The following is a 144,179-nucleotide window of genomic DNA, read 5'->3' as shown; positions in this document are numbered from 1 at the left end:
GGCAACTCGCATCTTTCTAAGTCCGTTTTGTCTGATGCCTTTGAGTTTGATGCCTTTTAGTCTGAGGCCGTTTCGTCTGAAGCCTTTTGGTCTGAGGCTGTTTAGTTCGATGCCTAATTGTATGAGACCTGACACCTGACGTTGTTTTTCCTGAGACCTGAAGCCTTTCAGTCTGAGGCGCGATGCCGTTTTGTCCGATGACTGAAGCCTTTTAGTCTGAGGCATGACGCCTTTTCGTTGTATGACTGAGGTGTGAGGAAGTCCTAATATGAACACCGTAGTACGGATGTCACTAATGCGCACTGTGTTAAAAGCTTCGAGTAATGAACCATTTTTCGGCACAATTTGATGAAAGCCTCAAACGCTTCAGAAAGCCTCGGTTTCCCATCACTACATAAAATAATAGACTAATTTTGAATAACATTGAAGGAAATATTCATTTCAAATTGCATTAATAGGATTTGGGAGCTGCAAAGGAAGAGAACATCGACTCGACTCGACTCGACTCGACTCGACTCGACTCGACTCGACTCGACTCGACTCGACTCGACTCAGACACTCACCAACAGCAGGTACATTAACAAAACTAGACAAGATAACAATGAACCATGAGGGCTATTTATATATACAAAGAGACTAATGACAAACAAGGAACACCTGTGAACAATCAGGACAATGAACCAATGACAGAACAGAACTGAAACCACATGACTAGAACAACCAATGAGAACATAACACATGAGACTGGGGAAGCACATGACATGATCACATGAGAGCAAGGCAATCACATGTATATAAAATAATATAACTATAAAATAAACCATGTCACCTTGAAGTTGTTTGCCAACCGCCAAAAAAAATCAAGAAGAAGAAGAAGAAGAAATAAACCATGAAACATCTTCCACAGAAGAAGACAATTTGCATACATGCAGGTTTGGAACGACATGAGGTGAAAATTGCTCCTAGGACAAGTAAATGTTTCCTGTAAACACTGACTGACTGGGGGAAGTTGATTTAATTATTTTTTTTAATGTTGTTTTTTAATGCAGTGTTTCAAGTACTGCTTTTCAGCAGCGGCGCTTCAATGTGATGACCTAAAAAAGTCAGCGTAACGCAAAATAATGGCAAGAAGACGTCTTTCAATAAACTGCATGATGGTTGCATGCGCATGCAGCGCGCCCAGTGTAGTCAGCTTCATTAACAAACGACTCTTATGAACCGGTTCTTTGAAAGTCAAAAACAGCGTAGCCAAGTTCACTTACGATTCGTTACAAGATACAATTCGTTCAGTTCTCAAAACAAAGACACACGTCTCAAAGCGTTTAACAATGACTACATTAGGTAGCAAAACTGATGACACACCAGTCAAAATCTGAGTGAGAGCTGAATGAATAATTTACAGGGGTTTTAAACTTACAAAGTACTAGTACTTTAGATGAGGGAAATTTCACAATGTACAGTAAACTGTAGCACGTAGTACACCCTCAATGTTGTGATTGTCAACTTTTTTATAGCCACGTCCACGTATTATGTGTACTGTATTTTTACACAACTGAGAAATGACTGTCTAGGGATATAGTCTAGTGTCAAAAGACCTATACACTGAATGAATTTTAATGAAATTTAGCCAAATTTGCAGAGGATGCTGAATGTACTTTTACTGCAATTGACAGTATACTGTATTGTGTGGCATACTAAGTTAGTTCTTATTTTTCTCATGCTTTTCATCTACTGCAAGATCAATTTATAATGGTAAAATGAAAATAAATAAAAAAAAATCCCTGCTAAAGTTCATTGCTGTATTTTACTGTATCTGTATCTGTAAATGTATTTTTGTGTAGTAGACATTGAGCTGCAAAATAATTCCTGAATCCCAGTAAGAGGTATTTTTGTTACAGTGTTATATGACCTCTCTCTTGTTCACTGGGCAGTGCAGTAGTCTGTGTATTTGTTATGTTTTGTGTGTCATCTGAGGCCAAAGTTTGATTTTGTCAGACAAGAATAAGTTTTTGACTAGAACATTTTATTTTGACCTGGAATTTTGAGGTTTTTACAAGTTGGTGTATAGTTTTGAGATTGTGTTTATAGTTGTGAGAAAATGTTGAATTGTTTCATGAATTGTGCATTAGCAATTAAGAAAAACAATAAGACTGAAAAAGTTTGAAAGACAAATTTATGTTGGCTTGTCATAAACCCAACTTAATGTCTTGTTTAAAAAACGTAAACACTTTGTTCAGTTAGGCCGGAATATAGATGTTCTGGGTGATTGCTAAAGTGTTGCTAAGTGGTTGCTAGGAGATTCTGGGTGGTTGCTAGGCTCTTGCTGTGCAGTTGCTGGGGTGTTGCTAGAGTAGCTTTGTAGTTGATAGGGTGTTCTGGGTGAACACACAGACGTTCCCACCTCTGTTAATAACAGAAACTCAAATTGTTTTGTTGCTCTTTAACTTGCACTAAAATGTGATTTAAACCATTGAAGTAGCCTGTGTAATATTAATAAAACTGCTTATCTCCTTTAGTGATACAAGCTCAGACTCATTTAGAATCTGTTGATGTTTTTCATATAGTGTTTTTACCTGGTGCCTTGATGGATATTGAAATATTATTATTATTATTATTATTATTTTCAGTTTAAACAGTATATAGATGACTACTTTGTGGTAATTCATTGTTTGTGAACACAATCGTGTATGTCAGGCCATAAATCTCCAAAAACTAGGCACGTGTGCTTGTTTTGGTGTTGCCACCCCTCATAGACCTCATGCCACCCCTTTGCCACCCTATAAATAATTTTCTAGATCCGCCCCTGAGTTGATAAACAAAAATCAAAAGGTCCCATGATGTGCAACATGCTCCTTTCATTGAGCCTTTATTTTTAATCCATCCTGAAGCATTTGTCAGGATGGATTATTGGAGTCCATATTTCCACAGATTTGTGGAAATATGGACTCCAATAATCTACTGGTCATAATGATTTCAGAAGAACCCAGAGTAAATCAAATATAACATTTTATTTGTCAAGTAAAAATGTCAATTTCATAGTTTTACAATTAGAAGTCAATTCAGAAATAATGAATGCATAACATCAATTCCATCATAACAGAAAATCCCCCCTGACTGCTTTGCAATTTACCTTATATACAGACCAAAAAAAAAGGGTTATAAATATTTACGACACCAACACCTGTTTTGGGGGAAGAGGAGTGGGTTTTCACAAAAGGCACAACCCAAAAACAGAATTTTCCTTAGTTTTCAATCTTCTTCATAATACCAGTGACTGCTGTGAAATTGAGACCATTTTACCAATCGCACTGAGACATTTAAAATTATACCAAACATAAAAAGGGGAAAAAAAATAGATACACAAGTTACATTATACGTCTTGAAGAATTTTCAGGGACTTGAGTCAGGGGGAAGGGAAGGTGTGTTTGTGTGTGTGGTGGGGGAGGCGTTGTCCTTTTGGGGTTAGGGCAAGGCGTTGTCCTTTGCTACTTCTTTGAGATCTTTACCAGATATGTTTTATTATTTTATTGCAGGATGCTTGATCTCTGTTTTTGTCTAGCAGGAAAATCAAGTCTTTACAAGATCACAATAATAACAAACCACAACAATCCAATTGATTCCCGATGGACAAAATCAAGTCCTGCCCAATATTCGTTTCACACGGATATGACACAATAAAGAAGAAAAGATCTTTGATTTCATGACTTTAATGGAAATGTTTGCCGTCTATAGGTTAAGGAATTTACTTTAGAAAAAAAGACAACAAAATTATGCTAGAACTTGATTTTATTGAGCATATAAATATAATATTCCAAAGTACAGTAAAAGTAATAGATTTAAATAAAACAAACTTTTAACAAAAGTAACAATTGTTTTTGTTGTTCTACAGTCTCAGAATTAAGTTGCAGCTTATATCATGATCATATGGGAAAACAACAGAAGTACATAGACAAAGGCAAATCATTAGAAGACAATGTAATATATATTATATGCATAAGAGAGGACTTCATTGGTGTTAATTGCTCCTAGAGTCCCCTGAGCAGGAGGAATAGACCACTCAACAGCATGAGCAGATACACAGATGGTGATGAGACAGCTGGACTTGAGTCAAAGATGCTGGGAAAGTCATTGTCCGTAGTGACGACCACAGAAGACGGTGTTGTAGGTGATCTGAGCGTAAAAGATCTGGACTCAGCCTTCCATTCATTCAGAGTAAAGGCCAACTTCAAGTTATCACCTGTAGAAGAGGTACAGAGAGAAAAATTATCATAAATGCTTGAAATAACAAGTGCCAGTGACCAAAAAAAAAAAAAAAAAAAAAAAAAAAAAAATGGAGATAACTAACCACTTGTAAAGATGGCCAAGTCAGTGTAATTGGCCCAGCAGCCACTGAAAGGGATTGTGGTGTTTCCGTAAAGCCCCTCTGTTTGAGTCCCATTAGCATCTTTGAGAACAGCCGAGATGGTTAGAGTCGTCACACCCACAGACACGCAGTCACCCTGGAAACAGATGCACAAAAAAAGATGCTCTCCTTACTCGATACCAGGTGTGATTTCCTATTAATTACCTGGGTAGAGTTGCACCAGCCATTCATAAGTTCTTACTTAAAGGGTCATGAAACCCCCTGTTTTAGCACTGGTCTTTCACACCTCAGATTTGAAAAAAACTCAAGATATGTGCATGTAAAGCTGTGGGAGTGTAGAGGGAGGGAGAGGGCAGACAACAACCAAATTAAACAAAAGACCTACACCACACTCCTTATACAAACAAATGAATATTAAAGTATAAGCTGAAAAAGAAAAACAACAGAGTTTGGAGCACTTGGTGTATTTTAAACATATAAACTCAAGCCAATAAACTCACAAAAATCTTATTAGAGACAACTATGAAGAAATCAAATGATGAAGAAAAAAATGAGGAAGAGCATTTTAAAAGGTCTAATAATATTTTCATTACATTTAAGAGCACTACAATCTCTGAACAAATGACACACAAAAGTTTAACACAGAAAGAATAAAGGCATAGTGTTACTTTTTTGTCCATTCATCTTTGAATTTTTGGTCTATATCATTGTCTTCTGGGCCCAGTTGTTCAAAAGTAATCTAATCAGATTTTGGTTATCGTTTCGGTTAATATTGGATATTTGATCCAATCCAATGACCAAAATCTGATCAGATTCCTTGAAAATGTGTTGTTCAAAATAAAATAAAAAAATATTCTGAAATCGGATTAGGTCATTAAATCCAATCTAAGTTTTGATCTGGATCAAATCGTCAGTTCCCTTTCTGTCGGTCACTTTTAATGCGGTCTCGAAATACCAACTATTGGTCGCCCTTGAGAGCCCCAAACACCTCTGATGTATTGAGAAAAGGCCAATGGAATTGGCAGGTGGAATTTGCATGCCAGGCCATGACCCTTACATACAGGTATTTAAGGCAGCTGGCGTGCACACACACTTCAGCTTTGTTCTTCGTGCAGGAGTTCCCTTGCATGGGTACATCAGCAGCATTCTGAAAGAGGTAAATTTCCTTATTAAAAGAGCAAATTCCTGTAAAAGAGCTACACGGCGGATTGCATCTTTTAAAAGATACCGTTTTGGCTGTGTCCTTCTGTATGCAGGCGAATTCTCTCCCTCAGATGGGCACAATCGTTGTCTTTAGTGCTTGGGCCATGCTCACACTGAAACAGCGTTCGTGTTGCGGTCGCAAATACTCATACTTTTACAAAAAGCAGAGAGTCTTTTCCTCAGCAGCTGGTCATGCTGGTCCTTGTACCTCCAGGTACGAGGCCTCGGTGGCCGACGGCGATCTGAGGGTAATGAAATAGCTGCCACTGGGTCAGTCCCTCATTACTCATGGCACGCAGAGCCTTTCGGCGTGGCTTCCCCTGCTCCCCCCACCGCAAACTACCCAGCTCGGCTACACTGGACATCATTCCGTTGGTGCCACTAGTACAGAGTCTGGACATGTGGATAGCGCTTCCCAGAGGTGGGTTGAGACCAATCTTAGATCTACGAGTTCTAAATTGGGCTCTGTACAGGTTCCCGCTCACACAGAAACACATCCTTTCATGTGTTCAACACCAAGATTGGTTCATGGCGCTAGACCTGAAAGACGCATAGTTTCATGTTTCAATCCTTCCACTGACCTTTTCTACGGTACGCCTGAAAGTACAAGTGTCCAACAGATGCCTCCAAGACTGGCTGGGGCGATGGGGGGAGCAGGTGTTTTTCCACTTTAAAATAATGGTCCAGATCGCTAGTAGTTCTTGCATAGTGACTAGGTAACAGTTGAGTGACATCTCAGACACTTTAATGTAATGTAATTAATGAATTGGTAATATTTATAATTTGTCATAGTTACCTATTAGTTCTTAATGATGCCAATCTCATTTTGTAATTACTGATTAGCTAATAAGGAACTATCTTAGTCCTAAATTTGATATTACTTACTGATTAGTTAAGCTTGTTTCTATTATTTAATAGTAGTAGCTGATGTATTAAAGCAGTAGTACTGATTTGTCCTGCATTACTTCCTGCATAGTTCTTTATTAATGATGGACCATTATTCTAAAGTGTTACCCATATTCATACTAAAAGCTAAAAAAATGCTTTTATGATTTCAAAGGGACTTTAAAGCTGCAGTCTGCAAGTTTTGCCTCTTTGCCGCCAGTTCAAAAGTCCCTATCCGAACAGGCCTCAAATGGAAGGCGCAAGCTGAGGTAGAGCATGCTATCTCTAGTCTGCAACATCGAGAAGTGATGGGGTTAGTCCAGACCAGTCGGGCTGGCCTAGGCTGAGGAGCACCACAGCAGCTCTGGTCTAAAGCCACCAAGAGACAGCAGAAGACTATGGTGGTGGATGAAGTTACCAGGCTGGAGTATAAGCGCTTCCACATAAAGGTGATATCCCAAGGCAGCTTCCTGTTGATGGCGACCTATGACACCCATCCATGCCCCTGTAACCTCACCCAGTGGTTTGGCGAAGAGGTAGGCTGTCCCTTGTGTGGTAACATCAAGGCATCCAGCACATCTTATCAGGGTGCAAAGTGGTGCTGACCCAGGGACGCTTCAGGTGGTGTCTTTGATCAAGTCCTGGCTAAGCTGGCGGAGGTCCTAGAGAGATGTAGGGTAGCAGCAAATCATACATCAGCAGCAGTAAAGTCTTTCCAGGCAGGGTTTGTCTAGTCTGGCAGCATGCTCCAACCTTCTACTCAGAAAAGGAACACCATGCTCACACCAGGCAGAGAGTGGCAGATGTCAGCAGACCTCAGGAAGAAGCTGGTCTTTCCAAGAGAGATTGTGACAACTACCCTCCGGCCAGATATCATCTTGTGGTCCACGGTGGAGAAAAGGGTTCTCCTCATTGAACTTACCATCCCCTGGGAAGAGGGCATGACAGCAGCCCACGAAAGGAAGCATCTTAAGTACTCCAAGCTGGCAGCGGAGTGCCAAGAGGCAGGATGGAGAGCCAGGGTCTACCCACTGGAGGTTGGGTGTAGAGGCTTTGTGGGCAGAACAGCAGTCCAACTGCTCCAGGGTGTTGGAGTTGTGGGGTCAAACCTGCGGAAAACCATAAAGGAGTTGGAAGAGGAGGCAGAGAAAGTGACTATTATGTCCTGGAAATTGTCGTTTCACATTCATTGTCTTGTGTCTGCTGTTCCTGCCGTTTCTTCTGTTTCTGTTTTTCAGGAGGAGCCTGGTGATTTGTCTGGAGTACCGGAGGAGTACCACGATCTGCGAGCTGTGTTCAGTCGTACTACCCCCCCTCACGGCTGATTGTACTCTTTATCCGCACCTGAGTGTAAAGCTCTTGAGAAGTATCTCACTGAGAGTCTCGCTACTGGTACTATTTTTCCTTCTTCTTCACCCGCCGGTGTGAGGTTCTTCTTCGTGAAAAAGAAGGAGGGGTCCTTGCGTACTTGCATAGATTATCGGGGGCTTAATGACATAACAGTCAAAAACCGTTATCCCTTGCCTCTTATGTCATCGGCTTTTGAGATCTTGCAGGGAGCTAAGGTTTTTTTTCACGAAGGTTGACCTCCGTAACGCTTACCATTTAGTATGTATTAAGGAGGGCGATGAATGGAAGACGCCATTCAATACTCTCTTAGGGCACTTTGAATATCGGGTTCTATAAACTCAAGGAGCTGTTTACCATAGCACCCTTACTAATAACGCCTGACCCCGAGAGACAATTCATCGTCGAGGTTGATGCCTCTGATGTGGCTGTCGGTGCTGTGCTTTCTCAGCGCTTGCCGCTTGATGAAAAGTCCCATCCGTGTGCTTATTTCTCCCGCCGACTTTCGACTTTGAATATATTCGTTCAGCTAAAAGACTAAATGCTCGCCAAGCTCGTTGGGCGCTCTTCTTTGGACGCTTTAATTTTACCATTTCTTTTCGTCCTGGCGTTAAGAACACTAAACCTGATGCACTCTCTCACCAGTTCGGTACCTCGGAGAGCGCCTCCACCACTGAGACTATCTTACCAGACGGATGTGTGGTTGGGGGCGTTACCTGGGGAATAGAGAGGCAGGTTAAGGCGGCGTTGTCCAATGTGTCTGGTTCCTCGACAATGTCCCTAGGATTTGCTGTTTGTTCCTAGGTCGATTCGTCCTGATGTTCTCCGCTGGGGGCATTCTTGTAAATTAGTAGTTCATCCTGGGGTAAGAGGAACTCTCGTAGCCATTAGCCAGCGTTTTAGGTGGCCCACTAAGGCTCGTGATGTGCGCCGGTTCGTGGCCTCTTGTGCAATTTGCTCTCAGGAGCAATCTGCAGTTCAAAGCAATCAAGCAGTTCTCCTCCCGCAGGGCTACTTAGGCCTCTTCCGATTCCGTCCCGTCCTTGGTCCCATATCACTATGGATTTCATGACAGGGCTTACGCCATCTGCCAATAATACGGTCATCCTGACCATTGTAGACCACTTTTCAAATCCGCCCACTTTGTTTCGCTCTGTAAACTTCCCTCTGCCAAGGAGAAGGCCCAGATAGTCATTGAACACGTCTTCTGTCTGCATGGCCTCCCTTCAGATATTGTTTTGAACAGGGGCCTTCAATTTGGTCTCAGTTTTGGAGGGAGTTTTGCCGACAGATTGGTGCTTCGGCCAGTTTGATCGTCAGGATTCCATCCTCAAACTAATGGTCAAGCTGAACGCACTGACCAAATTCTGGGCTGTATGCTCCGCACTTTGGCCTTTCCCAATCCCTCGTCTTTGAGCGAACAATTGCCGTGGGTCGAGTACGCCCATATTTCGCTTCCCTCGTCAGCCACAGGGCTATCACTTTTTCCGTCTTGTCTCGGGTACCAGCCACCTCTGTTCTCCTCCCAAGAGACAGAGGCCTCTGTTCCCTCAGTCCAAACATTTATACGATGTTGCCAGCATACCTGGAGAACCGTGAGAGCTGCTCTGTGCCAGAACAGAGAGCGCACGCATCGCACCGCCAATCGTCATCATGTCAAGGCGCCCAGATACGTTCGTGGTCAGAAAGTGTGGCTTTCCACACGGGATTTACCCCTGCAGTGCGCTTCTTGCAAGTTAGTGCCGCGCTTCATTGGTCCCTTTTCCATAGTTAAGGCTCTTAGTCCTGCAGCCATCAAACTCCAATACCACCCTACTTGCGATGCACCCACCCTGTGTTCCACGTTTCTTGAATTAAACTGGTTATTCGCACTCCCGCCCGACCCACCCATTGTCCTGTTCTTGTCGAGGGTTCCCCTGTTTACAGGGTTAGGAAGCTGCTGGACGTGCGCCGCCGTGGGCGTGGTCATCAATATTTGGTCGATTGGGAGGGTTACGGTCCCGAGGAGAACGTCCTGGACCGCTTGCTCATTGAAGACTTCCTTCGCTCTTCCTGTCATGAGCCGGGTTTGATTTTCTCCTCATTCTTTTTTTTCCCCTCTGCCTTCATTGCATATTGGATTCAGCTGTTTCTCATTACTATCGGCATGCGCGCTGATTGCTCTCTCACCTGTTGCACTTTTTTCTCTGATTTTCTTGACTATTTCTTCCTGCTGTTCTTCACGCTTCTTTGTCGGATGATTGTATACCTGTTATTGGCGTTGTCTCTCTGCTTACAGCTTGATATCCTTAACCTCTGTTTGTGTGACCACCTTAGTCATAGTCCCAGTCCCTGTAGCCGCCTTGAGATCCTTCCATCTGAGCCCTCTACTCCTCTAGCCTGGTTTCTTCCAGCTACCAGCCGTTGTATACTCCATCTACAACCCGAGGCGCTCCAGATCTGAGACCATGCTACAGGGCTCTGCACGGCCTCGCCTGAGACTGCTACTTAATTCTTTTTTTCCTGTTAACCAGCTGCGAGCGTTCCGGTGTGACGGCGCTCGGCAGTCTGCCTTTGTTGAACTGTTTGGACTGTGGAATAAATCCTGTTAATTTGCACTTTCGCCTCTGGGTCTTCTGCTTCACATAACAGTAGGATTAGTGGTATGGGGTAGGGACATATTATACAGTATGTACGCCAAAAGTGCGTATCATATGCACGCCAACAAAAACTTCTTTTGCCACACATAAAGAGATGTTTCATTAAAATATTATACTACTTGAATAACAATGCTACTATATGAATAACATAATAGGTATATATATTAGATTCATATCATTAAAAGAATGTGTAGATAAAGCTGAATTATCACCATCAGTGAAGCATTGTTTAATTCTTCTGATTCTGAAGTTAAAAAAAGATAAATTATTTTAAAACTGGAGACCAAGAAACTCTTATGTAATGATTTCAAATTGCTCTCTCATGTTTTTGCAAATAGACTTAAAAAAGGTATTGGCGAAATTATCAGTGAAACACAATCAGCTTTTATCAAAAGAAGAAGTATTCACAGTCAGATTTGTTCTTGATATGCTTGATTATAACCATCTAATTCCTCAGACAAGCTTACTTTTATTTCTAGACTTTTTCAAGGCATTCGATACCCTCAAACACTCTTTTTTGTTTAATCATTAGAAATGTTTGGCTTTGGTCCTATGGTTTGTAAAGTAATAATTTCTATGTTTTAGAAATATTTTTAGTTGTGTTTCCCTCACCCAGAATACAAATTAAATGAGGAATCTGTCAGGGATGCTCTATTTCACCATTACTCTTTAATACTGCAGTCAAATTAATGTCTTTATTCATAAAAAATAAATTAGGACAATATAGGCATAAACATTCTTAGTATGACCTTTACTATAAGCCAATTTGCAGATGACACTCTTATTTCTTAAAAATAAAGAGTTGCTTCCATTAGTTATTGCTAAAATTTCTGTCTTCTCAAAGGCATCATGTCTGACCATAAACTAAACAAGTCTGAATTAATGGCTATCCATAATTGTGACTTTGAAGATATAGAGGGCATTCCAGTGAAAAAGGAGGTTAAGTATTTAGGGGTTATAATTACCTCTAATAAACCTCTAAAATAGAAAGTATGAAGAAATCGTTAAATCATTGGTTATCTCGAGACATATCTATATTGGGTAGAATTCTCTTGACTAAAACTGAGGGAATATTCAAACTCATTTGTCTCATGCTTTGTATACTGCCACAAAAGTTGTTAAATCAGTGAATTCAATTTTATTTAAATTTATATGGAAAATAAACCCATTATTTATGTAAATTCCATATGGTTAAAGAGTATGAACAAGGAGGCTTGAGAACCATTGATTTTGAACCTCTTATTCAAAATAAAATGGCTGAAAGAGTGTTTAACACTCAATATGGTACCATATTCCTAATCACATTTTTAAAAATATTGTCGGCCTTGAATTTGTGTTGAGATGTGATCTTGATCTTTGTAAAATTCCTTTGAAGGTGTCTAATTTTCATTACAAGCACTGCTTTTTTGGAAAATGATATTTACAAATAACTTTATAACTTTAATTGCAAGCGTTAATCTGTATTTATTTTTTACAATGAAGAATACTTATTTTACATTTGATTACTTTCATTTCTGTAGTATTTCTTACCTGAATAAATTTATGAAATTTACCTGAATTTTTTAAAATGAAAATAAAACTTTGCGTTGAAGAAAAGATTTTTGTTTCTATATGCTGTCAATTATAGTACTTAGAAAGAAAATCGGAATCTGCCAAAATCGGCATTGGCAGGTCACGCTAACAAAAAAATTGAAAATTGGAAACGGCCAAGAAAATTGCAATCGGTGCATCTCTAATTCACATAATGTTCTCTCTCTAAAATGTAAGTGAGTGTAAATATCAACGTTATCATGAATGTCTACAGGATTGAAGTCTATAGGGTAAAACAAGCTTATTGATACAATTCAGTCAATCTGCTATTTTATTCCAACCATTACACCTGGTCAGAGGCTTTCATTCATTTTTAGTTCATACGTAAATTTGTGTTTCAACTAAGTTGACTGGTGCAATGTAAAAATATTTTTTAGTGCGCAAGTTGCAACCTAATGCCCATTTACGTCAAAACTGTAAAAAAAAAAACTTTTTATGCACAGCTGGTACAACCAGCCCCTGAAAACTACCTGAAAAATGCATCAGATATTTTTAATGAAATCTCACCGCTGCATCCAGAGCCATGATGCTGGGCTGAACGCTGAGGGGTCCGGGTGACAACCCAGCCACTGGCTGGACAGCCACCATCAGGGATGATACACTCTTGACCGTCTCCACCTGCTGTTCTTCACGGGTCACCTCCTGAGTGGCCACCTGAGAGAGAAACCGTTACAGTTTAAATAAGAAAAAGCATGTTGTGTGCTTTACTGTACAGCAACTATTATTGGATCTTGATCTGATAAAAATTGAAAGGGATATTCTGTATCCAATACAAGTTAAGCTCAATGAACAGCATTTGTGACAGTATTGATTACAACAAAAATTAATTTCATCCCTCATTTTCTTTAAAAAAGCAAAAATGGAGGTTACAGTGAGGCACTTACAATGTAAGTGAATGAGGCCAATAATATCGAATACACATTTGATCGAAGTGTCTGGGCTCACACCATGCCGGACACTAATATTATAAAAGATGTTAGGATCATGATTTTTAAGTAGCATTACAGCACACCCTGAGAACATATTAGCACAATTTGTTGTTTGCTCTTGGCATCTAACATAGAGTTTTGGACCCAAAACAAAACAAAAATAATGAATTTATTCAACAATATCTTCTCTTCTGTGTTATTCTCATATGCTGTTAACGTCCAGTGCTTCCAGGGTGTACGTCAAAATGCCGACTCATTATTGTCCGGCTCCTGCGTCAGCATCACACGCGTACAATGTGCTGCTCAATACTCAATATTTGGCCAATACTGAGCCAGCATTTGGATATAAACATGGAAGCCTTCCCTTTGCTTAGAGAGATTGTTGAATAAAGTAGTTATTTTTGTTTTGTTTTTGCGCACAAAATATCCTCATTGCTTCATAAAAATTATGGTTGAAACACTGCAGTTACGTCAACTGTTTTAACAATGTCTTTAGTGCCTTTCTGGACCTTGAAAGTGTTGATTATATTGCTGTCTATGGATGGACGAGTCATATACCTGTCGGATTTCATCAAAAATATCTTAATTTGTGTTCCAATTATGAAAACATCTTACAGGTGTGGAACGACATGAGGGTGAGTAATTAATGTAAGAATTAACATTTTTTGGTGAACTAACTCTTTAATAAGCGGATTGAAAAGGTGAGTATTTTAATGTTCATGGCTTGGCTCCATTCACCACCACTCCATTCACCAGATTTATGATTAATCTATTGAGTTTAACTTGCATTAAACACAGAATATTCCTTTAAATATCAACTTTGTCGAATATGTTTTAATTCAAATTTCCAAATAATGTTTGACGTCATTATAACATTTTAAAATGTTAGTGAGTTTGGTCATGTGATCTGATTAACAGCTTACATCGCTCCAGGACGGGTCACTGGAAGAGGGTGGAGGAGGGATGATGCCCAGAGATGACACATTGAAGCCGATAGACTGACTCAGATTGCCCGAGACAGCAGCACGGCCCAGATCGTCAGCAATGTTCTTCAGGACCTCAAACTGTTGGTCTTCTTCTGCAGATGGTAAATAAATATTAAGACATTGTATTGTGATCTAAACGCTGTATTTGTCATTTATTTTATTCTTGCTCTCACCAGTGGTGCTGTTGGTGGATGTCTGAACAGGGGGCTCCCTGATCTCCACCTGCACCGTCAGTCCTGTCGAGCGCCTCCTTCTCGCATTAGTGCCCTCACGGACAATGTTGGTGATTCGAATCTTGTTTGCTGGTATTTTCAGAAATAAAGCCAGATTGTTTACTAGATTTGCCCCGAAGAACTCCGCCTCAGTCATGGCTGGGAGGTTGAAGGCCAAGACCAAAACCGGGGAGGTGCGGATTTGGACCGGCTCTGAGCCACGAAGAAGTATGTTCAGCATTTTGTAGTCCGGGTCAAAGAAGTTGGAGCCGTGACTGGAGTTGAAACTAGGAACGTACTGCCCTGAGGAACACAGAGAGGAATCAAAGGAAGAATTATGATGTGTTGTTTAGGTTGAAAAATGGTCTTCTGTCCTGCAGGGGGAGCTGTATTAACATGAATTATTGTGTTGTTCTCTACCTGTATAAGTTGGCTCACGCAGAGTGTAGTCAGTTTTGTCCGCATTCCATTGAGCATTTGTTGGACCAACCAAACTATTGTTAACGTACACGTCCAGCCGCTGAGGGTTTGAGTAAAATACAGCCACCCTGACAGCCTGAGAACAACAGAAGATTACTGTAGTTAGGTTTCTATATTATATTTCTATATTATATTATAATATTCTTAGTTGAAAAAAAACAAAACATGAAAATTAAATGAATATAATTGCAGGTTGGATATATTTTTGTCCTAATGTTGTTATTTATTTATTTATTTTAGGATTCATTCCCAACTAGCTTCATTTTCCTGGACTGTGCTTTGGTTCAACTTCTGTAGATCTATCTATCTATCTATCAGACGAAACTTCTTTTAAAAACATTAAAAATCTTAGTGGTTCCAAACTTTTGGACTGTGCTGTATATATATATATATCTATATATATATATATATATATATATATATATATATATATATATATATATATAGATATAGATATAGATAGTACAGTCCAAAAGTTTGGAACCACTAAGATTTTTAATGTTTTTAAAAGAAGTTTCGTCTGCTCACCAAGGCTACATTTATTTAATTAAAAATACAGTAAAAAACAGTTATTTTAAATTGTAATAATATTTCACAATATTACTGTGTACTATTTGAATATATTTGACAAAGTAATTTATTCCTGTGATGCAAAGCTGAATTTTCAGCATCATTACTCCAGTCTTCAGTGTCACATGATCCTTCAGAAATCATTCTAATATGCTGATTTGCTGCTCAATAAACATTTATGATTATTTTCAATGTTGAAAACAGTTGTGTACTTTTTTTTTTCAGGATTCCTTGATGAATAGAAAGTTCAAAAGAACAGCATTTATCTGAAATACAAAGCTTCTGTAGCATTATACACTACCGTTCAAAAGTTTGGGGTCAGTAAGATAATTTTTTTTTTTTTTTTTTTTTTTTAAGAAATTAAAGAAATGAATACTTTTATTCAGCAAGGATGCATTAAATAAAAAGTGGCAGTAAAGACATTTATAATGTTACAAAAGATTAGATTTCAGATAAACACTGTTCTTTTGAACTTTCTAGTCATCAAATAATCCTGAAAAAAAATATTGTACACAAATATTTTGTACAATTGTACACATTAAATGTTTCTTGAGCAGCAGATCAGCATAATAGAATGATTTCTGAAGGATCATGTGACACTGAAGCCTGGAGTAATGATGCTGAAAATTCAGCTTTGCCATCACAGGAATAAATTACTTTGTGAAATATATTCAGATAGAAAACAGTTATTTTAAATTGTAATAATATTTCACAATATTACTGTTTTTACTGTATTTTTAATTAAATAAATTTAGCCTTGGTGAGCAGACGAAACTTCTTTTAAAAACATTAAAAATCTTAGTGGTTCCAAACTTTTGGTCTGTACTAATATATATATATATATATATATATATATATATATATATATATATATATATATATATATATATATATATATATATGTAATCATCAATTCATTGATTGATTCACAATTTCATTAGTTCATTTATAATAAAAATATGAAATAAAACATTTTTAACAACAATGCAGAATAAACCTGATTAAAGACTGTTTTATCCTAATGTGCCTTTTATTATTCTACATTTTATTGTTTTAATTATGCTGTGTGTCTATTGTCAGTATAATTCATCTTACTGACTAACCTCTGTAGGTCCAGCATTCAGTAACATAAGTCTCAGCTTCTGTGGTGTTGTGCTGGTGAAGTAGATGTCAAAGGATTTATTAGTGGCCACGATGGCGTGGAAGAGAGATACTCGCTTCTGACACGTGTAGCCGGCGCACCAGCCGTGGTCTTGTGGGCCTGGGACAAGATATTCACAGTAAGATACACAATACACAATGAAACCTCTTCTGCTTATAGAAAATCCTGAAATACATTATGCATAAAATAGTAGGTGTTACAAGGGGAGTTAAGAGTCATACCGTTCACCAAATCCACATATTTGTCCCCCAGGATGGCTACAGGTGAAAGACGCCTGGTCTCTGTGTCTGCATCCAGACTTTCGATGACCAGCATCCTGTAGTTGAGCCCAAAGCACTTGTAGCTCTGCCAGGTGTTCATGTATGTACAGGTGTCTCTGATCACACCTGCACAGGTAAAACAGCCACGTCATACGTTACATTTTTTTAGTTCTCTTACATCACTGTTAATGATGAACAGATGTACTGCACCTTTGTAAGGAGCGATTTGATTCACAGGTATTCGGCTGCCGTTGAGAGAGGTGAGCATGACTTTGGGGATGCGGTAATCGCCCAGTCCATGTCTGGGATCACCGTTCCACTCATACTCGGACTGGGGCACCACTGCTCCCACTGCACCCAGGAAACTGCCATCCAGATCCTTCAACATTGTCTTCTTCTTAGCGTCACAGTCCATGTCCACACAGTCTGATGGGTTCACCTTGCTAAAAATTTGAGAAAAACAAATAAGTCAGTCACTTATATTTGTGGTCACCCCGTCATTGATGTTCTCTCAGCCATACATTTTCATTGTTGTCTTCCTAATAATATTTCATAAATGTATTTTTATCCCGGACTAATAGTTTATTAACAGTAGGGATATGCACCACGACTAATTTCATTAACGTTTAAATAGAAATTTTGTAACCGACTAGTTGACTAGTCTAATATCCCCAGAAGAGTGTCAAAAAACAGTCATATATATATATATATATATATATATATATATATATATATATATATATATATATATATTATATTATATATATATATATATATCCATTTGAAATAGCCTACTTAATCTATCCATCAAACTGCAGTCAAATCCCACACTGAATGCCACTAAAAAAAAAAGGTCATATATATATATATATATATATATATATATATATATATATATATATATATATATATATATGCGATGTTCTTGTCTTGCATTATGATTATTGTACATTAAACGTCAGCAGTCACATTATCAACATTAACCCATAATCAACTGAATCAATAAGTAGTGAAAGACAATAAGTACAAACACAATAGCCTATTAAAAACAGCTATTGTTCTTTTTTACCATAGCAACCAGTTGTGCGTCTGGATTTGAGAGCCCACTTTTGATGTATGAAAACTACAGTGTATATCGGCAGCTATGCATTATTTAAGGTTATTCTATTTGTTAGGATATTGATAGAAAATGAATGCATGCAAGGCCCGAGTTAAAATGAAATGATTTTGTTTTCCGTTACAGATGTACAATGTTTAATACCATTTAGTTGGCTAGTCTCGCACATCACGAATTAACAGCATTATCTTTGTGAACTAAAATTAACTATAAGCTTTTGGTTTACCCCAGATCAGGCCGATGAATGAATGCCAGAGCGTCCTCTGTGCTGTTTATCTTGACTATCCTCTCAACACTGATTGGATGTTGTAGATCCTCATTTCCCGGGTTGGTCATGAACATGTAATTTGTCTCTGTTGAGCACACACTCTTGAATCCAACAAAAGTTGTGTCTGGAATCATAAACAGACAGTGTAAAACAGAAAGTTATTATTTTTTTTTCTATTATTACATCTTTTGTGTCATCTGTAGAAAGTTTCAAACTGTAGATTCATACACATTTTAAAGGAATGTGACTCACCAGAGACAGTCATTAGACCAGCTATGGCATTGTAGCTCATCAGTCCAGCGTGAGGCTTTTGTGGTGCATTATTCTGGTTAGATTCAAATGTCGGCCAGGAAATTCCAGACCTTCCACCTGTTGCACAAAGAAAATGAGCTTAGAATCAGTATGGAAAATGGGTCGGAAAATAGATCAATTATATTAAATACATTTATTCAGTAGTGTGTAGATGATTCTTTAAAATGTATTGTACCATTGGGGGGTCGTGGGGCCCTGTGACTTTTGCTGAGCATAACGTAGGTCATAGTTGTGGACAGACTGTCAAAACAGTTGAAGTTGGGGCTGCTGCCCACAATCAGAGCACCCTGTAGAGATGATTTTTAAAAAACGTAATTAAAAAAATGAACAGGATAAGAATCCTTCATTCTTTTAAGGCCAATTCAGACTGCACTGACAGATGCCAACCAACAGTGACAGTCACCATATTACAGTACATCACTTCTCAGACATTCCAAGACCCTACAAATGCTGATTCAAAATGTTCAATTGGCGAAAACGAGAGCCGACCAACACTGACAGGGGTAACACACTGACCCGAAAAAAATCTGACGAAGTATCTGTTTGCCGTCTGTCTGTGAATCGTGAATTGCCCTTTAATTTTGACTGAAAAGACATTTAGTGTGTCCTCACCTGTACACGGACTATTTTGTCAGAGTATGTGTGGCTGAGTGAGGGAGGACCATAGATTAGAGGCATGAAACCCATTCCATTATCAATCAGGCTCACGTTAGAAACTAACACGTTCATGGATACCTGGAAGTGAAGAGAGGAAAACATTAATGCTCACCAGATTATTGTATGACTAGAAATTAACAATTTATCTGACCAATAAAACACTTGGCTTTGCTATTACTGTAGGGTATTATAATAGGAAGTTTTCAGATCATTTATCATACTTGAACATAAATGCCAAAGTCAAAGCTCCTCCAGACAGTGAAGCCCTGGATTTGAGAGCATCCAGCAAGTCCATCTTTATTCATGTAGAGTCCGTACAGACCGCCATGTGCCTCATTCTGACTCCACTGAGCCACTGAATTTGGAGATCCTTTTGAAATATTGTTGGAAACATCAAATAAATTAGTAAATATTTGCATAAATATTAGGAATGCACAGTATATCAATATTATATCAGTTATCAGCCTATAAATTGACGATTATTTCGATTGATATATATATACACATTACCATACACTACCAAAGTGTGGGATTGGTAAGATTTTTTATGTTTTTCAAAGAAGTCTCATCTGCTCACCAAGGCTGCATTTATTTAATTAATAAAATACAGTAAAAACAGTAATATTGTGAAATATTATTACAAATTAAAATAACTATTTTCTCTTTGAAAATATTTTAAATTCTTCATTGTCTTCAGTGTCACATGATCCTTCAGAAATCATTCTGATTTGCTGCTCAAACATTTATTGTGTACAGTTGTACAAAATATTTGTGTAAATTTTTCTTTTTTTTCAAGATTCTTTGATGAATAGAAAGTTCAAAAGAACAGCATTTATTTGAAATATAATCTTTTGTAACATTATAATGTCTTTTGATTGATTTAATGCATCCTTGCTGAATAAAAGTATTCCTTTAAGTTCTTTAAAAAAATAAATAAATAAAAATTCTTACTGACCCCAAACAGTAGTGTATAATGTTACAAAACCTTTGTATTTCAGATAAATGTTGTTCTTTTGAACTTGCTATTCATCAAGGAATCCTGAAAAAAGTACACAACTGTTTTCAGCATTGAAAATAATAAGAAATGTTTCTTGAGCAGATCAGAATCAGCAGATTAGAATACTTTCTGAAGGATCATGTGACATTGAAGACTGGACTAATGATGCTGAAAATTCAGCTTTGCCAAAATATATTCTAATATAAAACAGTTATTTTAAATTTTAATAATATTTCACAATATTACTGTTTTTACTGTATTTTTTTATTAAATAAATGCAGCCTTGGTGAGCAGACGAAACTTCTTTAAAAACATTTAAAATCATACCGATACCTAACTTTTGAATGTTAGTGTATGTGTGTTTTCTCATTTCCCCTATTCTTAAATGTGGTTGATCTTTGCTCACTTTACTCACTTAAAGTAAATCTGAAAAAAAAAAGAATAATTTAATAACATTGTAAAATGTAATCTGTAGCAAAACTCAAAATAATATTCATTTTTCCTACTGTAAATTATAATGTTGTGATGCCCAAGTTCACTTAAAACGCTTTCAATAAGTTCATTAGTTAACTACTGTTTAACATGAATTAAGAATGAATAATAATTCTACAGCATTTACTTATGTAAATTAATGTTAATTTCAACATTTTACATTATTAAAATCAAAAGTTGTGTTTGTTAACAAATGTTTTGTTCATTGTTACTTCATGTTAGTTAATACATTAACTAATGTTAACTAATGAAACCTTATTGTAAAGTGTTACCATTTAAACAATCGATTTGTTTTTATTTTAATATTTCTTGTGTTTTATTCTTGAAAATTATTGGCTTCTATACCTGGGCATGGTTCACCATCAATTCGGAATCCCACTCGTTCATAGCCAGCAACGATATTCCCTTGAAGAACTGCATTGGTTGCCTCACTCACCTAAAACATTAGCAGTAATACATCAGTTCTTTATCAAGCACTAATCTATTCAGCCAGTAATACCATGGATTTTTTTTACATTTACCTATTAATATCATGTTTACTGAACATGTACCATAGCATTCATGTACTGTGGAATGCCATCAAGATACCATGGAAAATGAATATGGTAATCATTCTGTACCATGTTATAGAACAGTACCATGGTACTAGCATCCGATCACAGTACGTTTCTTTAAGGGTTACCTCAATGGCTGCATTCCATTCAAAGTTGAATTCCTCTGCTCTGCCATTGTACGATCCAGGCCACAGTGTCAGGGTAACTAAGTTCCTCCGGACGGCATTACTGTCACCCCAGATTTTGATTCCTGGGAAATTGGAATAAAAATTGCAGAATAGAAAAGTGCTAAATCATATTACCAAACTCTATAGTGATTACGCTTTGTTTTGTTATATAATAGCCATTGAATCTGCACCTTCTCCAACAGTGTGATGGATCACATTGTCATCGATACTCAGTCCGTCTGTTCCGAAAACACCAATAGCAGGAGCAAAGCCATCATGAAAAGCACATCCTTTGATGTAAGACTCACCAACCACCTAAAAATATTTTGACTGTAAGTAGTTGAAAGGAACATGTGTGATAAGAATGGACATCTACTGTATCAAGACTTTCTTCTCTCACCCTTCCCAGGTTAAAAAACACCAGAGAGTAACGTGGGTCTGACAGGTCGTTCCATCCCTCCTGCCCGGTGTGGTAGAACTGAACATTTCTGATCTGAGCTTGTCCTGTGAGACAAGTTATCATCAGCTTTAGGGATTTTTTGTCACTTACACTGTGCTGAAAAGGTTTGATTAGCAAGTAATATTATATGCAAATACAGAAATATAATTTTGGCATGAGCTTCTATGAACATTTATTTATTGAAGATTATTATTATTTTTTTATAAAAACTACAAAACATTACTATTTTCATTACTGCTTTCTCTCATCTTCTAGGTAATTAAAATCATATCCATGATTAAATCATATATACATTTATACACAAAATGTACCATTTAATTGAATGCAGCAATTTATGTAAGAGTGGTTTTGCATGTTATTCGTCCTAATTGTGTTTCATGAATAAGGCCCCAGCGTGAGTATTTTATAAAGATTATACCTCTGTAATCGATCCCTCCACTAGAGAAGCTCCCCACCAGCACTCTGGCTCCATAAGACTGTGTGAACATCTCTGGATACTCCTGACCAATGATCTTGATGTTTCTGGTCAGTAAAGCCACATTGCCTGCAAGCTGATAACTTCTTGAAGTACCTGGCACACTGTAGCTCTCCCCTATATGACCAAATACATTTAATATTAATTAATTGTATTTAAAAAAAAAGAAAAAAAAAACAAAACGTATTGAGCAAGAATTCATTAAATTAATCAAAAGTGACAGTAAAGCATTTATAATGTTACTTTATGTATTTCTGTATGTAAAAATTTATCATTGTTTCCACACAAAATTAAGCAGCACAGCTGTTTTTTAACACTGAGAAATGTTTCTTGAGCACCAAATCAGAATATTAGAATGAAGACTGATGAAATTGCTGCTTAAAATTCAGCTTTGCCATCATAGGAATAAGTGACACTACTGTTAATAAAATATTACAAATAATCATTAATAGATTTACAGTCATGTGAAAAAAAGAACACCCTTTTGATTTCTTTGGTTTCACGTAGCAGATGAGAAAAGAAAATGTGTGCACACCCAAAAAAAAACTTACGTTGGTATGCATATTACGCATCAGGACATACAAAAAAAAAAAAAAAAGCATCTGGTCCTTGGTAGGTTTTAAATTAGGTAAATACAACCTCAGATGAATAACAACACATGACATATTACACAGTGTCATGGTGTATTTAACAAAAACTAGGCCAAAATGGAGAGGCCACAGGCAATGCTAATCAAATGCCCTTGATTAATTGATCATCAGCAAGCATGACCAACTCTGTAAAAGCAGACATTTTGGCAGTTTGCTGGTCTTGATCATTCAGGTGTTTGTTAACACAATGCTAAGGAGCAAAGACATCAGCAATGATCTTAGAGAAGCAATTGTAGCTGCCCATCAATCTAGGAAGGGTTCCAAGGCCATTTTCAAACAATTTGAAGTCCATCATTCTACACTAAGGAAGATTATTCACAAGTGGAAAACATTCAAGACATTTGACAATCTTTTTAGGAGTGGACATCCAAGCAAATTCACCACAAGGTCAGACTGTGCACTCACTGCTCAAAGAAACTGCAAAAAACCCAAGAGCTACATCTCAGACTCTACAGGAAATTGTTAAAGTTCATGACAACACAAATAGAAAAAGACTGAACAAGTATAGCTTGAAAGGGTTGCCAGGAGAATGCCTCTTCTCTCTAAAAAAGAACATGACAACATGGTTTAGGTTTGCAAAGTTGCATCTGAACAAACCACAAGACTTCTGGAACAATGTCTTTTGGGTAGTCATTGAGTCGACCATGAACTCCTCTGCATCATGGGTCACATAACAGGAAAATGATCCTAAGCACACATACTGTGGCGGGATCTCAAGAGAGGTGTGCACAAACAAATGCCCACAAACCTCAATGAACTGAAGCAATGTTGTAAAGAATAGTGGGTCAAAATTCCTCCAAAATGATGTTAGAGACTAATAAAGATTTGGCTTTATTTTTGTAAAATAAATAATGACATGGTGTAATATTATGTGTTGTTGTTCATCTGGGGTTGTGTTTACCTAAGTTTAAGACCTGCTAAAGACCATATGATTATTTATTATGTCCTGATACAAAACAGAATTCAAAAGGGTGTACTTTCTTTTTCACATGACTGTATATTTGTGTACATATTTTTAACAGCTTTTAGATACAGCAGAATGCCTATTTACGTTATAATGGTATTATCTATAATCTAGGGGACTAACCGATGTGTGTGTATGATAAAGGCTGGTCCAGAGTCAGTGTGCGGCCATAATCTGAGATTGCAGTGATGGTGCGGATTTCTGTCTGCCAAGGGTCATAGCTGGTGGTGGACAGCAGGATCTTCTCCCCAACCTGGAGGTAATCAAAGAGTGTTATGTTTCAGAGCACAAATGCAGCTTAGAATCTAAACGGCATCACCAAATCACACAAAAAAGGTTGAATTAATTCTTTTAAGATCTCTGTTCTTTTTTGTTTGTTTGTTTGTTTGTTTGTTTATTTATCATTTTTAAAAAAGCTTCTGACCTTCCAGTCCACAGATTCCTGTAGAAAGAGAGTGCTGTTTCCTGCCTGGGATGTGCTAGCCAGCTTAGTGTGATACACGTTGTGTGGCATACCATAAAGGTCAAGAGATCCAAACACACCTTGAAGACAATGTTTCCACTCAAATCAACACTTTTAAGTTGGCGAATGACTGACAGGAATGTCTCTGATGCAGATCAATTATCAATAATGAGATTTTTATTGATGTTGATTTACCTAGAACTTTGGACCCTTGGTTTGGTCCTGATGTTAATAGCCAGTCTGGTGTGGAATGGCTTCCTCTCAGTATGATCTGTAGTTGACCTCTGAAGGGTTCATCAGGCCACCCAGCAATCAAACGTCCACCCTGATTGAATGAACATGTACAGATAGGAAGTGAAATTAGCACACAGGAAGAATCTGGTTGTGTTTTGGTGCAATAATTCTAAAATGCCTATAGCAGTAAGATTCAATTTGAATGTAGTTATGTGCTTACTTGAATGGAGATGTATGTGGCATTCAGAACAATGTTATTATACTGAGAAACACTGCTGGAGGAGGTGCCATTGTTTGTGTCTGGAATCTCCAGAACTCCAACTATTTTCAGCTTGTTCAGGGAGGGGACTACAACATCCACAACCATCCAAATGCCTTTGAGACAGAATGGGACATTTTTAATTATTTTGGGCCATTATGGGTTTAAAGTGCCCCCATTATGCTATTTGTTTTGGAGGTCTCCTACAATAGGTATACATGCATCCAAGGTCAAAAATTAAAGAATTCGGTCTCATTAAAACCCTCCTTTCCGAGTGTCTAGTCTGTTCTAATTGGTCAGATGGCTCAATCTATTGTGATTATATACAGTCTATTACCATATCTGAATTTTAGCTCCAGAGGCTTCCTCAATATTTGTATAGATAGTCTCAAATTGATTTGGTAAAACTGACACTGTCATTACTGTTTGTATCACTGAGTTCCCATTGTTTGGAAGTGCAAGCAAATTCGCAGCAAAGAAAATGGTGCCTTCTCAACACAAAACCAACTCTAAGCCTCAGCTTCAACTACCGTGTTTGAGGGTCAACGTAGATGTTGTTCACGTGCAGCCAATAAAGACCACAGGCTGGCATTATCCAATTTTGTTACAAACTTATGTAGTTTCAAGCATTTCAGACGGTTCAGAATCAGTTCTTTCTTTTACTAGACAACAACTCCATTAACTGTCCACTTTCATCTTTTGAAACTTTGCAGACCTTTTACATTCACAAACATCTATACACACTACATTAAAGGTAATATCCAAAAAAGCATAACAGGGGCACTTCAATGAAAATGGCATATCATAATGCTGAATAGTCTTTTCTTTCTGTCTTTGCTTGGAATTTGTGACATTAGAGATGCTTACCAACTGGAATGACCACATCAGAGCCTTCTTGTGGCACACTGAAGTTGTTCTCTGAGCTTGACCGCCAAAATGATGTATTTGACCAGAGACTAAACCCAACAGGATATGTTTCATTAGTTAAACTAAACAGATTTAATATATTATTATTATAGAAGAGAGATTATTATCGTTATATTAAAAAATGCCGTGTGTGTTTGGTAACATACACATAGTTTGCAGGTCTGCGGCCGTTTGTGTTGGATGTGTTAATTGGAGTGACTACAGGAACAGATGGAGAGATACAGTTGGGATAGTAACACTGATACACTCTAAAGTCCAACGATCTGTCTACAGTTGAGCGGTCCACACTGTTCCTCCTTCTCCGGGTAGTCAGACGGTCTCTTCCAGACACTGTAGATGCAACACTCAAAATCTTTAATTCTTTGCACAGTACTGAGCAGCTTTGAGCTTGATACTGTATATGTCCTTTTTAAATACAAAGATAGCATAGATGTCTTGGGTGAATAGATGAGTAGTTTTACCCATGTAATAGAGGTTTCTGGATGACTGGTTGAAGTACCAGTCCCCATTTACATTTGCAGTGGGGTTCAGGGGCTGAGAAGAACCATTCCTGTCATCTATAATGCGGAAGCGGTCAGGTGTCTGAGTTAGGTTGTGATTCATGATTATATAATTTTCTGGCTGTCATGGAGAAAGAGAGGGAAAAAATAACATGCTTAATACTAATCTTAATTGAATGGAACATAATTAAAGGCATATTTTTCATTAACCAGGCTGTCATGCAAAAAAAAAAAAAAAAAAATTACTTTTCGTTTGAATGCACATTGAATTACTTAGTAATGTGCATACTTTACCCGAAAACCGTAGACCATTCCATTGTATGAGATGTTGGTGATTTGGGAAGCACCATCAAAGTACCAGTTATAGGTTTGGCCTGTGGGCAGCAATGCCATCCAGCCAAGTGTGTGGGTCACAAGTTTTTTGACGAAAGGAAGCACACATGTTCCTAAAAAGAGGTGAGACATTGAGAGTTACTATGCCAACCAAGAGGCTTTCTAATCATTACAGCTCACTTCAACCCAACAAACAAAGAATGCTCCCCAATGTTAGTGTATGGAATAGGAAAGAGTCCCCTAAATTATCGTTTCATGTGTGTACGGAACACGACTCACTCCCGAAACTGACACCGTGGTAACCATATCAAAGTTCTGGTCTCTCACATGTTTGGTCTATGCTATTCCGACCAAATATTACAGCGACAAAAGACTCAACATTTAACTAAAGCACAGTCGACGGAGGCATAGTGTTTTGTTTATGCTTGTAAAGGCTGCTTCATAGAGTGCTTCACAGTGTTGCCTTAGCCACATATTAGGCTATAAGCATTTTTGGGCTTGTTGTTTAAGCTTGGCTCATCCAGCGATTGAGTTTACAGAGTTATTAAAGTGAACAGGTGCGGGTCATGATATTTTGGTCTTATTTTCAGCATAAAGCATTTGGATTTATTTCGGTTTATTTTGGGCTTGTTCTTGTTTGCTTTTTTTGTAGTATCTGGCAACATGAATGAATCGAGTCTTGTACCGCTTTCCCTGTGTCGCACATATAGAAGAAAGAAACATCTCTGATGCATCTTAAAATTGTTCAGTGTGGTTCTGTACACACTGCAGAATTTTTTTTCACTCATTCACGTTTTTCCTATGTAAACATGCACATCTTGCAAACGGAAAAAGATTTAAGATTTTTTACTAACATTCCCAGAACATACAGAAAGAGTCAATTGTATAGAAACATGTCTAACATATGCGCACACATTTTTACACAGATTATTTCACCCTACCATATGAGTTGGTCAGAATCACATCTTTAGCTTGAAGTGAAGGCGGTGAGGGATTGTTGACGACCATGCGGTGGAAGTTAATAGTGTTGTCACACACTGCAGCAGGGACGCCAACACTCCATTCTGTTCCCGGAAAGCAGCGTCTTGGGTCGAGCAGGTTATTCCTTGGTACCACCTTGTAGCTAATGTTGCCTTTTCAGAAATATAAAATATTGATATTCATTATTTGCTTTTGTTTTCTTTTTCTTTAAGTAACCGTTGCTTTGTCAATATAAAATTTGAATTTTACCATGCCGATAAACCTACATATCCATTAAGATATTGTTTTTTTTTAAGTTATCATGTATCTATATACTATAATATATAGATACACATGTTTCTATACCTGTCAAGGACCCATCAGTATCTACTAGCGCCACCTCATGCTCCCATCTGAACCAGGCCTTGTTGGGCGACTGATAGTACTGGATCCCACTGAACCTCGCGCTCCAGCCTCCACAGCGGAATATACAGGTTCCAACTATTTCTGCCACCCCGACTGCAGCACAAGATGGACGGTCGAAGTTCACAAACTTGGTGTTGATGACGCTCATACCATCATCCAGGGGCAGGACAACACCACGAGCTGTGCAGTAGTCACTCCCCAACCCCAGCTCATCCACGTGACCCACCATGGTGCTGTTGACCACTGCCGCCCCTCCATCCAGTCCCCAACCGCTGACATACGGCTGGATGATCCTCTTGGCCTCCACTCCTGCCTTCTCATTATTGACCATTAGGAACTCGCTGAACTGAACTGCTCCTACATTTACCCACTCTGCACCTTTCTCGTTGTTCCAGGAAGTGAAGCGGCGGAAGACTGCTGGCACTGGTGTTGAGTAGCCGCAGCTGCCAGAACGCATGGGGAAAAACTCTTGGAAGATCCACAAGCCAAACCAGCCCTGCGAATGCACCGTATTGTTGAAGAACTGTCCCAGAGGTACTCTCTTCTGACAGATGTTGGCGTTATATGAAGGGCCGTCAGGATGATCGTGCATGCGGTACCAGAAGCCGAAGTGCGTCCCACCAGCCGCAGCATTGTGCCTAATGGTATTATTAGGGTTGGTGACCCAAAATGCAGCTGGAGTTACATCGTCATTTAGCAAACTGGTGCTCTGTTTTACAAATACCGCCAGGTTGTACTGCAGGATGTTGCCAGTCTCAATGCCGTCCTCAATAAAGAAGGCTCCGCCCATGATATTGTAGATGACATTACGCTCCACCAGCAGGTTATGGGTGTTGTGGATGGTGACGGCACGGTTGTAGGACTGGTGAATGCCACATCCACGCACATACGACTTAAACTTAACATCACCCATTAGATGCCAGTGGATTGGGTAGCGTCCCAGACGGAATGCTTGTCCAACATTGAAAAGCTGAAGGAGGACAATGACAAACGTAATGCATGATTGAATTTAATGGATAATAATTACTCTTAAAGGTCTCCAAGAGTTTTGAAACAAATGTTTTTGAAACAAAATTAATGTTTACCTCAACATATTCAATTCTGCCAATTGCCAGATTTTGGTTTGGTTGTGGTGCGTGGAACATGATGCAGCCACCAAACTGGTCACTTCCTACTTCTTCTCCAAACCTACCCTGGAAACAAGTCTGGGTGGCAAATTCCCCTGTAAGCAAAAGCATTCATAAAATTTGATAGAAAAAACTTTCAGCTGTCTGTCTTTCCATCCACAGCTGAAGAAGTAACATCCAAACCTGTGTTGAATCCAGCAGGGCAAGCTGCAATCTGATCGTTCCACTCCATGTTGTTGGATCCACGGACAACAATGTTTCTGGTTAGAAGGCCGACCTCTGCTCTCGCTTCAAAAACTGTTCCATCAGGCAGCGTAACAGACACACCCAGATGAGTGTATCTCAGTGGTTCGGTCAGAGTGAGGGTCCTACCGTCAGCTGAAACTGAGGCAATTCTCATCAACTCATTCTCACGCTGACTGTGTCTGTAAATTCAGACAAAACATATTTCTTATTATTATCATTAGCACTGACAACTTATATATTTTTTAGAATCATTATTAGCATATTTTATAGCATTTATCATATTCAATTTGGGCAAGAACAATTTAAACAGTAAGTTTTTTAATTTAGTTTTTTTACCCCTAAAACAAATAGAATGATATCACCTAAAAATGCAAAAAATATTTATACTTTTTTTTTTCTTTTTCTTTTTTTAAGTGAAATTAATTAATTTGGGACCATTTTATAGAGAACAATTGCACCATTTTTCATTTCCTTGGCCCTTGTTCCTACACTGATGTAGTTCAGTTTCTGTAGCAAGTCAGTGAATGGAAGTAAAATAATGCAGTATGTTTTTGAAACAAAAAGTATCTTGAATTGCACTACTTGAAAAAATATGCGTTGCATTAACCGTGCTCGTATTTCAATGCATTGTATTTTTAGGGCTTGCATTTTTATGGGCTGAAATTCAACATGGTTGTATATTTAAGCTGTGAATATTTCAATTCAAAACAGTTCACACGCATTTTCATTGTTAAAAATGCAATAATACATATTCATCTTTCAGATTTCACTTCCAAAATATTCATTCTGTTTAAAAATACAACCAATAATATTCAGCAGGCAATTTTCTGTACATTTTATTTTGCATCCACACATTCAGTGGATTTCAACATTTCACATCCGGGAACTTCAGGAATAGCAGTAGAGTACCAAGCATAATCTTCATCTGCTGTTAGTCGACCTCTCCAGCAGGTGGTGCAAGCGTGTGTTGATGAAGAGCAGAGCAACAGTTATAAGTCATTAATTTCATTCATTAAAATGGATTTACATTAATGGAGCTAGGGTAAGTGCATGTGTGATGATTAATCAGGGCCACTATATATGCAGAAATGTTGATAAAGACATAAAAGTTGTGTTTACATTTAATTCAATGTCTTCACTGTTACTTTCCCTGTGTAGCCTCTATCTAAGCTTTCTCTACAGTGAACAAGATTATAACGTTATTCCCCGATGCTGATGCACAGTTCAAATGTTAAATCTGAGATAGACATATAACTTTCCTTAACTTTATATCCAGCTGTGCTGCAGTACTGGGGTTTCCCTCAATACATCATACTCCAGGATTCCCTTGCTGTCGGGACGTATAGAACGCTTAAAGGTGCTAAAGAGGATCTTTTCGTCGACTGAGAAACCAAAGACTGTTAGTGAGTTTTTGAGCGCATGCATAAGAACAACCCCCTCCTTCACAGCTCATTTCTAGGGAACGCCTCCCAAAACAAAGTATTGGAACACGAGTGTTTACCACCGGCATTTGCTGTGTTGTGTTAGTGGATTCATTATGTCGGACTCACCGCAGGTAACTCATAATCTGCAGTTGTTATTCCTGTCTCCTGACAAAAACATTGCATGCGGCGCCTGTAAAGTATGAAAAGTTATTGGAGCGCACAGCTACGCACGTCTTTCCCAAGGAACGTAATCTCGCAAGAGGAACGTCATGGCAGTGATTGACAAGCCAGATGGCCAATCGTTTACGCGATGATGTTTTTAAGGCCCTACCTCGTGCACAGATGATGTATATTAATATTATTCCTTTCAGTGCACGTAATAAATAGTCTTTTATCAGTTAGTAAAGACAAGTAATATTGCAAAAAATGTATAAAACAAAACATCCTCTTTAGCACCTTTAACTTATCTTTATAGACTAAATACAGTGATATAAAAGACCACCGAATTTGCACCTATACTATACTATATAGGCTACAGGCAAGCAGGTGGAATCAGAATATGGACGTAACGTATAAAGTTTGATAGTAAGTCTTTCCCAGTGAAATACTGGCATAAAGTTGGCTTGACATTGCATGGTCCATATTTACAAATTTATGGACCGTCTCTGAAGTTACATACGACATTGGTGTACACATTTCTAGCTTCAATATTATTTGAAGATAATGACTAACAGTCATAAACTGTAATCAGGGTTCCCACTCTTTCATGAACACCACATTCAAGCAATTTCAAGGACTTTTTCAAGCACCGTTTATTTTTTATCAAGCACCTATCAAATTCACATTACATATGGAGCATCATGAAAGACCTCTTGCAGTACTTAACATTTTAATTATCCTATTGCATTTGTATCCATTTTAACCCGGAAGAGGAACAGAATCATTCGTACATTCATTTTGGAAATATATTAAAACTGTTTGCAGCTTTCTTATCCCTAATGTTAATTATTCTATACTTGTTTTGGTTTTCATTTTTTTTATGAATTTATGAGTAAAAACATTATAATATAGAAAGAATATTATAAAAATACATTTTGCAATTGAGTGGAAAAAAAAGGATTATATGGATCGTAATTGTGGACTTAAGTGAGAATATATACAATATATTATAGTTCACGAGTTCACATATCAATATAATTAAATAGAGTAAAGTTATGCGTATTTGGTGTGCTGTCCGGGGAGAGGGCTTCAAGCTCGAAATTGTGGCCCGAACCCAGAGTACTCCCCCCGGTGTGGTAAAAGTAGATAGAACTAGAAGTGAGGAGTTGGGGTGGAGGAGGGATGCTGATAAATTGCAGGTGGATGCTGCACATTGGTGGTGGTTGAGGAGATTCCCCCTACTATATGTAAAGTGCTTTCAGTACCCAAAAAAGCGCTATATAATTGTAACAAATTATAAACTCTCAGATGAACAGAGGTAAGTCTGATGAATTTATACCTCTTGACAATGGTTGTAGGGATGCTCACATTGACCGTTTAACCGTTAACCGAAAGTAAGAATTTTAACCGATTAATACTATCAGTTAAACTTTTTTTTATTTTTTTATTTTTTTTGCTCTTTGCTGCATGGTTAAAGAAAAATATGCTATATGTACCTCTCTATATATATACCTATAACTCGCGGGGCGTTTCACACGTGCCAGACATATTTCGCTAAGCAACAAGCAAAATGAAGCAAGCGAAAAGAAGTACTGACCATTTCGATAGAAAGGGTCAGGCGCGCCGTTGGCACGGGGGACAGGGGGGGTCAGGACCCCCGCAGTTTTGAAAAGACAGAATTAGACCCCCGCACTTTTGATAAGGGCTGCTTCAATCAGTCACAATATATCATCTTTTAGCTTAGGATATTTTCTTTCAAATGAGACCATTTTCACGTTTCTGTGAGCTTTCGTTCATAAATAATCAACTGTTTTGTCGCAGATGTGAAGAAGAGGAAATGCGCTCTCGAACAGAGAAACACGCGATCTCCAAGCAATCGATCACAGCGTGCTAACGTTTTAGGACAGGTCGATGGTATATAAATCATGGCCGAACGTTAGCGTTTGTCAATCAAGCTAAACCGTCCATTCAGAAACCAAGAAATTTGACACTTCAAGGTAAGAGGCTGATCTCTCAGATTGACGCGCGAGCTGGCTTGACGGAAGTTTTCGTGAGGATTTGTAGTTTATGGACTGTTTTGAGTTCGGTATCTAGAAAGTTAAAAGCATTGATGGCATATATAAAAGAGATATCTAAAAGCGAAACGAAAATTATTGCCTCGACCGGCGACAGTGGGGAGGAGCACGAGAGGAGACCTGCGCGTTTAATTGGTATGTGTATAGCTACTGTAATACTGCATTTACAAAGCTTATCAGTGGCATGCACTTTGATCACGAAAGTGAAAGTGCCTTTTGTCGGTCGCATTGCGGTGCCCCCGCGTTCCCATTTCTCTCGATGTGAACCGTGAGCTCCAGTCCATTACAATTTAGGGCCATGGTATACTTCATTTCCCACATTCCACTTAGTCTCGTGCGCGAGCCTTTCAAAGAAACTCCTTTGCCCATGAGTGCGGAAAGACGCGTTCGGTATGCACACGTGCACCGTCCGTGGTCATAACAATAACAATCCTTGAGGTAGGCCTGCAATTTTTATTTGACGGAAAAAATGTCTAAAATACCGGTTGTTCAAAGCTTCAATGGCTTCACCGTGTTTTTGCTTTGTCATCTTAATTTGTTAAACATTTAAGTGAAAAATATTTAGTGTAGGCCTATTTATTTTATGCCTTTTATTTAAATTATTTTTTTCTGTTGTCAGAAACGCTGCAGGTGCGTGACAATTTGATAATGTAAATCCAGGTTCTGTTGTTTATCTGTTCTATGCTGCTGTTTGCATGTTAAAATAAACCCGTGGAAGACACAGACACTCGTTAATTGTATTTTTTATTTAATGTCATAGCCTATATATGTCATATTATCATCATATAGCTAGGCTATACAATATTACAATCTTATCAGTTAACGGTTAATAATCGGATAACGAGCGTCGGTTGTCGGTCGAGAAATTTAACCGAAATGAGCATCCCTAAATGGTTAACTGAATGCTCTCCACCTGTGCTAATTAGGTTAATTATCTGAACTTGCTCCTCCCAAACTTTGTTAATAAAACATCATATATAAGCTTGCAATTATGAGAAAAAAAAATCTGAATTGTAATTTATATATCACAATTCTTATGAATTTCTTGTTAAAGCTACTGTATAAAAAAGGAAATTCTGTCATTATTTACTCACTGTAGAAGTTGTTTAAAACTCAAATACATTTCTTCTGTTGATCATACAAGTGTTTTTTTTTTTTTTTTTTTGAAGAATGTGGGTAACCAAACAGCTGGTCCCCAGTGAGTTCCACAGTAGGAAAGAAAATACTATGGATGTCAGTGGGTACTAGCAAATGTTTGGTTACCCACATTCTTCAAAATATGTTCTTTTGTGTTTAGCACAAGACAAATTAATACAGGTTTTGATCAACTTTAGAGTGAAAGAATTTTCATTTTTGGTTGAACTACCCTTTAAGGACAAGTCGCAGTATTTGTTGTCTGTCCCTTTAAGACTCTTGCGCGCGTTTAATATTTTGACAGGGATTCGATTTTCTCTCAACTGTTTAACTTTACACTTAACTGATGGTGTAAACCTTGTGTGTAGTGTGACAGTATTAGCAGAATAAAATGGGAATGATAACTTTGTCCAGCAAATGCAGTGTTTGACAGGGTTTTAGAGTGTGCGCGCTTCGGCTCAGAAAAGCCTGTGTTAGACGAGCACGCAGATAAAATGTTTAACCGGCAAGGCTTTAAAACACATGCAAATAATAAACTTTTATGATTGTGAATAACTGCAGTGTTCCGTGAGTATAACTCTACCGCTTTGTTAACATGTGATGTGAATGTATGTCGCTTTTTGTACTACACAGTATGTTGAGACGTCGCCAGGACTGCAACTGACAGAAAGCGATATAGCACGATACAACATTTCTTCAAAAGCAGATTGTGGACACATTTTTTATTGTCCAGGATCAAAATCGCACATCCCTATAAGATGTTCATTTTGGACACAGCAAGTGTCTCAGCTCAAATGTCCAAACCCCGCCTAATAACAAGCAAGGGGAAGTACTGCAATGGAAAACACTCGGAAACTGATTGTAAAATAATTTTCCAAAACAAATATACTAGGACTAAGAGGGGCATCTTATAATAATTTTTCACAAAATTTATTTCAAATTTAATTCAAGCACTTTCAAGGACCAAAATTTGTTTAAGTACTTTCCAGGCCTTGAATTCATGTGTCTGAAATCCATGTTCTTTCAAGTACTTTCAAGGCGCGTGGGAACCCTGTGTAATGTGCTCGTGTAGGTGTCAAGCATAATGCTCACCTTTTAGATTTTTTATATTTAATAAAAAAAACAAAAAAATTGCTAATTTTTTACTACTGCATAAGCTTACATTTATTATAAGTCTAAAAGTTGCGCATCACACCTACATGAACAATTCTTTTCATATGCTATTGAAGTTAGAAATGTCGTGTGTAACTTTAGAGAATTCCCTAAATTTGCAAATATCGACCGTCCAATGTTAAGGCAACTTTATGCCAATATTACACTGGGAAACGCTTAGCGTCAAACTTTGCGCACTATGTCAGGGAAAGTAACAGTGAAGACATTCAATTAAATATAAACAACTTTTGTGTCTTTATCAGCTTTTCTGCATATATAGTGGCCCTGATAATCATCACACATGCACTTACCACTAGCTCCATTAATGTAAATCCATTTTAATGAATGAAATTAATGACTTGCTCTAACTGTTGCTCTGCTCTTCATCAACATGCGCTTGCACCACCTGCTGGAGAGGTCGACTAACAGCAGATGAAGATTATGCTTGGTACTCTACTGCTTTTCCTGCAGTTCCCGGATGTGAAATGTTGAAATTTGAACCACTGAATTTGTGGAAGCGAAATAAAATGGACCGAAAATTGCCTGCTGAATATTATAGGTTGTATTTTTAAACAGAAATAATATTTTGGAAGTGAAATCTGAAAGATGAATATGGATTATTGCATTTTTAACAATGAAAATGTGTTTGAAATGTTTTGAATGGAAATATTCACAGCTTAAATATACAACCTTGTTGAATTTCAGCCCATAAAAATGCAAGCCCTAAAAATACAATGCATTAAAAACAAGCACGGTTAATGCAATGCATATTTTTTCAAGTAGTGCAATTCAAGATGCTTTTTGTTTCAAAAACAACTTCCATATCAGTGGCTTCAATTAAATCAACCCGAAACCGAGTTTCGCTGTAGGTTTGGGTGGTGCATCAATACCTATGCCCCGTGGAAGCGATGACAATTTCGTCGCCGGTCTTCCAGGTGACGGCATCCATCAGTGTCAGCGTGTTGGAGCCATTTTGTGCAGTCTGAGAAAGGCGAGTCCACGGCATTGGGACAGGGATTCCTGGAGAAGCAGGATTGTAGTTAAGCCCTGAACAAAACCTCTTACTGCAGGGCAGTGATTACGCACTATGGTGTTTGTATCAGGGAAATTTAGCACTTCTGTGAAGCCCACCAAAGGGGCTTTCTGACTTAACTGAGCCTTCTGGGAATGTTATGTAGGTCATATCTATATTTGTGAGGATTACTTCATTTTCTAGGGATTGTGTTTCTGACCTTGTGGTCTTTTAGATGCAAATTTTCCAGTATCTCTGAGGTTTCTGTTATTTTAGTCAATTTACAAACACTAAAGTAATAATAATAATAAATTATAGTATCAGGTACATCTGTTTAATGTTTATGGTTATGGATTTTTCAGAATATTTAATATTTACACCATTCAAAAGTTTGGGGTCAGTAAGAATCTTTTTAGTGTGTTCACTGGAAAGCAGGCTCTCCAATCTCATTAGCACTTCTACAAATTCATATTTCACAAAACACACACACACATATATATATATATATATATATATATATATAAATATATATATATATATATATATATATATATATATATATATATATATATATATATATATATATATACATATACACACACATATAGAAAGAGAGGGAGAGAGAGAGAGTTGGAAAACCCTTGATTTTAGATACAAATCTTTTGTAACATTATAATTGTATTTACTGTCCTTTTTGGTCCATTTAATGCATCCTTGCTGAATAAAGTTTATTTTTAAAAAAGAAATCAATGCTGTATTTATGTTTATTTATTTAAGATGATATAATATATATTATATATTATATATATATATATATTATATATATATATATATATATATATATATATATATATATATATATATATATATATATATATATATATATATATATATTATATATTTCTTCTTCTTCTTCTTGTATGCATTTATATTTATAAATATTTAATATAAATATAATTCACTAAAAATTTATTTAAACTGCATAGTGTTGTTGTTCAACTTCATAGTGTTTGTTTATGAATACCATGCAGATCCAACACCCCTTCTCTGACAGCCAGGGTTTTGGTGCCATAGACAGGAAGTTCTATAGAACGCAGGTGTCCATGCAGTGTGATGATGGCCTTATGCTGGAAGGGTGCCTCCTCTGTTCCGATCTGCAGCGCTCCACCATCTGTAATTAGAATATTCTCTGCCTGCAGCTCAATATCTGCCTCATCAAAAATCAGTCGCCCACCTTAACAGAAAAGAGACGTTCACAGAACAGAATTGAGTGTAAGTGTAGTACCAAGGCTTTGTTTAATAAAGGCAGTATTAATTTAAATGAGCATACCCTGGATAAGGAGCATCTTAAGCACTGGGGTGCTGGTGTCCAGGAGGATGGTCTGGCCAGGAGTGATTACAGCAAATGTGCCCTCCTCAGGAGGGGAGAGACCACCCCATGTATATGGAGATGACCATACATCAATGTAGAAGAAGGTAGCATTATTCTGAGAGAAAGGAGACATTCCTGGCAGTGAGTGTAAATGTAAATAATCACAATAAATGTTTTATAACTTTGCTGTTATTTAATAATATATGTATAATGAGAATAAATAAGTATTTAGTTTGTCACTGTGCTGTTAAAGAAGGTTAAATATATTTATGTCACATTTGATGTTACCATTCTGGCAATTCCTCTGTTCCCCAGCTGGACTCGCACTTTAGTTTCTTGGGATCTGGGCTGAGAGTTGGTCACACAAATGATTTGCGACTCACTAGCTGACTGGACATCACAGACAGACCCTGCGATTGTGACAGTGACTTCATTGACATTTGAGCTACAGGTGAGATGGGGAAGAGAAAAAAACAGTGAAATTGAGACTTTAAGAAGCATTCTGTCATCATTTCTTCATCTTCATTAGACTTTAGTAGATTTGAGATATAGTGTACAAATTACAATACTTATGGTACTTTTTGTGCTTGACAGCACCTGGTCAACATTGAAAGTGAATGTTTGTGAATAGCTGCTCTGATATTATGCTTAACGTCTCTTTTTGTGTTACAGGTTTGGAATGACATGAAGGTGAATAAATGTTTAAAGGGCAAATTATTGTTTAAAAACTTGTATTGACCAGGGTTATTATCGTTAACTAAAATAAAAAATATTTTTTCAAGCACATAAAACAACCATGCTTGAGCTTTCATTTACCAAATTTATATGTTCACTACTCAAGCAATAATATAATGTAAGAGAAAAATTATATAAATAATATAAAGTTCATCATATAAAGCGATCGTGTCTCTTAAGACTTTTATTAAACTGCTCATTTCATATAGATTTCTTTTACAATCTCTTTATGGATGATTTGAAGTGTCTTGAGTTTTTGCTGAATAGACTTTCAATGGAGGGACAGAAATCTCTCAGATTTCATTAAAAATATCTTCATATGTGTTCAGAAGATGAACTAAAGTCTTAGATTTGGGTGAACTAACCTTTTAAACTAAATAAAAAATAGAAATGTTGCTTTGTCAACTAACTGAAATAAGTTTTGGTTGAAGCTTTAAAATTACTAACTGGAAATAAATAAAAACAAACTGAAATAAAAATAAATTAATTTAATTTAATTTAAATAGTAAATTAAATTTAAATTAAATAAAAATAAAAGCTAATTCACAATTTTAATAAAATTACAATAGCATATAAATAATACCAAAATACACTGATATTGGCTTTACAATACATATAAATGTTATGTTTACTAAGATTAATGTCACTGTGAACAATGAACACTATATCTAAGCCTGATTGAAGGACAATCAGCCACAGTGTAATTCTGGTCTGTTCTGCACCTGAAACCTGAGCCGGTAATCGTGAGTCTGGTGCCTCCAGCGGTTCCTCCTCTGCGTGGTGTAACGTTGGTGATAACAGGGGTCAGAGAGGATCTGTAAGTATAGCTGTTCGTGAGGTTGACGGCGTCACCTCCATTCATCACTATGACTGTGCAGGCCCGCTCTGCTTCACTTCCTGCAAGAGACGACAGTTGTCAGCAAGCAGAATGACAGTCTTTATTTCAGCTCTATTCATCTGTGACCTGTTTCTGAGCTGTCACATTTGTCATTGTCTCTCAGTGACTGACTTCTGTCAGTTAAGCATTCCTGGTGTGTTTTGCTATTGCAAAACTTTGTACTGGGAGTTCAGACATAGAAATACTTACTTTGATGGTTTAAGCTATGTTATGCTAACTGAACATTTCTAGACACATACGTAATGCTTTTACACTGATACATGCCATTGCTGGGTGGGACCTCGCAGTTCAGCTGGGTAGATGTTGAGTTCTGTAGTTGCACTTTACAATCTGTGTTACAGATAAGGACTCTGGTGATGTTTGGGTCAAATCCAGAGCCTTGAATGGTAACAACAGCTCCTCCGGCGTAGCTTCCTACAGCAAGACAGAGCAAAGGTATCCTGTAGTGTCTTATCACTCTGTAATTTTGTGTTAATATGAGAGCAAGTATGAAAAGGCACTGTGTGACAGTGGTTCCCATCTAGTTTTGCTTCGGAACACAGATTTTTCATCAGACAAAACAAAAGTGTCCCTAAAATCAAACTTTGATATTTATTAATAATATCTGTATATGAAATTAATGGGCCCGACAGTATGCTAACATTTACTTGATAGGCTGAACAGGAAGATTCACAATCTTGTAAATGCATAAAAAAAAATTTTCAGTTGGCTTTGTGTTTTGAAAATCTATTTTTGTTTCTAATCGTCTTTTGAATTTTGATTGATTGGACTGATGCTCTTGGCAGCAAATAATTCACTACACAAAATACAATTCATATTCATGAAAATTCATGTTTGTTTTTCCATGATGAGGGCATGTCACACAACCAACATGTTTTCAGATAAATGTAACAGATAAAGGTGACGAAGAAGTTTGATTGACACCGTCAACAAAGTATATTAAGTGTTTTCCTTGTTCTTTTATGTTCAAGTACCGTAAATTTAAAATACCATTCAAATGTTTGGGATCACTAAGATTATTTCATTTTATTTGTTTGTTTGTTAAGAAATTACTTTTAAAATACTTTTAGAATTTATTTTTATTTTTTTTAATTAATACTGAGCAAGGATAGATTAAATTGATCAAATGCAGCAGTAAAGACATTTAAGTAATCCTTAAAAAAAACATCAGCATATTAGAATGATTTTTGAAGGACAAATTGATACTGAAAACTGGAGTAATACATATATTTTAACATATATTAAAATAGAAAATATCTATTTTCAATGGTAATGATATTTCACAATAATCCTTTTTTTTTTTATGATTGTATTTTTGGTTAAATAAATGCAGCCTTGGTGCCACTTTCAAAAACATAAAAAAAAAAAAAAAAAAAAAAAAAACTTACCAGCCCCAAACTTTTAAAAAGGAGTGTATATGCCTTATTAGAAATCTGTGATTTTGTGATGTCCCCACGAATGCATTAACACATTAACAAGGGGCATTTACATATAATGTTTAATTGTAAGGGTCAGAGAAGGTAAAAATTGTCATGAAAGCTAAATTATTACTTTTTTTGTGCAAGTCACCTTTAAAAAAAAATGTTAAAATTATTAGTTTTGACTAGGCACTAAAATATCTATATTTTGTATAATGACAAGTGTTCCTTATAAATAAGCACTTTTCATGTAACTAGGCACATTTCCTTCTAAGTGGAAGTCAGTTTTGCCTTATTCTGTCCATATTAACAAATCGTTTACCCTAGAGAAAGTATTTTTGATTACCCTCATTCGGTGTGACCCCTCTCAGCAGCAGCTCATAGGTGAAGACAGACTGGGTCAAGGCATGACCTTTGACGTGATGGTGGAACATGATTGGGAAAGTTCCTCCAGCGTGTTCACCAACTGTGCAAAGCAACTGTGTATCTGTGACGGATGTCACGCTACAAGCCACGCCGCCGATCTCTAAGGAAACGAGCGCTACATCTGTGCCAAAGCCAGTACCAGAGACGGTGATCTCTGTTCCAACCGGACCTGCAAGGAAGGGATTAAGTCCGTTGTAGTATACTACGATGTGTTGTTATATTCAGTAGTTCAATAGAGTGCTGTAGAGATGACATTTCCAGGTATTGGCCAACAAAAATACGAGTTTGAAGCACTTCTGGTCCCATCATCATGAAGTCAAGGTTTTTTTTAAATGGGTATTTGTTTCAAAGCTTGAAATAAGGTCTGTGGTGAACACAAGGTCAAGATACTTTCATAAAATATTTATTTTTTATTTTTTTGAGACATTAAACATTAACATGCCAAACAGGTAAACTCAACTTTTTTTTTTTTTTTATAAATAAAGACCCAAAAGAAAATTGGGAAGCTGGTGTATGACGCTGAAGTCATTTGACCATTTATAGCCTATGTTTAGCTTTTTACCTCTGGCAATAGTACTTAGGCTTTAATTTCATAAAAAGTTGTTCATTTGTGAAATAATCAAGATTATCTTGAACAAAATGTGTAAGAATCCAAACTTTTGTTGGCCACAGAACTTATTTCATGCAATAATCAAAAAGTCAATAGAAAAATCCTATTTGTTTTTTGTCAAGGAAACAAGGGTGATGCTAACTTTTGTGCTGGCCTACAAAAATACGACATCACTGCAGCACTCCGTAGTAAATGGCACAAATTATGGAATGCACAGTCGTACCTGTTATGGGACTGACAGAGGTGATGTTTGGCGTTTGTCCTCTAGAGTAGTTGAAAAGTTGAGGTGGATACTCAACATCAAAAACCTTAATGTTCACCTGCACCTGTCCCTCTGCATGAGGAGGTGTCATGCACCTCACCGTGTCTGGAGTCACATCTAAAATCCTGCAGAGGGAGTTAGCGAGTTTCACAGTTGTATTTCCCGCCACAAAGCCATTTCCTGTGATCAAGAGTGGGGTTCCTCCAGCAATGCTGCCTGATGTTGGGTAGACGCTGGCTTGTGCTATGCTGGTCAGGGTGGCGTCTCCGGTGGCAAGACCTTTGCTCATGACCACCACCTGTAAGACATGCGTGCCAGCAGGAAGGGCACCAACTAAAACCTTGATGTTGCTGTCAGTGACTTCTGTGACTTCCAGCAGGATGTTGGCTGCAGATACCATTATATTGTCAGAGTTGTTCCCAAATCCACCGCCGGTGACCTCAACATTAGAGGCATTTCCACTAACTGAGTTAGGGGACACTGCAGAGACGTATGGTGCGATGGAGTTGGAATATTCAAACGTGCAATCAGAACTGCATGAGGAAGAGATGGAGTTGACATAAACTGCAACGTTTCCCCTGCGAGTTGCAGATGGCGAGGTATCGCACACCACATGAGAGTAGTTCATGAAAATCACATTGCATGGAATGTTTGCTACCGTAACTGAACCATTCGAGAATCCAGAACCAGAGATGAAGAGACGCGTGTAGCCTGTGGTGCTGCCCACCAAGGGAAAGACAGAATCGACCACAGGAAGAACTACAAATCTGCGGTCGTACTCTTTCGGCATGGACAGGATGGCAGTGCCAAGGTTGTTGACTCTCACACTTACGGGTAAGGGGATGCCCACTGGTGCTCCGCTGTCAGGACTGAGTTGGCAGTTAATCTCAGTGGAGGTGCTGTTGATGATGCTGCATGGACGATCTCCAACTTTGACCTTTGGTTGCCCAAAAACATAAGACTTTATTTTCACACTGCTCAAAAGTGACTGAATTTACAGTAAATTGTCCATAAATATTTAATACAATGATAAACTGTATGAACTCTTTTATATTTTTGGCAAACAGAACAGGTCATTGGGTCACTCAAGATGAGAAATTTGCCTTCTTTAAGTTATTTCAGGCATATTTCTAAGTTCTTCTTTTGTTTTTAAATAGTATTTTTTCGCTTGTTTTTCCAGAAAGAATATCTAAACATCCTAAAAACAAAATGAATTAACCTTGGGGTTAACCTAACCTTAATTTTCAAGGGGTTGAGAATAAATACTACATAATATTAAGACTTGTTTTCAAATATTGTATTTGATATAAGTATTTTGTCTAGCAGATTTTTCCACTTGTTTTAACTAAAAATAAGTATTAAAAAAAGAGGGAAAAAAAAGAGAGAGAGAGAGATGTGATGTCTTATTAAAGATACATTCTCTGAAAACAAGCCTATTTAAATAACCATTGAATTCATATGTGATAATATGGGGTGATCACACTCAAAAACTTTATTAAAGTAAAACTAAAATTAAAATATTAATTTATTATACAGTATACAGTACAGTCCAAAAGTTTGGAACCACTAAGATTTTTAATGTTTTTAAAAGAAGTTTCGTCTGCTCACCAAGGCTACATTTATTTAATTAAAAATACAGTAAAAAACAGTAATATTGTGAAATATTATTACAATTTAAAATAACTGTGTACTATTTAAATAAATTTGACAAAGTAATTTATTCCTGTGATGCAAAGCTGAATTTTCAGCATCGTTACTCCAGTCTTCAGTGTCACATGATCCTTTAGAAATCATTCTAAGATGCTGATTTGCTGCTCAATAAACATTTATGATTTTTTTCAATGTTGAAAACAGTTTCAGGATTTTTTTTTTTTTTTTTTTTTTTTTCAGGATTCCTTGATTAATAGAGAGTTCAAAAGTGGCAGTAAAGACATGTTACAAAATATTAGATTTCAGATAAACACTGTTCTTTTGAACTTTCCATTCATCAAATAATCCTGAAAAAAAAAAATATTGTACACATTAAATGTTTCTTGAGCAGCAGATCAGCATATTAGAATGATTTCTGAAGGATCATGTGACACTGAAGACTGGAGTAACGATGCTGAAAATTCAGCTTTGTCATCGCAGGAATAAATTACTTTGTCAAATATATTTAAATAGTACACAGTTATTTTAAATTGTAATAATATTTCACAATATTACTGTTTTTTTTACTGTATTTTTAATTAAATAAATGTAGCCTTGGTGAGCAGACGAAACTTCTTTTAAAAACATTAAAAATCTTGGTGGTTCCAAACTTTTGGACTGTACTGTATATCAAAAGATATACAATATAATTTTAATATTTTAGTTTAAAGCATATCTGAATAAATATTATTTGTTAGAAAAAAATGTTGAAGCCCACAGTCAATAATTTGATCCCTTAAAACTCATCTTTGATCACCAAAATTACATACTTAAATGTTTGTTCCTGTGGAAAAAAATTCTTAATGCCTTAAAATAGCTTGAATGGAACTTTACTCATTTAATATACAAGGATCTATGAATATGATAATAAGCCCCACCTCCACTCACTCGCACAAGCTCAGAGAAGATCCCCTCAACTTACTGAGGTAAACACTGCACAATGATATCTCTTTTTACAACATTGGACACATAACGTTAATTAAAGGTAAAGGTAGTTTGTGATGTCAGAAACACCAGCAAGGTCTTTACTCAAAGTTTTAAAGAGAAAATACTCAGTAATGGTGCTGACTTATGAATTTGCACATGGTTTGTCTTAAAGCATTTTAAAAACACCAGATAGATATATGAACAACATTTAAAACTTGATTTTCACCACAGGGGGACGTTAGGATTTGGATTAGGTGGAGAATAAATATTTTTTGAAAAAGTGGGTAAAGGTTTTTTTTGTTTTGTTTTTTTTTTTTTTGCTAAGGATTGAGTAAATTTTGCTTAGTTTTTTCCCTTACTGTTATAAATAGATTAATTGTATACATTTTAATTTCTAGGCCCAAGTAATTGATGTCCCTTTACTCTGAAATCTGAAGTTCCCCATCAGTCGGTCACTCTTGTCGTCTTGTCCTGAACTATGAATTTTGATCTCGCTAGAGACCAATCTATAAGACCCCCAAAAGTGATCGATAAGGGTTGTGCTTTCCTTCCTGTAGCATGGGTTGGAGTGAAGGCTGTCTCCCTACACCCTCAAAGTTTATGCTGCTGCAATTTCTGCTAATCACGATCCCATTAGATGCAAGTCAGTTGGAAAGCACAACCTGGTCAACAGGTTCCTTAAGGGGGTGAGACGGTTAAATTCTCCTCAACCTCCCTCCATACCCCTCTTGGGACCTTACTCTCATGCTTCAGAGTGCTTCAGATTGTCCCATTTGTGCCTTTGTAATCATTTGATCTAAAGATTCTAACCATGAAGACTTTGCTTCTGGTTCCATTGGCCTCTATCAAAAGGGTAGGGGACCTGCAGGCATTTTCGGTTTACGAATCGTGCCTAGAGTTTGGGCCGGGCGACTCCCATGTGGTACTGAGACACCGGCCTGGCTATGTGCCCAAGGTTCCTACCATTCCTTTTAAATACCATGTAATGAACCTGCAAGTACTGCCCCCGAAGGAGGCAGACCCAGCCCTAGCTTTGCTCCATCCCATCCATGCATTACGAATATATGTGGACCGGATGCAAACCTTTAGAACCTCAGACTAGCTCTTAGTCTGTTATGGAGGCGAGCAGAAGGGAAAGGCTGTCTCCAAGCAGAGGATGGCCCACTGGAAAGTGTATGCCATCGCCTTGGCGTGCCCTGCCCGCTCAGGCTGCTAGCTCACTCTACCTGTCAACGCAGGGCACTGGAAGGTGGCAGCACCTGTGGCGCTTTGGTATGCATCCCAATTCGTCGGTCTGACGAGAGTGACCAACCGAAAGGGAACATCTCAGTTACGTATGTGACCCTCGTTAACCCTCCTAACCCTCCCTGCTGTACCCACAGCTGCAGTACCGCTGCTGGGATGCCAGGTCGCCAACTTCGGCTCGGCTCCTCAGCGAAAACCTGATGTGCGCTTGCATCTGCTGCTCATTTATACCCACTCTGTGGTACAGTGCAGCTGATGCAATTATTGCATGCTGGTTGGCTCATTTTAGTTTGGGCTCTCTAGCGAGGTTCCAATTCATTGGTCCGATGAGACGTCTCCATTCCCTCCTTCAGGGAACAAGGGTTACCTATGTAACTGAGACGTTATATGAATGTATATGTGTGTACTTGTTTTTTGTTGTTTTCTATGTATTGTGATATCTAATTTTAAATGATATAGGTTTCTAAATAGAAAAAGACAATGATTGTTTTTGTTGGTTTTTTTTGCATTGTATTTCATTGACATCTGTCGGGTGTTTGGGACATTCCAAAAAATTCCCTAAAACACCATTAATGTTGTAGCTGACCACTGAAGCTCACCTCGTTTGCACAGTTAATGTTGCTAAAGCCAGATCCACTGATGGTGATGAAGTCATGTGTGGTGCCATGGTCAGGTGTAATGTTGTAAACAGTGGGGCTGGCGCAGGAAGTAAAACTGAAGTAGTGACCATCAGAGGTGTCATTAAATTTCAGCTGATCTTGAAAACAGTCTGAAATGGCCGCACACTCAGAGTCAGATGAGTTCGTTTTTCCTGAAAATGAGTGGACACAAATGACAATTAGGATGATTTTACTTACAAATTCCTCTTGCAACTCTCTTTATTTTGGTCTCGCTCAGTCTTCATTATCACGATTGCAAGTTGTTCAAAATGCGGCCACAAGATTTCTTACTGGGTTTAAAAAGGGGGACCACATCTCCCCTATTTGATCATCCTTTCACTGGCTTCCCATTAAATTTACAGTTGACTTTAAAATCCTTATGTTTGTATATAAGGCGTTGTCTGGCCATGCACCAAGGTATATAAGTGATCTTGTGCACTGTCCTGCTAGGACACTTAGATCTTCTACTCACTTTCTCTTAACTGTGCCTCGGCGTCACTATAAATCAAAGGGTGATCAGGCCTTTTCTGTGGCTGGAATGGTCTCCCCTATCATGTAAGGTCTGCTCCTTCATCGGACATTTTTAAATTTACTCTTAAATCATATTTTTGTTCATTAGCGTTTGGAAACCTGTAATCATTTTTGTGTAGATCTGCTTTGTACTTTGTACAGCTGTTTGGATCAATCTATATTGTGTTTAAATGTGCTTTAAATAAATGTTGTTGCTGTTGTTCCTTATCCAAAAACTATAGTTTATGCTAAAATTACTTTTGAATATATGTTGCCATTGTACCTATATTCATAGAGGCCTGTATTCCTGTCACAAACACCTGAAGCCCAACAGTGCTCTCTTTCAGAGGCATAACGGTCACCACACCCTGCAGCATCTTCTGGTTGCCAGAGTCAATGTAACCGCTGCTGTAGTAGTAAACTCCAGGAGATGTGAAACGATAAGCAAAAAACCCTGATAATAAAACAGACACAAACAGTAAAATCAGATTTTGTTCCTCAATCAAACTAGTGTCACACCACTAGCTCTTATTGCCCTCTAGAGTTCATTTACAGAATACAAACTTTGACATCTACAGTAAAAAGCATTCAACACATTGTCTAACAAAACAGTACAGTACATGGTTTACTTTTACTTTTCTGACTTTACTTTTTTTTTTTTTTTTTTTTACAGTGACTAGTGTGTAATTATGTTGGACATTAGCTAATTAAAAAGCAGACACCTTAGACCAACTTATTTTTATAATTATAAATATTTAATTATATAAATATTTAATTATATTTCCTTGAGGACCAGTCTGTAATGTCACAATGGTCATGACAATCAAAAGCCACTTAACTGTTTCTGAGTCAATATAGTGTACTGTATGTGACTAAATGAAATAATGTACATTTTGCAAAAATGTCAACTTTCAAGCTGGCAGCCATTAAAAAGTAAAAGTAAGAAACACCTTAAAAAGAAATTTTGTATTAAAAATAGTATCTCCCAGACTGCTGATGCTTCCAAGGTAGAATTGTAAATTATTAATTAAATACCATTCAAATTTATTTGTACAGAGTAAATATACAGTGCCTTTGAGCAACTAATTTGTGTCCAGGAAAACTACCTTTCACTGAAAAATAAATAAACATAAAACTTAAATGAATAATAATAATAATAATAATAATAAAGATTTACTTGTCTGTTACTTGTAGAATAATGTATTTTTCAAAAGTATAGATATTTATATTTATGAAAACCATCTAATTATTTACATATTAATATTCATGATTTGTGGTTTTTGACTCCTCTAGTTACACAGGGTCTCTTTATAAAAATAAGACTAGAAATTGTACCATTTTAAGCAAGGACTGGGTTTCAAAATGGTTTTCACGCAAATGTTGTTCTCGCAAATAGTGTGCGTAGTATTGTTTGTCTGCTTAATGTGAATTAGAATGAGCAGTGTTAATAGGTTATCAGATATTTGTTGTTGTAACATTTGTACCTTTGGCAGCTCGGGTGTCTCCACTGCTGAAAGCAATGCCATCATAGTCTGTGCTGCTGGGACTGGACACACTGAAGACCCTGTAGCCCAGACCAGGCACAAAAGCTGGTGCGTCCCAGCGCCAAACCACTGTATCCCCCACTGAGGCTATTATGGCAGAGGGACTCCAGGCGTAACCCTGACCGTACACTGAACACATATGATGTAATTAACTGTATGCAAGTAGACAAACAAACACAAACACAAAGGATTTCACTGAATTCTGCCAGCGCAGATACTGTGTGGGACTATATACAGCTTAACGAGCAAATAATAATAATAATTAAAATAATAATTATCCCGCTTAGACAGTGCTATGGAATATCTTGTTTTGTTTGTTTTTTTTTGCTGGCAGCTCAAGTGTATTTGATAAGTCGGTGTCAATGTGCTGACAGCCATTGTTTCACTGTCTCTGATGTATTCAGGTTTTGTGTGCGTGACAGAAAAAGAGATAAAAGTAAAGAGATATTACCGGGGTGGAAACCTTGGTTTGTCACGGTATGTGTTTTATCTCTAGACTGGGTCACACACTCAAGTTGATGATCTGAAGCGGCTGTCACTCGGCATTGTGTGTCCCCTGTATGAAACGCACAACTAGTACTAAATGATCTGGAAACTATTTCAGTAATACACTGTTAAAGATCAAAAAATCAAAGTAAATCAAAGTATTTCACTGTTGTTTTAAGCATGTGGGATATTTTTAAGAATATTGATATGTATTTTTTTCTGTTGTAGTCTTATCTTACCTAGAGTGACATTATTGTCTGCTGCGACAGGGCTGAACCCGGAGCCGGTGATAGTGATGGTGGTTCCACCATACAAGGACCCCAGAGATGGAGAAAAACTTGTGACCTCTAGAACATACTCTATGGTGGTATTAACGCCAGCACTGCACACAAAGAAAACAAATATTTAATCACTCTAAAAAGCTTCATTTTTGACTAAATGTCATTGTAAATGCATAATTCCTGTTGATATTCCATTCTACTGTTGTAGCATGATATTTACTGAGTACATGTAGTAAGTGATATAAGACCTGGTCAAGGGGTAACCCTGGTTTCCGACTCTCACACGGACATTGTACATAGCTGGGGGAAGAGTGGGTATCAGGCAGGTGATGTTTTCATCGGTCCACTGCAGCAATTCACACTCAGATTCACCAATCAAAACAGAGCTGCCATTAGTCTGCGCCTCAAAATTTGTGCCCAAGATGGTGAGAATCCTGTGACCTTTATCAAAAAAGATAAGTGAAAACAGTGTAAAATTATTGGCTGTTCTTGTAAGATTGCAAAGGGTGAGGACAATGAGGAAGTTACAAAATTGCTGTGAGTGTGATTTCAGTGGGTTTTTTTTGTTTTGTTTTTTTTTCATTCTAAGAAACGTCACAGTGTTGAATGTCCTTCACCACTGCAATAACTGGCTTTTCTGATCATGTTACATCAGATAAAGCTAGTGGAATTATCTAGCATGCACAAAAGAGCTGAACAAAACTTTTAGTTGAAGTTTGTCTGGAGGCCATATGGGGGTTTACAACTGAAACCAAGGTGAAAATGCAGATCAGAACAATGGGATGGAAAGAGACACTTGACACTTGAATGTGATTCTACCTGTTGGTTTGTATTCCGTGACTTTCATCTGCATTATGTCTCTCTAAGAATAAAAGCTAACTAGAAGAATTATATGAATACAGAAGCAGTGGAATTCAGTAATTGTAGGTTGGACTCTTTTAAAGGTTAATTTTGTTGACAGTTTCTGTCACGTACATCTCGAAATTGTACCTTACTAATGCTATTAGCAGTTCATAGGGTAGCCGTGACTACAGGATATTTGGAATAAAGATAAAAATCACAACACGTTTCTTCTTACAGAAATGGTCTGAAATGACCACTTGCAAAGTGTCAAATGTGAGTAAAAATTGGTTTTGGTGGTAAAATAAAAAAAAAAAAAAGGAACATAAGACAAGTTATACATTGCATTGTAAAACTAACAGCTTGGTCCTCGCTGATCTAAGAGATGTGCCTACTCAAATCAAATATATGTAAATGGTTGCTAAACAAAACATGTGACGTGTCTTCTTTCAACTTCATCCTCACTGGGAAATTTACCATCAGGAGAAGCATATATATATGAACCCATATGCTCAAAATGTACATGGCCTAAAGCATTCATGAAACTATTAGAATAAATAAATAATTTTCATATTATATTATATTATACACTTTCATAACAGCTTTATGGCCAGTAAACTTGTATTGGTAGGTGTGGCAAAAGTTAATTTTAGACTAGCACGTACACATCATTATGGCATAATGGCAATGCCTAATCAGACTGGATTTGACTTGTATGTTGAAGGGATTAAATCTTTGTATGAAATGAACTGAAAGCTGGCCTTCCTTATTTAGTACTCTGCATTCTTCCGAATAAAGGCAAGTGAACTCTAAGAATAGAATATATTCAACAGGCAGAGTATCGGATTACAGCTCTAAATCTCAGATTTGAATACAACAGTTGTAGACTGTTTGCAAACATAGAATGAGACTATAGTGCACCAATTTTGACAAGATGAATAGGCATTGAAAAACATGTTTGAACATCTAAAGCAATTCAGGGTACTTGTCAATGTCACGGTCTGGGTCTAATGTAATGTTTAATGAAAAGGGCCCAGCTTCTTTAATGTTTTTATGGTCATTCCCAGGGAATACATGGACTGTTAAACATATCTGCCCTGAATTGGGTAAAAGTGTCTATCAAATTTATAAATATTAATATCTTACCAAATACTGTTGTAGTTTGTGGGCTCACGGATGTGATCAAAGCTGTCAGAGTGTTGCTGTATGTGAAAGAGCCATTTGATACTGCTGTCATCTCTCCCGTGGTCACTGTTACTGTCTGTTCACCTTCTGACCCCTGATTGATGTCATACACAAGATTCATGTATAAAAGTTTAATTGATTCAATATTGAACAGCATAACGTTTTTTTTCCCACATAAATTCACTAAGGGGGGAAAATCCCTAGGATTACTGTCTCTGTTGTCTCACTACCAGAATCACCAAAAGAAAGATGCAAATTACATGTACTCAATATAGTTTGGACAATTCCCCATCTTTCAAGTCAGTTCTGAGTGACAAGTTGTGGACCATGTGGATGCAAATTTAAAGTGGTGCAACAGTTTAGTGAATTTGCCCTTAGGAGTTCTGTTAATAATACTAATATAAACAAAATTAATAATAAGATTTTTATATTCTATTCAAATTATTGATTTTATTAAGTTTTATAACCCATTTAGGATTTAAAACTTAAAAGACCTTTTTTTTTTCTTCATGAAAATCAAGCTCTTTACTTACAGCTGGAACTATGCATCTCAGCTGGAAAAGTTCCACTTCTATAATGTTACATGGCTGAGTGCCAATGGTGACTGCAGTATCATTACTGAATCCATAGCCTGACACTGTCAGAATCGTCCCTCCTGTGAAGCCATACAAAGGAAGATCATGCTTATAGCTAATTGTAAATAACAGTCGTAAGATATGTTGGGATAACATAATGTGTGTGTTTCTTGTATACATGGTTTATGAGGACACAAATGTGTATAATGACATGGGCATTACATTGTAAACATGATTTATAAGGACACTTCCTGTGGCTTAAAAAAACATACTAAACTGTGTTTTTTTTTTTTTTTTAATTAAAAAGGGGCAGGGGTAGTTTAGGGGGATAGAATATACAGTTTGTACAGTATAAAAACCATTACGTCTATGGAGAGTCCCCATAAACCACATATACAAGTGTGTGTGTGCATGTGTGTGTGGGTGTGTGCATTACAATCTACTGTTTGTAGAGAAGTGTAATGCTACATGTACCTGCCACACTTCCTGTTGTGGGGTTTATGGAGGTCACTCCTAACAGGTGTGTGAAGTTAAAGCTGTTGTTATTTTGGTATTGGGCATTTCCCAGTACAGAGAAACTCAGAGAGACTGGATATACACCTGCACTTGCAGGACCGACCTGGCAGGTTATAGAGGTATCTAAAACACAAATAAATAATTTGATCAGATTGCTTTAATAGTGTATAATGAAGTTCACTAAAAATTAAAATTCTGTCATAATTTACTCACCTCAACTTTTTTAAATAAACAAAAGTAAATAATATTTTTTCTTTTTCTCATGCAAAGCTATAGTATGACTTCTGAAGACTTGGAATATAGTGCACAAGTCGTGTGAACCACTTTTATGGTGTCATTCTTTTTAAAGCTTGGAAGCGTGTAAAACCTTCTTAAAGGGATAGTTCACCCAAAAATGAAAATTTGATGTTTATCTGCTTACCCCCAGCGCATCCAAGGTGTAGGTGACTTTGTTTCTTCAGTAGAACACAAATTATGATTTTTAACTCCAACCGTTGCCGTCTGTCAGTCAAATAATGCGAGTGGATGGGAACTTCTACTATAAGAGTAAATAAAACTTGCACAGACAAGTCCAAATTAAACCCTGCGGCTCGTGACGACACATTGATGTCCTAAGACATGAAACGATCGGTTTGTGTGAAAAACCAAACAGTATTTATATCATTTTTTACCTCTAAAACACCACTATGTCCAACTGCGTTCAGCACTCGTTAGTAAGGTAACATGAAATTTTCATTTCTGGGTGAACTATCCCTTTAAGACCTTCACGGATACAATATAATGATATACATCCGTTTTCTTTCTTAACTGTTTACACTCACTTTAGACCAGTGTTGGGGAAAGATACTTTTAAAAGTACTGTCTTACAATAATGTGTTACTCCCTAAAAAAAGAACTAATTGTGCTACGTTCCTTCCTGGGATTTCTTGCTTGTTTTTTAATTAAATAATAAAAAAAAAAGTTATATAAAAGTTATATTTTTGGCAAATGTAAAGCCCCTTTCACAGCAAAAGTGAATTAAATAAGCCACCGACTGAAGGAAATACACATTAACGCCTGTACAGTAGAAGGTGCAGTTCAAGCTTTCAGCTGCTTCTGGATTACAGAAGAATAGGACACAGGAGAAGAGAGTTAAACACCCTTACTTCAGCAGTAAAAAAGTGACACACAAATGTGATGTTTATCCAAGTAATTTTTTCTTATTGCACTGAATCATTGAAGGTCAGTAACAAAGACATTAGTTAATAAAGTCAGATTAAATAGATAAAGTAGCCTATATTTGTGTTATTTAACATTTAAATAATGCATATATTAAAAACATATTTAATAAGTTTGCATTTCACTGTTTTAATTCATTTTGAGGAATACTGAATCAGTTTTTGTGCAAGTGAGATGAGTAAATGCATGCTCACATTTAGTCTAGAACTACAATAAGCATCATGTTTACACAGTGCACACAATGCTTCTGCTCTTACTCTCGATTTCTCTCAACATGGAAACAGAAGAGGTGTCAGTCAATAAATTGGAAAACAAAGTAACTTGCATTATATATTTGAAAAAGTAACTCATATTTTGTTGCAAATTTAAAAGTAATGTTACTTAAAAAAAGTCTGATTACGTTGCTAGTAATGCGATACCACCAACACTGGCATAACCGACTGTGCTTACACTTGCCGAGACGAGTATTTTGACATAATTTTTTGTGTATGTATCCATGATTCAAGTGCAAGGAGATGCGAAAGAGACCTTAATCCTGTGTTCACATGCTGTCTGAAATGCGACTCTCTGTGTGCACGCTTTGGGTTTCTGCACGCAAAGACAGGTTTTTCTAGGTTTTGACTTACTGGTAACCTGTAGAACAGAGCATTCCACATCTCCAGTCTTTACAGTGATGTTTCCATCATCAAAACCAGATCCAGTTATGGTAAGAACTGTTCCCAGACCACTGGATCCTGAATGACAAGTTATATCAGTAATAAAACCACTATGAATGGAGATGACAGCTTTAATGTGAGACTTGATCATTTACCCTACCTTCTGTAGGCGAGATCCCGGTCACTGATGGGGTCTTTGATTCACTCCAGGTGAAACCACAGTCCCCTGAGCACCATGATGGGATACCATTGATGAAAACTTGCACCTTAAAGATAAGATGTCATTAGACATCCTAAACCAATGTTTCTCAACTGGTTTTGCTTCAGGACCCAGATATCACATTGGACTTAAAGTTTACATTGACATTCAGAGGAGACCCAACACAGTACTAAAATAGAAAATAAAATAATAAATATAATACATTACATTTACATAATACATTATACAATACATTTAAATTAATATAATATGAATCACTCTTAATCTTTACACTTTTTAACCAGTGAACTTGTATTTTATGGATTCTTGAGAACTTCTAGAATAAAATGTTAATAGGATGATGCACATTCAAACTACGGAATGCACATCTGTCCTTTTGTAATAATACAAATAAACCTGTCTGTCTTTAGTTCAGCCATAATCCTCTCAACATACAAAATCACTAGAAAAGAGGATATTCAAACAGAGTAACATAACCGGACAAGGCCCTTCAACGGACCCACTATGTAGCACTATTGAAATCTGCACGCTACATGGCATCAGGTAACATGAGGAAGAGCCTTTGAAAACAAGCTGCATTTATATGACCGATGTATGTTGGACAAACATAATTACTGCAGTAAAAGCAGCAAGTAAGAAATGCACCTGTGGTTTATTTGTAGGCACACGCAGAAAGTCTCCCATAATTCTCTGTTTGAAGAGGCCTCCTTGCTCGATCTTGCGTGATGTCAATGAAGGGTTCACGCCGACCACATTGGAAGCATTGATCTGGTTAACATTATCAAAAAAATGTTAATTCAGCCAGGTTAGGAAGGAAAAGTTTGAGTCAATGAAGAAATGAATTACCGCATTTAAAATTTGGGGTCTGTAAGATTTTTGATGTTTTTAAAAAAAGCCTCTTATGCTCACCAAGACTGCAGTATTTGACCAAAAATACAGTAAAATCAGTAATATTGTTAAATATTATTACAATTTTAAATACGTTTTTTAATTCAATACATTAAAAAAAATGTGATGGAAAAGAATTTTACAACATTGACATTATTGAACTGAATTGAATCAACACTGAACTGACTTCAGCTGAATAATGACACTATTGTCTTTTTTTATTCTGTTTACACCATTGATCATTATTTATCTGTTTATTACTGTAAAACTGCTGTATTGCATGAAGCACAATATAAATAAAAGTTACTTGAATTTTTTTTACTAACATTTTTAATTAAATTCCCATTAGCATTGCTCATGAGCGGTTCCCCTGCCATATTTTTTTTGTAATTGAACTCTTTATTACCTTTAAAAGAGGCTGATTTCCAGGGATGGTGAGCCACTGTATGTTCCAGCTGTAGCCTCTACAGTCTCCATATCTCTGCACCTGCAGCTGGCCGATCTCTGGGATCCCCTGCAGGGCGTATTGCAGGTCCGCAGCGCTGATGTCTACCGCCAGCCCTGGGAACACACAACGCACATACCACATGAAAAACCTGATAACTTCAACTTTATTTATGTCCTCCAGGGGTCAAATAGTTTTACGGCAACACACACAGACAACCATAAAAATAGAAAACAAAACAAAAAAATACCAAACAATATAAATTACAACCTGACTTTAATAGAATCATCAGCATGTTTTAAAATATACCTGTTAGCGTGCTGACTAAGGTAATTGTCAATATAAAGAATGTAAAGAAGTGGTAAGAGAACACACCCCTGAGGAGACCCAATGGACAATGACATCTCAGACAAATACCCATTCACTCTTACTCTCTGTGTTCTGTGTTAAGAAATCAGAGTCTTTTCATCAGTGTAGGAGCTAAAATAGGATTAATTTAAGTATTATGTTTATTAAATATCTTATGTGAGCTGTTATTTGAGTTGACACCATCTAGGGGTTGAAGTTGGAGATGTAAGGCCTCTGGAAATAAAGGACCTGTGACTTCACCTGAGGGCGTGGCCTGAACCGGAAATGACAGTCTTTGACCTCACGGCCTGACACCATGCGAAATAGACTGATTCAATCTACCTGTTATCTCTTCAATCCTTTAGTTATTTGAAATTTTGATTTTTTTGATTTTGCATACAGTTGCTTTTTTGTAATAAATAATACTTCAGTTTCGGAAAATTATGCTGTGGACAATGGAATCTTTTGGACAGTGAGTGTCAAGCCTTTTTTCTGTTCAGCCACCAAAGTGGACAATTGACAATTTATCCATTATAATCAGTGTCCAACTCTGGTTAGAACAATCTAAGGCTGAACACCGTTACTGACAATTGACATTTTGGCTGCGTGAGATTCTCCAGTTTTTTTGTTGTTGAGTATCCAAAGCACGAGCTGTTAAGGCTCACTTCTGGAAAGGGGGCAGAGAGCAGCAGCTCATTTGCATTTAAAGGGACACAAACAAAACTGTTTTTTCTCACACCCAAATAGGGGCAAATATTACAAGCTATAATAAGTGACCTGTTTGGTATTTTGAGCAGAAACTGACACATTCTGGGGGACACCAGAGACTTATATTACATCTATATACTAGGTATACTAGGTCCACTTTAAAAGCAAATGAAAAATCCACAAATAAAATTCAGGCATGTGTTTTACTACCTTGCAAATGTTTCAATATCAAGGTTTAGCAGAGTAGCAGTATCTTCTACCCCTTATCTAGCCCTGTATGCAAACTGTAAGGGGTCAAGCAGATCCTCTGTTTTTGTGATGAGCTCTTTTTTTAATAAAAAAAATATACATAATAAAAAAAACAGGGCCCAGCTGTTCTGCGCAAAATTAAGTACAAGACTACTTATATTGTCAGGACCAGGGCTTTGTAGCTTTATAGTGTTGAACATATTAACCACATCACGTTGATGGAAGAGAACAGAATTACTGTCACATAAATTATTTTTCCTCTCTAACCACTTGGAATTTTGTGGTTTATGTAGAAAGAAGTCCATTTCGCTATTCTAATAAATTAGTTTTGGGACTGAAACATGATCAACAGTGTCCGACATCAAGGATCTGCTGTGCAACAACAGGAAAATCCATGTACAAAATAATTCAGTCACTTCCAGCAGCTATACAACAAAGTAACAGATAAACCCACAGCCAACATGCTTACCTTCAACACGCCGGGCTAAGAACTCGACGACAAAGGTTCCTGTAAGAGGGGGGCTGGCTTTCTGGGGACGCATAATGGTGACAGTGGCATTCCCTTGGCTTTGAATCAGTAGGTCAACTGTTCTGTTTGGCATCTTCTGTTGGACAAAAATTAAGTCTGAAGATTGAGAATATATGGAAAGCTTGCATGGATCACTAAAAAGGGATAATTCACCTAAAATTAAAATTCTGTCATTAATTACTCACCCTCATGTTGTTCCAACCCCATAAGACTTGTGTTCATTTTCGGAACATAAATGAAGATATTTTAATAAAATCTGAGAGATTTTTGTGACTAAAAGCCTAAATTAAACCTTTTCATCAAATAAAGCAATTGTGTCTCTTCAAAAACACTTCAAAAGATTCATATCGATTAGTTTTACAGTCTCTTTTTGAATATTCTGAAGCATTCAAATTTTGGGTGAATTGACTTTCAGTGGAAGGACAGAAATCTCTCAGATTTCAGTAAAATATTGAAGGGGGAGATTCTGGAATCCACTGCTGCTTCAATTCATATCCTTTGAGTGAATTGTAATGAGCCATTTGTAATCAAGGTGTTAATCAATAATAATTTATCCTTTCACATATTACATGACTTCTTCAAGCTTATGGGGATTTTACTTACTTATAGAATTATATGTTAATGCATTTACTTTTCATCTTTTGAAGATGTGCTTATACCTATCAGTCCATGTGTGGAAATTTTGGTCATTGGGTCTTTAACTGTAAATTCTCGTACAATATCTTCTTTTGTGCTCTCAAGATGAGCAAGTAATTGATGACAGAATTTAAATTTTGGGGTGAACTACTCCTTTAACCATGCAATTATGTACACACAATCTGCAGAAAACAATTCAGAGAAATAGCAATATCTCATATGTCAAAGAAAAGAAAATATTCTGTTGTCATCTGTCACATCAGAGACATTTATTAAGTTCCAGCACTTCAAGACTCATTGTAGAAAGAGTTCCATTTGAACTTTAACTTACCTTCAGAAAGCCTATTTCAAACAGTGGGACACCAAAGCCACAGTTGTAAGGTGTCGCAGTGATCTCATAGCTGACTTGTGATACATTTGCTTTTTTGCTCACAGTGATATTTGAAAAGAAAGGTCCAGAACCAGCTAGAGCAGGCGGTCTTCTTCTGTGGATTATAACTGAACATGTGCAGAGAGAAAATAGAACCTTAAATTTCAAAATAAAATAAAATGTAAAACGTATTTAAAACTTATTCCTATTTACCATTAGAATCCAAAGCAGTTGTTGCACGTCCAAGGTGAACAGCGTCTATGAAGTAAGAGTTAGCGGCCACACCATACACACTGAACTGAAGAAGTTTGTAGTTGGAGCCAATATAGTTTGTCTGTATGGAGCTCAGGAGATCCACACACTTGTAGTTCCACCTGAGAATGACAACATCAATGTTATACTTACAAAAAAAATTTCCTTGTTATTGGACTGATTTTGTTATTACATTGGCGATAAAGACAAATCCTCTAAAGGAAAGACATCAGGTTATATTTTATGTTTAGAAGATTAAACTTACTCATCAGTTGAGTCAAATTGCACAGAGATACGTAGGTTTTCCTCTCGGTAAGTATTCGCAGCCAGGTAACTGAACAATATTCCCAGTTCGTTCACCAGACGCCCTTTGTAGGCCAAGCAGAGCTACAAAAATAATATAAATACTATACATTTCCATCTTTGAAAAGTTCATTTTCATACTGAGAAATATCCATTAGTAAGGATGAGATACATAAGTGTTTAGTGGATCTTACAGTGTTGTATGTTTGTAGTAGTATTGGGCTGTAGATCGCTCCAGATGCTGTAGTGTCATTGGCATTGAAGAGAATCTCTGGATTCTTCAGAAAGCAACGGCCACAGAAAGCCTCAGAATCATTGACCCGGACCCCTCTGCGGCTTAGATCTCCTGAAAACTGTTTTGACAAGGAGAAAGCTCTACTAGCTTGACAAAAAGGTGATGTTTTCAACAAAATAACTGACGTCTATAATGCTAGAACTAATGTCACACGATTTGCAAGGCTAACTTGACTAGTTTTGAAATAGGTAGGCATGTCCTCTGCATGTAGAACATACTTGATCATTTGCTTTTGTAGCCTTGCTTACCCCTGTGGTGGGCGTCTCATAATCTCTGAAAAATTTCACATTAGTGTTCTCCATGGTCGGAATCTCTGCTGGACATTTAGCGGTGACCATCATTTCTAGTGCTGAACGCACCTTTAATTAAAATAAATAATTAGAAATTAGAGGTGTAACCCATCATGTAGAAAAGGAATATTTCAAGAGAGCATTTAAAATGTTTGTACACAGTAGTACAAACCCGGTTCCAAAAAAGTTGGGACACTGTACAAATTGTGAATAAAAAATGAATGCAATAATTTACAAATCTCATAAACTTATATTTTATTCACAATAGAATATAGATAGCATATCAAATGTTGAAAGTGAGACATTTTGAAATGTCATGCCAAATATTGGCTCATTTTGGATTTCATGAGAGCTACACATTCCAAAAAAGTTGGGACAGGTAGCAATAAGAGGCCGGAAAAAGTTAAATGTACATATAAGGAACAGCTGGAGGACCAATTTACAACTTATTAGGTCAATTGGCAACATGATTGGGTATAAAAAGAGCCTCTCAGAGTGGCAGTGTCTCTCAGAAGTCAAGATGGGCAGAGGATCACCAATTCCCCCAATGCTGGAGCAATATTAGAAAGGAGTTTCTCAGAGAAAAATTGCAAATAGTTTGAAGTTATCATCATCTACAGTGCATAATATCATCCAAAGATTCAGAGTATCTGGAACAATCTCTGGGCGTAAGGGTCAAGGTCGGAAAATCATACTGGATGCCCTTGATCTTCGGGCCCTTAGACGGCACTGCATCACATACAGGAATGCTACTGTAATGGAAATCACAACATTGGCTCAGGAATACTTCCAGAAAACATTGTCGGTGAACACAATCCACCGTGCCATTCGCCGTTGTCGGCCAAATCTCTATAGGTCAAAAAAGAAGCCATATCTAAACATGATCCAGAAGCGCAGGCGTTTTCTCTGGGCCAAGGCTCATTTAAAATGGACTGTGGCAAAGTGGAAAACTGTTCTGTGGTCAGACGAATCAAAATTTGAAGTTCTTTTTGGAAAACTGGGACACCATGTCATCCGGACTAAAGAGGACAAGGACAACCCAAGTTGTTATTAGCGCTCAGTTCAGAAGCCTGCATCTCTGATGATTTGGGGTTGCATGAGTGCGTGTGGCATGGGCAGCTTACACATCTGGAAAGGCACCATCAATGCTGAAAGGTATATCCAAGTTCTAGAACAACATATGCTCCAATCCAGACGTCATCTCTTTCAGGGAAGACCTTGCATTTTCCAACATGACAATGCCAGACCACATACTGCATCAATTACAACATCATGGCTGCATAGAAGAAGGATCCGGGTACTGAAATGGCCAGCCTGCAGTCCAGATCTTTCACCCATAGAAAACATTTAGTGCATCATAAAGAGGAAAATGCGACAAAGAAGACCTAAGACAGTTGAGCAACTAGAAGCCTGTATTAGACAAGAATGGGACAACATTCCTATTCCTAAACTTGAGCAACTTGTCTTCTCAGTCCCCAGACATTTGCAGACAGTTATAAAAAAAAGAGTGGATGCCACACAGTGGTAAACATGGCCTTGTCCCAACTTTTGAGAACTTTTTGATGCCATGAAATTTAAAATCAACTTATTTTTCCCTTAAAATTACACATTTTCTCAGTTCAAACATTTGATATGTCATCTATGTTGTATTCTGAATAAAATATTGAAATTTGAAACTTCCACATCATTGCATTCTGTTTTTGTTTCACAATTTGTACAGTGTCCCAACTTTTTTGGAATCGGGTTTGTATAATGTCTATAATTTTATTCTTTCCTAAATATTAAGAAATCTAAAACGAACGAAAACCTCGGTTTCAGAAGCATTGAAAGGCAGAGGGAGGGACGGAACTCCACCCCACAGCAGTGTGAACGTCTCCATGCTGGCCTGGCCTTTCACGTCCTCAGTAACTGTGATGTTTGTATCTGAGCCCATGATCAAGTAGTCAAGATCCTCAAAGTCACCTGAGATAAAAAACATATTGCAAATCACTCTTAAATGTCCTGGCATACTTTACATGCAACATAAAAGGTAACATAAACAACCTAATGTACAGTCAAACCAAAAATTCAGACATTTTTAATATTTTTACTAGTGGGTGCAGGACACTATAGTTCATTTATGTAAGTGAGGATAGCAAAATAAAGTAAACTGTGACATAGTACACCCTAAAATTCTTCATGCATTGGACTACCAGTAAAATTTATAAAAATCGGGGGAAAAAAATTATTCAGACACCTTGACCTGACTTTGACCATGTTTTGCTTAAGTGTTATCTGACATAAAGAATATTTTATTCTGACACAGTTTAACTCTGAGATCTTGTCATATTGTATTACCATTTTTTAAACTATAGTGGATAAACTGCAATAACCAATGTTGTCTGAATAAATTTTGGTTTGACTGTACATAACTCATAATAAAAATAAGAAACAACAAAATAATTGAAATATATATGAAAAATATATAATGTCTCTGCATAATGCACCACTTCTAAAGAACATCTTTGTTATTGTATGTTTTGTAATCTGAATTGTAAGGTGACTAGTATTTTTGGTAACACTTTACTTAAAGCCTTTATGTTTGATGGTTATGAAGGTTTTCATTTTGTATGTTATAATGCCTTATATATTTTCATAAATAATTGTCACCAAAATCGTTTGTCATGTATTGTAATGCATTACACATTCTAAAGGGGTAAAAATTATATAGATAAGTATTATAATGTATTGTCGTTACAGGTATTCATTAAATCACACAATGTATTATAAGCTGCATTACAAGGCATAATTAATGCATTACATATAAAGGCTTTAAAGCGTTTACTGTATTAGTTACTAACAAACATGTCATATTAACAATATTTTACTGTAAAAGTACACATTGAAAATATAGTTTCACCTTGCTATATATTTCATCCTAAATTATATCATAATTTGTGCTTTATACTTTCAATAAAAATATATATATATCACAGTATTTTACATGTACATTACTTGTCCTGTTAAAACTAATTTTTCAAGATACTGTAGGTTAGTAAATAAAGAGTGACACATTATTGGCCAATTAACCTGTAAGAATATTAGCTGTGATTTTTAGAAAACTGTGGCATTTCTAAATTACTTTCATTACACACATTTTTGATTACAATTTATATTTGAAATTTAGTATAGATGGGTAATTGGTCAGGATTTTGTTAAAGAAAGTTTATTTGTGAGCAAAAGTCAGTAGACAGAGAAATCAGTCAAAGAATATTGATTTTAAACAGATCATTTTCAAGTTCACCTCTGTTGGAGTTGAATGTCACATTGTACAGTGCCTCATTGTCCAGTTCTTGCTTTGTGACTGTAACACTGTCTGGTTTAATTGTCCACAAATCATTCAGAGCGTTCTGCAACTCCATCGCTGATGCACTAACTGGGATCAGCCCTACAACACGCAAAGCAACTCCAGTAAACATTATAAACATGAAAACAAAAGACGTCTCCAGTGCAGAAGAGTGAATGCAAAAATTAGGAGCACATGAAAAATAGATCTTTTAGCACATTCATAGTGCTGTGTGAACTAATGTACCTGTTTTAAGATCTCCATACGCCAGGAAGTAGTATGTGTTTTCACAGCTGCTCAGTAAGAAACAATCACTGCTGATTCTCAGAGTCTGCACCTCATTGATGGGGGTTATCGGTGTCCATCCCACGAAACGAACCACCTAAATCAACAAAGAATAAAACAATGCACATAGCAGGTAGAGGAGCTCATATATAAGACTAACTGGCCTGGTTTCATGGATTAAGCCAGGATTAGGTCTTAGTTCAATTATGACATTTAAGTAGCTTTTATATAAACATGCCTTAGAAAAAAAAAACAGTACTGGTGTGCATCCTGAGAGAAAACAATGGCAGTCACATAATTTAAGATATGTCATTGCAAGTTGCATTCAGTTAAAACAGCTAAAACATGCATTTTAGTCTGGAACTAGGCTTGTCTGTGAAACCAAGGGTTTGAGTTTCTTGCAGGTGCAATGCAAAAAAAAAAAAAAAAATGCTTCCATCTATCTTATCTAGATAATCTTTGAACTGACCCTTAAGTGCTCCTGTGAGTTGACTTACCTGTTTTTCAGGTAGTATATTATAGTTTGCGTTAATCTGCTGTCTCTCATTAACAGCTTCTATAGTCTGCTGGGCCGTGAAAGGACTGATCTCTTTGAAAAAGGCCACATCCACTGATGCTGTTCCTCCATACTCCTGCACTAGAAGCTCAATGTAGTACCTGTAACACATTGAAAGATGTTTCATATACATTGACTATATTTTAGAAAACAATTAATGACACAAAGACTAAAAGAGAGCAAACATTTAGGAATTTTTAAATATTATTTTTTACTTGAAAACCTTGAAAACTTACGGTTTTCCCTTCTCTAAGCGCATGACCTCTGACCTCTGAGTGTTATAGGTGAAGAAACTGGTTGCATAGTAAGGCTGTGATGCAATCTTAACCTGAAATAAAGCAAAATGATTGTTTAAATTAAAAATTAAAATATGCTTGTACGTTACTAGCCTCTACATAACCTCTTAACTGTCAATGTCCTGCTACTAGCTATTAGTGCTATTGTGCACTTTTGTCAGGGTTATGTCTGTTTTGAGTTGATTTTTGATCGGTTTCCCTGTTCTGTTCATGTATGAGTTTGTTTTTCATTAGTCACATATTCCCCTTTGTTCATTGTTTCCTACCACTTGTTTGTATCCTAGGTTACTCATTTGATTAGTGTCCTCAGTTCAGCTGTGTCTTGTTAATTAGTCTTGTTTAATCCTTTGTTCACCTTGTATATAAGCCCTCAGTTCCTGTCTAGTCTTTGTTGTGCACTGATGTTGTTTTAAGGTAATGTGGTTTTGTGTTGTTCTAAGTTATCGCCTATGTGTTTCCAAGTTTGAGTCTCCAATTAAAAGACTTGTGTATCTCCTGAGTCTACAGCCACACCTAAATCCTGACAACTTTTTTTTTATTGCCTTTTTTTAAAATGAGGTATTTATTTTAATAATTAATCCTGTAAAACCCCTTTTTGAAAGTTACCATGGAAAATGTTCAAATTTGTAAAACAACTTGGTTAAACATATGGCTTTTTTTGTTGTTGTTGTTGTTGTTTTCCTAGCAATTTTAGTGTCAATTATTTTGTGTAAAACGAACAAAAAAAAAATGTTCAGTACATTTGCTTTACAGTAAAATTAAACCTTTAATTGTTTTACACTTTCATTTTTTGATAGTGTTTTTACTTCTGCAATAATGTGTCTTTAAAAATAGGCCCACCTTAGATCTGTATTCCAAAGCATTCATGAATTGGAATCATTTAAGTTTGGACCTCCAAAAGGGTGGTAACCGTTAACAGGATAATTGCTTACATTGACTGAAATTATGATTGTATTGTCATTCAGGTACCTTATCCTGGGGAAGACCCGTCTTGCTGAAATATAGCTGACATAGGTCGTCTGCTTTGATTCGGAAATAGTAGTTGTCGGTCTCCGTTGGAACAAAGAAACCACTCAATCGTGCCACAAAGTTATCAATTTCATTGGGCCACAAATAAGACAGCGAATCCACCCACTGGACGGAATATCCAGGCCTGCTAGAATTATACTTCAGGACGTCCTCGAGAAGGTTGGGAGAAGAGTTGTTCCACATCTCCATTTTAAAGCCTCTGCCACCTACAAACATGATCATTTAACCATCATTCAATACAATCAAGGCAACTTTTTTTTGTCATGAAGTGCCATTTTTATGTTTCTGAGTTAATTACTGTGCCCTTCAATAGCCTATTTCTGAAGCAAACTGTCATAATGTTTTACATTTAGTAATCAAAATCCTTTAGTTTTCAGGTTTAAATTAGACTTTAAAGAACAGATTTCCAATGGGCTCATTTACACCTGGTCATTCATGCATTTTTACTGATCAGATAGCTATCCGTTTTGTTAAAATCTAATCTTCAATATTGCGCTATATGCAAATTTAACACAGTTCACATCAAAGAAAGCAAGAAACAAGCTTAATTTAATTATTCATCAGCATTGGTAAGATCATTTATTCTCACTACTTTTAATATATAAATGTACATGTGGCTTCAACAACCAGATGCATTTTGTCCTGTTTCATCTGGAATGTGAAAAAACGCCATCTCTTTTGGTCTATTTATGATTGGATAGCTATCTGATGAGCGAAAACACATAAAGCGATTGCCAGCGATTACTCCTCATCATGCTGTGTGCCTCCGCGTACTCCTATTAAACATACCCACCATTATTGATTAAATTAAATTTCCTAGTCAATCATTATCAATTTCAGAAAATAAATCAGCAATAATTTTAGATTAGATAGATAGATGGCATGATAAAATTCCAGTTTCCTTGCTGTCAATTATGTGATGGCCTCTGATATACAATGTTCTATTGAAAACAGTTATGTAATAAAAGAGAATCATGGTCTTGGTTGAGATAATGTGTGACTTCAACAGTGACAAAGTCAGATGTTCTCGCGTGTGGAATGCAGAATTCGTGCAAACAATGGAAAAGACTGTCACAGAAATATTACGTCACCATAAGAGATCTGATTTCAGATAAGATTCTCACCAGGAAACACTGTCATATTGTTTTTTTCATAACCAGGAGTTATGCAGACAATCCTCTCATTTGATACGCTCTGAATCTGACACTCACGACCTAAGGAAAAAAAAATATATAAAAAATACATTTGAAAAATAAATTAATTTTAATAATTTATATAATCATTTTGATTAATTTCGTTATATATTATTTTTCAATGTATATCACAAAGCAAACTGAGATTAAATAGATAGACGGACAGACTAACAGATATTTATTTATTTATTTAGAGGGTCACCTCCAACTAAGACCATGGCCGGCTGGTCAGTCTCATCAAAGTAGTGTCCCTGAATGGTCAGTGATGTGCCGCCCAATATGCTGCCCTCAGAGGGAGAAACTCCTGTCACCTCTAAAAGAGACCAGGCCACATTTTAAAAAAACAAACAAACAAAAAAACTCTGATTTTGTACAGGCAATTCCTTGTATTTTTTAAGAAGACAAAATGTTATCCACACCTGCGTATGTCTGGAACATGGCAAGCCTGTTCAGCGCTGAAATGCTGAAAACCCCAAAGTCTGGCAAGCTCCTGAAAAAAAGAAAATATGTGTTTTGTCTACTTTTCTATCAACAACATGCAGAGACTTTGATGTAAAGTTAGAAAAGTAAAATCAAACTTGTCTGACCTCCCATATTGACTGTCGAGAATGTAACTGAGGTTATGATGACCTGAAAACAAAGGCGATTACATTTATTCTGACAGAAATCTATAGTTAATGAATAATTCTTGAACATTTTAACAATAACGTGTCCTCACCAACATACGTTCCAGTCATTTTGCAGCTCATATATCCCCATTGGCTGGTCTCAGAATCCAAAAAGAGGCCATACCTGAAAAAAAATGAATGCATATTTATGGAGAATGCATTGACATTTAATGTTATTTGTTTGTAACTTAACTGAGATATACTTACTTTTCATCTGAATTGGGTTTTAGAAGTTCACATGGCATGCCTCCCATGTACGCTCTGTTCAAAGAAAACATATTAAAACAGTTTCAGGCACACCTTATGTCAAGACGGAATAGATTCAGTCATTTTTATTTTTTTGACCATTGTGTATTAAATATTTCCAGACCTTAAAAATCTCACATCCAGGCCATTGGAGCTTTTGTCCGTGTTGCTTCCGTACACATCAGTAAAGATTCTTCCCCGCAGTGTCACCACAGTCCCTAAAGTTCATTTTTCAATTTTTCAAATTTTTTTTTGAAAGGTATACATCTCACAGCAGAGTAAAGACAAAAACTAACAAGACTTACCTGGGGGACCTGAGAGTGGACGGATACTTTGAATGGTGGGTGTATAGTATGTTCGGCTCTGTGAAAGCAGAGCATGTTTTTGTAAATATATTGCAATATTTTGTTATGATAGGAGTATGTATGTATGAGTAAGCATCACAATGAAGTCCATCTCACTTACATAAAACATGCACCAGTAATTCCACTGACTTCCATAACAAATGTTGCTGGAAGGAATTGGCACACCATCCACGCTGACCCGCACCTCATAGTCATCTTCTGGCAGAGCTCTGAATATGATGCAATATAAAGCTTTCTTTGAAAAATATAAGCCATCAACATTTTACATAACATTATGCGGTACAGCTATTTCAAAGAATTAAAATGTGCATATGTTTTTCCTTTACACAAATATGAGATTAAAGTCTGCTATAGTAAACATGTTATACAATCAAATGCAAAGGGAATTTAAAAATGCAATTTTTTTTTTTTTTTTTATAATACATAAAATATTAGAATAACTTAGAATAACATTAAAAGAAAATTCATGCAAAAATTAAAATATTCACATTTTTAAATTGCATGAATAAGATTTGGGAGCTGCAGGAGCGAGGACAATTTTCAGGGAATAAAGAATATTAATTTTGGTCTGTTTCTCATATTGAATTAATTTAGCAGACTTGGAATTTAGAACACACAAGTCATATGGACTGGTCTTATGGTCACTTTATTATTTGGATATTCCTCAAAAAATCTGCTTTTGTGTTCCACAGAAGAAAAGTCACATGAGAGAGAAAATTTCTCCTACAGGACAAGTAAATGTTTCCTGAAAACACTGACTGGGGGAAGTTGGTTTAATTATTGGGGGAAGTTGATTTAATTGGGTGATTATGCAGTCAAAGAAAAGTCAATATTTTTTATTAATATAGATTATATTTCCACTGATTTTATTTACTTCTCCTCAGTTTTTGAAATTAGTCAAAATTACATTCCTTCTTCCATATATAGCCCCAATCCCTTTCCTGTAAAATATTCACATTTATGTATGTAAAAAAAATAATAATAATCTTATTAGGAGGAGCACTTAATACATTATCAAGACTAATCTGATTCTTTGCTAACCTTGTGTAACACATGATCTGATTGGAGTGAGTGGAGTCTTTCTCGACATCACAGGGAACAGATCTGGTGCGGGACACCAGCGTCACACTGTTGCCGAAGTTTGGGTCATTGGCATTGAGATTGAACTGATTAGCTTGAGCAAAACCTGAGGGGGAAAAAACAAACAAACGCTATAAGATATTTTAAACCGTATAGCTACAGCCAACATTTGATAAACAGAATGTTGGGATTCATTTAAAAGCATTGATGACTTTTTTATTACCTTGCCCCTCAATGGTCAGTCTCGTGCCGCCATTGACGCTTCCAGTTTTTGGGGTTACTTTGTTGACACGCTGCGCTCCTGTCAGGACAGAGGTTATAGTCACTAAAATGTATTAATTTCAATGTATGAATGTCAGTAACGCATTTAAGGACGACAACAATGATCTGAAATTACGCAAAATGTTCAGAATGACTGAAGTAGCTTATACAAGAATACAAGTGGTAGATAAAGTCAGCGCGTACCTGCGGAACTCCACAGTAAAATACAAACAGTGAGCAGCAGGTGAAGCTGCCGTCGCACGTGCCTCATCCCGACTCACAGTGCGCGCGCTTCAAAACATACAGTTACAGTACAGTTCTGCACAAACAATAGACACAAACAATTTGTTATGTCCATTCCTAAACATATTTTAACATAATTAATTTAAATATAAAAACTAGCGCTAAACCTCTTGCAATAATGAACAGACCAGCATCTATTCAGGCTATACATTTAATAAATATAGATAGACTATAAAATTAATATACATTAATTTTACACCCTAAATTTATAAATAAATGCTATAGATAATTAAAGATAGATAGACAAATAGAATTTGTAAAAACAGAAAAAAATCAAAAGTAATCCTTATGTAGGTTAATGATAATTTTTGTTTTTGTGTATTTTATGTATGCCATATCAATAAAAACAGAACATCAGAGATTATTAAATTATAAAATTATATAGAAATTCTTCAAATTTCACTGACCAGTTAAGACTTACATACCTGTTAAGACACTCTGTGTGACCCAAACACCAGTGGCTCATTTGTTAAGAGCTCACTCTTTTTATAGCTATACCTGCCCTCAGGGTGTCAAGAGGAGATTCGTTTCCTTTTTTTTTTTTTTTTTTTTGTGTGTCAGGTGATCATGAACATTGCTGTCATTCTACAAGCTATAGAAAGACATGTATTCTTTTCAAGTGTACCTTAACAAACACCAAAAACAGATAACAATGTTTAGGCCAGCGTTTCCCAACCGGGGTGTCTCCAATAACAACAAATAGCCTAACACACACACACACACACACACACACACACACACATTTATAATAAAAATGCGAATCGTGTGAAAAGTTGGTCTGAATTTCGGCGGTGGTTGCGCATGATTTAATTCCCGTACTTCATTCACGGAAAATCGTATTTTACGAGTTGCCAAATTCCTATAAATTTGCACAAACAACCTACCCGAAAGCCCTAAACGGCCATGGATTATTATTGGCTTTATTTTGTGCAGTAGGTACTGTGTGCATTAACTAATTAAATTAACTTGTTATATGCTTTAATATGATTATTGCTTGAAAGTATCTGTTACATTACGTTCTGGCTGCTAGATGCATGTCTCACAGTTTCACTACCCCAAATACTAAACTTATTGCTTAACATTTTTTTTTTTTTTTTGATGTCACTGTATTCTGTTTGCACCTTATTGTGTACCTTTAAGACGCCATTTTAATCATCGCAGTTTCACTGTTCGTTTACCTCACTATATCACTCAATGTATATTGATAAGAAATATGATTTATAGCCTATGTCGTTTAATTCAGTGATAGTGTGTAAATATTGTATTTTCTACATTTCTTTGTAGGAAACCACACACATAAATACTCTTCTCAAACAGCATCCCAAGATTGTTTTAGCCTATATCAACTGGATTAAAGTTTTGTTTTATGGAAATCTGGAGTAGCTATTGCACCTCTTTTTAATGGAAGAGCTATGATGATGAAGACAGTTTAACGCACATGATTTCACAGCCTATCCTATGCCCCTAAAGGGACATGGTGGTAGAAAAAAAATGGGAAGGAAGGAAATTTTACGCGGTGGTGGAAAAACAATTTGGGATGGGAGGAATTTTCCCTCGCAAAGATGTTTTGCGTTCCCTCACAAAGATGTTTTGCGTTCCCTCGCAAAGATGTTTTGCGTTCCCTCGCAAAGATGTTTTGCGTTCCCTCGCAAAGATTGCATTCCCTCACAAAGATGTTTTGCGTTCCCTCGCAAAGATTGTGTTCCCTCGCAAAGATTGCGTTCACTCACAAAGATGTTTTGCATTCCCTCGCAAAGATTGCGTTCACTCACAAAGATGTTTTGCGTTCCCTCGCAAAGATTGCGTTCCCTCACAAAGATGTTTTGCGTTCCCTCGCAAAGATTGTGTTCCCTCGCAAAGATGTTTTGCGTTCCCTCGCAAAGATTGTGTTCCCTCGCAAAGATTGTGTTCCCTCGCATAGATGTTTTGCATTCCCTCGCAAAGATGTTTTGCGTTCCCTTGCAAAGATTGCGTTCCCTCGCAAAGATGTTTTGCGTTCTCTCGCAAAGATGTTTTGCGTTCCCTCGCAAAGATGTTTTGCATTCCCTCGCAAAGATGTTTTGCGTTCCCTCGCAAAGATTGCGTTCCCTCACAAAGATGTTTTGCGTTCCCTCGCAAAGATGTTTTGCGTTCCCTCGCAAAAAGATGTTTTGCGTTCCCTCACAAAGATGTTTTGCGTTCCCTTAGCAAAGATGTTTTGCGTTCCCTCGCAAAGATGTTTTGTGTTCCCTCGCAAAGATTGCGTTCCCTCGCAAAGATGTTTTGCATTCCCTCGCAAAGATGTTTTGTGTTCCCTCGCAAAGATTGCGTTCCCTCGCAAAGATGTTTTGCATTCCCTCGCAAAGATGTTTTGCGTTCCCTCGCAAAGATGTTTTGTGTTCCCTCGCAAAGATTGCGTTCCCTCGCAAAGATGTTTTGCATTCCCTCGCAAAGATGTTTTGCGTTCCCTCGCAAAGATTGTGTTCCCTCGCAAAGATGTTTTGTGTTCCCTCGCAAAGATTGCGTTCCCTCGCAAAGATGTTTTGCATTCCCTCGCAAAGATGTTTTGCGTTCCCTCGCAAAGATTGTGTTCCCTCGCAAAGATGTTTTGCATTCCCTCGCAAAGATGTTTTGCATTCCCTCGCAAAGATGTTTTGCGTTCCCTCGCAAAGATGTTTTGTGTTCCCTCGCAAAGATGTTTTGTGTTCCCTCGCAAAGATGTTTTGTGTTCCCTCGCAAAGATTGCGTTCCCTCGCAAAGATGTTTTGTGTTCCCTCGCAAAGATTGCGTTCCCTCGCAAAGATGTTTTGCATTCCCTCACAAAGATTGCGTTCCCTCGCAAAGATGTTTTGCGTTCCCTCGCAAAGATGTTTTGCGTTCCCTCGCAAAGATGTTTTGTGTTCCCTCACAAAGATTGCGTTCCCTCGCAAAGATGTTTTGCGTTCCCTCGCAAAGATGTTTTGCATTCCCTCGCAAAGATTGTGTTTCCCTCGCAAAGATGTTTTGCGTTCCCTCGCAAAGATGTTTTGTGTTCCCTCGCAAAGATGTTTTGTGTTCCCTCGCAAAGATTGCGTTCCCTCTCAAAGATGTTTTGCATTCCCTCGCAAAGATGTTTTTTGTTCCCTAGCAAAGATGTTGTGCATTCCCTCGCAAAGATGTTTTGCGTTCCCTTGCAAAGATTGTGGTCCCTCGCAAAGATGTTTTGCGTTCCCTCGCAAAGATGTTTTGTGTTCCCTCGCAAAGATTGCGTTCCCTCGCAAAGATGTTTTGCTTCCCCTCGCAAAGATTGCGTTCCCTCGCAAAGATGTTTTGCATTCCCTCGCAAAGATTGCGTTCCTTAGCAAAGATGTTTTGCATTCCCTCACAAAGATTGCGTTCCCTCGCAAAGATGTTTTGCATTCCCTCGCAAAGATGTTTTGCGTTCCCTCGCAAAGATGTTTTGCGTTCCCTCGCAAAGATGTTTTGTGTTCCCTCACAAAGATTGCGTTCCCTCGCAAAGATGTTTTACATTCCCTCGCAAAGATGTTTTGCGTTCCCTCGCAAAGATGTTTTGCGTTCCCTCGCAAAGATTGCGTTCCCTCACAAAGATGTTTTGCGTTCCCTCGCAAAAAGATGTTTTGCGTTCCCTCACAAAGATGTTTTGCGTTCCCTTAGCAAAGATGTTTTGCGTTCCCTCGCAAAGATGTTTTGTGTTCCCTCGCAAAGATTGCGTTCCCTCGCAAAGATGTTTTGCATTCCCTCGCAAAGATGTTTTGTGTTCCCTCGCAAAGATTGCGTTCCCTCGCAAAGATGTTTTGCATTCCCTCGCAAAGATGTTTTGCGTTCACTCGCAAAGATGTTTTGTGTTCCCTCGCAAAGATTGCGTTCCCTCGCAAAGATTGCGTTCCCTCGCAAAGATGTTTTGCATTCCCTCGCAAAGATGTTTTGCGTTCCCTCGCAAAGATTGTGTTCCCTCGCAAAGATGTTTTGTGTTCCCTCGCAAAGATTGCGTTCCCTCGCAAAGATGTTTTGCATTCCCTCGCAAAGATGTTTTGCGTTCCCTCGCAAAGATTGTGTTCCCTCGCAAAGATGTTTTGTGTTCCCTCGCAAAGATGTTTTGCATTCCCTCGCAAAGATGTTTTGCATTCCCTTGCAAAGATGTTTTGCGTTCCCTCGCAAAGATGTTTTGTGTTCCCTCGCAAAGATGTTTTGTGTTCCCTCGCAAAGATTGCGTTCCCTCGCAAAGATGTTTTGTGTTCCCTCGCAAAGATGTTTTGTGTTCCCTCGCAAAGATGATTTGCATTCCCTCGCAAAGATTGCGTTCCTTCGCAAAGATGTTTTGCATTCCCTCACAAAGATTGCGTTCCCTCGCAAAGATGTTTTGCGTTCCCTCGCAAAGATGTTTTGTGTTCCCTCACAAAGATTGCGTTCCCTCGCAAAGATGTTTTGCGTTCCCTCGCAAAGATGTTTTGCGTTCCCTCGCAAAGATGTTTTGTGTTCCCTCACAAAGATTGCGTTCCCTCCCAAAGATGTTTTACATTCCCTCGCAAAGATGTTTTGCATTCCCTCGCAAAGATTGCGTTCCCTCACAAAGATGTTTTGCGTTCCCTCGCAAAGATGTTTTGCGTTCCCTCGCAAAGATGTTTTGCGTTCCCTCGCAAAGATGTTTTGCGTTCCCTCGCAAAGATGTTTTGCGTTCCCTCGCAAAGATGTTTTGTGTTCCATCGCAAAGATTGCGTTCCCTCGCAAAGATGTTTTGCACTCCCTCACAAAGATGTTTTGTGTTCCCTCGCAAAGATTGCGTTCCCTCGCAAAGATGTTTTGCATTCCCTCGCAAAGATGTTTTGCGTTCCCTCGCAAAGATGTTTTGTGTTCCCTCGCAAAGATTGCGTTCCCTCGCAAAGATTGCGTTCCCTCGCAAAGATGTTTTGTGTTCCCTCGCAAAGATTGCGTTCCCTCGCAAAGATTGCGTTCCCTCGCAAAGATGTTTTGCATTCCCTCGCAAAGATGTTTTGCGTTCCCTCGCAAAGATTGTGTTCCCTCGCAAAGATGTTTTGTGTTCCCTCGCAAAGATTGCGTTCCCTCGCAAAGATGTTTTGCACTCCCTCGCAAAGATGTTTTGCGTTCCCTCGCAAAGATGTTTTGTGTTCCCTCACAAAGATTGCGTTCCCTCGCAAAGATGTTTTGCGTTCCCTCGCAAAGATGTTTTGCATTCCCTCGCAAAGATTGTGTTTCCCTCGCAAAGATGTTTTGCGTTCCCTCGCAAAGATGTTTTGTGTTCCCTCGCAAAGATGTTTTGTGTTCCCTCGCAAAGATTGCGTTCCCTCGCAAAGATGTTTTGCATTCCCTCGCAAAGATGTTTTTTGTTCCCTAGCAAAGATGTTGTGCATTCCCTCGCAAAGATGTTTTGCGTTCCCTTGCAAAGATTGTGGTCCCTCGCAAAGATGTTTTGCGTTCCCTCGCAAAGATGTTTTGTGTTCCCTCGCAAAGATTGCGTTCCCTCGCAAAGATGTTTTGCTTCCCCTCGCAAAGATTGCGTTCCCTCGCAAAGATGTTTTGCATTCCCTCGCAAAGATTGCGTTCCTTAGCAAAGATGTTTTGCATTCCCTCACAAAGATTGCGTTCCCTCGCAAAGATGTTTTGCATCCCCTCGCAAAGATGTTTTGCGTTCCCTCGCAAAGATGTTTTGTGTTCCCTCGCAAAGATGTTTTACATTCCCTCGCAAAGATGTTTTGCGTTCCCTCGCAAAGATGTTTTGCGTTCCCTCGCAAAGATTGCGTTCCCTCACAAAGATGTTTTGCGTTCCCTCGCAAAAAGATGTTTTGCGTTCCCTCACAAAGATGTTTTGCGTTCCCTTAGCAAAGATGTTTTGCGTTCCCTCGCAAAGATGTTTTGTGTTCCCTCGCAAAGATTGCGTTCCCTCGCAAAGATGTTTTGCATTCCCTCGCAAAGATGTTTTGTGTTCCCTCGCAAAGATTGCGTTCCCTCGCAAAGATGTTTTGCATTCCCTCGCAAAGATGTTTTGCGTTCCCTCGCAAAGATGTTTTGTGTTCCCTCGCAAAGATTGCGTTCCCTCGCAAAGATTGCGTTCCCTCGCAAAGATGTTTTGCATTCCCTCGCAAAGATGTTTTGCGTTCCCTCGCAAAGATTGTGTTCCCTCGCAAAGATGTTTTGTGTTCCCTCGCAAAGATTGCGTTCCCTCGCAAAGATGTTTTGCATTCCCTCGCAAAGATGTTTTGCGTTCCCTCGCAAAGATTGTGTTCCCTCGCAAAGATGTTTTGTGTTCCCTCGCAAAGATGTTTTGCATTCCCTCGCAAAGATGTTTTGCATTCCCTCGCAAAGATGTTTTGCGTTCCCTCGCAAAGATGTTTTGTGTTCCCTCGCAAAGATGTTTTGTGTTCCCTCGCAAAGATTGCGTTCCCTCGCAAAGATGTTTTGTGTTCCCTCGCAAAGATGTTTTGTGTTCCCTCGCAAAGATGATTTGCATTCCCTCGCAAAGATTGCGTTCCTTCGCAAAGATGTTTTGCATTCCCTCACAAAGATTGCGTTCCCTCGCAAAGATGTTTTGCGTTCCCTCGCAAAGATGTTTTGTGTTCCCTCACAAAGATTGCGTTCCCTCGCAAAGATGTTTTGCGTTCCCTCGCAAAGATGTTTTGCGTTCCCTCGCAAAGATGTTTTGTGTTCCCTCACAAAGATTGCGTTCCCTCCCAAAGATGTTTTACATTCCCTCGCAAAGATGTTTTGCATTCCCTCGCAAAGATTGCGTTCCCTCACAAAGATGTTTTGCGTTCCCTCGCAAAGATGTTTTGCGTTCCCTCGCAAAGATGTTTTGCGTTCCCTCGCAAAGATGTTTTGCGTTCCCTCGCAAAGATGTTTTGCGTTCCCTCGCAAAGATGTTTTGTGTTCCATCGCAAAGATTGCGTTCCCTCGCAAAGATGTTTTGCACTCCCTCACAAAGATGTTTTGTGTTCCCTCGCAAAGATTGCGTTCCCTCGCAAAGATGTTTTGCATTCCCTCGCAAAGATGTTTTGCGTTCCCTCGCAAAGATGTTTTGTGTTCCCTCGCAAAGATTGCGTTCCCTCGCAAAGATTGCGTTCCCTCGCAAAGATGTTTTGTGTTCCCTCGCAAAGATTGCGTTCCCTCGCAAAGATTGCGTTCCCTCGCAAAGATGTTTTGCATTCCCTCGCAAAGATGTTTTGCGTTCCCTCGCAAAGATTGTGTTCCCTCGCAAAGATGTTTTGTGTTCCCTCGCAAAGATTGCGTTCCCTCGCAAAGATGTTTTGCACTCCCTCGCAAAGATGTTTTGTGTTCCCTCGCAAAGATTGCGTTCCCTCGCAAAGATGTTTTGCATTCCCTCGCAAAGATGTTTTGCGTTCCCTCGCAAAGATGTTTTGTGTTCCCTCGCAAAGATTGTGTTCCCTCGCAAAGTTTGCGTTCCCTCGCAAAGATGTTTTGCATTCCCTTGCAAAGATGTTTTGCGTTCCCATGCAAAACATCTTTGCGTGGTCATTTTTCTCGTAAGTCATTAAATTACGAGAAAAAAGTTATAAAAAAAGTAATTTAACAAATTTGTTCTCGTAATTTAATTTTTTTTTCTCATAATTCAATGACTTTATTCTCAACATTTTATCTCGACTTTTTTCTCGAAATTTGATTTTTTTTTCTCGGTATTTAACGAGTTTATTCTCAACATTTTATCTCAACTTTTTTCTTGAAATTTAACAATTTTTTTCTCATAATTTAACAAGTTTATTCTCAACATTTCATCTCTACATTTTTCTTAAAATTTAACGAGTTTTTTCTCTAAATTTAAAAACCTTAATCTCGAGATGGTTTTATTTTTTTATTATTGCTTGGCCCTAATCCTCTTCTGTAGGGTTTAGGCTTATGTAAACCTCAGTGATCTTTGTGTTGTAATGTCAACATTACTTTGATATTCAGATGGTGACTAAACCTGAATATTAGACTGTTTGATGACCTAAAACAAGATGGAATAAAGAACATTTGAAAGGAGAATTCTTGTAATATTCAGTGATTTTTATCAGTAAAACAAAACAATAGGCTTACTAAAACAATAACGATGATTTGAGATTATTAAGATGATCAGGTCCAAATGAACAAGATTTATAATTTAACAGCAGCGAGTTGTGCTAGTAGGCTACTTAGAGTGATCTCTATTCATCTTTGTTGTATTATAGCATACACTTTCTTTTGCATAACAGACCAAATTTGAATGGTGAAGCATGCAACAGTTTTTTTTTTTTAATCAAAAGGAAAATCATATCAACTAAACTAAAATTATAGTCAGATAAATAAATAGGCCTATATAGGCTACGCACTCCATTCTCTTGTTTGCAGTGCTGAGAGATGACTTTCAAAATCAGTTAGCTATTTCCTGTCATGTAGGCTAGCTAACACAGATTATGTCACAGCCACCAAATATCTGTGTTCAAATGGATAACAAAAATTATGCAAATTGTCACTGTGCGTGCCAGTATCACTCTTCAGCATTGATGCCCACAGACAATAGGCTATATTCTATTTCGTACCTGGTGAATATTGAAAAAAAAAAAGACTTTGAAAAAGACTAGACCGTTTAAACTCAAAAGTAGCCAAGCTGAAGTTTGATAGTACATTTTAACGGTTGCGTCTTATTTTAGATGTAAACAAATGAAAAATAAAATGTAAACAAATATATTTCAATAACACTACTTATAATTCATTTTAGGCCATTAAAACGAAACCCACAGAGACTCAGTTTCCCAGAATCCCGTGCAGTGGGTCAGTCTTAAAACTAGCATTACAGTAAAAGCTTATTTCCTGTTTCTAGCAACACAAAGTTTTGGTTTTATTAGATCCCATTGTCCTTCGAGTCTAAAAGACTTTTTAGACTATTTCTAGTTTTTCTCTACCAGCAGAGGGCATTCATAGTTTATATTTGTGTCAGGATAGAAGTTTTTCTTTTGATTTGGAAAGTTTATTGTAGTACAAATAAGATTCTTAAGTCTAGGAAGGAAGGGGACAGGGTCGGCGTTCAACTGCTGACTGAGCTTTATTTTCAAGATTCAGAAAAGTCCAACAAAAACTGTGCGAGGCACAACAACAAAACAAAATAATCCACAAAGGGCTTCACTCCAGTCACGGCATATACAATCCACAAAGGGCTTCACTCCTGGTCACGGCACGTACAATCCACAATGGGCTTCACTCCAGTTAGTCGTGCACCAGCGGCTCAGTCAGCAGTTCCCCTCTCTCTCACCGACTCCTGCTTCTCGCGGCGTTTTAACCTGTCTCCGCGCCAATTACTGAAATGAGAAACAGGTGTTCGTGATTTACATTTAACTCGCTCACTCACCAAAGATCTCCCGATACTCTCTCCCGCCGCAGACCTCGCTGAACCACGCCCCCCTCGCCACATACCCCCACCGCCCGACTCAGGCCCCCCCCCCATTTCTGGAGAGGAAATCGGCCACAGCCATCTGAACACCCGGCCTGTGGACCACCTTGAACTTAAAAGGTTGTAATGCCAGATACCAACGAGTGATCCGCGCATTGGTATCCTTCATGCGGTGGAGCCACTGCAGGGGAGCGTGGTCCGAACAGAGAGTGAATTCCCGTCCCAGGAGATAATAGCGGAGGGTGAGGACGGCCCACCTAATAGCCAAACACTCTTTCTCAACGGTGCTGTACTTAGCTTCCCTTTGAGAGCCTACGGATAATGTACAGCACCGGCCGTTCCTCTCCCTCTATCTCCTGGGACAGGACAGCACCCAGCCCTCTGTCCGACGCGTCAGTCTGCAACAGAAAAGGGAGAGAAAAATCAGGAGAGTGAAGCAATGGCCCGCCACATAGAGCAGCCTTCACCTGGGTGAAGGCCTGCTGGCACAGCTCCGTCCACTGGACCGTATCTGGCGCATCCTTTTTAGTTAGATCAGTCAACGAGCTGGTGAGGGCCGAATAATTAGGAACAAACCTCCTATAATATCCCGCCAGCCCGAGGAACTGTCTAACCTCCTTTTTGGTCTTGGGACGCGGACAGGTCGCAATCGCTGCCGTCTTATCAATTTGGGGACGCACCTGTCCATGCCCCAAGTGGAAGCCCAGATACCTTACTTCCACGCGCCCAATTGCACACTTCTTCGGGTTGGCCGTGAGCCCGGCTCCCCTCAGCGATCTCAGGACGGCCCTCAAATGCTGCATATGCCACTGCCAGTCATTACTGAAGATAATAATATCATCCAGATAGGCAGCAGCATATGTACCATGGGGCCGCAAAATTTTATCCATGAGACGCTGAAAGGTAGCCGGTGCCCCGAACAGCCCGAACGGAAGGGTGACGAATTTGTGTAATCCAAACGGCGTCGTGAAAGCTGTCTTTTCTTTGGATAATGGCGACAAGGGGATCTGCCAATACCCTTTTGTTAAGTTCAGTGTCGAATAAAATCGAGCCGTACCAAGCCGGTCAAGCAACTCGTCCACCCGAGGCATTGGATACGCGTCGAATTTTGACACTGCGTTCACCTTGCGGTAGTCGACACAGATCCGAACTGAGCCGTCCATCTCGGGAACCAAAACTATCAGGCTCGCCCAGTTACTGCTGGACTCTTCTATTACTCCCATTTCAAGCATAGCCTCTAATTCTGCCTGAACTATATTTTTCTTGTGTTCCGTCAATCTATACAGCCGGCTGCGAACCACCACGCCCGGCTCTGTCTCGATGTGGTGCTGAATGAGGTTTGTACAGCCCGGTAGGGGAGAAAACACGTCTGCAAATTCTGCTTGTAACTTGGATAAATCAGTGAGCTGTGAGGGCGAGAGGTGATCTCCCCCTGGGGCCAGAGCGAGGGACTGCTTTTTGACATTCGCCTCTGGCCCGAGATCATCCTCTCCGCTAATCACCGTCGCCAGCATCACTGACTCCGCCTCATTCCATTTTTTAAGGAGATTGAGGTGGTAAATCTGACGTGCTCCTCTCCTATCGGAACGCACAACCTCATAATCGAGCTCAACGACTTGCCGTGTCACCACAAATGGTCCTTGCCACTTTGGAAGTAATTTCGAGCTTGAAGTGGGAAGCAATACAAGTACTTTATCTCCCGGTGAAAATTTGCGCAAGTTAGTTCCTCTGTCATACAGCTGGCTCTGTCTGTGCAGGGCTTGTAACAAATTCTCCATAGACAGCCGCCCCAATGTGTGGAGTTTTGCTCTCAAGTCCAGCACATACTGAATTTCATTTTTGGCCTGAGATGGTCCGTCCTCCCAAGTCTCTCTTAGGACGTCTAATACCCCACGGGGCTGGCGTCCAAAGAGAAGCTCGAAGGGGGAAAACCCCGTGGAGGCTTGCGGGACCTCTCGCACTCCAAATAATAGAGGTTCCAACCACTTATCCCAATTTTTGGCGTCCTCTTGAACGAATTTACGAATCATGGATTTAAGCGTGCGATTAAACCGTTCGACCAGCCCGTCCGTTTGTGGGTGAAAGACGCTGGTATGCACGGATTTGATGCCCAACCATTCGTAAAGTTCGCGAAACGTGCGTGACATAAACGCCGTGCCCTGATCAGTGAGGATTTCTTTCGGAATCCCCACTCGGGAGATTAAACTAAACAGTGCATCCGCAACACTCTTAGCGGAAATGTTGCGGAGTGGCACTGCTTCAGGATATCGCGTTGCATAATCCACAATGACTAATGCAAAGCGATGCCCTCTTGCTGATCACTCTAATGGCCCGATGAGGTCATACCAATTCTTTCGAAGGGGACCTGCATTAATGGAAGGGGGCACAACGGCGCTTTTGGGGTGGCCGGTGGGTTAACCAACTGACATTCCCGACAAGACGCGCACCACCTGCGCACATTCTCGTGAATGCCCGGCCAAAAGAATCGGGTCATGAGACGATTTAGTGTTGCCGTTTGTCCTAGATGCCCAGCCATCGGATTAGAATGAGCCGCGTGGAAAAGCATTTCCCTGCGGCTCCTTGGAACTAATAATTGGGTCGTATCTTCTTTTGTCTGAGTGTCTTGGGTCACTCGATACAACCTATCTTTTATGATCGCAAAATACGGATAAGAATGTGGACGCCCCGGCTGGAGAGGCTGACCATCGATGGTGCTGACCTTTTCAAACGCGTTTTTTAGCGTCTCATCGTGAGACTGCTCCAGGGGAAAGTCCTCGCGATCCGAAAGAATAAGTCTTCCAATTTCGCTCTGTTCCCCTGAAGCTGAACTCACTGGTCCCAGATCAGTCTCTCCCGCCTGTACTCGCACCTCCTTATCCCGCGATTTTTTCCCCCAAGAGGCATCCGAGCATAAACACCCCAATAATTTATTAAATGCAGGCCAATTCCTAGCCAAAATTATCGGATGCCGGAGGTGCGGGTTAACTGCCACCTCCACACTATGCTTTTGCCCCCTATATTGAATAATGACGGGCACTAACGGATATTTCACCACATCCCCGTGCACACACCTCACCTTAACCAAGCGGCCTGCATCCAATGCCCCGGACAAAATCAGGCTTTGATGCACCGAGGTTTGATTACATCCTGAGTCCACCAAAGCCTGATAGGTACCCCCCTTGACACTCACAGGTATTTGGTACTCGCCAGCTTGACCGGGGGCAGCCTGCGTCCCAACCTCCATCAGTGGACACCTGTCCACAAAGTGCTCCGGGTCCCCGCAACGCCAACAGGCCGGCCCAGACCTGCCCGCCGCTCTTGTGGCAGGGAGCGGGTTAAATGGTTGACGCGAAGAGAGGGGAGAAGCAGGAGCGGAGTCCGGCCCGGCAGCAGGGAGTCCCGCCCCCCTGGGCGGGGCTCTTGGTCCATAATACGGGCCCTGTTGCTTCTGACGCTTCCCTCAGCCAGTAGCCATTTGCGGCACGAGTCCCGGAGCTGTTGGGCCAACACGAAGGGCCGGTCGGACTCGCCCAGGTCCAGGGAGCGGAAGCGTTGGCGATGTTGCTCTGGGGTCCGGCCGACCCGCTGGACGATGGCCTGCCGAAGATCGTCAAAGACCAGGAGGTTCTCTGCTGGCAGCTGCTGCGCCACCACCTGCGACTCCCCCGAGAGGAGTGGGACCAACCTCATGGACCACTGGTCCCGCGGCCAGCCACTTGCCTCGGCTGACCGCTCGAATAGGTCGAGGAAGGCCTCGGGGTCGTCCGATGGCCCCATTTTGTTCATTGGCAGGTGGGTAGGCGCAGCCAGCTGCGCGATGGTTTCCTGGCGAACCTCCCGGTCAATCCAGCTCCGGAACCTCTCGCGGTCCGGCCTGATGTTGCTCCTGATGCAGGACCGCGAGGGACGCGATGACTTCCGCAAATGTCGACGGGGAGGACGAAGATTGCATGGCAGCGGCCACCCAGCTTCCTTCCCGGGTTTCGGCACCAGTGTAGTACAAATAAGATTCTTAAGTCTAGGAAGGAAGGGGACAGGGTCAGCGTTCATCTGCTGACTGAGCTTTATTTTCAAGATTCAGAAAAGTCCAACAAAAACTGTGCGAGGCACAACAACAAAACAAAATAATCCACAAAGGGCTTCACTCCATTCACGGCATATACAATCCACAAAGGGCTTCACTCCTGGTCACGGCACATACAATCCACAATGGGCTTCACTCCAGTTAGTCGTGCACCAGCGGCACAGTCAGCAGTTCCCCTCTCTCTCACCGACTCCTGCTTCTCGCGGCGTTTTAACCTGTCTCCGCGCCAATTACTGAAATGAGAAACAGGTGTTCGTGATTTACATTTAACTCGCTCACTCACCAAAGATCTCCCGATACTCTCTCCCGCCGCAGACCTCGCTGAACCACGCCCCCCTCGCCACATTTATATAATAATAAAATGTACTTTACTTGCTTATTCTCTTGCTCATTATTTTACTCATTTGCTTAGGCTAATTAAACAGTTATCTTATAAATCATAGAAAGCAGTTTACAATGCCCACAGTGTAATGCTTTAATCTAGAAATATTGGTTATAATATTGGTTTTTGGCTAACATTATTGATTATTGATTTATTATTGATTAGTTTTTTTTTCTTGTTTGTTTGTTTTGGATATTTAATTGTGCATGCTCTTTTCAATCTATTTTAGATTACTGTCTCCCAAGAATGATATTTAAACATGCTTATCGTTTATTAAGACTGTTAAATGTGCAGTGCATACTGTACATGTTGTGATGCCTAATTTTACTTGTATTATTTAAAATATTTTTTTCTTTTTAGTTTAAACTTTAATTTATTTAAACAGAATAGCATAGTATTTATTAGTTTATTACTATGGTTTACTGATAATATTAGTGCATCCCTTACATAAATCTGTCCTGAACAAAATAACTTTCATCATTTATAATTTCAGTTGTTTTTTATGATTTTTTTAAGGAGTTTAATTCTAGATGCATTACTTTCTGAAAAATAACTGTATAATAAGATGAAATACAGTATCTCTACCATTATTTTTATTTTTTTATTTATTTTTTTTTTTTTGTTCTGAGCTAGTTTAAATCTAATGCTGATGATTTGGTTGTAATTTATGCTATTCTTGCTGCTGACATGCTGGGTTAAAAAATTACTCGTTATGAAATGTGCCAGTTGGGCTTTAATTACAGTTAACATACTGCAATTATTTCTCCTTGGGGACTGTTTGTATTCTCTCAAAGGTACTAGACAGGGGCTTTTTACCTCTGGCAAAGAAGTGAAAACTGAGATGGATCTCTGTTAATGCTTGTGTGAAACTCCATGGAAACCAATGGCCAATTGCTGCCCAGTTCTTTGGAAAAATTGCTACCTTATAGAAAGTATAATTGATGATTATTAAGTTCATTGTAATCCTTTTCAAATTGCTGTCTTTGAAGTTCAGGAACATGCAGATTTAGATATTAGTTTGATTTCTTAATAGTTTTGTTGGCTGATGATATCTCATTTGTTTTAAAGATCTTTGGCAAGACGTTGACTCTTTATGCCCTTGAAACAAAAATGATCGTCATGGTACACATAAGAAGTTTTTTCACATTGTTGGCTTGCTTAACAATGTTTATATGAACTGGTAACCAGAAGCCAGATTCATACCTTTTATGGATTGATCCATTAATGTTCCTCACTGTAATTACATGTACACAGATGAGTCAAAACCTTATGAACACCTGTCTAATATGCTGTTAGTTCTGTGCGTGCTGCCAAAACAGCACCAACCCGCTGAGGCATGGACTCTACAAGACCCCTGATGGTGTCCTGTGGCATTGCTGTTAGCAGCAAATCCTTTAAGTGTAGGTTGCAAGGTGGAGATCGAACTTGTTGGTCCAGCACGTCCCATAGATGCTCAATTGGATTGAGATCTGGGGAATTTAGAGGCCAGGGCAACACCTTTAGCTCTTCATCATGTTCCTCAAACCATTCCTGAACAATGTGTGCAGTGTGGCAAGGTGCATTATCCTCCTGAAAGAGGCCAATTCCACACACACTGTACATGGCTGTTCATGTGATGTAAAAGTAAACAGAACTCATTGGACCAGGCAACCTTTTTCCACAGCTCCAAGGTTCAATTCCGAAGTTTACGTACCCATTGTAGGGCCCCCATACTCATACCTATACAGCCCCATGCGATTCAATGTGTGTTGAGACACATCCCTCCCATAACATCATTAAAATTTTGTGACTTCATATAACAAAAATATATTCTTAGAATGTTTTGCTAACATTCCCATTAAGTTATGAAAACGTTTGTGATGGATCTGAAATGGTCAATATTCATATTCATGCATTTTTATTAATATTTATTTTAATCATTTATGGCTTATGATTTATCAGTTTCACTTTTGATTTCCTATATTTATGTACTTCTACTTTACATATTAATTCACATCATATTTTCAAGTATTCACTTGTGATTGTACCTTTATGGTTATTCTTATTTTATATTTAAGAGAGTATGCTTGTTATGTTCAAGTGTTCCAGTGTGACAGGTCACGCTGACACGTTTGTGGTTAGACATTGGACGCCTGCCAAGTACTGTAGAAGTGGTGTTTTTCAGAATTAACCATTTGAATTTGAATCTGATCAAAATATGTCTGTTATTTTTCCTGATGACATTTAAAAATTCCCAAAGGGGGTCAAAACAACTTTTATATCTATTTTTTGACACTGGGTAAAACCATTTAACCTTTTCTTTTAACAAAAACATTCGTTTGTGTGGGATGTAAATTTCCCTATATGCTCATGGTATAAAGCTGACCGGGTCCCTGATAATTCAGCTTTCTTTTCTCCTTTGCTCTACTTGGCTTCTACTTCTTGTCTCTTAGGCTCTGCAAATGCAAATGTCTTAATTATTGCTCTTTTTGATTTTCATCTATTAGATACAATACTCTGGATTTAACAATACTCTAAATTTTATTATTAACTATTGACTGCTTCTTTATGGTTGTTATTTTACCTTTTGGTTTTATTAGGTATTTTCATTATCGATTAAAGTTTGCGTGTGAGGCTAAGTTTAGTTGTAATGAATAAAATAAATTTCCATCAACTTTATCATCTGCCTGGATCTCATTTTCCCAAGTTTTTGCATCAGTTTGTAATACAGTTTGTAGATACGGGAAGAAGGAGGTGGGAACCGGCGAACGTTGAACAAAACTTTAATTCCAAAATAAACAAATACAAAACGAAAGTAATGCCGGCAGACCCTCGCGGACGTCTGCCGGCCACACAAACATCATAAAACATAAAATAATATCCAGGCCTGGTCCTCTCTCGTCCTTCACGGTCGTCGCTCCTCTGTGAGAGACTCAAGCTTCGCACCATTCCCTCACGGCTCTCGCCCGCCCTGGTCGCCACAACGTTATTTCTGAATGTTTTTTAAACATTGAAAACGTCCAGTTTTTTTAATGTATCAAGAACGTTTTTATGTGAACGAGGGACATTCATTATGTTATGCAATGGAATTCCTTACATTATGGAAATGTAGGCTATGCAATTAATTTCTTACAGCCACATGTATGGATTTCAAAGTAACAGAATTTTTAAGTACCAAAAACATGTGTTAAGACACATGTTTCCAGAGTGTTTACATTTTTCCAGAGTATTAAGTAAGTTCATTAAATATTTAAATACGAAAAAAACAGATATGACTACTTTAAGATTCACATTTTACTGTAGTAGCTAGTAGGCTACACTAAATTGTGCTACTCTCTGCGAAGTCCAAAACATGGAATCATAAAGAGCAAAGCTTACAGTTTCTAAACCAAAAACACAACCCACCATGTTAGGGAAAATAAAGTTGTTATAAGAACGTTTTCTCTCAACATTATGAGAACATCAGTCAAGTACAAATAATCATAAGAACGTCCCAACAATGTTGTTCTAAGAATGTTTCCTTTTAACGTTAAGAGAATGTATTTTAACTCTGAAAACATTAAAAGACTGTTCCAGAAACATTATTTCAGGAACGTTTTTCTAACATTTACATAACGTTAGTGAAAGTTATGGGAACGTTCCCTGTTACCTGGGTTGTGTCACAGTAGACCTTCTTTTGGCTAGGACAAGATGGGAAAGCCTTTGTTGACCTTTTGCTTCAATGAGCCTTGAACACCCAACACCCTGTCGTGGGTTTGTGTTTTTTTCCATTCTCGGACCACTGTTGGTAAATTTGTACCACTGCTGACTGTGTGCAACCTGCAAGCCTTACCGTTTCAGAGATACTCTGACCCTGTCGCATTGCCATATCAATATGGCTCTTGTCAGATTTGCTTAGATCTTTATTCCTGCCCATTTCTCCTGCATCCAATGTTGATTATGAGAACAGTGATTGCTTACCATCTAATCTACCCAAATCTTAATACGTGGACTTGTTAGGAGATATTCACTGATGTTTGCTTCGCCTGTGACTGGTCATAATGTTTTGGCTCATCAGTGTATTTCCTTTTACAGTGTGCGTCACTTTGGCCCTCTAAAAAACATACACAGATTAATCATGTCTACATGGTATTTTCAGACCTGGCTTGTTTGGGCATTTTCAGGCCTAGCTTGTTTGAAGCATTTGTTTTGAAACCTTGTGCATTTTTCTCACTTCTATTGGTTAATTTAGGCATATATGAACAAGACAAATGTGGTCTGATCCACACCAAAAAAAAATAAAAAGGTCAGAGTACGCCTGAATGAGGCGGTCTTGGTCTGCTTAAAAATGAATTCTGGAGCAGTTTGTTTGTTGAGAAAGCAACCCGACCAAATAGACAAGTAAACAAGGCAGATGTATGAGTTCAGATAAGTATTAACTAATGGACAAATTGTAAAGAACATTATCATGTGTCTGAGATGTAATCAGTCATCATTTTTACTTTAAAATAATGGTCCAGATCACTAGTAGTTCTTGAAGAATAGGTACTTGAGTAATTAGTGATGCATTTTATGACCACTATAGTCATAATTCTTGAAGATTGTCCTTTTTTACTCTCAACGTGGTCATAAAATGCATCACTAATTACTCAAGTACCTATTCTTCATTACTTCCTGCATATACTTATTAATGATGGACCATTATTCTAAAGTGTTACCACAATCAATTTTGATGTACTTTTGCTAAACAAACAAACTAGAGTGCACATGAATCTGGGAATCTGCACGTTTCTCAGAAGGAAACCTTTAGATAATGTATTTCAAATCTGAGAATGATTAATTTGTTTTAAGAATATAATTTTTTTAGGTGACACTTTGTTTTTTGTGCAAACCAAAGAAAAATTGAGGTATGAACTGAATTGTCTTTGTTTTTGCTAACGTGCTGTAAGGGAAGAATTTCCAAACACAACTTTTGCCTACAGCGCAAATGTAACAGAGCAATTTGCAAATAAAATGGTGCAATTTGTTAAATATTTACTTAAGTAATTTATTTTTGTTGAATCCTCTGTTGACCTGTTATGATTAAATGTACAATACAATGAACATTATTTGAGTTCTACTTGTTGACTAAAAAAATATGCTGGGTTTTTAATTCCAAATGGACAACTGCTGGGTTTAAAAATTTAATTAAAAAAACAGTTGAATTGTATCTTTAAATACGCGGGGCTTAAGAGATTATATTAAAAGAAAGGCAATTTTTCTGTTCTGTAGACGTTATAATGCAGATTTTATCTTCTTACTTATTTTAAAACTTAAACTAAATTCATTATTTATAAATGCTTTTAAAACGAAACCCACAGAGACTCAATTTCCCAGAATCCAGAGCGGTGGGTCCGTCTGAAAATTAGTCCGGGTTTTAGCGTGTGCATTACAGTTAAAGCTTTATTTCCTGTTACTAGCGACGTTAAATTTTTGTTTTATTAGAGCCCGTTGTCCTCTAACTGAATATACTGTTTCTTTGGAATTTAATTTTAATGAAATATGGCTTTACCGAATTGCTCATTGATGGTAAACAGAGAGCTGCTGGATCCCAGTTTTGAAAGTTACAGGCTTTCACTGGACTCCATTCCTACTTACAATGTAGAACTGGATGCAGGTGAGGAAAAGCTTTGACCTGTTATAGTCTGAATTTATTTATTGTATAACTGTTTATTTAATGCTTCAGTGCAGCGTGACAAATTTATAAACCACAAAGCTTTTGTTAACTACACTGTGAACTGTATTGACATTATAACAGTCCTTATAAACCACATAACGATTTACGTTAGTTCTACAACGTGCATTTCTTTTTATAAACTACCAGATTCGTGATTATCTTAAAGTTAGTCCAAACTCTAAAGCTTTGTTTTGCGCACCGTACATCATATAATCCGTGGTGTGGGATGCCTTCTCCAAGTCTGCTGCATGAGTTGTGTGTGTCACTCTTTCAGCTGTGGCTGAGGTTAAACTGAAAGACAGTCAGTACACCCTGGACCATGTGAGAGCATTTGGTATGTACAACTACCTCCATATCGACCCCTGGTATGAAGACAGCGTCTACTTTGTGGACAGCAAGTGCCGGGTTCTCAATCTAACCGTCACATTGGTGAGTCTCTTAAAGTCACTATGAAATCAAAATTGACAATTTATTTTATGCTTTTATTTTTTTCCTTCTGAAATATTGCATTGTTTATAAAAAAATATTTTATTATGGATGGTCCTACATTTCTTGTTCAAGAAGCCGTTTCTCTCAGATATACATCACAATAGGGAAGAAAATACTGTTGCAGCTTCTGTTTCAGTTTCAGGCCAACTTTAATGTCATTTCTGAAACATGGCCATACATACATATGTAATATAATATAATATAATATATATAAATTACTTTATATTATATTATAATATATATATATATATATATATATATATATATATATATATACATATATACATATATATATATACATATATATATATATATATATATATATATATATATATATATATATATATATATATATATATATATATATGAAAAGTTAATTATCAAGATAAATATCAAGATGTAAACTGAAAACTTATATATTTTCGTCTCCATACCTATTATTTGTTTATTGAAAAACATCAGAATCTTAAATCTTATAGTATCATGAAATAAATTAATTTAATATCAACATTCCCAGGTTATGTTAATAAAAAAGTTTGAAATCAAGCAATGCTGTCATAATTACAGCAAAAGTACAAGAGGAAATATCTTCTATATGGAGGGGCTTTGATTATTGTGTTGGACAATGGGTGGCTTTTGAGTCTAAAAGGTGGAGAAACACTGTCTTACTGTACATGTATGTTTTAAACCAGGGGATACACTGTGTAGTTTTAGACTATTTCTAGTTTTTCTCTACCAGCAGAGGGCATTCATGGTTTATATTTGTGTCAGGATATATATTTTAATTTTGAAAGATTTTGATCAAATCTTGAGTTTATCTTAATAATAATAATAAATAAAATAAAATGTACTTTATTCACATATTATTTTGCTCATTATTTTACTCGTTAGCTTAATTGAACCATCTTATACATTTTAGAAAGCAGTTTACAGTGCCCACAGTGTAATGTTTTAATCTAGGAATGTGTTGTGTGTGGTTATCGGCTAATATAATTATTATTTTTGTTTTGAATATTTAATTGTGCATGCTCATTTCAATCTATTTTAGATGACCATGTCCTAAAAATGAAATTTAAAAATGCTTATCGTTTATTAAGACTGTTAAATGTGCAGTGCATTACTTTCTGAAAAGAATCAAACTGTATAATAAGATAAAATGCGGCATCTCTACCATATTTTTTTTTTTCTTTTTTCTGAGCTAGTTTAAATCTAATGCTGATGATTTGGTTGTAATTTATGCCATTCTTGCCGCTGACATGCTGGGTTAAGAAATTACTTGTTATGAAATGTGCCAATTGGGCTTTAATTACAGTTAACATACTGTAATTATTTCTCCTTGGGGACTGTTTGTATTCTCTCAAAGGTACTAGACGGGGGCATTTCTGTTAATGCTTGTGTGAAACTCCATGGAAACCAATGGCCAATTGCTGCCCAATTCTTTGGAAAAATTGCTACCTTATAGAAAATATAATTGATGATTATTAAGTTCATTGTAATCCTTTTCAAATTGCTGCCTTTGAAGTTCAGGAACATGCAGATCTAGATGTGTGCCACATATTAGTTTGATTTCTTATTAGTTTTGTTGGCTGATTTTATCTCATTTGTTTTAAAGATCTTTGGCAAGACGTTGACTCTTTATGTCCTTGAAACAAAAATGATCATCGTGAGATGTGGATTGTCGTAGTACACATAAGAAGTTATTTCACATTGTTGGCTTGCTAAGTACTATTATAGTTCAGTTTTTATCACCTGAACTGGTAACCAGAAAGTTAACATATAACATAGCCTTTATGGATTGATCCATTAATGTTCCTCACTGTAATTACATGTACACATATGAGCCAAAAACGTATAACCACCTGTCTAATATGCTGTTGGGTCTGTGCGTGCTGCTAAAACACCACCGACCTGCAGAGGCAAGGACTCTACAAGACCCCCGAAAGTGTCCCATGGTATCTGGCATTAGCAGCAGATCCTTCAAGTCCTGTAGCTTGCAAGGTCAAACTTGTTGGTCCAGCACATCCCACAGATGCTCAATTGGATTGAGATCTGGGGAATTTAGAGGCCAGGGCAACACCTTTAGCTCTTCATCATGTTCCTCAAACCATTCCTGAACAATGTGTGCAGTGTGGCAGGGTGCATTATCCTCCTGAAAGAGGCCACTTCCACCAGGGAACACCATTGTCATGAAGGGATTTACCTGGTCTGCAACAATGTTTAGGTAGGTGGCACGTGTCAAATTTATTTCCACGTTTTCCCAGAAGAAAATTGTCCAGTGCACACTCCCTCCACTGGCTTGTCATCATCCCACAGTACATCATATTGCCATCACTTCCCCAGGTAAACAGCGCACATGTACATGGCTGTTCATGTGATGTAAAAGTAAACAGAACTCATTGGACCAGGCGACCCTTTTCCACTGCTCCAAGGTTCAATTCCGAAGCTTGCGTGCCCATTGTAGGGCCCCCATACTCATACCTATACAGCCCCATAGTCAGCAAAGTGCGATTCACTGTGTGTTGACATATTCCATCATTATAATTTTGTGTGACTTGTGCCACAGTAGACCTTATGTTGGCTAGGACAAGATGGGGAAGCCTTCATTGCTCTTTTGCATTGATGAGCCTTGGGCGCCCAACACCCTGTCGCGGGTTTGTGGTTTGTCCCTCCTCAGACCACTGTTGGTAAATTTGTACCACTGCTGACTGGGAGCAACCCGCAAGCCTTACTGTTTCAGAGATACTCTGATCCTGTCGCATTACCAGATCTTTATTCCTGCCCATTTCTCCTGCATCCAACATGTTGATTACGAGAACTGTGATTGCTTACCATCTAATCTACCTAAACCTTAATATGAGGCCTTTTTAGGACATGATCAACGATGTTTGCTTCACCTGTGACTGGTCATAATGTTTTGGCTCATCAGTGTATTTCCTTTTGCAGTGTGCACCATTTTGGCCCTCTAAAATACACCTGTTCTAACCACCTGTTTGAAGCTCAAGAAAGTGCATCCATCCATCTATAAATGTACTCCACATGGCTCTGGGAGGTTAGTCCTTCTGAAGCAAAGCGATGCATTTGTGTAAGAAAAATATCCATATTTAATATTTTATAAAGTAAAATAACTAGCTTCCAGGACAAATGGCCATACGGATTCTACTTACTGTACGTCTAAAGCATAACTTACGCAGTGTATAACGTAGGATGTAGTATAGTACGCCATGGTGTAGTGTAATACCAGTAGTATGACGCATAAGTTACGCTTTAGACGCAAGTACCGTTTGGCCAAAAGCCTTTATTACCCCCCGGAGCCATATGGAGTACGTTTTTGATGGATGGGTGCACTTATTTGAGCTTCAAACAGGTTATTTCCGTTCACTGCCAAAATAAAGCTTGGGAGCATCAGTGTGTTTATCAATATAACTCCAACTGTATTCGTCTGAAAGAAAGTCATATACACCTAAGATGGCTTGAGGGTGAGTAAATCATGGGGTGATTTTCATTTTAAAGTGAATTAATCCTTTAACAAATTTTGGTCAGTTTAGAAATGTTGCCTTGTGAAAGCGAACCAAACCAAGAAGAAATTGTAACAATTTAAATTCCTGTTTTCGGAACAAAGCAACTGATCTGTAGATCTGAAAACGCCCTTTTGTAATGGTGTGATTATTTGAGACAGAATAATTGACAGGTGTCCATCTGTTTTTTTTTTTTTTTTTTCCAGGACACAGCTTTGGGCAAACCTCGTGAGATGTTCAGTTATGAATCAGACCCAAGCTTGTGTGAGGGGGAGCAGTTGTGTGCTTCTCTGAGCCTGACTTCCGCGACTTGGGCTGCACTTTCTGATGGAACCGGAAAGTTGACTCTTTTGCGCACCAGCAAGAGGGGAGAGAGTTCACTTCTTAAATGGGAGGTGGGGAAAAATCTACCAGAATTTGTACTTAGAGGCCATATGATGTTATTTTAAAAGATCATTATTTTGTTTAATGGCTGTACTTGAATATGATTTAATGTTCAAAAAACATACTGTAGTAATTCTATTCCCAGTCTGTCTGAAATGCACTAATTGGCTGCATCCGAAAACTGAAAAATGCTGCCATTCGGGGATGCATTCCAAGGTAGGAAGGCATCAAGGCAGGTCCGAATCCAAAGTTAGCTTCACTTCCTGTCTTCATCTGATCGATTTTTGAAGGCAGCATAGGTGTATCCTTCGCTGGCTTTGATATCCCACAATCCCGTGCTTTCCATTCTGTGACAGTTGAGCTAAAAAATAAAGATTGCATCTGAAAATTGCAGTTGGTGGTTAATTTGTGTGTTTTTGACCATTGTTTTCCACTTTTGATATTATTTCTAGCGAGAAATTACTACTGTGGTAATTAAATATTCATTTAATCATCACCAAAGCTCACGCTATTTTGCTGTAGATCATTAAACCATTACGCTGCCTCAGAAGTCTGTCCGAAATCAGTTTTGTGAGTTGCCTTCGTGTGCAAATGCTGCCTGCAGTCAGGGCAGTGAGACAGGCAACAAGTCAGTTTTTGGATGTAGCCATTAAGTTCCAGTTTCTTCCTTCCAAAAAGCCCAGGGTGCTCTCATTGGCCAACTGACCCAGTATGTTGTGATTGGGCAAACACCTCAAGCATGTGTCAGAAGTGTAACGCCCCTTACCATAATAGCCACATAGTGACAACACTACAGTTCACTGAAGCCTCATCTTCTTTCATTGCGAATGCCTTTGGGCGGGCATTTTGTGATGTGGACATTTAGTAATTTCTGGACTTCAATTGAGCCATTTTAGGCAGGTCTGGAGCAGTGTTCTCTGTTAGATAGAATAAATCAATTTTGTGGGTGAATATAGACTTTGTAACTTTGCAGATCGTATACATGCATAAACAGAGACATTACACACTAAAGGAAAAAGAAAACATTAAAAAAGCATTATATGGCCTCTAACCGTTCCTACTCATCAAATTATTTGACTAATTGTTGGTTTGAGAGTGATTGATTGAGACCGCTTAATTCATCTGCTTTTTTTGGAAGATGCATTGTATTTCTTAGCATATACATATGAGGTTCACCACATATTTTGCTTGATAACTGTTTTATTTTACTCTCAGTCGATGTTCAGTGAGCATCTAGGGGAGCCATTCATCATCGTTCACAGCCTGGCTCACGTGCACTCTCATGTTCATACCATTGAAGTGCTGCTTTTGAGAGTCCAGAAGGATCCATCTGATACCAAAGGCAGCGGTTTCTCGATCTCACTGGAGTGGATCACTGTGGACAACTCTATTGGGCAGGGTGAGAGTGAGTGTCTCCCTGCTGTTCAGTTCAAATGATTTCAGCTCTTATAACCCTTTAAAGGGTTAGTTCACCCAAAAATAAAAATTCTGTCATTTATTACTTACCTTCATGCCGTTCCACACCCATAAGACCTTTGTTAATCTTCAGAACACAATGAAGATATTTTAGCTGAAATCCGATAGCTCCGTGAGGCCTGCATAGGGAGCAATGGACACTTCCTCTCTCAAGATCCATAAAGGTACTAAAAGCATATTTAAATCAGAATTTTCATTTTAGGGTGAACTAATCCTTTAAGACAAGTCATTTCACTCGGCGGCCATCTTTGAAACACCTCTCGGGCATGCAAGTGCAGCTCCTATCTCTTTGAATTTGGAAACATCAAATTCTCCAAAGCTGTTTGCCAAGCTTTCGATTAAATTTCATATTTGTATTCACCAATGAAATCTGACAACAACTGTGTCTCATAAATTTTGTTTCTAAACGCTAGATATATATAAAGTGCAACACCCATATTGCGCGTTGCACTTTCTCCCATTCAAAACAATACAAGTGACACGTCTTGTTATTCTATAGTCTTTGCTTATAACCAGGAAGAGCACTATTTAAAAAAAAAAAATCATTTTAATGAAGTTTTAAATATGTATGCTTTTTACAGCAATATATTACCAACCATTAAATATATGTTAATATAAATTTAAAGCAGGACCTTTTTGGACATCACTCTATATAATGACACTATGTACAGAAATATACACTACTGTTCAAAGGTTTGGGGTTGGTAATTCTCTGATGCTGGCTGTGTTTATACAATCACAAACACAGTAATATTGTAAAATATTACAATTTAAAATAAATATTGTCTTTTTAATATATTTTTTATTATTATTTTAAAATGTATTTCCATGACAGTCTTCAGTGTCACATGATCCTTCAGAAGTCATTCTTATCTGCTGATATTTCAAGAGACATTTTTTATAATTATCAAAATTGAAAACTCTTTTTTTTTTTTGTGGAAACCATAACACATTTTTTTAATAGAAAGTTAAAAAGAACAGCATTTATTTGAAACGGAAATCTTTTGGAACATTAAAAATATCTTTACTGTCAAAAAAGTATTTGTTTCTTTCAAAAAATCATACCAACCTCAAACTTGAAATGTAGTGTATAATAACAGCATTATTGGGAACATAATAACATGTATATTTACTCAACTATATTTAGGTGTATGAATTAATATTTAAAGTTATTAATAATGTAGTTTTTGGGTTAGAGGTGGAGGAGCAATAAAGATGAGGAAAAATGTGGAATGTAGAAAAATACAGTTAGAAAAGTGCTTTCTTTCACACAGGTGAGGAGAGGAAGTATGGTGTGAGGAAGAGGAGGATGATGAAGGGCAAATCTGTCCCACACTATGCTGCAGTGGAGCCTCAGGGTAAAGGAGTCATAGTAGCCTCAGAGAAACCATTTACTTTTACTGAGGTGGACGGACTTCCGCTTGAAGAACCACCTGCTGAGAAAATGGAGGTGGAAAACTCAGGTGAGAACCAACTGCCAGGAAAACGGAAGGTCGTATTGGAATAAACATTACATTTGGATATAAAAAAAACATTATCTCTTGGCTTTTTAGGGGTTCAGGTGCATAGCGCTGAAATCCTATTGTAATTGTTAAAATTTCCAAGCATCAGCATTCTCCACTAAAAGTGATCGGGCAGACTAAAGAGACCCAGAGACTTAAAACTTTGAGGGCTGGTAGTACTCACACCGACTACAATGTCACTGAGACTAGGCTCAAGTGTCCTATATCATTAGAATCCTTGGCTCAAGACGGATCTTCAGTTTCAGTTTAATTTATTTATATAGCACATTTAATAACAACAGGGTCGACCAAAGTGCTGCACAGAGAAATAAAATTATACTATTATCAAAAATAAAACAATCACAAAGGGTATACAACACTAAAAACACACACTGAATACAGTAGTTACTCGAGTCCATAAGCCTTTTTAAAAAGATGTGTCTTAAGTAGAGATTTAAAAACCGATACAGAAGTGGCTGATGTCAAGCTAAAAGGCAAGTTATTCCACAACTGGGGTGCAGCCACCAAAAATGCACGATCCCCCTTAAGCTTTAAGCGCGTTTTGGGTACTGACAGCAACAGTCTGTTTGATGACCTTAAAGGCCTATTGGTCTGGTGGTAGGACAAAAGATCTGTAAGGTAGTTTGGAGCCAAGCCATTCAGGGACTTATAAACAAAGAATAATACCTTGAACTGGATTCTATACTCAATGGGGAGCCAGTGCAAACTAGCCAAAACAGGAAAAATATGTTCCCTCTTCCTTGTCTCCGTTGAAAATCTAGCTGCATCATTTTGAACCAGCTGCAGGTGAGACAAACATGATTGAGTGACACCCAAATATAGTGAGTTGCAGTAATCCAGTCTTGATTAAATGAATGCATGGATAACTGTTTCTAAGTCCCTGAATGAAAGAAAAGATTTTATTTTGGAAAAATGCTGATTTGACAACTGAGTTTATTTGTTTGTCAAACTTAAGTGCTGGGTCAAAAATAACTCCCAAATTTCTTGCATAGGTAACTACAGTGTTAGTTATAGGACCTAAAGTTTGAGAGAGGATATTGGCTGAGTCCGGGCGTCCAAAAACTAACACTTCAGTCTTTGAATCATTTAACTGAAGAAAGTTTTTGCCATCCAGCCTTTAACTTCACTCAAGCACTCAAATAATGACTGGGGAGATGTATTTTCACCAGGCTTAACTGGAAGATAAAGTTGTACGTCATCTGCGTAACAGTGATATGGAATCTGATGCTTATGAAAAATATTGGTTAATGGAAGGAGATAGAGAGAAAAAAAAACATGGCCTAAGACAGAGCCCTGTGGAACACCACATGTAAATGCAGCATAGGAGGAAGTGAAGTTGTCAATTTCTACAGAAAAAGTTCTTCCCCTGAGATAGGATGTAAACCAGTTTAAAGCTGTTCCCCTGATGCCAACATACTGCTCAAGACGTTTTCATAAAATAGAGTGATCAATAGTGTCGAAGGCTGCACTTAGATCCAAGAGAACCAAAACGACACATTTTCCAGAATCAACAGCCAATAAAAGGTCATTTAACACTTTCAAGAGAGCTGATTCTGTGCTGTGCTTGGCTCTGAACCCTGACTGAAACCTATCTAATATGTCATTGTTTTTTAAAAAGGAAGAGAGTTGATGAAAAACAACCTTCTCCAATACCTTCGAAAGAAAAGGAAGCTTAGAAATAGGACGATAATTAGTTAAAACCAGTGAATCTAGGGAAGCCTTTTTAAGCACAGGCTGTATCACTGCATGTTTAAAACATGATGGAACATAGCCATTAGTAAGACAACTATTAATTATAGACTGGATACACAGGCCAATAGTGTCCAATACTTTCACTATAAAAAATGAGGGAATAGGATCAGAAGAACAAGTTGCCGGTTTCATATGGTGAATAATATCTATTGAATAGGATAAAGACACAGGCTCAAAGCTAGTTAAATTGGCTACGTTGCAGTGATCAGAAAAATATGCATTTCCAGAATTTGAAATGTTAGAGTGAATATTTTGGATCTTTGTAACAAAAAAACTCTGAAATCATTGCAAACTGCAGGAGATGCCTCAGGAAATGTGGGAGTTTGATTGATGATTGATGATTTGTAAAAATTCGGACACTAATGGCTTGTCAGGGCAACACACATGGATATTAAAATCACCAAGAATCAAGAGTCTGTCAGCATTAGGCACAACTGTAGCCAAAAAATCAGAGAATTCCTTCAAGAAAAGCTTATTATAGTTGCGGGGTCTATAAATAAGTGCACAAAAAATAGGGTACATCAAGTCCATCTGACACAACTGCACCTCAAAGCTAGTAAAGCACTCCACAGGTAAAATACGGCAATTAAATTGCTTCTTAAAAATTGTGGCTACCCCCCCTCCCCTGCCCACAGTCCTCGGTGAGCTAAGAAAGTTACAGTCACAGGGAGATGTTTCAATAACTGGGTCTAATTCTCCAATATTAAGCCAAGTTTCCGTCATAAAAAATGATCTGGAGATACGAAAAAATCATTGATTATAAAATTTTTGTTAATTAATGATCATGTGTTGATTAAAGCCATCTTTACCGTCACCAAGTCCGAAGGCTGGCTTCGCATCGTCTGATCAAACGATCTAGTCTTTGATAGTGAAAGGCGATCCACGGCTCTCAGGTTACAAACATTTACTCCTCTCCCGACGGTGCGTGGTTTCCTCGATTCCCTGCTGGCGAGAGGACTCGGCGAGTTCGGGAAAACCGGAACGAGCCATGACTCCCTAGGGTGAAGAATACGCCAAAGGGAAGGCCGCGCATTGAAACTGATGGCACTAGGAGACTCCGTAATCCACAAACTTTTGGACTTCAGGGCATTACCAGAGCTCATCCTCAGTCGAACTGCCACTCCACCACGCTTGCCTCACTTTTTATAACGTTTCTTTTTATTAAAAACACAGTCAGGTAGGCAACAAACATCCATCTGCAACAGCGACTTAGGAGGAAGATTAAAAAACCTCCCTTCACCCGAGTTACAGGTGCATAAATTAGCCATTGAGTCGTGAATATCCAGTAGAGTTTGTCGATCATAAATAAGAACTGCAGTAACTTGCTGTAACAGCAAACAAGGCAACAGACCGAGGAGACAAACAACGGGCAACATAAACAGAGAGAGACGGCTCGCCGTGCAACACGCTGGCGCCATCTTGCAAAAGAGATACACAAATGATTTTTGTCTTTGTTCTTTGCAAAATTTTGGGGTATTTTGAAATGGCTATAATTCGTGAATGGTATAAGATATTTTCACCAAACACTGCACACATACTGTATTTAAGAGCTTATTGTGGGGTCGTGCGAAAAAGGACGTGGCGACTGGCTACTCTGTGGTTCTATAACATGGAAAAAACATACAAATGGCAATAACTGCGCAACCCGAAGTCTGATTGACTTGAAAATTGGCATGCAGTGTCTTTGTCCAAGGTGCCAAGACTGTCTTTGAGGACATCCGCGTATCTTGAAAAACACAGCCGGCAGCGGCCAATGAATTTTGAGCAACTATCAGACAAGGTTTATGAAGGCCAATCAGAATGAAACTTGCTGGGTCTGTGTGACTCTTGGCCCTAGAGGCCTGTGAGGAATTCAAAAGAAGTCGGCCTCCGAGGGGCACCTTTGTGTTTTTCATGTGCGTAAATGATTGTATATCACACACTTTTTCGCACACACGCACGACATTCATACCACTTGGTAGAACTCCTCATTCTGAGCAACTTTGCATCTAGGACTGCCGCTGTCAGTGGAATCATTTGTTAAATATTGAAGATTATTTCAATAATGATAACTGTTAAAAACCTTTAAAAAACATATATTTCCTATGGTAAATTGGTTGTAAATGGTCTTTTCCATCTATGATCAAGTTGATTACCGGCTTGCTAATCTTTTTACGAATGTGTTTCAAGTGCTTGAATCTTCATAATTGGTGCTTGCAGCTATAGTTTTGGTTTTGTTACTGAGATAGTTCCAGGAAATTTTTGGAAAGTAAAATTTCACCACCGCTCTAGGTGCACTTTGACAGAATTTTAGAAGCCTGCAAGAAGAGACATCTGAAGTAGTCACCAATCAAACTAGAAACTCTCAAGTGCTGCAGTCTTGGGGAAGCGCACTTTCCTGGAATGAATCAGAGGCTTGCTGTATCCATAGAAACATCAGAAAGAATCATTCAAATAGAATTCCTCAAATACACTATGATGAGGACTGGAGAGGACCATGCACTTCTGTATTGCAGTGGTCATCAGTTGGGTTCATTTTACTATTTTGGAAAGAAAGTTTATGTAAAGTAGGCAGGTTTGTTTTATGTAAATATAGGGCAGCTGCATGACACTTTGGAACGGAATACATTTTCATCTTTTCAATATGACAACGAGATTTAAATAACAGCAAGCTTTCATGCTACAATATCATACTGTATGTTGAATCCTGTCATGATAAGCAGTTCATGTTTATTTATATATTCTGTGATGAAATTGTTCTGGCACATTAAATTAACCAGTACCTCGTTTTCATTAGCATCTGACATTTTCTTTATGTCAGAGAGTGCTAATTGCAAATATTGCTTCATTAGTGGTGCTCAGACTTGGACGCTAGAGTCCCTTTTGGTCAAATATTTGTTTATTTCCTCATTTAAATGAGTTTTTGTGTGTTTGAGTTCTTTCTTTCTAGCAAACATAATTAGTCAATGATTAAAATCACCAAAAGCTTATACAACAAAAATGTTCCAAGCATATCGACAGGAATTATTTATATTTAAATTCATCTTATTGTCCTCTTTTGCTCATTTCCTGTTTTTCCCTCTAACACCTGTATTAATCATCTGAAAACCTGAGAGAGGGAACTTTTAAAAGGCCATTTGTTTCCTGTACACCCTTTTGAGCTTTTTACTGTGACATAAAGGAGTGATCTCGCCTCATCCTCTTTCTCTCTCTCTCATTTTAAGAGGCTGAGAGTCCTGAGAGACTCCATTGGTAGGTGGATAAAATGGAGGTGCATTAGCTTGTTTCAGAAAGAGAGGTCGACCTTCCTTAGCCACAAAAGACTATTAATGGTCAACCACGCACACCAGACATTGATATTCTGTTGATGGCGTGTTGATTTAAGGGTAAATGAACAAACCAATGCTTATACGTTGAACACTGTCATCAGAGGGTGGGGTGATCAATGTAGTGTGCATTAGAAGTCTTTCTGGACAATAAAAAATTTATATGATTTTGGCAAATATCATAGCAGGTTGAGAAACACTGCTGTAGATCATCAGTGTAAAAGAAGTTGCTGAATACTCATATATATGTGGACAGACACATGTGCTCGTGGTTGTGACGACACACCCCATATTTCCAAACAAGGCATTTTTGCTGTTTGGATTTGGGAAAGAGCTTTGCATCATGTCTGCACATAGTACATTTAGTCAAGCTCTTATTTTAAAAGAGCGAAATCCTTTTTTCCATGACATGTCCCCTTTATGCACACAGAGTCGGAGTGATTTAGCAGTGTCACGAAACATCTTTCCCCTTCTCTTCATTATCCTGTTTTGCTTAGCAAGATTCTGGTTGAGGTGCAAGTTGACTAGACCTGCAACAAAAGAAGATAATGAGCATACTGCTCTCAGTCCTCATTGCTCTCTAAAGCAGCATTATGGCTTGAGAAAATTGTTCCAATTTCAGTAATAAGGTTTTGCCAGAAAAGCCAAGGCTGTGCGTGGGTGAGACTCTTAATCAGAAACCGAAGGTAAAAACAGAGGTGGATGAGGAAATAAAGTTCAGAGATCAACTGCCACAAACTTTTTTGAGGAATTTAGTAAGAATGAATTTGAGCCTGCTTGTAGTGTTGTATATTAGCACTTGCTGTATGCTTTATCACCAGTTAAAATGCGAAACACGGCCAAAAATCTGTGCCAAATGCAATTTGCGTTGTGCGATTTTCCCCATGTTGCAGATCTGTTCTGAGTGCTACTGTAAGTTTTGGAGGATGCAGCAGATTAACATGATTTGGCAAACTTTACTGGGATTGTACAGCATCAATCCATCACTGTGATCCAGATACCTGAATCAGCTCTTTAAAATGCTAAGTGTGCTCAACTACATCATCTGGATGCCAGTGTGATCAATAGGAATGGGCACAACCATGTCTCCTATTAAAATTCTTTTAAACGCTTAACTCTAATACAAATTGTTAATGAATTCACCCTTTGCTTTGTAACATCTGTGAGGTTCTTGAAGTGTAAGTACTATTATGATGCAATGTAGGCACCTTTAATATATTGGTTTTGTATAGAACCATATAACATTTTGGGGTCAGTAAGATTTTTTTTTTTTATGTTTTTGAAAGAAGACTCTCACCAAGGCTGCGTTTTTGATCAAAAATACAATAAGAACAACTTAAAGAGTGTTCACCCAAAAATGAAATTTCTGTCGTTAAGTACTCACCCTCATGTCATTCCAAACCGTAAGACCTTCACTCATCTTCAGAACACAAATTAAGATATTTTTTTGGAAAAAAATCTGAGACTTTTATTTTTTTATTTTTTTTATCTCCCATAGAAAGCAATGAAATTATACATTCAAGGTCCAGAAAAGTAGTAAAGACATCGTTAAAATAGTCAACATGTCTACAGTGGTTCAACTTTAAAGTTATGAAGTGGCGAGAATACATTTTGCGCTCAAAAACAAAACAAAAATAACTTTATTTAACAATTTGAGCTGTTGTCATATGCACTTGATGTAGTAAAAGCAGTGCAGGCTTCCGTGTTTTCGTTAGAACGTCGGCTCAGTATTGGCCGACGCTATACACCTGAGCAGTACAACGCATGTGTGTGATGCTGATGCAGGAGCCTGCCAATAATGAGTCGGCGTTCGGATGTAGAACACGGAAGCCTGCACTGCGTTCACTACATCAACTGCGTATGACAACAGCTCAAATTGTTAAATAAAGTTGTTATTTTTGTTTTGTTTTTGTGCACAAAGTATTCTCGTAACATTAAGGTTGAACCACTGTAGTCACATTGACTATTTTAACAATGTCTTTACTACTTCTCTAGACCTTGAATGTGGTAATTTCATTGCTTTCTATGGGAAATGAAAAAAAAAACCTCTTGGATCTCATCAAAAATGTCTTAATTTGTGTTCCGAAGATGAACGAAGGTCTTGCGGTTTGGAACGACATGAGGGTGAGTAATTAATGACAGACCTGTCTTTTATAACTAGTCTCTATTTAACTAAACCTTTAATCAGGGCTCCCGCTCGTTCTGGAAAACCTTGAAAACCTGGAAAAGTGATGACAAATTTTCCAGTCCTGGAAAACACATGAAAAATTAGAGAAAATGTAAAATGTCCTGGAAAATTATTATTTTTTAAAAGTTCTTGGATTTTTCTTTAGTCGAGAACAAAGAGTGTATCACTGGCCTATTAGGTGTTTATCAGGTGTGCAGAATTATTAGGTATGTTTTCATTTACAGATAAAATGAGCCAAAAAAGAGATTTAACTCAGATAGAAAGGTCAAAAATTAATAAATGCCCATGAGAAGGATGCAATATTAAAATTGCAGTTAAGGCATGACCAATGGACAGCAAAATGCACATTGGGTCAGACAAAAACAGGCGGAGAAGAAAAAACACGTTAACTGCAAAAGAATTAAGAATTAAAGTAAAGAATTAAGTGTGAAACCATCATGAACCCTTTAGTCTCCAGCACCACCATTTTCCAGAACTGAAACCTACCTGGAGTCTCCAGAAGTGCAAGGTGTCAGAATCTCAGTTAGCTAAAGAATCCTTAAGAAAACAAAAAACAAAAAAACATTTAAGAATCACATACTGAATTGTAGTAAAATACGATTTTTATAGGCTTTATAGACAGACAGATTGAGAGTGACTCTTGAAGGACCTGCACCATATACTCTTGTACCACTGTTTGAAGAATTTATCTTCAAAACGAATTTATCTGGCAGTAAGGTGTGGGAGTCTTATCCTGAAAAGTCTGTCTTGCAGACACAATGATTCCAAAACTTAATGCACACATCTATTTTTTGGCAGTAAGTGTAAATTTAGACTAATAGACCCGCCACACATTTTATTATGTGTTATGGATTTCTTTGTTGTTCACTGACTTTGTCTTTGACTAATATTTTTATTTTCAAATAAAAATAGTTCCAATGATTGACTCTGGCAACAAGAACAATTTGTCATAATGTATGATTATTCTTTTTTTAAGAATTAAAAAAAAAGAAAAAGGTTTTATATCATGCAATTCTGACATTTTTCTGGAGTTTGTCTTGCAATTCTTAATTCTTTTCTTAGAATTGTGAGATAAAGTGTCAATTACCTTTTTTTTTTTTTTTTTTTTTTTTTTTAATCAGAAACAAGCTTCCATAGTCATAATGTATTATTAAGAGCTCATGTTAAAAACTGATTTTATAGTTGAGTCCTGGCAATAAACTGTAGCTATGACTTTAACAGACTTGAAGAGCAATATATTAGGCTACTTTAGTACGTGGTTCCACCAGACTTTTATTCCCGTTGTGGTAAAATTGAAAATGTTCTGGAAAAGTCCTGGAAAATAGCTGAAAAAGAGTTGGAACCCTGTTTAATATTGTGGAGTTTAATTATTATTTAAAATAACTATTTTAATACATTTTAACATAGAAATTATTCATGTGATGGCAAAGTTGAAATTTCAGCAGACATGTGTGTCAAATGATCCTTCAGAAATCATTCTAATATGCTGATATGCTGCTCAAGAAACCTTTATTATCCATGTTGAAAACAGTTGTGCTGCTTAATATTTTTGTGGAAACCGTGATATATTTTTTCAGGATTCTTTGATGAATAGAAAGCATTTATTTGAAATGAATCTTTTGTAGCATTATTAATGTCTTTACTGTCAGTTTTGATCAATTCAATGCTTCCTTGCAAAATTAAAGTATTAATTTCTTTCTTTCTTTAAAAAAAACAAAACAAAAAAAACTTACTGACCCAAAATTTTGAACTGTATTGTACTATATGTTGACACAAAGGTTTGCCACATACCTCTAAGAATACACCTCCTAAATTGCTCCTACCTACTGATTAAACCCTTATAATAAACCTTAAAAAAAACACACACACTGTAGTCATGGGTTTCATGTGATGTCACACAGTGGTGCAGCTACCATTTGTAGGATCAAATTGCAACATGCCATATATCTTCTGTGCTGTGGGCTGATCACAAAGAAATGGATTTAACATTTTACAATATCCCCACAAACGCTGAACATCCTCAGCAATGCTATCGTAGGGTTTCTGAGCTTCACCAGTGTATGAGATAGATGTAAATGTCAGAAAACTTAAAATTCTGCATGATTTTACTAGACTTTAGTGGAGTCAGCAGTGTGCTTGATAGTAAATAAGAGTCTAATCCTAAAGTATCTATTTTCTTTAAATACCGCTGCTTCTCGTCTGTGGTGAGTTGTTCTATTTTAGTGTGTGACATCTTTCCGATCACCAAGGAGACACTATGCGGCCGTAGCAAAAAAATCACGTGCCTGAAACCTATGAATAGTAGAAACACTTGCTGGAAGTAGGACTTGAGATCCACAGAAGTTTTATTTCAATCCATAAACAATTAAACAGCGTAAGCAAGGCTAATATTGGACAAGGAACAAACTAAAACTGAGGGCTTATATACATGGAAAACAAAAGAAGCAAATTAACAAGACACACCTGAATAAAATACTCAAATCAATCAGAAACCATGGTGACAAACAAGCAGGGGACAGAGGGTGACAGAACTAATTAACCTAGAAGACTAACAAAGAAACTCAGACATGAATGATTAAACTCAAAACATGACTGCCATAATAACCAAACAGATCTAATCAACCTTTCAGTTTGTGTGCACAGGTGTGTTTGACTCCTGTAGTTTCTGCTTATAGCTATAACTCTGGGAAAGCGTGTAATTGTCTAGAACTGATTTGGTTGTCCAGTCTGTCTAATTACTAATTTGTCAATTAGCTCATACTTTTATCTGAAGTGACCTTTGGTACACAATTACTACAGTCCACTCGGGAGCAACCTGAGGTCCATGATGGGGGTTTGAGCTTTAACTATTAGGCTTCACCACCTCATTTGACTCTTACAGAATCCAAATCTGATCCAAAGATGACTTCTTGTGTTCTTTATTATTTAAGATTGTGTTGCTATACAGTCATTACATCATAAGAACTCAACAGCATGTAGAAAAGGCTTAATTTTCTCAACAAATGAATTTTAGTAAGGGCACATGTACTGTATTTCTGATTTCCATTGCTAAATAAAGGTACACATTTACACCGGTTTTCATGGTCTAATTTGTCACCTTTTGCCGTAGTGTCTCAGTGACCTAGAAGCCACAGAACTCATCATACTTTGTATTACGCACATAGTTCACCATGGTTGAATGATGTTATGGAAGGAATAGACAATGGAATTGAACAGACAACGCTGCATAACGAAATACAGCTTAGTCTCATTATTTTATCACTTAGATTTGTTTTCAAGATATACTTTGCCTGTAGTGTTTCTTACCTGTTTCAGCAAAAAAATCATGTGAAGGTCTACCAGATATCGGTGTAATTTAATTATGCATTCATCCGTAAACATCTGCTTTGTATCAGGTGTCACTTCTTCTATTGTTTCTATCACAGATCCCATCTATTTCTGGCAGCAAACTGAAGAGGATGTGACCATTTGTGTGCGTTTACCTGAAGGCACCACCAAAGATGACATCCGATTCAAGCTCACCGTTGATTGTCTACGTGTCAGAGTAGGAGATTATGCACCGCTGCTGGATGGGCAACTGTTCGCTCCTGTAGATCCTGAGGCCAGCACTTGGACCATTCAAGATGACAAGAGGTAAAAAGGAAGTTGGAGCAACAAATTGAGTTTACTGATTTATTTTACGCAAAAATGAAAATTCTGTTTTTATTTACTCACCCTTATGCTGTTCCCAACGTTTTTCATAAATCACCCTTTACTACCAAGCCTGGACGAACATAATAATGTGTGAAAGTCCAAAAAGTAGACGTTATGAATCGTGCTGAAATCCAAGCCATCTAAATCTAAAGCTATACAAAAATGTTGCATGATGAACAGACAGGGATAACTTTAGACAGAAATAACTCTTAGTCGTAGCTTTCATGTTACATAGCTGACTAACATAGATGAGCTTTTGTCGAAATTGAAAAAATGGCTTAAAGGTGATTGTCTTGGAAGTATCAGAAAGCAAAAAAAATCTGTAATGTTTTAAGAACACTTAATATAAGTTACAGAGTGAGAAATTGTTGCTACAAATTTTGAATTAGTTCCCATGATTTATTCATTTGTGACCATGTTTTATTAAAGGTGCCCTAGAACTAAAAATTTAATTTACCTTGGCATAGTTAAATAACAAGAGTTCAGTACATGGAAATGACATACAATACAGTGAGTCTCAAACTCCATTGTTTCCTCCTTCTTATATAAATCTCATTTGTTTAAAAGACCTCCAAAGAACAGGCGAATCTCAACATAACACCGACTGTTACGTAACAGTCGGGGTGTACGCCCCCAATATTTGCATATGCCAGCCCAACATTATGAAAGGCTTTAGACAAGGGCAGCCAGTATTAACGTCTGGATCTGCACAGCTGAATCATCAGACTAGGTAAGCAAGCAAGAACAACAGTGAAAAATGGCAGATGGAGCAATAATAACTGACATGATCTATGATATCATGATATTTTTAGTGATATTTTTAAATTGTCTTTCTAAATGTTTCGTTAGCATGTTGCTAATGTAGGCTACTGTTGGTTAAAGTTACCATTGTTTATTACTGTATTCACGGAGACAAGAGCCGTCGCTATTTTCATTTTTAAACACTTGCAGTCTGTATAATGCATAAACACAACTTCATTCTTTAATTCATTCTTTCTTGTAAAGATCAATTTGATGGTTATATTAGCTGTGTGAACTTTGTAAATGCACTGTATTATAGAGTCGCAATCTCGATGGGCAGGGAGCACGAGATTTAAAGGGCCAGCAGCCCTGAATCGGTGCATAGTTAATGATGCCCCAAAATAGGCAGTTAAAAAATGAATTAAAAAAAAATCTATGGGGTATTTTGAGCTGAAACTTCACAGACACATTCAGGGGACACCTTAGACTTATATTACATCTTTTAAAAAAACGTTTGATGGCACCCTTAATTAGTTGCCTTAAATTGTGGCCACATTTTATTTATTTGTTCCCTTGTTTTAGTTATATTGTGGTTAATTAGTTAATATCATGTTAATTAGTTTGTTCCCTTGTTTTAATTAAAGGGTTAGTTCACCCAAAAATGAAAATAATGTCATTTATTACTCAACCTCATGCCGTTCCACACCCGTAAGACCTTCGTTAATCTTCAGAACACAAATTAAGATATTTTTGATTAAATCTGATGGCTCAGTGAGGCCTGTATAGACAGCAATGACATTTCCTCTCTCAAGATCCATTAATGTACTAAAAACATATTTAAATTTTAATATTTAAATTTTTAAATCACATTCTTTTGTGGTGGAGACTAGTTGGCAGGGCAAATAAAACTGAACTACTGACCCGACTGGAAATTTTCTTAATGTCATGTGGACTACTTTTATGTCCTTATTTGAAGCTGGACAGTCCTTGGTCACTATATGGAGAAGAGCAGCCTGGACATTCTGCTAAACATCTTCCTTTGTCTTCCACTGAAGAAAGTGTTCGGAACAAAATGAGGGTTAATAAATGGCGGCAGAATTTTCTTTAAAGAACAGTTTTCTCATGTGGCCAAAAACGTTACTAATACTTATGAAGTTCTACATTCTGTCTTGATAAAGGCTAAATATATTGTGGATATACACAAGAGGATTTTGGCAAATGTTGAGCTGAAGCAGCGCATATGGAGAACAACCGCCCACATTGTTTTATGTTTATGAGAGGTGTGAGTTGTCACTGTGCCTCTGTACACATTCATCACATGTATCAAGATTCGAAAGGTTTTACGAACTAGTCATTTCTCAAAAACATGATTAGAGCATTAGTTGTTCATCTGATGTGAATTTCCACATCCGTCCCTTCATCCGCTGTCCCTTCCTCTTTCTAATAAACATCATCTCACATCTCGCTCACTCACCACCTCCTCCGGAGATGCAAACAGCCCCTCCCTCCGCATTGTTCTCTGTCCTCTCGTCTATGTTTCTAAATCCTTGATTTTAATAAGAGGCCCCTGATGGCCCCTCTTGTGCTCTTGAGTGTGTGAGTCGGACTCTGTCTGGGGTTTGTTTTGAGTGTTTATACATGTTTTCTCTGTCTGTTGTTTTTACAGTCAATGTAAGTCATTTGCATTTGAATGAGAACCCAAAGCGGCCTTTGTTTAAGTGGCATATACAATATAATGGAATATATGAAAGGAATTGTTTTTAACAGATGCAATTGAATAGATTGGAAATATTCCATTCCTAATAGTACTTGTACACAGAGTTCAAAAGGAAAAACAAAATGAATTTAGATTAAGTCCTTTATGAATGGCAGAACTATCAACACCATGTGTATTTATTCAGTCATCTGTGTAATAGGAAATCATTTAAACTTCATCCAGCAGTAATGAAGATGAAGTTTCATTTTGCTCCTTTATTTTTTCTCTTGATACCCTATGAAAAGATGTTCAATCATGTTTATCTGGAATCATTTGGAGTTTTTGTGTGTACAGTTTGGAGATCAGTCTACAGAAGCGAAGTGACGGCCCGCTCTGGTCTGAGGTGGTTCTGGGGGACCGGAGAGGAGAGTATCTAATGAATGATGAACAAAAATCGCAGCTCCAACAGAAACTCTCGTATCTCACTGCTGAGGACCTGGTCAGTTTTTTTCACTATTTTTTAAAACACATTTTGTTGGGGCAAAATTGCTCAGTTTGGTGGGAATGACGCCACAGCTGTGGGACTATGGATGTTCATTTTTTGGAAGATTTATATAAATAATTTTCACACAATAAATATTTAAATAATTTGTTTATTTCACCTCCTGTTTAGATTTATCATATCTATAAATGTTTAATAATATTGTGCAAATATTCATAGTTTTATGATGGATTTTCTTCATTTAAAGAGGACATGACATGGATTTATTATTTTTTTATGTTTCTTGAGGTTCACTTATAATGTTAATAAAGTTGTTTTTTTTTTTTTGTTTTTTTTCCCAGTCTTAATTCTGATCCTCTGTCTGAAATGAACATTTTTTTAAGGGGCGGCTCCTTTAAGACTTGTCAGTAAACAGCAGTGTTATGATTGGCTAATGGATACAGCATAAACAAAGCAAACTTTCTTTCACTCTTCCATTTGATGAGCCTGTTGTCAACAGACTCAAGTGCGTGGAGTAATTGAACGCACATCTGTATACTGTATCCAGTCAGTGATTATAATAGGTTCTATTTATTGGTACAAAGATCAAGGCAAATTTGATTTCCCATATTATGACCCCTTTAGGATTTAATGACACTAAAATTTCTGCATAAGATATTTGAAAAGTAGCAAAAATAAATCATATAGGCATTGGGAAAAGTTTCCAAAATGTTAGTATTTGTTTCTGATTTGATAGAATCCAAACCCAGAGAAGGACAAGCCCCCTTGCAATGCCCAGGAACTGGAGGACTGTGACATGTTTCCGGAGGACAGCTCTACACTGATGCGCTTTGATTGTGCCACTCTGAAGCCCACCCATGTGGTAAGGCCATAGAAATTCAATAGAGTGCAACAGTCTGGTTCTGGCCGTAAAACTTCCATTCATTTTCTCCATAGGTGAAATTTGTAGGTGATTTTTATTGATAACTCATACACTTTTAAAGACAGACCTACTGTGTGTTCAGAGGTTGAGTTCAGCTTATTTTTAAAATAATCATGTTTAACAGGTGAATTGTGTGGTGGAAAAACTACATTACCCATGATGCTGTACAGAACATTCCACTAATCAGAGTCGTGACAAGCAAAACACAGAGCTTGCTCACTCCCATAAAGCAATGCGAATGACCTAATGGAGTCACTTAAATATTTGTATATGTTTATATTTTGCAATAAATGTAAAATATATTGCTTAGATATAATACACAACTTAAAGGTGCCCTAGACGCCCCCAATATTTGCATGTGCCAGCCCATGTTCCCAACATTATGCATTAGAGAGTTCCCAACATCAACATTAGGCATTAGACAAGGGCAGCCAGTAACGTCTGGATGTGCACAGCTGAATCATCAGATTAGGTAAGCAAGCAATAACAACAGCGAAAAATGGCAGATGGAGCAATAATAAATGACATGATCCATGATATCATGATATTTTTAGTGATATTTGTAAATTGTCTTTCTAAATGTTTCGTTAGCATGTTGCTACTGTACTGTTAAATGTGGTTAAAGTTACCATTGTTTCTTACTGTATTCACGGAGACAAGATCCGTTGCTATTTTCATTATTAAACACTTGCAGTCTGTATAATTCATAAACACAACTTCATTCTTTATAAATCTCTCCAATAGTGCGTAATGTTAGCTTTAGCCATGAAGTACTATCAAACTCGTTCAGACTCATATAAACACCCAAATAAATACTATACTCACATGACCCGAAGCATGCATGCAGCATACATGATGAACATTTTGTAAAGATCCATTTTGAGGGTTATATTAGCTGTGTGAACTTTGAAAATGCTCTGTATTATACAGTCGCGAGCTCGATGGGCAGGGAGCATGAGATTTAAAGGGCCAGCAGCCCCTGAATCGGTGCATAGTTAATGATGCCCCAAAATAGGCAATTAAAAAAATTTGATGACACCTTTAAAATGATAAGTTTTATTTTTTTCCATTATTTTTTTTATTATTGTTTGCAGTGCTTCATGGGATTGGAGTTCTTTCGCTCAATAAAGCCTTTAAAGGGTTAGTTCACCCAAACATGAAAATAATGTCATATATTACTCACCCTCATGCCATTCCACACCCGTAAGACCTTCGATAATCTAATCAATTTAAGATATTTTTGTTGAATTCCGATGGCTCCGTAGGCCTGCATAGGGAGCAATGACACTTCCTCTCATATTTAAATCAGTTCATGTGAGTACAGTTGTTTAATATTAATATTATAAAGAATATTTTTGGTCAAAAAAACTAAATAACGACTTATATAGCAATGGCTGATTTCAAGAAAATTGATTTTAGAAAATTGTGGCAGTAGTTAAAAAAAAAAAAAACTTCATCTGGTGTGATCTTAAAGATTTCATTGCTTTCAGATCAATGTTTAAATTGCTACTGACCTAACGCAGCTGTTATTTTGTTTAAGTTCCCATGAGAGGCTCGTGATCTGTGCTGTCATGTTGAGATGAAATAAGCTGTGCTTTAAGAGTGTGCGTACAAAAGCGCATTATTGATTTTCCTCTCCTGGCATCTTGTGCTGCAAGAAACATTTCTGCACTTGATGGTTTGGCACAATCTAGCGCTAACAGTCTCTTTGACATGTAATCAAGGGATCAGTCATTTAAACGTGAAGTGGCTGAAAGCAAAGTCAGTAATATTATCATGGCTTTCTTGTAGATTTCAATAGGTCTTTCATGCCAGAAATCTCATTTAATCGCAAGAAATATTTTTCCCTTCTAAACTCCACAAATAATATTTTTATTCTAGGTACAGCTGTGATAATCAAGTTAAGTCACTCTAGTTGTTTAGTATATGGTTAAGACAGAATGAAAGCCTAATTACACCTGATTATGAATAGTTAGTAAATGATAGCTTTTGAAACACGGAAGTTCTTTAGTCTTTATTACATAAAATAACAGTATAAGAGTTAACAGCATAAATTATTTTGAGAAACATGGATGCTGGATCCAAAATTAACTGTATTTTGCATAATTTAAATGAAGATACATGAATATAAATACATTAATTAAAATTATAAGAAAAAAGAAAAAGAAAATATGTATATATATATATATATTTTTTTTTTCTTCACCTTATTAATTACATTTATGTATGGATTGATTAATCACAAATCAATGGCACATCAAGTTTGAGAAGTTACACCCCAAAAAAAATATTTTCATCATTATTGTTAAATGACAAAAGCATCAAATAGATATTACAAAAAGTAGCTTAAGATAGAAATATTGTATTTGATTCAACATGGAATTTATTATGCAATTTTTTATGCTACAATGACCTTTTTTTTTTCAGAAGCTGCATCTGAATTGGTTTTAATATTTACAGGCCGTTTATTGCAGCTCAGAGGTGGCATGAATGAATTAACAGTGCAATTACAATTGCATAAATAATGCAATGATAATAGGTTTTAAATGGGCATTAAAGGGATAGTTCATCCAAAAATCAAAATTCTGTCATTTACTCTCTTTCTTGATAGTTTCAAACCTGTATGATGTCTTCTGTCGGACAAAAAATTTTTTTTTTCATGCAATGTAAGTCAATGGTAATCCAAACAGTTACATGGTTATCATCATTCTTCAAAATATCTTATGTTCTGCAAAAGAAAGAAAGTTTTTTGGAAAAAAAAATGAAACAGGGTAGCAGGCCAATTCAGTCCACCAGGCCATTGGGAATTCTCCTGGGAATGCTCCTGATGGCTAGTCCAGCCCTGCTTTGTTATATGTGCATCTCCTGTATTCCATTTAAAGTAGGTTTAACATTTCTGGTGAATATTAATCATAGACCAATAAATAGTTGCAAATCCACTTGACACTTAAAAAATTAGTTCACTTTGAAATGAAAATTACTCGCCCTCAAGCCATCCTAGGTGTATATGACTTTCTTTTTTTCTGATGAACATATTCACAGAAATATTAACGGGGTGGTTCAATATTTCTTTTTCTAGGCTTGATTGTGTTTTTGGGGCGCAGTTTAACATGTCCTAATGCTTTGTTTTTTTGAAAACGCTGTATTTTTCATATATTTTAGCTTTATTCTACACCTCTGTTTCCTCTGTCATATGAACAGCTCGTTTGAATTCCTGCTGATATGAAGCCACTCTCTCCGAAATACGCAGTGTGCTCAGATTGGTTAGCAGGCCCAGTGTAATCCAGATCCATCATGATTCGCTGAAGCGTCCGGAAACGGCACGGCCCTTATCATTTGTTACCGGTTACGTGGGCTTTGGTTATATTGTAAGCTCAATTTGATTATATTGCTGTATCAAATTTAGCCCGAATCAGACCCAAATGAGCCGCAATCTTGGCTTTTAAAGGACGTTTAAGAATGGTATTTCATTTAGTATTTGTGTCAAAGTGTTTAGATATGCTGTCACTGCTGTTTGTTAGCTTTCAATATACAGTTTTATCCTGATTAAAGCTTTACTGTAGCCAAATACATGACTGAGTAGTCGCATTTTTGTAAAGGTAGCGTTTAATTTATGGCATGAACAACTGTTTGTCTATGAACATAGACGTTTGTTGGTGTTTGTTGGAGAACTTAAAGTATGCACTATAATACAGATAACTGGCTAGCGAAGCAAAAACGAGTTGCTCTTTGTATATGTCCTTGATGCAACCAAACAATAGCAACAGAACTATACGTTTAAAAGACATGTACAAACAATAAAACGTACTTACAGTTTGAAGCCAATAAACAGCAGCTTCTGCTTTTAAAGTGGGAACTGCTCTATCTTTCAGTAAAAGCCTTGCTTTGTGCAAATCCAGCATTGAACTTGTGTAGATTCTAGAAGCTGTCTTCAGCGCCGCATCCAGTGTAGAACATATCAAAGATTACAATGGGTTCTATTATCTTTTGACTATTATCTATTATCTTTCTTGCGCTTTCATTATGCTGCATGACATGGCCTCGCCCACTTTGTTGCGTCTTCCCGGGGGTGTGTTTTGCAGGGTTTATGATGTCACCAACCCGGGAAGAAGCTCGTTGTAGTCCAAACCGGTTAAACGACAATATCTCTGTTTGCATTGAACTTTGCATTGAACTTTCAGCGCTATAACTTTGCAGATACTGTTTATGCTCAAGCAGCAACATTACACACTAACTAAGTTTAAAAAAAAGTGAAATCGCATTGAACCACCCCTTTAATAAATATCCTGACGCATCCAAGCTTTATAATGGCAGTGATAGGGATCAATGAGTATGAGCTGAAGAAAGTGCTTCCATCCACATCCATCATAAATATGTGCTCCACATGGCTCCGGGGGGTAAATAAAGGCCTTCTGAAGCGAAGCGATGCGTTTGTGTAAATAAATAACCATATTTAAACAAGTTATGAAGTAAAATATATAGCTTCCGCACGAGCCGCCTTCCGTATTGAAGTTATGAAGAAAGTGTAAACTGGTGTCGCATCAGTTACACTTTTTCTGTAAGTTGAATAGGGAGGCGTAGGACATAGCGTAAGCTTTGTGAACTGCAAGAATTTTACACTTTCTGCGTACGTTGAATGCGGAAGGCGGCTCGTGCGGAAGCTAGATATTTTACTTCATAACTTGTTAAATATGTATATTTTTTTTTACACAAATGCATCACTTCGATTCAGAAGGCCTTTATTAACCCCCAGGAGCTGTGTGGAGCACATATTTATGATGGATGGATCACTTTCTTCAGCTCATACTCATTGATTCTTGTCACTGCAATTATAAAGCTCGGATGCATCAGGATCTTTATTAATACTTCTGCGATTATGTTCATCAGAAAGAAGAAAGTCATATACACCTATAGGATGGCTTGAGGGTGAGTAAAGCTTGGACTAATTTTCATTTCAAAGTGAACTAATCCTTTAAAATACACCGGGCAACTGATTGTTAGGCGTTTACATATATTAATCTGGCAGACACTTTTATCCAAAGCATTTTACTCAACTAGTATTATTATTAAAATGATAAAATAATTATAAAATAAAATAAAAGTATTATTAATATAATAATAATCATCATTATAATCATCATCTCCTGCCTTTGTATTTTAACTCAACATAGGTCTTCTTATCCTACATTTCACTTTTGCCTGTACATTTTGTAAAGGCTTTCAAAATGTTTTCTTTTGCCATAGAATAAAATTCCCTGTAGACCCCCCTCCTCCCATTTCCTCTCTTCCTCTCACTTCTAAATCACTTACATTGATGCAGCGAAACATACTGACCTTTTCTGAGTGCACTCGCTCTCAGATTGCAAAGCTCCAGGTTCTGAGGAGAGCCGTTCCCATGTCGACCTCTTCAGAGATTTCAGATTGCATGTTTGTGTCCCTCAGTGGGTGCTGGAGCAGACCTGAAAGAACTTGTATTTCTTTTTGTGTTCCTGAAGTGTGACACCTCTCTCCTTTGAGACACACACTCATCTTTCAACTCAAGCCATGATGGCAACAAGCGAAGGAGAGGGTTTGACATTTACTGTATATCTGAATGATGTGTATCTCAAGAGCTCCTCACCACCATTTGAGATAAGCTTTTTCATTAAACATAGACCGAATAATGCTGGACATGCAGGGATGGATGGTTATTTTAATATTTGAGATGAGTTGAGATTTGATCTGTAGTAAATGATTGATTAACCCTTCAGCTATGACTTAAATATTTTTTTAAAACCTGCATGACGTTCTTTTGTGGAACAAAAAAATAATCTTTTTTTAAAAATGTTGTTTTTGTGTGTTTGTTTGTTTTACAATTTTCTTTCAATACAATAGGGTCTGTATAATCCGATGTAGTTTTGGACTCCAGAGACTTTCAAAATATCCTCTTTTGTGTTCCACAGAAAATGAAAAAAAAAAAAAAATTGGAATGGTAATAATTAAAAATTTGGGGTGAACTATTCCTATTGATTTATTTTATTATTATTATTATTTTTTTTTTTTTAAACTAACTTTTGAAATTTTGGGTTTTTTTTCAGTGATATGTTATATTATTTATTTTTTTTTATTTTTTTTTAACATAAACATTTAAATGCTGGCTGTCACAAAAACATGACAGATTTATTCAAACATAGGTCTACATGAAATATTGGAGAACAGGTTAATACAACGAATATGCAATTTAGTGCATATATTTATCAAAATGCTCCTAAGTTCATTTTTCTAGCTGGCTGAGTTTTTGGACATTGAATGAGTTCTCTGAGGCATATGTAACATTAGATGAAATTGTTTATGAGCTGTTTTATTGACATCTTTTAATGGTTGAAACACTAATCACTAATGAGCGATTACTTGGATTTTGGTAAGCTGTACTATATCTTTCAACATACCTTCTGATGTTCATGCATGTTTATTGATTGAATTTCATAATAAAATTGATAGAATTTTAAAGTTGAGACATTGTTTCAGAAGTAACAACGCACAAAGCTCATTTAGATTTATTAGATGTGAGTTGCACTACAAATATTCTTGGGATTTAAGAATAGGTATTGGTACTTCAAAATGAGAATCAATTAAAATCGAGAAATCGATCATTTTTACCCAGCCCTATCATTTACTGTTGCTAATTCTGCTGATTTTAAAAATGTTATGCCAAGGTGAAGTTAATTAGCTGGCTGACATGCTGCTTTCTTTTTTTTTCTTTTTTTTTTCATGGTGGGGTAAAAATTTGAATTACAGGCCAGGAAAAACAAAATCTTTATTGTTGAGCTCTTCACAACCACTGTGTTCATGAATTAAACATGAAACTGTGTGATGTTCTTGTGAAGCAGTTCTGGCACAGCCAGGTGCCCATTTGTGGAGAGCCATAAACATTTCGACCTCTCACCGAGAGACCAAGCAGTAAGCAGCAGTAAGTGTGCCTCTGAACATAATGAAACAGAGGTTTTAAGGGCCTTTATTTTAAGATGCGTTTCATTATCGGGCTTCCTGTTCTCCTTGTAGGCTGCTGTTGGTGGCAGAAACATGTACATCATGGGGTCAGTTACATTTGCACTCATAAACAATACAGGGAAACATTTCAGAATTTCCTCTTAATTCCAGTAGCTAGAGTGGTTGGCTTTGTGTGTGACTTTTTATCAAATGAGTGGAGACGGTAGATAACTAGACCACAAGTGATTTTTAAGCTCTCGTTGCAAAAGTTGTTTCTAAAGGTAAGCAGCAACATTATGATTTGAAGAGACTTCATTTTGGTCAAATTCTTGCTGCTTTATCCTTCCCGAATAAAGCAATTTTAGGATGTTTTGCACATGCTCAATGAAGATACATAAATACTTATTTCCTCAGTTTGCTTGTCTCTGAGATATATTTATATTAAGTATATTTCAGTTCTCGGTTTATATATATCATATTTTTGTGTTCTCGGTTTCAATTTCTTGTTTCATTCCTGTTTCCAGCCTTGCCTGGGTATTCAGTTATGCCCTTGTTTGTTTTCCATGTTTATTGATTAATTTATTACCGTTCCTAGTTCCGTTCCTCCTTCATTCCTAGTATTTTAAAAACCCATGTTTTGATTTCTCAGATTTCTGTTCTCGTTCATTCTTCATATTTTATTTTCCTTATTTTCATAGTTTTCTGGTGATGATCCCGAGTTCCTTGTATTAAAAAAAAAAAAAAAAAAAAAGACAGCATGCAAATAGTCTCTCTCTACTCTTACTCTCCACCACAACATCACAATATGAAATTCATTTTTTGTTTTCTAAATAAATATCTTAGACTCACTAAGGCTGCATTTTTTTTTATCATAAATGCAATAAAAACAGTAATATTGTTAAATATTAGCTTTTTTTCCCCAGTTAACCTGTGATGAAAAAACTGCATTTTTAGCATCATTACTACAGTCTTCAGTGTCACATGATCCTCCATAATCATTATAAATTTGCTGCTCAAGAAACATTTCTTATCAATGTTGAAAACATTTGTGATGCTTAATTTTTGTGGAAACTGTAATACATATTTTTCAGGATTCTTTGTATAGAAAGTTCAAAAGAACAGCATTTATTTTAAATAAAATGTTTAGTAAAATTATGAATGTTTTTATAGTCAGTTTGGATCAATTTAATGGGTCCTTGTTGAATATGTGTGTTATTTACTGACTCCAAGCTTTTCAACAATATTATATTATGAGAAATTAATATATTTTATTTAATGTTTTTATATTAATATATTTTGTATCATTAAAATATTTATAAATGATTTATAAATTGTATAAATATAATGTAAAAACATAAAGTTCACCGAAAAATGAAGCCACCCTCCCTCAAGCCATCCTAGGTGTATATGACTTTCTTCTTTCATCCAATCAAAGTTATATTAAATAATATCCTGACTCTTTCCAGCTTTGTACTGGCATTGAATGAAGAGTATCTGAGATTTAGAAGCTCCAAAAAGCACATCCATCCATCATTAAAGTAATCCATACAACTCCAGTGGGTTAATAAATGCCTTCAAAAGCAAAGCGATGGGCTTTTGGAAGAAAAATATTCATATTTTAAAGTTTTTAATATGGTTATTTTTCTAACAAAAAACCAATGCGAAGCCGCTGGAATCGTATGGATTAATTTTATGATGGATGGATTGGTGGATGTGCTTTTTGAAGCTTCAAAAACTCTATTCAATGCCATTACAAAGCTGGGAAGAGCTAGGATATTTAATAAAACTCTGATTGTGTTGAACTGAAAGAAGAAAGTCATATACACCTAGAATGGCTTGAGGGTAAATAAATTATGGGATCATTTTCATTTTGGGGTGAAATATTTCTTTAAGCTGAAATTGCTACATTAGTGTCCAAATTGAAATCAAATCTTCCAAAACTTTCTAAGTTGTAGTGCTACTTTGTGCGGCACACATTGCACAGAATTACTGCTTACTTAGAGGGTTTCAAATCCGTCACATACATACAGTATGATGTTTCAGTTAAGATGCTGTCTTAGAAGACAGTTTTCTGTGAATGACGTAGAGCTAAAGGCAGCTTACTTTGGTTTAGAATTCCATTTTGAAATATGAGGACATAACACTTGTCATTTCAGCTCTTATCTCTGCATGCCAAAACCAAATAATTAATACTTTGGACATCCAAAGATTTCTTGTAGTGTAGCATCACTCATTCCCTTTCTACATTGATAAATATCAACAGTTAAACTAATTCCAGACTAAAACTGTAGGGACAGGTTTCTAGAGGTAATTTAGCAGCATTTTATGTTGCAAATTAAAGTGTTGGCAATTTTAAGAGGCATGTGAAGCTGTCACCACTTGTGAATAGAGTCCGTCACATATTGCTTTGAATTTAATGTGCAGTTAGAATAGTGAGCAGAGCAAGATTAGGTTTCAAAAATGGTATTTTTATGGAGATGTTGGCAGCCAGCATTCACCAAATGGATTTTAGGACAAGTGTAAAAGCAGCGGTACAAAACATCACTTGAGAATTGAAGTCGTAACGCTCATCATTTTCAGTACAACGTGATTCATATAGAGAGACATTTTACATCATGCCTGTGACGATAATGGTGGTTGACTTACAGCTGCCACCATCTTCCATTGCTGTTGTTTACTCCTGACAGTTCAATCCTGCTGTCGTTTCAGATGGGCGCCTCATAATTGGATCTTTTTATGAGAATACGTATGGAGATCTTTTTCTTTCTCATTTAATTTTCTGCTAGAGTGATGGCATAATAGACAGTACAATGAAAAATTGACTCAAAATAATACAATATCCATTCATATCCATTCTGCTTGCCAGCATCCATCTTTTTTTTATTGCTTTAGACAATGATTTAGATCATTTAAAAAAAAAATATAGCCTATAAATAATGCAAAAATTATTTAGACTAATTTAAGAAAGTCTAAATATAAAGAATTAATTGGAACATATCAGATTCATTCATACATTACTGTTAAAAAGATTGTGGTCAAGATTTTTTTAGCAAGGATGCAAATAGACTGTAAAGACAAAGACAATTTAAAGCTGTTCTTTTGAACTTTGTGTTCAACAAAAAAATCCTAAAAAACAAAACAAAACAAAAAAACATTTCCACAAAAAGTTAAGCACAAATGTTTTCATCATTGATAATAATTAGAAATGTTTCTTTAGCACCAAATCAACATATTATAATGATTTCTGAAGGATCATGTGACATTGAAGACTTGAGTAATGATGCTGAAAATTCAGATTTGCCATCACAGGAATAAATTACATTTTAAAATATATTAAAAAAGAAAACGGTTCATTTTAATTGTAATTATATTTCAGAATATTACTGTTTTACTGTATTTTTGATCAAATAAATGTAGCCTTGGTGAGCGATTCTTTCAAATGCATCTTACCAACCCTAGACATTTAAATAGTAACTTTTTTCTTTCTTTTTTTTTTAAGATACACTGGTACTTTTGAATTATTTACATGCTTTTTCTTGACCTTCAGGTGAGTCTTGGAAGCCACCAGTTCCTTTTCTCTGTGCATATTGACCCCTCTGAGATGCCGGCTTTCTGCTTACGGCACGATGTCGATGCATTGCTCTGGCAGCCCCGTCCAAACCAGGACAACAATATATGGGAGCACATTTCTACTTTTAATGCACTTGGTAAGACCATTTGTTTGTGAATAATGTAAAACAATACTTTAATCTCTTAAATTTCCTTCAGATAGTGATTTTACTAGCTGAGGCAACCATTTTTGTAGACATTGAGATAAATTCTTCTTATAAATCTTCATTCTTTCATCTTTTCCTGCATTTAGGTTATGTTCAGGCTTCAAAACGTGATAAAAAGTTTGCGACCTGTGCCCCCAACTTCTCCTACGCAGCTCTTTGTGAGTGCCTGAGACGTGTCTTCATTTACCGTCAGCCTTTGCCGGTCGACACGGTGCTCTTCAACCGGAAACAGGGTCGGCAGGTCGGGCAGGTTGCCAAACAACAGGTAGCCAACTTGGACACCAATGACCCCGTACTTGGATTCAGGGCTACTAATGAGAGACTGTTTGTCCTGACTGCCAACAACTTGTTTGTGCTGAAAGTGAACAATTAAGATTCTCCAGTATTTCTGCTAGATGAATTGACACTTCTGCTCCAGGGTTGGTCGCTGATCGTTTGATTTCATTGGTGTACATTCAACTTATCCAGTACAAGACTGTCATATTTCAGGACTGAGTTGAACTTCTCTAATGTATCAGAGTGTTTGTGTGTGTTAGTACTTGTCTTTATATGTAAAATATTATGTCTTCATATGCTCCTCCAGAGACACAATCTAGAGCATGAATGTTACATTGCATTCCATTAGAATGTACAGATACATAAAATAAATAAGCATCTGTAGGACCTTGTCTGTTTTCCACTTGTAACATTTTGACCACAATCAGTGCAAAAGTTGAAACGTATTTACATTTTATCATTGTTTTGTTCCGGCAGACCACGACCTCATCAGAACAAACCTGCGACCCTTTTTGACAAAGCAATTATTTCACCAGACATGAGTCAGCAGTCAAATATCAACATATACTAAATGCCATGAGAATTCATAAAAATTGTACTGATGAGTTTAGCATATTTCAGAAGAAAATATCTATAAAACTTCATCATACATTTAAAATAATCATAAATTATTTTCAATCATTTAAAATATCTTAATTTAAAAAATAATAATTTAGTGAGAGGGCCCTAAGCTCGACTTACTCCAGTGGCTCAAAAGGAGCTCTCTGTAGGCCCAGCAAGACCACAGAGAGATCCCATGAGGGAACAGGGTAACCCATGGGGCATTAAAAAGCATTAAAAGTCATTAAATGGATTTTGCGAAAATTAAGGCCTTAAATGGCATTAAAAAGCATTACATCTTATTCCTACAGGCATAAAATTATTAGTTTTGAAGAAAAATAATACTACCAGTTTATATTGAATATAGCCTTCATAATTAATAACTTTGATTTGCTGTCGCAAAAATATGTACATTGGTGTGATACACGATTACACACACAATTTTGCACCGGCGGGTGCAAAATTGCCGTAATGCCGTTTCGGACAGCGGCGGGCTGGGACCTGCGGAAGGCTGCATCAGTGTTGCCAACTTAGCGTCTTTTCAGACCCCTTTTGCAACTTTTTTCCAAGAAAGCCATTGTGACGAATATACTTGTTAACTTGATCTAGCTTCCGAGACCCCCCGGTACTGCCGCACGAGTGCGAGATTTTGCTTGCTTTCACCTCTTTCTGCGTCTGCAATTCAGTGAGTGGCTAAGAGGAGCAGCGCATGTGCGCTCTGTCAGAGAACAAATAAAATAGATGTCTTTATCTTATATGTATGATGATTTTGTCAGACAACGTCTCGATTATAAATCAGGATTTTAGCGCTGGTTTAACATGTCAGGGCTCGACACTAACGCTTGTCAGTTAGTCTGGTATAAGTGTACTTTTTGAAGGGGCAAGTGAAAGAGAATTTTACTTGCCCGGCCGGACCCCGGCCCGGGGTCACAAATCTATCACAAATATGCAGATTTAAATATTTCAAAGCTGATTTGGTGTAAATTTTAAATCGACATTAAGCGATTTTATATATATATATATATATATATATATATATATATATATATATATATATATATATATATATATATATATAATATATATATATATATATATATATATATATATATATAATATAATATAGCATTAAAAAGCATTAAATTAGATTTGATGAAACCTCCAGAAACCCTGGGGAATAAGGCATGGCCTAAGAGGGTTTTACCTCTTGGCAACTCTGAGGTACCTGATGATCAGGTCATGCTTCCCTAGAGACTTACCATCCACTGCGTCGTGATGTGTCACTATGGTGGCCATAGACACTTAAAAGGTGGAAGGGGACAGCTGGCACTCCAACCTCTCTTGAAGGAAGGAAAGCACTGACCTGACTGCGCATCTCTGTGGGTCTTTCCATTTGGGAAGAACACCAGTTCACAAACAGACTCCACTTCAAAGCTTACAGACGCTTAGAGGGGGCTCTGGCTTTAGTGATAGTGTCTATTACCGTTGGTGATGATAGGCCAATAAGGTCTAACACGTCCCATCCAGGGGCCAGATGTGGAAGTTCCAGAGGTCTGGGCACAAGTGCCAAATTGTGCCTTGTCCCTAAAACAGGAGGTCCTTCCTCAGGGGAATTGGCCAGGGAGGGGCTCTGAGAACCAAGTCTGGATGGGCCAGTACAGTGCAACCAATAAGACCTGTTCTTCATCCTCCCTGACTTTGCACAACGTCTGTGCAATCAGGCTCACTGGGGGAAACGCATATTTGCGTAGGCCCCTGGGCCAGCTGTGCGTTTTGCCGAATTGACTCCAAATCAGCTGCACCGCCTTGGGATGGAGTCTCCACTCCCCCTGACGCATCACTCATTGTGAAAGCATGTCCACTGCAGTTGAGTATGCCTGGCGTGTGAGTGGCCTGCAACGACTTCAGGCACAGCAGACTCCAGAGGAGGAGATGGCGGGTGAGTTGAGACATGCGTCATGAGCATATACCACCTTGGCACTTTATATATGCTGATGAGCCAGCGCAAAAGGTTGGGAAGTGCTAACCATGCTTCAAAACTCTGCCCGAGTGGCACTAGAGGAACAATCATTTTTGACATACATGTGGCGGGGTGGTGAAGTGGAGCTTTGGCCACCATGTTGGGAAGCCACGCATCCTGATTCTGTGACTGTGAGTGTATTGAAAAACTTACCTTGCTCCATAAGCCCCAACTGGAACTAGTCTGTGATGGATGAGAGGAATGTAATGGAAATGTGCCACACTGACCTGTGCGGGGCTTTGCAAGAGTCGTGTCTGGACATGAGGAGGTGGCCAGTTCACATCCATCATGTCCAGGCTTTCCCCTCCACCGAGGAAAGAGCAGTGCATTCACCACCTACTAGGAAAGAGCAGCCCCCTGTCATCTCTGGGTTGCCAGTCTCAGGAACACGTGGAAGCCTTCTTCGGGTTCTTGGCGCTCTCCTGATGAACAGGTGGCATCGCCTTACTATGGCTTGATCCTGCAGCTGGGCTGTAGGCTCGGTCTGTGGCAGAGCAGTTGTGGCAGCCACAGGTGAACATGGGGTACGGGTCCTCTGTCTGCTTCTTTACTGCCTAGAACTGCTGGGCAAAGTCCTTGACTATGTCAACAAAGAGGCCACTCTGCGAGATGGGGGCATTGAGAAAGCAAACTTTGTCTGCCTCCTTCACCCAGAGATGGCGGAACTCGGGCTGGGCTACAGCAGCATTGAAAAGCATTAGTCCATTCCCTGATGCGGTGATTGATAATTCATCCTTATCTGGAGCCCCAAATGAGAACTCGGCTGCATCATGTGCAGAGGTGGGTGGTAACAAAGTACATTTACTTCGTTACATTTGCTTGAGTAGTTTTTTGGAAAATTTGTACTTTTTAGAGTAGATTGAAATGTGGGTACTTTTACTTTAACTGGAGTACATTTGTAATGAAAAATCTGTACTTTTACTTCGCTACGTTGGGCGTCGTTCCTCTCGTTACTTTATTTTAATGCAATACTGTTAAGAAATGCGTAGTTTATACCAAGCACACTGTTTCTTTTTTCATTCACAAATGAATCGCTCTTTTGAGTCGATTCTGTTTGAAGAATTGATCAAACAAGTTGGCAAAACTGTCTAAATTGGTTCGCGAATCAGTTTGAATGTTTTGTTCAGTTCTGCACGCACTGAATCGTCTGAAGCAATTTCTCACTCGGAGTGTTGGATGAAGTAGCAGTGGATCTACATCGATTAAAGGGATACTCCACCGTTTTTTCATATTAAACTATGTTATTCCCTTAACTAAGACGAGTTGATACATACCTCTCTCGTCTCAGTGCGTGCACTAAATCGCTCTGTCTTACGGCGAAACTTTGTTAGCACTTAGCTTAGCCCAGTTCATTCAATAGGGGCCAAGCAGAGAAGCTACCAAACACCTCCACGTTTTCCCTATTTAAATACAGTTACTCGAGTAGTGTAACTCGACATAGGACGGTGACACAAAACAAAACATTGCGCTTTTCTAAGCGTGTAACATGGATAACTATATTGTATGGCGGAATACCATAGCAAGTGCTCGGGAGCACTTTGACTTGGCGCAGTAATATCTTCACTCGTGAAGGTATGTATCAACTCGTCTTAGTTAAGGGAATAACATAGTTTAATATGAAAAAACGGTGGAGTATCCCTTTAAATTAAAGCTATAAATTGAACCACTAAGCAACATATTCTTATAGTCTCTCGTTTTTCTTTGGTTTTGCAATTAATCTCTCCGTCTGTGCAGGCTATTGCATTCTTGTTCACCTAGTGTTTCAGACCTTTCAAATATAATTTGTCAGTATGACAGATGTGCCTGGGAGATAGATCTGTCTCCGCTGTTTTGTTTAGTGGGGTGAACCTTATTTGTTCAGGCCTCAGATTAAATAATGTGTTTGTTATTAAATTAGGCTGTGATGTTTGGATTCATTATCTGCACCAGAATCAATGGACAGCTGAGAGAAAGATCAGTTCTTCTAAAGCATGTAGAGATGTTGGTTTCTGACTGTGGTGTAAATGGACCATCAATATCAGGTGATGCTCTTAGATCAGTGAATGCTGATAGCAAACAAGACTTTTAGCAAGGAATAATTAACTATTCAATTGTTGTTTTGTGCATGCATTTATTATGTATTTAGCTATTTAAGCATTAATTAGCATTAAATAGCTTCATTATATCAGTTTTCAAAATCCAATTGATTCCTAATGATTAAAATCAAGTCTTGCCCTACAATTTTTCTTATTGAATATCCTGTTTTACTCAGAAATGTCATGTTATGGAAGTCTAACTTAACAGCAATTCATGTTCAACTTTAAGGACGCTATTTTAACAATCTAAGCACATGGTCTGAAGCGCATGGTGCAGGTGCACTTAGGGCGTGTCCAAATCCACTTTTGCTAGTTTAACGACGGGAAAAATGGTCGCCGCACCAGGCGCATGGTCCAAAAGGGTTGTACCCAGTCTCTTAATGAGTCAGGGGTGTGTTTGGTATGTAATGTACAATAAACCAATCAGAGTGTCATCTCCCATTCCCTGTAAAAGCCAGGTGCGCTTGCACCATGGCGGATTGCTATTTACATGGCGGAATGTAGACACCCTCAACCGGACGAGTCAGTTTAAATATGTGTATTGCCATGATTGGTCAAATAATTAGCTAATTTAATTCGTCATTACTGCAAATAGGTAATTCTGATATGCAATGACTATCCATTATGACATGTAGGCATTTTTATCTCTATGTACAGAATAATAATCTTTTACATTGTAATCCTTTATTTTTACTATTTGGCTGTGTGTAACAGGCATAGTGTATGCACCCGCCTATAGGCGCATATTACTATTGCGCCCTTTAAATAAAAAATTTGCTATTTAAACAACTTGGGCGCTGGACATGAAAATTATAACTGCATTGGGCTGAGACTAGCATAAACACTTGCGTCGTACCTGGCATCCCATTGCACCGGGTGTATGATAGGGCCCTAAATCACATTGTTGGCAACTTTCATTGTACACAGCAAAATCACCAGAGTTAAATCAACTCTGCTCGGAGTACATATGGTCCCTCTCTAAATAGTGTTAAAGTAACACTGAAGCAGAGTTAGATAATGGGATAATTAAGCGATTAATTAAGTGATTATTGAGCTTTGGTGATGAACAGCTGCTGTTTACAAGCAGAATCAATGAAGAAAAGAGAAACACAAGAACTACAACTGACTTCAGCCACAGTCTTAGATGAAATCACCTGAAGATTAAATATATTATATCTCTCAAGATCTCAGCAGAGGAGGATCATCTTTTCTTCAGTTATTCTGCTTGTTAACAGCAGGTGTTCATCACTACTGCTCATTCATCACCTAATTATCTCATTAACTTTAACTCTGCTTCAGTGTTACTTCAACACTATTTAGAGAGGGCCCATATGTATTCCGGGCAGAGTTGATTTAACTCTGGTGATTTTGCTGTGTAGCTACACTTTGGCTAGGTAAAAAAAAAAAAAAAGTGTATTAAATGTATTAAAAACATAAGTATATTTTGGGCATTTGGAAATCAATTTAGCTAATTCTTGCTGCACATCTTGCAGTCTTTACAGATATATATTTACAAATGTATTTAGTATAATTTGCCACACATTTATGCTGCTGCTGGCATGAGAGAATGTAACATGCACATAAATACAGGGAACAGGATACAAGCTGCTGTTTGGTAAGCAGGGAGAACCCCTAGCAGTTCTAGGCAGGTGGTGCTGAGGAATATACATTTCTAGTAAAATTTTCATGGCAAGCTTAACTCTGTTGAGCCAGTTCAGGACAGAAATGAATAGGTCACCTAAATAGAACAACAAAGATCCATTGAACACTTAATTCCCTTTTTGGATTTTTTTTATGTAAAAAAGATAAAAACCTGTCTGAGGCTGTATGCAAAAATGACCCGGATCAAATTTTTATATAAGCTTGATTCTCAATACTGTGTGTCCTTGCCTGATCGACTGTTTGTTTGTTTGTTTGTTTGTTTGTTTGTTTGTTTTGTGATATGAGTCATGAGTCAATTGTTTGTCCTGAACAGGTAAACTGGCCACTGTTATTTAGAAAAATCCTTCAGGTCCCGCAAATTACTTGCTTTTCCAGCATCTTTTGCATATTTGAACCCATTTCCAGCATTGACTGTATGATTTTGAGATCCATCTTTTCACTTTAAGGACAATTGAGGGACTCATACACAACAAAAGGTGAAAATGTTCACTGATGCTCCAGAAGGCAACACGATGCATTAAGAGCCAGGGGCATACATACACACATATACATACATTTACACATATATTTATATACACTCAGTTATGTGCAAAGTTATGTTTGAATGGAATCTTTAGAGATAGGATCTGTCTTCTCAAGTGGCATTTTTATGGTACCCATGAACCTCATGAGATAGATGTGTGACAAAAGACATTTTAAAAGAACAGAGCCTTATTCTATTTACCATCTTTCTGTTCTTATATTATTTTAATTTAGAAACTCCTTTTCATGAAAAAAAAACAACAAAAACAACTATGGTCATTTTGAAGCTGTATGACATCACAAGAAAACAGAAAAGCAGCCACTATATGCCCACAGAACAGGGAATATGATTCCTTAATGGATAAACTATTCTCAAGGACCTGTTCTGGAGGTCGGTATCTTACCAAAAAGCATCTGCGTTCTGCACACCGTGAATGGTGTAGACTGAATTTATTAACATCAAAGGCAGCAAGCGCGCTTTTCTCTAGTGTTGATATATTTATACATCCTGCAATGCCGCATCAGCTTGCGCACCCGTGTTTTCCTGCTTTGAATTCGGCACCTGTAGCATTCGCTTTGAATGCGCACCTCTCTTCATTTATTATTACTGAACAATCCTAAAGGATTAAACTCTTGTCTGGGGAGTCGCATGAGGTGGAGTGTCTCATGTGGAAGGTATGCTAGTATTCTAGAACAACAACAACAACAAGGTTATAAAGAGAAATACAGATAAGCCATATAACTTCAAGCTTCTATATCAATTATCTGTTAAACTCTGCAAGTGTCCAAACAGAGCCTAAGGGCCAGTCAATAAGATACTCTGGATTGCATTATGGGGACTTCTGGGATGCATTAGCTTACCCTTGGGCGCAAACATGCTCTTTTGCAAGGCATTTCTGTGTTTATTGTTTTCACAGAAAGACAGGTGATTTGGATGTGGAATGGCTGCTTGGCTTTAAGTGTGATGTTTCAAAGGGAGATATTGGAGATGTTAATAAAATAATAACCTCGGTAGTTGTTTAACTTTATGGCGCTGTCAACTTCAAGGACTCGCTGTAAACGCCAGAGCAGCAGTAAAGACTTTGGAATATTATTAAAAGCCATATTTCACTCGCATTTGTGTGACAAAACAACATTGTAATAACAATTACTGGATAAACATATAGAGTACAGTACAATTTTAATTGGATTTTTGTCAAAGTACTGAGTGCATTGTGTAAATATTAGCAGGAATGCCCACTTGAGTAGCAATTTTACAAGTGGCAAAATTTAAATCTTATGTGTATTGAGATCTTTTGTTTGAGCGAGTAATGTTTATATCAAGCAATTCTTGTTGTGGAAATTTGTGAGAGTTTTTAGGGCAGCTTTTTGGTTTAAGCAGACTGTGCTTGTCTTATTTATGACCAATTTACTCAAATCATATACAAGAATCTTCTAGTCCAGCAGACCTTTGAGATATTTGGTGGTTTAGCCCATAAAATAAACAATCTTATTTTGTACTTTTGGCTGTGGTTGAAAATGAGCTGATTAGCTCTGGGTTATAAAACTGCATGTCCTGATAAACTGTTATTTTAGATGTGAGATGCTTCAGGAAAGAGCGAGAAAAACTGTGAACTGATGAGAAAGATGAAAAGGGAGAAGCAGGGATAAATGAGGTATGAAAAGGAGCCATAATGGATGTATTAATCTCAAGAACAACTTATTTTCCAGCCTATTAATTACAGACTGAATATTCTGTGTAATAAAATAAGCTCTTGTTCTGTGTTAAAAAAAAAAGAGAGACTGCAACTTTATCACAGGTTTTATAGATGACACCAAAACCAAGTTAGTATAATTACAGTCCTTTTTTCCTGCAGTAGATCATGTCCATCTTTTGTGAATAATTACGTCTGGGGAGAAAGCGTGGACAGAGGAACAATAACATTGAACAAAACTGTGGGCTTTGGATAGTGTTCTCTGTATGATGAATTGATTTTGTGTTTTAATAGCATCATGCTGGATATAGTCTGAAACATGAAATATGTTCAATTTGAGATTCAGCATTCTTGGGGATTATATTTTGCTTAAAGGAAAAGAAGCCTGTTTTAGGCCTATTTGCTTAACATAATAATTAATAATGTATATGTAATGATTATTTCAATATGTATGTAGTCATGTGAAAAAAAGTTAGGACACCGTATTGGATTTTCAATGGTTTTCCATATCAGGACATAATGAAAAATCATCTGGTCCTTGGCAGGTCCTAAAATTTGGAAAATAAAATCTCAGATGAACAACAACACATGGCATATTACACCATGTCATTATTTATTGAACAAAAACAGGCCAAAATGGAAAAGCCATGGATGACAAACTAAGGACACCCCTATTGTTAACATAGGAATTAAGAGGTTAAGTAATGGTCAGGCACTGCTAATCAAATGCCTTTGATAAATTGATCATCAGCAAGTGTGATCACCTCTATAAAAGCTGAAGTTTTGGCATTTTGCTGGTCTGGAGCATTCAGGTGTGTGTTAACACAATGCCAAGGAGGAAAGACATCAGCAATGATCTTAAAGAAGCAAGTGTTGCTGCCATCAATCTAGGAAGGATTATACAGCCATTTCCAAAAAATTTGAAGTCCATCATTCTACAGTGAGGAAGATTATTCACAAGTGGAAGACATTCAAGACGGTTTCCAATCTTCCCAGGAGTGGATGTCCCAGCAAATTCACCCCAAGGTCAGACCGTGTAATTCTTCAAGAAATTGCAGACAACTCAAGAACTACCTTAGACTCTACAGGCCTCAGTTAACATGTTAAAGGGCACCTATTATGCCCCTTTTTTACAAGATGTAATATTGGTCTTGGGTGTCCCCAGAATGTATTTGTGAAGTTTCAGCACAAAATACCCCACAGTTAATTTATTATAACCATTTGAAAATGTCATTTTTGGGGCCTGTTTTAAAAAGAGCTGTTTTGGTGTGTACCACCTTAAATATAAATGAGCTGCATATCCCCGCCCTGCCTTTGGATGAGGGCGTAACTTGCATACCTATGGCAAAAAACAGTCGGTAGAAGCAGAATGGCTGAGAGTGAGAGACCCGCTGTTTTGTATGGCATTCAGCCGTACATGTTTGAACCGGAATCAGACCCAGATGATGAAGAGACTCCGGCAGAAGAAACACAATTGAGAATGGAGCAGGACGTCTCTGAATGGTTATTTGATACATTTATGTACTTATAGAGTTTTAATCGCGTCCCCTTTGCAATTATGGATGTGCAACACACACACACACTGTGATAACGTTCGCGCATTTTTTTGAAACTACAAACACAAATACTGTGATAACGTTTGCTAAGTACGTTAGATACACACTATACAAACAAGGTTTAAATTATATACACAAACGTTCTACGACGACGACAACAACTTTAGACGCATTGTTATTGAATTGGCTGACATCGACTGAAATGACTATTTGCTCAAAAAACATTAAATACAACTTACTTCTTCTGGAGGTGACGTTGGATCGCGAACAGTAGGCAACGATCCACACTTGAGTATTAACTTTGAAGCAAGACCTGCTTTGAATTGACCCTCGTTCTCAAAACAGTCAGTCAAAAAATTATTCGCGCAAACATAAATGTATTTTGGAATTTTGAGTGGCGCCTTTCCTTCGTAAATAAAATCCATCCACTGCGTTTTCAGTGGCTCTGATGTAGGAAGTAAGTGAAAACTACTATGTTCATTATTACATCCCACAACAGAACACTTATGTTTCGTAGGAGACATTACCGGCTGTCGTTGAAACAATGGAGGATGGTTGACAGATCACCGACGGCGGGGTCTATGCCAAAACCAGATTGTCAATCAAACCACGTGGGTGGGGCTTAGCGCAATTCTACGTCACAGTGAGAGCAATCTTAGAATAGGGCGTTCTGAGACAGTGCTTATGAATTATTGAGATTGTAAAAAAACCACTGGGTGGATTTTTTTCATTCTAGGGTGGTTTTGCTCACACACTGCCAACACACATTTATGGTCAAACACCATGTAAAAGTGAATTTTGCATAATAGGTGCCCTTTAAATGATAAAGTTCAAGACGGTACAATTAGAAAAAGACAGGACAAGTATGGCATGTTTGGAAGGGTTGCCAGGAAAAAGCTTTGTCTCTTTAAAAAGAACATGGCAGCAAGACTTAGATTTGCAAAGTTGCATCTGAACAATGTTCTTTTGACAGACAAGACCAAAGTGGAGATGTTTGGCCATAATGCACAGCACCAAGTTTTGTTGAACATGCTGGTGGAGGGGTGATTTTGGGCTTGTTTTTGCAGCCACAAGACCTGGGCATCTCACAATCAATGAGTTGACAATGAACTCCTCTGTATACCAAAGTATTCTAGCATCAAATGTAAGGCCCTCTGTCCGATAGCTCAAAATTGGGTCATGCAACAGGACAATGATCTAAAGATTGCCATCAAATCTACACCAGAATGGCTGAAAAAGAAAAGAATAAAGGTGTTGCAATGGCCCAGTCAAGTTCACACAAGCCTCAATAAACTGGAGCAATGTTGTAAAGAAGAGTCAGCCAAAAGTCCTCCAGATTGATGTGAGAGTCATACACAAAATGATTACTTCAAGTTATTGCTGCTAAAAAAGGACCTATAAGCGATTAAATCATAGGGTGTCATTAGTTTGTCACCCATGGCTTTTCCATCTTGGCTATATTTTTGTTAAAAAAAATAATGATATGGTGTAATATGTCATGTGTTCTTGTTCATCTGAGGTTTTATTTCCAAATTTTAAGACCTGCCAAGGACCAGGTGATTTTTTATTATGTCATGATACGGAAAACCATGGAATTGATAGATTGTAGATAAAATAGATTGTAGCACGGTGATAATCATATCAAACTGAACGTTTTAAATTACAGCTTTCTCAACAAGCCTGAAAGCTGTTATAGAGACTATAGTGAGCAATTTGTACAATTGCTGGTTGTAATTTTATTTTTAGAGTGACTCTTTAATGAGTGTAATTTTCAGTATATTTTGAGGCTCATATATGCTGTATTGAAGTGTGTGTAGATTTATTTTGTGTTTGAGTTTACCTTAGTATAACCTACCCACAGCATGAAGCTGTTTTTAGTTATATATTACAATCCTTTTTCTGTTGTGTCATGTCACAAATGGGAAATTAAAGTGGACAGATGACGTCAGAGTTGGTCATCATTATGGGACCCTACTTTTTGCACGATGCTGAGAGTGACCATGCTGCTCAGTATAATCTCTCCTCTTCATGCTGTTCTGAAGACTAAAGCTGTGCTGCAGGGATCTATCATGTCACATGTAACTGATGGACAAAAAGCTCTAATTTCAGTACAGGGGGAGATGGAGCAACTTATAGAGAAAGAAATAAAAGAACATATGATCAAAGATGGCTGTGAAAATAAATTTGTATTGTTTGTCCTTTTGATCTTTTATTCAAAAAATTTGCAAACATCGAATCTTTCATTTAAAGTAAACCAATTGAAAGTGAGGGGAAAATCACATTATGAAATAGCTAAAGCATCAAAACATTCTCATTTCCACCATCAGTGCAATAATTAAGAAGTTCCAATCAACAGGAAATGTTACGAATCTGCTTGGAAGAGGATGTGTCTATATTTTCTTAATGCACGGTGAGGAGGATAGTTCGATAGTTCATGGCCAAAGACTCTCCAAGGATCACAGCTGGAGAATTGCAGAAATTACTCGAGTCTTGGGGTCAGAAAGCCTGTAAAAAAAAAAAAAAAAACAGCACCTACATCACCACATGTTGTTTGGGAGGCTTTCAGGAAAAATCCTCTGCTCTCGTCCAAAAACTAACTCCAGTATATTCAGTTGTCAGACACTACTTGAACTTCAAACGGGACTTGGCTCTATGGTCAGATGAAACTAAAAAAAAAAAGAGCTTTTTGGCAGCAAACCCACCAGATGGGTCTGGTGCACACGGATAAAAAGTACCCCATGTGTACAATAAAATATACTGCTGGATCTTTAATGTTGTGGGCCTATTTTTCCCCTGGAGGTCCTGGACATCTTGTTCAGATACATGGCATCATGGATTCTATTAAATACCAACAGATAAAAAAATCAAAACTTGACAGCCTCTGCTAGAGATCTTACAATGGGACGTGGCTGGATCTTCCATCAGGACAGTGATCCGAAATCAACACAATGGGTCACTGAGCACTGAAGGTTCTGCCATGGCCATTCCAGTCCCCTGACCTGAACCATATAGAAAACTGAAGATGACAGTGTATCAACATGGACCTGAATTTGAAGGATCTGGAGAGATTCTATATATTATATTATATATATAGAGGATCTCTTGTCAGGTGTTGTCCAAACTCATCAGGCGTTATAGGAGAAAGTCAAAGCTGTTATCTTGGCAAAAGGAGGTTGCAAAAAGTATTGAATAAAAGGGTGCCATTAATTGTGGACAATGTGTTTTGGAGAAAAACATTTATTTAACAAAGAGATTTTCCCCCCAGTTTCAATTATTTTACATCAATGATTTTTATTTATTTTTTTTTAATAAATGTGATGTTATTTCCATTAAGAGGTGCATCAGATTTTGGTCAAGATCTTGACAATGCAAAAGTCGATCACTCTGTAAAGTCTACTCCAGCACATCCCAAAAGACGTTCAATGAATTTAAGGTCTGGACTCAGGGGTGCCAATTCATTTGTGAAAATAATTCTTCATGCTCCCTCCCAACCATTTTTTCACAATTTGAACCTGATGAATCTTGATATTGTCTTCCTGGAATATGGCCATGATTTGTCTTCCTAAATGGTTTGAGAAAAAATTAAAAGCTACACACTCCATCAATTAGGATTAGAATAACTGTTGAGTTGCTAGAATAGCTGCTAGAAACATAATGAAAACTCCAATAATGATCCTTTTTTCTTTTTTTTGGGGGGGGTCTGGGCAGTGTATATATTACTGTTTTTGCCGTATTTTGGATCATTGACGTTATATTATTAAGTAACTTCTAAGTAACTTTAATATTTTTGGACTTTTCCATTTTTTCCGTTTTATTTTCATTCTGACTGAAGACAGTATGACAGTTTAACTTCAGGCCTTTTCAATTTTTCCAATATTTTGGATTTATTTGGGTACATTGATTTTGAGTGGCTAAACTTCAGAGAAATTGATGTAGAATTTATTCTTTGAAGATCTTTTGATGTTGTTTTGCTGGATTAAATGCATGTCAGTGTTTGCAATAGATATTTCAATTTTAATTACCACTGGGTTTCTGTTTAGGTAGAGTCTAGACATCAAATGATCAATATGCATGATATTTGGTGGCTGTGTTGTAGTCATGGTTACATAATCACCATAATGCTGTGTAATGATGGTAATTTTGGTCAGATTTTATTCAGTGGAGTTGTATAATCTGACAATGAATTTACTTCAACTTCATACTGAGTCTGTGAGGTAATTTGACGTTTAATTGATGATAGGGCCATTATTTTTTGTACAAGAAGAACCAGATTTTAAAATCATCTTGAATTATGTGACAGGCAACATAATATGGATGATATTTTTCAAAGAGGAAGAAGAAAAGGTAAAAGCAGAGGTAATTAGAGGGACAAACAGAAAGTGTATCCTTGCATGAGATAAAATAGCAATGTTTAGAAGAGCTACAGTAGAATAACAAAATCTATTATTCTGAAATATTTTACAAAAAAAATTAAGTGTAGGTTAGTCTAAGAATTCAATATTTAAGATCATTACTTTTTTTTTTTTTTTCATATCATATTTGAATGGTTAATTCACCCGAAAATAAACATTTTGTCATCATTTACTCACCCTCATGTCGTTCCAAACCTGTATGGCTTTCTTTCTCTTCAAAACACAAAATAAGATATTTTGAAGAACAATAGCTTCAGATTTGAGACCATGAGTATATGATGAAAGACTTTTCAATTTTGGTTAAATTATCCCTTTTTCTTTTTTTTTTTTTCAGATTGACTTGACCAAAACAAAGAAAGAAAACCCTACTCAGGCGTATATTGCTGACAGTGCCCTTCTTTCAATCTGTCTGCCTTTGAGTACATGAACATCTCTAGGGTGTTCACTAAAATGTAATTTGATAATGCACTTGCTGTGTTGTTCCTAGGTTCAAGGTGACTTTGCACATAATGGATTGTATTTAATATTTTATATGTGTTCTTCTGCTGAGCTTGCCAGTGTAGCCCCTTCCTCCGAACCCGGGCCCGTCCGCATGGGAGCCAAGCAATCTAACAAGGAGGCTCAAGACCGCAGTCTCTAGTGTGAGTTGCTAGAGTGCCTCATGAGAGAGGGGGAGTGAGGTATACATGCACAGCTCTTACCGACCTACGTCTGTTACACTAAACCTCACTCCCATCCGGGTCACGGCACCACTATAGTCCTTCCAGTTCGAAATGCCCGCTCTAAGCGGGACTAGAACCCAAGTCTGCCAGCATGGGAGTCGGGCGCTCTAACAAGGAGGCTAAAGACTGGGGCTGGGGGATATATCGCATGTGATTGTCACGTGCATTTTGTCAGTAAAGTTGGTTCCCTGATTACCGCTAAATCGCCATCACCTGCTTTCAAATGGAGCGGCATTTAATAGACAGAGCCGTAGTTCACTGACAAGCCATTCATATCGCAGATGAATCACCTTCGAAAAATGAACACGATATTGCGTGGCTTGTCAGTGAACTACGGCTCTGTCTATTAAATGCCGCTCCATTTGAAAGCAGGTGATGGCGATTTAGCATTAATCAGGGAACCGGCTTTACTGACAAAATGCACGTGACAATCACATGTTATATACCCCAGCCCTAGTTTACACACACAACTCTTAAGCCGAGTTCAGACTGCACGATTTTCAAAGTAGTCGGGTCACTGTTTTTTTCACACTGCATGACTATCTTGGCCAGCATTCAGTCGCTGCTGTGTTCAAACTGCACGATGATGACTTTACAATAGGAAGAATCGCCGACAACTCTGTCTGGCACGCAAACTACGTTTCACAACCAAACACACGCGAGATGTGACAAGGAAACAACGCGAAAATTTTTATTAAAAATGGTAGCCTGCAAGAAGCTTGCAGTATGAATTGCCTGTGCGCTGATTTGCAGCGAAAACAAGAAAAAGAAAAGAAGAATATGGAGGAGGAAATGGTTGGGGAGATGCGAGGAACAAGGATTGCTGATATTGTGGTCTATAACTCCTCCCCGAACTCCCTGCTGCTCTGTATCTTGCTCTCTCATTGGCTGTCGGTCATCGCCGATGTAGTTTTCAGTCAGAACGCTTTTCACACAGCAGGATTTTGAATCGCTGACAGGTCCAGATTTTAGCATGCCAAATATCTCACGGGCGTCGGTGATTTGTTGGTGATTCTCTGAGATCGCGTCTTTGTTCATTCACACTGCGTGATTGTCACTCACATGTACGAGCACCGTTTTGCCTGTGATTTCAGGCATTTGTCGGCGATATTTCAAAACCTGTCGGCGAGCCAAAATCAGGGCTAAAATCATGCAGTCTGAACTCGGCTTTACCGGCCTACGTCCGTTGCGCTCACCCCTCTAAACCTCATTCCCATCTGGGTAACGGCACCAATGTAACCCCTCCTTTTCGAACCACCCGCTCTAAGCAGGACTCGAACCCGGGTCTGCCGGGTCTGCTCTATCAAGGAGGCTAAAGACCACAGTCTCTAGCATCAGTTGCTAGAGCGCCTCTTGAGAGAGGGGGAGTGAGGTTTACATGCACAGCTCTTACCGGCCTACGTCCGTTACACCAGTATGCTAACATTGTGGTCACTCTTTAAAATATACTTTTGTCCTTCCATTCATTTCCCACAATGATTGATTGATTTTAGCTGAGAATTTTGCATAAATGTTTGCTAGACTGCAGTGGTTTTTGAATTTGAACTTCTGAAAAAAAAAAGTGCTATATGCAGAGAATAGTTTAAACCAATTAGACATCGGTACAACAATATGCAGAGCATGATTCAGTACTGTTCATGTAAATCAGTAGAAAGGATTTTCAGAAATCACCACTATCATGAAACAATCCATTAATGATTTAAACTGAATAATGAGTCTTTCGTGAGCCAGCAAGATTATTTTATTCAGAAAGAGACTTTAAAATAGACATTTTAGATATAATTTTGTGTTTTTTTAAAACCCTGAATGATAACACAAATGCAAAATAGCAAATACACATAGGCTATAGTTTTAATATGGATACTAACATGTTTGAATGATTCAGCAATAGTACACACTCAAGTATATCAAGATACCAAAGTATATAATTTACCAAACTAAGAGAACAATTACAGCACAACATAACACTTTATACATTTTTAAAATTACACCTAGTGTGTAGAGACAAGATTCAAACCCATGTGTGTAACTGTAACATATCATAAATCTGCCTTTTATGAGACTTTGAAAAAATAAATCCTCTGCATCTGAAACTAGATTATATTTTACTATTTTTCTGCAAACATCTGTTTAAACTGAACAAGCCCATTCACTAAAATATCACTAGAATAGCCTATTCATTAACACTGGACTGCAAACTTGACTAACCATTGAAACAGACATAAAAAGACTATTTTCCACATGAACACCACCAAGATATTATATTAAAAACCTAAAACACAACATATTAATTTAAAGTAATTGAACACACAGTCAATTGTTATAAAGAAAATACGCAACTTTTGTTGAGAAACCATATACAAACCCATGTGATGAGATTTATCTCATCAGCTCACACATACAATCATATGCTGTCTACCCATTTATGATACAAGAGAGTGAATTAAAAAAGGTGAAATATTCATTCATCAGATGTAATTTTCATACATACATTCATTTATTTAGTAATCTAAATCAGTTATAGTCAAAAGAGTCTTTTATTATATTTAAAGATATTACATTTGATGTTAAATGTTTTACTTTGTTCCATCTTAGTTTAATATGAAGAGTAAAGTCACTAAATATAAGCAAGGTTTTCATAGGTTCAAAAGTTGCTTTTTACCATTTCTCTGTAAGTTTGAGCTATTGGACACTGGCCCAACCAATAGTGTGAGTTTGGGGCGGGACTATGTGTATTAAGTGACCAATGGCAATCAAGGGGAGTGTTTGGGAAACGTGCGAAAAACAATAATTATTTTTGCATTTCCATTTGGTTTATTACAATTCAGCGTTGAGAATGCCCAACTAAAAATATTTTACATAAATAAATAGATATAACCATGTCTCCTTTATCTTTTTATTCATGCATTCCTTCATTCATTCATCCGAATTTTGCTTATTTACAATAAACTTACATAAAAGGCGCACATACAACTTGAGTCTAAATATATTTCAGTGTGACATTATGTCAGATGGCCAATCAAATTAACCAAAAAAATTTGCTATACTTCCATTTTAAGTTTAGATCGAAAAAAAAATATATATATATATATTATAAATAGATATTTATATACAGTGGGGTGTAAACTAAGTTAACTCTCATTGAACATTCTTGAAACAACTGCAACTGCAGAATAAAGCAGTTTCAGCATTTTTTTCCCCTGGGGTCTGCAGGGGAAGAAAAGGCCACTCATTAATCACAATGGCAACCCCCAAAGATGTGTTCAGATCAATAATATATATTCAGTTTACCCTGCATCACATATGCAATACACTGCAAATTTAGTTAAGAATAATGACTTTAGCAAATAATACAACCATGCAACTAATCTAACAGTGGTTTAATTTCAGCTGAACAGTTTCCAGGGAACTGTTTGGCAAGTGTATGGGAAGGGAAGATAAATGTGACTGTGCTGAGCATGACTTTTTTTAAATAACGATAAAGAGAAACTTTGTATGTGCTGTCCCTGCAGTTCAATCTGTAGTGTTATGGCAGATCGCTAGTACTCAGTGATTTATGGTGTGTGTAGCTGTTGTGAGTTTATCAGGCCTGACTGAAAGTCTCCTTGCTAAAGTCGCAGTTCTCCGGATACAGAAGCTTTTTATCAGGAAACAGCTCATCTGTTGGTGTCAAATCGTCTATCTCGGTTGAAAAATGCCCTGTGCTTTCCACCGTTGACGTTTCCTTGGCAACACTGTAGGTTAGTGCCACACTATAGGCTGCCTTATTCACCAGAGCGGTGCGCCCGCAGCGGCAGAGCCTTCTGAAGGCAGCACGGAACTTTTGAGACATAGCGTTGTAGATAAGAGGGTTAACGGCACTGTTGAGGTAGACACATGTGCGGCAGAACAGCAGAAACCAGGTGTCCAGGTAGGCCTCTTGCAGGAAAGAATTAACCACCACCAGAGTGCGATACGGCATCCAAAGAACAGCAAACAGAACAACCACCACTGCCAGCATTTTTGTAACCTTTAATGAAGAAATCACAATAACCATGTTATGAAATGTATTGCAATTCAGTAATACATAATGTTTGTTGTGACATCTATCTATCTGTTTGTCCGTCTATCTATCTACCTGTCTGTCTGTCTGTCTGTCTATATAGATAGACAGACAGACAGACAGATAGATAGATAGATAGATAGATAGATAGATAGATAGATAGATAGATAGATAGATAGATAGATAGATAGAAGTCTATTTATTTGTATGGATGGATGTTCTGTACACTATCATTTTATCTAACCAGAAAACAGACATAAAATGTCTTGCATAACAAATTCTAATAACTATTTATTTAAATTCATTAATTCATTAAATGCACTGTAAATAATTATTTTCATGATTTGTTATCACAACATTTTTTTCTTTTGTCCAATCAACTTAAATAATTAATCTGGTTCAGATAACATAATATTTTGAGTTTCTGTTGATTAAAACAATCGCCTTCATTGTATTAACTCAAATGTTATATTTCAATGAACTCAAAATTTTAAGGCAACCAGGTAACGATTCTTTTTTACAGTGTGAAGAACAATACAAATGTGTGTTAGTAGCTACTGCACCTGAAACAACTTTTGTGTTGCTCTATGATTTGTATGACACACTATATGATACATATGGAGCATATTTTGTGGTTTCCAAATGTTAACGTTTTAAAACTTGAAGAAAATCCTCTCACCTGTCTTCTGGATGCTGCGGTTGTACTGGAGCAGCGGCTGGAATTCTTCATTTTGTTCTTTTTGGCTTTGGAGAAGTTGTCATGCCCGTTGTTGTCTTCCTTGTGGTCCGACGGAAGAGGATTAAGAAACAAGATTCTTGCGATGAGGCCGTATAGGACAGTGGCAAGAGTGAGTGGCAGAACAAAAAAGATGCCAAAATCGACAAAATATATGGGTAGGTAAAGGTTTCTGGACACTTTGTAAGCGCACGTTATTATAGTCACATCCTTGTAGAGAACCTGTTGGATATCGGACAGGTAAAACCACATTACGCAGTAAAGAGACGTAAAAACCCAAACTCCAAAAATGATCTTCTTCGCGCGCGAGAGCGTGCATAAAAACTGCGCTTTGATTGGGTGACATATAGCGATGTATCGCTCTATAGTGAAGGCTGTTATGGAGCACGAGGATGCGTTGATTCCTAGATATTGGAAGTATGTGATGCACAGGCACCCCGCGTGCCCAAAAATCCACGAACCGAACAAACTGTCCGCTATGCTTGGCAGACCGGCTGCGATCAACACCATCAGGTCTGCGACAGCCAAACTAACCAGATAGCCATTGGTCGGGGTGCGCATATGTTTGGTGGTGAGGACCACCAGAATGACCATCACGTTTCCAACTATCCCGAAAGCGCATATGAGGAAAACTATGAGGACGCTGATCACTTTGTATTCGACACTGCGGTCAGTCCAAGTTTCCAGTGTATCGTTGAATACTGTGAAGTTCTCCATTCTCAAAAAAATCTCCCAGATCAGATTAAAATGAATTTTAATTCCGTTGAGTTGGCATAATGCGGTTCATCCCTCTTAGAACTTTGCTTGCTTGATTTGTCGGTTCCGTTTTTGATTATTTTTTGTTCATCCGATAAGAAAAAAAAACAAAACAAAAAAATAGCGTAAGTCACTTTTTTTTTTTTTATTCTCCTCTAAATGTAGTGGAATAGACTAAAAACAGATGTGCTCTCTACTGTTGCAGTAGATCAGATGATGGATCTTCTGTGCCTGGTGCTGAATTTACTAGTCTCGTCTTTGGCTGCGTGATCAGAAAAAGGGGCGTTTTACGCACATACAATTCAGTCATATGAAACCTGGCTTAATTTTTCCGAGTCTTATAAAGACTCCTTATATTATCTTATATTATACTATCTTAAGACTCCTTGGTTAATTTTAGGATTTCATGGTCCTGTTCTGTGTCATTGAAATGCGACACAACATTTGATGATTTAAGAATATGAAATATTTAAATTAAAGCAACCAATGAATCAATATGCCTCTCATTCATGTTCATTTGTGACTTGATTTATGATATGAGAGAGCGGGGCACGACCTAACACTTTTTGACTTTCTCAGTTTGTGTAAATCCACTTGAGGTTCAGAGTAGCCTATTTATTTTTCCCCACATTAATTTCACTCATGTCTAGTACAATTATGTGATTTTGTTTCATTAACAGTGTATACTTTTTCCTTCATTTAAATGAAAATGGCAAATCAAAATGGCAGATAATATCTGTGAGAAGTAGTGCATTACAAGTAACTTGAGTTATGTAATCAGATTACTTTTTCAAGTAAATAGTAAAGTAACACATTTTTTTCAATTTACAACAAAATATCTAAGTTACTTTTCACATTTATTGACGGAAAGCTCTCCTCTCCCCATGTTGAGAGAAATAAAGTGCAGAGGTGTTGTGTGAACATGATGGTAGTTCTAGACTACAATATTTACTCATTTCACTTGCACAAAATCCTTCTGTATTCCTCAAAATGAATAAAAACAGTGAAAAGCAATCTCATAATTTTATGCAAACCTGTAATAATTAACTACATTAAATTACAGAAATATACTTTATATATTTTATCTCACTTTGTTAACCAATGTCTTTGCTGCTGACCTTCAATGATCTATTTCAATCATACCAATAAGGAAAAATTACTTTAGATTAGATTTAGAAATAAGAGTGTTGAACTTCCTTCTCCTGTATCCTATTCTTCTTTAATCCAGAATGACAGCACAGCTGAAAGGTTTATTTGAGCCGTGCCTTCTGTTCAGACGTAAATATGCTTTTCCTTCAGCCTGAAGCTTATTCATTTC

At 37.6% G+C, this 144,179-nt stretch overlaps 3 protein-coding genes across 4 annotated transcripts; 1 reads left to right on the top strand and 2 right to left on the bottom strand.

The window, feature by feature from the left end:
• Window positions 1–3,779: 3,779 nt before the first annotated feature.
• Window positions 3,780–69,330, bottom strand: pkhd1l1.1 (PKHD1 like 1, tandem duplicate 1). The gene is made up of 76 exons (XM_067411072.1): window positions 69,264–69,330; window positions 69,022–69,099; window positions 68,760–68,904; window positions 67,819–67,927; window positions 67,659–67,716; window positions 67,478–67,571; window positions 67,315–67,368; window positions 67,158–67,231; window positions 67,027–67,069; window positions 66,859–66,929; window positions 66,642–66,752; window positions 66,371–66,460; window positions 65,187–65,452; window positions 64,158–64,249; window positions 63,863–64,022; window positions 63,327–63,462; window positions 63,039–63,182; window positions 61,563–61,717; window positions 59,714–59,824; window positions 59,365–59,523; window positions 59,133–59,254; window positions 58,829–58,989; window positions 58,577–58,743; window positions 57,550–57,685; window positions 55,737–55,891; window positions 55,088–55,210; window positions 54,383–54,488; window positions 54,193–54,300; window positions 52,307–52,471; window positions 51,791–51,912; window positions 51,219–51,351; window positions 49,481–49,673; window positions 49,191–49,333; window positions 48,917–49,021; window positions 48,406–48,594; window positions 47,205–47,375; window positions 46,352–46,563; window positions 41,853–42,828; window positions 40,940–41,188; window positions 39,440–39,589; window positions 39,000–39,174; window positions 37,831–37,987; window positions 37,501–37,657; window positions 37,195–37,404; window positions 36,049–36,178; window positions 29,152–29,393; window positions 28,927–29,063; window positions 27,782–28,811; window positions 27,397–27,588; window positions 26,417–26,568; window positions 26,084–26,243; window positions 25,769–25,952; window positions 25,563–25,651; window positions 24,657–24,811; window positions 24,398–24,527; window positions 24,164–24,282; window positions 23,863–23,992; window positions 22,069–22,242; window positions 21,591–21,694; window positions 21,382–21,505; window positions 21,152–21,273; window positions 20,815–20,905; window positions 19,202–19,350; window positions 18,936–19,058; window positions 18,499–18,610; window positions 18,264–18,380; window positions 17,970–18,135; window positions 16,837–17,069; window positions 16,588–16,752; window positions 16,308–16,465; window positions 14,575–14,710; window positions 14,116–14,457; window positions 13,880–14,034; window positions 12,535–12,681; window positions 4,346–4,499; window positions 3,780–4,237 (listed from the first exon to the last, which is right to left on the bottom strand). Exons 1-76 carry the CDS (start codon window positions 69,328–69,330, stop codon window positions 4,026–4,028), a joined length of 12,636 nt encoding a protein of 4,211 aa, XP_067267173.1. The 3' UTR covers window positions 3,780–4,025.
• Window positions 69,331–88,570: 19,240 nt separating this feature from the next.
• On the top strand, window positions 88,571–122,443 carry nudcd1 (NudC domain containing 1). Of its 2 annotated transcripts, none has more exons than XM_067411968.1 (10): window positions 88,571–88,797; window positions 89,132–89,286; window positions 93,068–93,256; window positions 94,461–94,644; window positions 95,996–96,184; window positions 106,915–107,122; window positions 109,974–110,118; window positions 110,858–110,983; window positions 121,560–121,719; window positions 121,875–122,443. In XM_067411968.1, the coding sequence occupies exons 1-10, from the start codon at window positions 88,683–88,685 to the stop codon at window positions 122,159–122,161; spliced, it is 1,758 nt and encodes a 585-aa protein (XP_067268069.1). In that variant the 5' UTR covers window positions 88,571–88,682; the 3' UTR covers window positions 122,162–122,443. The 2 variants fall into 2 exon arrangements, with proteins under 2 accessions (XP_067268069.1, XP_067268068.1); XM_067411967.1 differs by having other exon boundaries at window positions 94,461–94,650.
• Window positions 122,444–140,910: 18,467 nt separating this feature from the next.
• On the bottom strand, window positions 140,911–142,822 carry trhrb (thyrotropin-releasing hormone receptor b). Its single transcript, XM_067412110.1, has 2 exons — window positions 142,049–142,822; window positions 140,911–141,336 (listed from the first exon to the last, which is right to left on the bottom strand). Exons 1-2 carry the CDS (start codon window positions 142,820–142,822, stop codon window positions 140,911–140,913), a joined length of 1,200 nt encoding a protein of 399 aa, XP_067268211.1.
• Window positions 142,823–144,179: the final 1,357 nt, after the last annotated feature.

Source organism: Chanodichthys erythropterus, chromosome 15 (genome assembly GCF_024489055.1).
Source record: "Chanodichthys erythropterus isolate Z2021 chromosome 15, ASM2448905v1, whole genome shotgun sequence".
Classification (NCBI taxonomy): domain Eukaryota; kingdom Metazoa; phylum Chordata; class Actinopteri; order Cypriniformes; family Xenocyprididae; genus Chanodichthys; species Chanodichthys erythropterus.
Note: the sequence above shows the minus strand (reverse complement) of the source record. Positions and strands in the feature narration are given on the sequence as shown.

Coding starts and splice junctions, on each gene's coding strand:
- pkhd1l1.1 (XM_067411072.1), bottom strand. CDS start 69,330: ATGAGGCACGTGCGACGGCAGCTTCACCTGCTGCTCACTGTTTGTATT. Junction 55,211..55,736: donor GAAATCAGCCTCTTTTAAAG/GTAATAAAGAGT, acceptor AATGTTAACCAG/ATCAATGCTTCCAATGTGGT. Junction 47,376..48,405: donor AGACACCCGAGCTGCCAAAG/GTACAAATGTTA, acceptor TTTTATTATCAG/GGTTTTTTGCTTATCGTTTC.
- nudcd1 (XM_067411967.1), top strand. CDS start 88,683: ATGGCTTTACCGAATTGCTCATTGATGGTAAACAGAGAGCTGCTGGAT. Junction 88,798..89,131: donor CAATGTAGAACTGGATGCAG/GTGAGGAAAAGC, acceptor TCACTCTTTCAG/CTGTGGCTGAGGTTAAACTG. Junction 110,984..121,559: donor CTCTGAAGCCCACCCATGTG/GTAAGGCCATAG, acceptor CTTGACCTTCAG/GTGAGTCTTGGAAGCCACCA.
- trhrb (XM_067412110.1), bottom strand. CDS start 142,822: ATGGAGAACTTCACAGTATTCAACGATACACTGGAAACTTGGACTGAC. Junction 141,337..142,048: donor CCGCAGCATCCAGAAGACAG/GTGAGAGGATTT, acceptor TCTTCATTAAAG/GTTACAAAAATGCTGGCAGT.